Consider the following 118744-nt stretch of genomic DNA (forward strand, 5'->3'; position numbering starts at 1 on the left):
CATCAAACTACAACTTTAAATACTCTTGTAAGAAAATTGAACATTTCTAACAAGCTGTCATTACAGTTAAGACTGACAACAGCAACCCTGGGATAATGTCAAGAAAAGAATGAGGCTGGTCTGACAACTTTGGTGAGTGAAAGCCTTTTTAAGTGTATTATTTGTGAATGTTAGCATGTTAGCCACTCAAATTCCAGTGATTATCACATTTCTCCTCCTTTATTTTTCTCAAAATAGTCATGTACAGTGAGCATGTATGTACATCCTTCAAAGGAGAATGAATTATACTGAGCAGAGAGGCACAGATCACAAAGAAAAAGACACTAAAGTCGACAAAATACACTGGTGATTTAAAAAACAAAGAAGCCGGTGATAGCATGGCAGAAGCAAACGGTTACACAAATTTCATATTTGCAACACTGCTATTTTAGCCAGTTGTGTGGTTTTAGCTTCAACATAGCTTTGACTCGTGAACTGCAGAATGTCTTTTACCCTGAATACCTAATTCTCCTTTCAGATTTTCAGCACAGTCTCATTTGAGAGATCCCATTATTCATTCATTTGACACACTTTGAACACGTTCAGTGTCATGAAAGCTTCTCACATTAAAAACATATGCTGAATAGACATCAACATGAGTGAGTAACAACAGTAATGGGTCAGGTTATATCACAAAGTATCTACATAATTGGCTGTCATCAGTTGTCACATATATGTTGAGGACACTTCTCGTTTCATGTCTCATATGAGTCATTACATCTCCACTGTTCATATTGTCCATGATGAGTCAGTGATCAAGGTTTCCAGTTATTCCTTGATCTATTACACAACATACTTAGAGCCGCTCCTCCCACTTCTTTCCACATGAGCTTTGACAAGCAAAATACCAAACCCAGCACGGGTTCCTACAGAAAAAAACAAAACAAAACAAACAAAAAAACCCCAACAGTTTCATTCTGTTAGAAAATCAGCTCTCCACTTTCAGTCTTCACCTGCAGTAACCCATGCAACTTACAATCTACACAATGTGGAACGTTAAATAAACCAGTAACAAGTAACAGTACAAGAAATACACTTATTAGCTTTCTTGTCAAGAGTTAGACTTGTACTGTTCTCATTTATGTCCATTAAATACGAAGCAAAGGTCATCAGCAGCTAGTTAGCTTAGCTTAGCATAAAGACTGGAAACAGGTAAACAACTGGCCTCTGTCCAGAGGTAAAAAAAAAAAAAATCCATCCTCCATCACCTCTAAAATGCACTAATTATTCCTTGGCTTCCTGACTTCCTTTGCCATGCTAAGCTAACCGTTGCTGCTGGCTGTAGTTTCATGTACAGCCAGCCACTCTGCTACTCTTACTACTATCTCTTTTGTTTTATCCACACAAAAACAGAAGTGCAAAAACTAATTGTGCGAATTAGTGCTTTCTCTCTTATTTACAAACTCTAAGCTAAAACTTGCTGCTGTCTGTAGCTTCATATTTACTGTGGAGGTTCAATCTTTTCACCTACCTCTCAACAAGAAACCCAAAATGTTGAACTATCCCTTTTCATGTTACAACAATGGTGTCTATAATACAATTACATTTTAATAACAAAACTGACAGTATTTGTAATGTTTAAACCAAAAAAATAAATTCCTGGTTAGACATGAGTGTAAAATGTAAAAGTGTTAAATCTGCAAATTGAAAAAAACAAAGTAACAATGTCAACTCAAAGAGTACTGCCTGTGCATTTCAACCAAGATCAGCTTCACCTTTTCCTGTCTGTCCATTACAAGTGGATATGACATTTAATTTTTTTTACAGTCTTGGAGTCATAGAGTGAATGGAGAGCTAGTCAGCGGGTGGCAGCGATTTGTCTGCACTCGGCCCATTGATTAACTGTAACAGCATGAACTCCATTCCAGTGACTATTTCTGCAGCAGTCACACTGCAGCACACTAATTTTTCTTTTTGTTTTTTTTGTTATTCTTCCCCGGTTCCACTTAAAACTCCACTTAAAATGGCTAAGTTGCAGCAGTGTGTGAGTTCAGTTGCATGTGTTAAAGTGGGAATTCACATGTGCCTTCTACCACCGGGGATCAGAGGGGATGCTCGGGTGGTGAGAAGAGGCAAGGTTTAACACAAATCTGTTACATAAGGTCACCCAGTAATCCTTGTTGCATGTTGTTGCTGGAGATTAGAGAAGAAAGTGTTTGCCTTTCGCTGAGTATTAGAGAGTAAAAACACAAAGCACTCGGCACTACAAAAGATTAGTGCCAAATGCATCTCTACTGGGGTGATGTCCCTTCAGAATCTATCTGAAAATCCCTCGCAAGAACAAATATTGTCTTTCGATCACTACGTGCTTGCTTTGATTTCATTGTCTTCTCAAAACACAGCAACACATTGTCTAACAAGCACATAAGTCAGATAAACATCAAATCACTCTCAAAAGAAATATGCATTATGATTGAATATGAGTGAAAGTTTATTACAGGCTAACACTAATTTACTGTTTAGCACAAGGGATGGAGGCAAAGAGAAATATCCTTTCCCACTGGGGTATCCCGTCTGAAATTACTTCACGCTTTATTAAACTGCCTTGAAAAGAGCAAAACTGTAAATGTCACAATTAACTATGACTTTCTCTGGTAATGGTAAAACTTTCTCCATTCACCTTTATGGGTAGAGAACCTGGGTCTGAACTGTGCAAGAAAGAAAGGAGAAGATTGATGGCAACAAAAGAAGGGCAAGGAAACAGAGTAGAGCCGAAACGGGTAGTTAATAAATGGATTAGTCGACTGAGACGGAGTTAATCGGTGATTCTTTTGATTATTAATGAACCGTTTTGGTCACTCTTCAAGCAAAAATAGCAAACTATCGCCGTTTCCAGCCCCTTAAATGATGCTTTTCTTTGTCATATATGATAATAATTTGAATATCCTTGAGTTTTTAATGGTTGAATGGATAAAACAAGGAATTTGAATACATCACATTGGGCTGTTGGATATTATAAAGGGGGTTCTTCACTATTTTCTGACATTTTATATACAAAAACGACTAAATAAGTAATAAAGGAAAATGTGTAATATGTGAAATGTACAGTGCTTTGTGTTAACACATTAGTAACTCCCAGTAAACTCACCAACTTAATACAAAAGATTTCATCTGAACTTCACCACATCCACATAAGATGTAGATCTATTTACAAAATACAAAAAAACTAACACTACTGGAATGCCGACCTGAAAAATAACTTCTAAAACTGTTCATTGAACTCTATTGACTGGATTGTATGCGACTGCTGAAGACATTAAGACGTTTCTAGAAGATGAAAAGCACTACAGTGGGAAAAGAGGTGGAAAAGAGTAGACAGCAGGAGCAGAAAAGAAAAAAGCTGTAAGGGAAGGAGTGTTAACAGTTTATTCCGATGAGACGTGAAGACCGAGCGGTGGCAGGTAAATGATGTCGGCGAGGATACGGATGAAAAGTGCATTAGTGTGTTTCTACATCATTAACTACTGCATGTAGCCTCAACCTCCTACGTGGCATACTATATGTTCAGTGTTTGCTAGGAGAGCCACTTTGATGGGGAAAAAATCACATCAACTCCATACAACTAGTAAGAAATATGTGAAGACAGAAGGAAAGGTTTGTTCTGATGTACCGTGACTTGTAACAACACTTTTAAAATAACTTGTGTGGCTTCACAGAGTCGTAGCAGGGAGGCTTGTGTTGCACAGTTCTAATCAAATCAGGATTTTCTCATGTTAGCTTCGCCTCTCTTCTTCCTCTCAAAGAGGGAGGAGATCAGCCTTATGTGAAGTCTTTGGACACAGCCTCGATGAAATTCGGAGCTGACATGAGGATGGTGAAGGTGCAGATGATGGAGAAGAGCGAGAAGGCCACCAGGCATAACCGATCCACCACCGCTGCCGCAAACTTCCACTCGCTGCAGATTGCCTCTCCCTCATCCTGATCCCGGAAGCGCCTCGCAATGTACTGCACTTCCTCCAGGATCCGTGAGATTTCTGGAACCTGCTCCAGCAGCAAAGTCCGCGTCTGCTCTGAGTGGAGGTCATGCTGGGAGGAGCCGTTGGGATGGCCGCCACTGCTGCACACCACCACGCCCGAATCAGTGCTCTGCGGGAAAGCGGGGTTGTCTGTGCCCATCGAGTGGTAGCCGAAATATAGGTTCATGTTCCCATTGGTCGTGGTTGTTTGGGTGGAGCCCTGCCCTGGTATGGTGGTCATCTGAATGCTGCTGGTGCTGGTGTGGTGAGGAGGGTGGGAGTACTTGTAGTTTGGGGGGCTGCTGGAGCTCACAGTTGTTTTATTTTCCTCTCCAGGCTTCTTCATGCGGAGAAACCAAGCGCACCAATTGAGCAGGATGACTCGGACCTGAATTAACAGATGAGGCAAAGGGATTAAAGACAGACCAAGACATGAATGGGTAAATGAAAAACAGCTCTTGCCAGTGTTACATTTTGATGCATAACGTGCCATGGGCTTCCAAAAGACAGTGTATGACTTGAAGCTGAGGTGGTTTTCAATCTGTGGACCGCATTATTTATTTAACTGTGTGATTCAAAGTGGATAATCTTGCTAAGATGTAGTGCTTTTGTGTTTTTGATCCATATTTTGGCAGAAAAACACAATTAATCAAAAGATCTGTGAAGCTTAATATAAAATATAACTTAACTTGAACAGTAATCACAAAATAACTGTAAAAGTGTTGTGCACTCGGGATAAAAATGTCAACTTTTAAATAAATGTCACTTCATTACTCCAACTAATTGGAGCCATAGCCTCCTAACAGTTTAGATAAGTAGTTGAATGTGCCAATATTTTTTAGTCATGTGTTTATTTGAAAATAATGCACAGCCTATAATGCAGCTGTTAAAGGCAACAGGCCTCAGAGCCCCGTCTAGTGGGAGTTTGGGCAATATACCGTTTCCACTGCAGTTGCTATTCTTGTGTGATCTTGCCAATTATGATGTGATCTTAACAATCCAGCTGCCTCACAAAGTGAGGTGATTTGAGCATCAGGACTGCTTACCATGTTCTCAGGTGATGATTAAATATTGATATAAATAGAAAACGCACAAGAGTAACAGGAAGACAGTGGCAGGAAAACAGGGAGGAGCAGAGTGAAGTGGCAAATACAGAGCAGGAAGCATCTAAACTAGGCTGGTTTTTATTTGTGCCTGATATCTTTAACACATGGAGCACTTAAAGTTATTGTTCTCATCTGTAACCTTATAGTTTCCATTTTGAAATAATGTTAGTTTTACTGTTTTGAAACTTTGTTTTTCATTCAGGTGTTGCCTGAGAGAGTTCAAAAAAAAAAGAAAAAAAAAGAAAAAAAAAGAAAATCAAATGTGATGAAGTATAGTACAGTACGTTCATTTAAAATTTTCTTGTCAAACTTTTTGCCATATCGCCCACCTCTACTGCAGAGGCCATGGTACTTCCAAATGGTTAAATTAACTGAAATGTGCTCCAGAATTCATATGAATAAAAAATGTCAAATTGACCAGGCACATTTGAATGTCACCATGCCAATCAGGTAAGCTGGTCCTTGGACATGTTTTAACAATCAGAAGTGGGCCTTTAGTGACAAAAGGTTGAGAACGTCTGCTATAATGCAAATCCCCCTTTCCTGTCTTCTATACAGCTGTCCCATCCAAATAAAAGCAGAAAAATCCCCCAAAATTATTTTAAAAAATAAATAAATGTTTAGGTTTGTAGTGATTATCAATCTTTGGCTTTAAAAATGATTGTTAACTTACCCATTTAGGCATCTTCCCTCCATGGGGGTCATGGTGGTGGAACTGCAGCACCAGGACTGTTACCACCACAGACAAGCCCACTATCATCATGGTACTAGCAAAGTACTGAGCTGAAGAGGAGATCACAAATGTCAGGACAGAGAACAAATATTACAGTGTAACAAAAAATATAGTATTATCTGGGGATGTAACAATACTCACAGTATGATAACGCTATCAAGTCCATAATATGATATTTATCACAATATTAAAAAAAAATAAACAAATAAAAGAAAGCTAGAAAAAATGCATTTTTTCTTAAATAATAAAACTGAGTACAGAATTTTTTGTTCTTTTTTGTCCGTTTAGCTTAAAGTTCTTCTGCTTTCCTTCTTTAATAAGATCAAATAAAAGTAGCCAACCTAAGCATGTATAACAAATTGGCATGAATTTTATTTGGCTTGTATTATATATATACAATTGCAAAACAAAAACAATGCAGCAGTTAGTAGCTGTCCTTTTACGAAAAATAATAAAATAAACTAATTAACCATGTAATACCATGGCAGTCACGGTCCAGTACAGTATTCAGACATTTTTTGATTGTGTTATCACAGTACTCGATATATATTGTTGCATCCCCAACAATAATGCATTTGAATGAGAAGCTCATGTATCAAAATACAAGTCAAAATAAAAACATGAAGCATGGTGTATTTTGGCAGAAATGTTGTCCAGTCAGTTGGTTGGCTGGTTAGTCAGCAGAGAGTTTATCCCTGTCAACAAACCTAGGGTCATAACAGCACAGGGGCTGGTAGGAGGATGACTAACAGTTTACTCCCTGATTTTCAAATCAACCAAAAGACACACACAGAGTGCAGGGGTCGAAGACACATGAAAATACATAGCATGGATCCATACACACCCTAATACAAACACAAGGACATGAGATATTCCCCTCTAAAAGAAAGCTTTTGTTCCAACTGTGATGTCAGTGACCTCACTGAAAGGCAGGCCAATCAAATTATTACATGTGTCTGTGTATAATTGGAGCTGTATGAAAACCTGTCTGAGTGAAGGTGAGGAGCATTTCATTTTGTCTTCAATCCATCAGTTCTGCTCCATCTGCTGTGTGTTAATATGTGTACTCCAATAAATGCGAGTTTGCTAATGGCTTCGTTTTACATCACTGAGCTGCCAAATGATAGCGAGCAGCATCTCTGTCTGCAGCCTCCCCTCATATCTCATGGCCGACTGCCTTGTCTCTTCTGGTCTGCATCCGTATGACCTTATACAATGCAGCTGTGTCCGTCTCCTACGCTGAAAGTATTCTTCATGTCCTGCAATCAGCAGCAGCCTCCCACGCCAAGCCCCTCCCCCTTTCAGACATAACATGTCAGTGAGTCAGTATGAATTCAAAGAAACTTTTCTACTACAGTCTGCCTGCGGTGTGAACATGAGGTGTCAATATCTCATCAGTATGACTCTGCTTTTTTTAACACCACAACCTTAATTTCAGTAAATGAGGAAAAATCTTCACACTGACCCTCCAACCCTGCTGTAACCCACTGCGGCCTGACCACCATGTGCTTATAGCTTCCTAATGAAGATCAGACCAAGACCACGTGTGAGAAAAGGGAAAGAACACCATTGTGGTTTAAAATCATGAGTTTCATGCCTCATTTCCACTGCATGGTGTAGCTTTTCTTTTCTCGGTTTGCTTGCAGCTGGTTGAGGTTTCAAGGAAGTTGTGCTGACATAAGAAGGTGGAGTTTAAACACAGTGGACTACTGATTGGTCAGAAACAGTCATAACTTGAACGGTCACTTGTGTGGCATCGAGCAACCAGATTGGTCTGTTCATCTTTGTTCTGCAGGATTTCCCAAACTCTCCGTTTTTTTCAGCAGTCTTTGTCTTGCTGCCTTCAGCCTTTTCTGAAACTAAGTTTGTCTCCCTGCGTAACAAACAGCCATGTAACAAGAATGTTCCTGTGTTTGATGATATCACAGCAGCTCCACGCAGAGTCACTATAACCGTTAGCTAAGAATCCCACCTTTATTGAGGGGATGCTATCTGCAGTGGAAAACAACATCAAGAAAAGTAGCTTTTACCAAAAGTGAGTTGAGTCGGGTCAATCCAAGTCATGCCACGCTTTGGAAAGAGTTATGGTTGTGGCTGTGTTTCAGGTTGAGAACATAATAACTAAATAACTTTTGCACCTACTTAGTTTGTTTCACACAGGAATCAAACCCCAGTCTTGTGAGGGAAAGTCCTGTGTTTTCCCATTCATCCACCTTACATTAGTACAAATACTTCACCAATGAACAAGCTTCATTCTTGGCATGTTCTCAGTCATACTTTACTGGAAATGAAGCTTTAATGTAGAATACCTCCCCAGATTTTGCATTGTTTCGTTCCAATTCATAAAACAGTTAAAGAAGTTCAACATATGGTTGTACATTTAAAATACGCCCTTTCACTTTTCTTTCCACTCAGTATGAAGCTGGAGCCAAGAGCTTAGCTTAGCACAAAGACGGGACACAGCTAGCCTGGTTCTGTCCGAGGGTAAAACAAAGACCTGTAGGCACCTCTAAAATCCAGTAACACATAAAATCTTGTTTGTTTAATCCATGCAAGAGTAAAAAGGACAAATTGAGTAAATTAGTGAGATTTACCTTTCTACCTTTGGAAAAAGCCAGGGTAGCTGTATTACTGTTTCAGGTCTAAGCTAATGGGCTGCTGGCTTTCGCTTAATATTTACTGTACATGTTCTCATTTAACACTGGGCAAGAAAGTATGTGTTTCCCAAAAAGTGTCACACTATTGTTTTAAATGTAGAAAGTGTAAATTCTGCAAACAAAAGCGTAGTTCAATGACTTTGTTAAGTGGAGTGGGATCATGGGAGCTTTTATCTTCGCTTTGAACAACCCCCATAGCTCATGAAAACGTATCTGACATGATTCAGTCTCAAACCATGTTCATGGACGAGGTAATATTATCGTTTTCATGTTATGTTCATGTTAAGTTTAGTCATATTTGCTGACTTGCTTCCTCATTATATGATGTAACTGACGTATCCTGTATTTTCCCAGAAGTTGTAGCAACTAGCTAGTAGTAGCTAGCAGGAAACGCATCATTACCTTGTGTTTTAACATTGTTGGAAACTTAGGAATAAAGTACACAACTCAACAAAATATATTAACATATGTCTAGCATTTTTAAACATTTTAATTTAGACATTTTAATGCAGATCTATTACATATTATATAGCTTTAAGTTTTTGTTGCAGTTGTTTATTTGTAAATGTCACATGTATATCACAAATAGTTGTTGTTTTTCCTTCTTTGTCAATACTTTCAAAGCCATAAAATCATCAAAACAAGCAATAATTAGTGTCTTACCAATCAGAGGAACAGAGTCTGACGTGGCAGGCATGATCTCTGCCACCAGTAACATGAACACTGTTAGAGACAGCAGCACTGTGATGCCTGGAGAAAGACAGTAGACACAAAACACAGAGAGGATAAATTCTTTCATCACTGTCTAGTTTTCTTTTTCACGGTGACTTGAGAGAACTCAAAATAAATGCAGCTGGTCGCATCAAAATAGGTGAAAACAGCTGTGGATTTATTTTGGAATATTCACTCTCTTGTCTTCCTCTCCAGGGAATATTAGCAGCTGTATATTTACTCTGACCGTGTCACCGAATGGCATTTTGAAACAAGTTGGCATTTTCAGGTCCAGGTGATTATCTTTTCTGTGTTCATAATGGAGCTTTTATTCATCTGCTAATGAATAAAATCCAACACAAATGCTAATTCGCAGCCATAATGTCAGCATTAGCATAGAGCAATGACAAATAAATGGGTTAGCAACAGAGATGGGACCTGGTGGGCTGAGATCACCAAGGCGGGGGAGAGAGATACATTTTTGTCCACATGTACGATTGTAATTATGAATCACTGTCCCTCTATGTTAGTGTGAAAGAGAGACTGTGTGTGTGTTCTGTCCTTTACCCAATGAGATCTTCTCTCCGGAGTCAGCAGGGAGCAGGAAGACCAGCAGGGCCAGACCAGAGATGAGCACACAGGGGATGAGCAGGTTGAGGCCGTAGTAAAGTGTCCTGCGGCGCATGGTGACTGTGAACGTCACATCGGGGTAGGGCTCCTTACAGCAGTCGTAGTACAGCTCATTGCGCTTAGCCGGCACACCTTGGGGAGAAATAAAAAGGTGGGAAGGTGTCAGTTAGAGGTCAAATACACAGAAATATGAAATAAGGTTCCAGTTCTCAGTTCTGCTCACCTGAATAATAATAACGAGACCTTGTAAAATAAGACGCTAATGTGAAGTCGTGGCTACTGCTTTCAATATTAATGCCATTTTAAAGGCCGTGCTTGGCAGAGAGGATCAGTTAACAATCATCATTAATACAATTTTTATTCGTATCAGTTAAAGATGACTGAAAGGGAGATTTGTGGGTCAGAAGGTCACTGGATTGAATTCTTGGACCTCTGTCAGCCATTCAAGTTGTAGTTTACATCCACATCTATCCAGGCTCATATGATACATGCAGTGAGGACTTTGAATGAATTTAATCAAAAGTATTAAGCATATTTTTTGGTTTAAGTTCTCACAATATTGAAATGTATGATTCCAGCGAGAAACCTGCTGCCTTCTCTTACAGACTATTTTTAAAGAGGTGTACAGAAGAATGATAGAGAGCTGAACATTGTGATGTCACAATGAAGCTGACCTTTGACCTTTTGAGTATAAAATGTCATCACCTCATCATTTTATCCTATTAGTTTTTTTTGTGAAATTTTGTCATAATTAGCAAACGAATTCTTGAGTTACGGCCAAAAACATGTTTTATGAGGTCATAGCAACCTCTAAATCCTAATCGGCTCATCCTTTATATCAAGTTGATGTTTTTTACCAAATTTGATCAAATTCCATCCAGGTGTTTCTGAGATACTGCACTCATGAGAATGGAACCAGACACGAGGTCACAATGATCTTGACCTTTGACCACAAAAAATCTAATCACTTCATCTTTAAGTCAAAATTTGTACCAAGTTCGAAAAAGATTTTTTCAAGGTATTCTTGAGATATTACTTTCCAACAATGGACAGACGAATAGACGACCAACCCGAAAACATAATGCCTCCGTCCATGGCTGTCGCCGGTGCAGAGGCATAAAAATGTGATTTTAGGGGAAAATGAAATGATAAATGCTCCCGTGTCACACTGTCAGTGTGTCTGTAAACATGCATGTTAGTTCATCTTACACAGGATAATAGAATTTAATATCAATCTCTTGCAAATACCACTACATCTACACAATTTGTATCAGAAGGTGAAAATAGACTTTAACCACAGATATAGCAGATGTTGTGATTTTAGGAAGATTAGGATTTTGCCATGTTGTCTTGGAAGCCATGTGGGAAGCAGCTTGTTCCTGAAAAACAGTATGCACTCTAGCCAAATTTAATGCTGCACATAATACAATGATGTCATAGTGTAATCTTTTATATAAAACAATAATCTGCTCAACATTGTTTCAAAAACAACACATTTTAGCTGATCTAAAATTATTATGAAACACAGCTTATTGTGCTTTGTTACTCAAACAGACAGAAAGAGCTTCCAAGTGGTGTGTTTGAGTCACAAATATGTTTTCAGGACTGACTGTTTACTAAATAGTAGATGAAGTATCTGCGTCTGAAAAGTGACACCAATGCAAAAATTGACTCTTTCTAATGACCAGCAGGAGTGACTCCACTCACTGAAAAAAGAAGTCTGATTGTTTATTATTATTTAATGAAAAATGACCTTACTTCTTACTTAATGCATGACCTCAGAAAACAGTTTCCTGATGAGTTCATGGTCTCAATCAAGGGTTTTTTTGTACCCTAATATATAAAAGGGTTCTCAGTGGAATTCCCTGGGTAGGTTTTGGATCAAACCCTTGGAATTTAAAAAGGTACTTGATAGAACCCTCCAGGTGTGTTCTAGATTAAACCCATGGAAAATGAAAAGGTTCTCCACAGAACCCCCTGAATGTGTTCTACATAAAAAACCCTTAGAATATTAAAAAGTTCTTAATAGATCCTCCTGTGTGAGTTCTTGATAAAACTGATTAAATATAAAAAGGTTCTCTGGAAGTCATTCAGTTCACAAAACTCTGATCAAACTGTCAGACAGTGTTGATCAAATAACGGTCAAGATTCTGTTACTACATTCCCTATTTCTCGCCTAAAATATGTTCAAATATTTCTCTGGTTTCAAGAGAACAAAATGGCCACCCCCATAATGCCAAACTCGAGGCTTCAAAACTGTAGTCTGCAAACCAACGGCTGACATCACAGTTGATTCACACTTGGTTTAATGTCATGTCACCTTGGCGGCCACCTCTTTGACAGCAGTCTTTCTGTTGTAAATCTGTGGCTGTTGTTGCTCGGACTTCTTCAGTGAAGCAGACAAAGTGATTTACAGACAAGCCAGTTCAAGTTTAAGTAATGTCCAATGTCAACTGCAGTGTGTTAATAAACTCCACAGCCCCACATCAGCAGTAGTTTCTGAAGCAAGGCAAAGGCATTTATCTATATAGCACATTTCATATTGAGTGGCAGCTCAAAATGCTTTACAGATTTTATTTATAAAGTAAATAAGACAGGATATATACATTAAAACATTCAAATGAGATTATTAATAAATAGTAACTTGCAGAGACAAAGGCAACAATGAGCAGGCATGTCCACATTTCACAAGTTAAATAATACTGATGTGCCCATGTTTTCATGTAAAGAGTTGTATGTGCTTGTAGTTCTCCCTTCTGATCATAGTGACTGTGAAGAAATTCCTTTCTAAAGCAACTGCAATGTAAGTGATGGGGGACAAAATTCACAGTCCTTCTTCTGTGTGAAAATATGTTCTAAAGTTCACCTAAAATTACTAAGAGGCTTTAGTAGTCTGAGTAATCAAGTGGGCATTTTCCAAGTGGGTATTAAGTCACAAACTTCCCAGTATTAAATTCCCTCTCTGTGTTACTGTCCCTCTGCTGTGACTCAATATGGAAACACTGTCTGTGGAAGCACAAAAAGGGAATTTAAAGCTAAAACACCTGTAACTTCAGAAGACACCCGCTTGATTTGTTAACTCAGACTGCTCAGGCAGTTTTCACACTTACTTACAATGAAACTGCTTTAAAAAGGGATCTCTTCACAGCAAGTGGAGACGGATTGAACGACTGCAGCTACCAATAACTCTTTCAGTGTTCATGTGGGGATCTGAGTATTGTGAGTACTCCACTGATCCAGCATTGAGATGAGAAGTGGCCTACAGAGGTCTGGTAAGCTCACCTCTTTCTAACTCCAAATTTTCAAACTAGTAGTCTTCAGACCCGATCAGCGCTGACTCAAATGACATCACATGACATTTACCGTTGCTGACTTCACACAGCTTCCTCTGGAGCCACAGAAGTCTTTATACAAGAAGTCTTTATATTTTTTTAAACATATGCAGTAGTACTCCCCAGCACATGTGAAGAGACCCCTTTATGAAAGACTTGAAAAAATGTGAACCTACCCTTTAACTTCAGATTTGAACATGCTCAGATTTGGACTGTGTCAAGATCATCATGGATCATTTAAAGTGAGCAAATGCAGCTTTCCCATATTTTGTGCTGACCCAAATAATAAACAGACCTGAGTCCGAAGACCTTAGTGCTTGTATGTAGAAAACATGTCATATCAAATATAATTTGGTCCCAGTCCAGTGAGTGATTTCTTGACCAGTAGAAGTATTTTAAAATCAATTACCTGACTTACTGGTAACTGCGCAGAGACTTAAATATGGGTATACTATGTTTTCATTTCTTTATTTTGGTTAGAACTTTCAGCCCAAGTTCTTTAGCATGACGGGAAAAAAACTTAAAACACGAGGGAAACATGGAGGGTAACCATGGAGAGGTAATTTAAGACAATTAGAGCAATAGCTGTGTGAGGTGAACACGGGAATTGCAAAAGTCCACATCTCTGCAGACTGACAACTTGTACCAGAAATTTATTCAAATGCATATGCATATGTTAACCTGCCATCTTCCTTCTCCATTCTCTAGAGAGTGCAGGGGCAGTAAGGTTGTTTAGTCTGCCTTACTCATTGATCATTTATCTGTCTGAACTTTGGGTTAGTTAGAATCTGTGGCCCTGAACATGGCTCTGAAATATTAGTAGTTTAACATAAGATATGTAACTGCAACTGTCCTACCCTTATGTCCATGTCCTCTTAAAACTCTTAAAAATACAAAGCCAAAATAGTTGTTCAGGAGTCAGTTTGCGAAACAAACCGGGTCTATCTTCCCTGTTAAAAATTAACAAATTGCTTCAGTGTTGAATGTAGCATGAGCAGTGGCTCTACAGTCCAAAATCATGTCAAAGTCCCACAAAAGCCCTTTGTGCTACACTACAGGCTTTACAGTACATCCAAATCTGCACTTTTCAACCTTCAAATTCTGTCTTATTCAAATCACCCTGTTACACCTCCAAAAACAATCCTAAATCATTTATTAATCCCTAATGCTTATCCCTGTGGCCTTATCTGTCTTGTTGGCATACTCACATTTACGTGACTAATCTGCCTTGTAGATCAGATCAGCAACAGAAAACAATATCACCTTGGACTGGGTAGAGTCAAATAAGTCCAAAAAGCTTGTGTGCATGAGAGCTTTTGCATAGCGAGGTGATTACTAAGGGTGACTTTGATAGATTTCATCAGCGCAATCATTTCAGTGAAGTGGACTACAGGTAGTATTATCTTTTCCCCTCGATTAAAAAACAACTCTGTGTATTTGTGTTTGAGAAGAGGAGGATGGACAGTCAACGATCAAATGAATCTCCAGTGACTTGAATTCGATGATGGCTCAAGCATCATTGTAGTTATGGTTGTATAGTTGTGTTTGGTGATTCTGAATGAAGCCCTGGTCCAACGAAATTAAAAACTAGGGAACTCATTTTGGGGTGACATGCCAAAAGAAAACTTGATTTTAGCCCTGTGTGTGTAGAAACTGTTCATTCCTAAAAAAAAAAAAAAATCAATCAATTAATTGCACGGATTCAATTTCATTTCATTTAAACTTTGTCACCTCAACGCTGAAGAGAAATAGCCTTTGTTACCCAGCTAAAAATTTGATGGATTGCATACCTGCAGATGCATCCACCACATCCTCTGTGTGTCTGTGTGTGTGTGTGTGTGTGTGTGTGTGTGTGTGTGCTGGCATGGGCATGGGTATGTTCTGAGGCACCAGGACAGTGTGTGTTCTTGGCCAGCTTGCCGCCTGGCTGTGCCTGAATTAAGTGAACCATCCCTGGGCCAGCTGTCACCACACACACCCATGGCCCCCTCCTCCATTCCCCCAGCCAGCTGGGTACACTCACAGCTCACTTATGTTTGTGTGTGTGAATGTGAATTATACTGTTGGCCTCTGATTAATACCCAAACTTGGGTTAGAGATGCTGTCTGTTCCTCATTTCCATATGGAGAGATGGAGGGGAGTAAAAACAAAGCAAAAACAATTTGGGGAGAAAAAGAGAAGAAAACAAAATAAAAGAAAGGAATCATGGCTGCCAGGCAACCGGCAAAAACAGGAAGTTGCTGCAGCAAGCCCCATTAAAAAAACACTATTTGTTGTTCTGACTTTAGTTCTTGTATGGATTAACAAATATGATATAATGTATTAAGCATTGAGCTTTAGAGGTGGTGGTGGCATAATTTAGTTTGTGTTTCTTTGAAGGAAGCCAGGTTAGCTCTTTTTCCCTGTTTCCAGTCTTTAGCTAAGCTAAGTGCCTGTTGGTAGTAGCTTTGTATTTACCACACAGACACAAGAGTGGTATCAATCTTCTAATATAACTCATGGCAAAAGAGTGAATAAGTGTATTTCCCAAAATGCCAAACCATTTCTCTGAAAATCTGTTGTAAACTGCCTGACATTTAGACCGGTCTACGGTCCAGTGTATCATTTGATAAGTATATTTTCATTAGTGTATAATTAACTTAAAATAAGAATTGCTGTGTTACCACCATCTTAGAGTAAGCCAGTAATATCCGCAGAGGGTGTGGTTCGTTTTCCACTGAGGTCGCCATGTTACACCACCATGTTTCTGCAGTAGCAGTTTTGCTGCTACCCTTGGTTGTCCTACACATTTGGATGGAGAGGGTGATATGAGGTGCTTGGGACCTGCAAGCTCACCGCTACATGCCAGTAAAGCCTCCACATTGGTCCTTTCAAGCATGAAACGCTGTCCCTTTGCCCACACTAATATTCCAACAACTGCTGGCTCTTATACTTTGTCTCCAGCTCTGATAATGGAGCCTGGCAGTAAACCTTGCCAAGCCAACATTTGTTGGTACTGACCCCTGCACTCCCATTTGAGTCTGGTCTTTGCATTGTTTTTGGGAAAATCCTGCGTAGTTTGCTGGCCCAGTGTGTAGGGTTTACAGAGCTTTACTGGCAAAATATGGCAGAAGGTCCTCTTCCACAAAGTCTGTCACCATGTTTCTACAGTAATCCAGACAGACAAACCAAACATTTTTCGCAGCCACCGTAGGTTATAATACAAGCTTAGAAGGAGAGGGTGATGTGAGGTATTTGCAATCTACAAGCTCACCACTAGATGCCACAAAATCCTACACACTGGTCCTTTAAACTTCTACTGCAATTATGCCTATCAACAAAATGATTTTCTCTAAACCATGGGAGTGAATCAACATTTTGACTCATAATTCTCACACAGGTCTACAATCGATGGCTTATCAGATAATAATTATCTAAGGGGTTTTATTACCTTACAAAATATAAAATAAATAAATTGTGTAACTTAAAGTTCAAGAATTGATCAGCCAGAAGAAGCTGTGAGGATACTGCTGCACTAAACAGCAACAATATTCTCCAGGCTCTAACTGTAGCTCTCTTTAACCAGGACTGACAGACAGCGAAATGTCAGTGAGAACGGCATCTTACAAGAAAGTCAACACCGCTGAACCACCTGCTGTCAGAGCGGTGTAATACTGACTGGCTGTCTGACTCGCTGGAATATGACATGAAGGGCCCGGCTAATGTTGAAAGTCTGTCTGTCTCGGTCTGTCAGAGACTTTCAGACTCCCTGAAGGAATTTACTATTTGCTGTTCAAACATATCCCTCAAATACTGGGATTGCTTTCAGTCAATCATCACATCAGCTCTCATCAGCTCATCTTTATCCTCCTTATGTCCCCATGCAAACTCTTCATTTATTTTTGTACTCAGTGAAGCCAATCCAGATTTTGGATTTATCCAAACCAAATGATTGCCAGAATAATTTCATATTAACAACGCTGCAATGCCATTTTTCCTGTATTATTTTCTTGTGTTTTGTTTTACTTATGTTATGCACCTGAACATGTCTTAGTGTGCCTGTCTTACCAACGAGATCCCACTCCCCATTGGGTATATAGGTAGAGATGTCCACGTCCATCATCTGGAGGTCCAGCAGCCAGCCATTGTGGGTCCACGAACCAAACTTCAGGTCACACTTCTGCACATCGAATGGGAACCATCGCACATCGATGTAGCAGGTACTCTTCAGGATGCCTAGAAAGAGAAGTGTTGTTGAAGTGTCCACTTTTGTACTTGTATTTCTGCAATGTACAGCACTTTGGCCAGCATTAGTTGTTTTTTAAATGTGCTTTATGAACAAGTTTGACTTGCCTTTACTTAGCACATACCTTTTAGTCACTTTGCTTAAATACAAATGAAAGTACCTACTTCATATCATGTCAACTGAAAATACATATTGAAAATGGCCCTTCTGATGCCAAAATATGAGATAAGAACATGTTGATATGGAAGGTGTTGGGTCTTGTCAGTAATTTCCCTGAATCATTTCCAGCCCACTCAATCTGTGTACAATAACATAACTTTAGACTTTTAAATTTGCTTGCAGGTGATACACTAATCCTGACCAATAAAAAAATGTCAGGTTAGTTAGAGTAAACAGCAAGAAAGTCTGCATATGGCAGCGACTTTCACCCATGAGACCAGAGGTTCAGGTGTCTCATGTGGAATCAAAATAATAATGACAATGATCGAGTTAGTGATGTTCTCAACACATGAAAAGATGTTAATGACGGCAGGATAATACAGTGAGATATCAGCGAAATATAAAATGTAACACCGTGAATGTCTCACCTGGTGGGATGTACTGGCAGGATCCTGATGCATTTACCAGCACATTTGTATGGAATGTAGCATCAAACCTCTCATCAGCACTGCGGAGAGAGAAGAGTGGATACTGTAAAAGACAGCAGTAGAGCATTTAAAGAAAAAGAACCCAAAATGAGGGGGCTTGTTTCTCCAGATGACTCCTAGATAAAAACCCAGAAAAGAGAATACCAGGACCAGAGGTTATGAAGTTGATTGAGAGTTAAGTACAAAAGTAAATACGAAGAGAAACCCAGACAATAAACAGTAAGTGAGAATGAAGGTGACAGAGACATGCAGAGACAAGGGGGATTAGTGTAGATCCAGACAGTGTTTAATTTTACTGATCATCTTCAACAAACATGGTCGTCTGTCATCATGGTGTCCTTCAAACAGGCAGGGATCATGTACACTCAAAAACCAAAGTACAGACATCAGTCATGATCAGAAAATTCCACATTTTCAGAAAAATCATCCATGGACCATTGTAGCATTTGAAAAAATAAAACAAACAGGCCCAAAGGACCAACGGTGTATAATTACAAATGTTGGGGACTCCTTTTTGTTAGTTATACAGTGTCTCCCTGTATTCATTACACTAAAAAGAAGCATGTAAGAAATATAATCATGGCTACACAGCCCTCTGCATTTATCATTATTTTTTTAAGATATATATCTAAAATATCAGGTGAGATTTTTTTTCTTGGGTCTGCATTAAAAGACCGTTATAGACAATTAGGGTGGCCATGATTTTTGGACAATATCTCAAATGCTGTGAGGGACTTTTTGGGCTTTGCACAAAAATTACTGGGCAAAATTTCAACTGAACCCTTGACATTCGCATCAGCCTCAGCTGTACTTTGTGTTTAGAGCAAATATTAGCAGGCTAACACGCTAAACAGCTGTAAGATGGTGAACATGCTAAACATTATACCTGCTAAGCATCAGCACATCTGCGTTGTCATTGTGAGCATGTTAGCATTCAGCTCAAAGCACAGCTGTGATTAAACACGGCCTTGCCGAGCTTCTAGCATGGCAGACAAAAACAAACAAACAAATGGACAAAACAATCATACAGGTAGGTAATGAATGTAATGAAGCAGTAAAAGGTTTCCTATGATGGCAACAGAATTTATTTATTTACTCAGAACTAGTACGGCGTTTATTCATACCTTTCGGCATGCTGTGACCCCCACAGAAACAATGAATGAGTTACACTGATGCATCTCATTTTGAATAATAAATGAGCGCTCATCCAAAGCCAGAAAAAACAATCTGACTCATACCATCATCTATTATTTTACATTAGTGGGATACATTTCTACCACTTGAGACTGGAAGCATAGAGAGACAGTGAAGGGCATGTCTGAACTCTTCCTGAAGGCTTTTTGTTGGACAGGTAGAACATAAATTTTAGCAAAGTGCACTGGGACTGAGCCAAGGAGGCATATAACAAGACAGGGCTTTACCCAATGCAGATTTATAGCTGCTACATCAATAATCTAAATCTAATCACTTTTTTCACTTAGCAGAGGGTGGAAAAACTAAGAGGCTGTGAGAATACTGGGGAACAGTGGTGATCACTCTTGTCCATTGCTGAGAATAAATTAGCTAAATTAGCATTTAGCCTTGTAATGGTATTTGGACCTAACATGCACATTAATTGGGTAGCATTACCATTAAAAGCAGACCTGCAGTTTCTTATTCTAAAAACATTTGTCAAAATACTTATGCTGGATATGGTTAATATAAACGTTTGTATTGCTCATCCAGTTAATATCTGGATGAGAAAGTGTTTTGAACTGTTTAATGAACCTTATGAAAATGTGGAGAAGTATATCATCCCTAAATATAGCACAGGAGATTTTATGCATAATCTTAATCGCATCTTAATCAGATCACTAGGTAACTAGAACATGTTTCAAAAAGGTCACATGAAAAGAAGAAAAAGGAAAAGAAAAGGGCATGATGAAGGCGTTGAATCCCAATGGAATCCTTTTGCCCTCAATGGGATTTTTCAATAGATTAACCTTTTTTTCTTAGATGTGAGCCACTGAATGTAAACACGTTTGAAACTAGAATTAACATCTTGCAGTTGTATGCCTTGTTGCAGTTTCCATCCATGTCTGTCCAAACACATCTTTGAGGGAATTTGATAAAAGGTATCAAGGGTATTTTTGACAAAATGGAAATTATCACTACATTCCAATGAATAATTTACAATGAAAAACATGCTGTTTTCACTTAGAGACCATTTTTATTATTGTGAAATAAATCCCTACAGGATGCTGCAGGACCCCAGCACAAAGTGTAGGGGTCTTGAATCACCCTGAAGGGATTTATTTACAGTACAGAATACAGTGCTTCAATGACAGTGAAATAACATCATCCATTGACAGTTCATGCCTGTGAAAACTTTTTTTGTAGTATATACTAAAACATTACCATCGAGATATGCTGCTAAGTTAAGGAAAGGCAGCACTGTACTGTCTAGATTCACAAGTGAAACCATCTCTGCATGTAAAGAAAACAGCTAAACAGCAAGATGGCTTACATTATTTACATGAAAAACACAATGAAAGCAGAAAACCCAGACCCTTTGCATCCCAGCTTCCCAAGTGTCTGTAGATGGTGAAATATTCAAAATCATGACTGGGATGGGGCACATGGTTACTATATTATTCATCTGAAAGGGGTTTAGGATTGTTGCTGTGCTTTCATGGGCACATACAAAACATACATCTGCCAACCCTTTAGATTCTCCACCGGTCAGGCTTCACAGCACTTCATGTCCAAACAGTCTCGGCTAACTTGGAGAGACAACCCTGCTGTGGACTGAAGAAACAGACTATCCTGCAACTCTCACAGTGGATACATGAAAATGCATACTTTGCACATTCTCTGCAAATGAAATAACAGTCAATCACTGGTCTTTGACCTAAAGTGGTGTACGAACTACCCTTTGATCAAACACTGCATCCGAACTCCCCAGGAGGCATCCTCTTCTGAACCCCAACCAGAGATTCCAAGATCAGATACTGTACTTTGAACTGCTGTTTGCTGCATATGCATAAACAACAGTCAGAGCCTTCCTCTCTGACACATGCAGTCACATAGAGGCCCATTCACTCTAAGAAAACTCCAACATAGCAGCAGTCAGCCAGTGGCTTGTGACCTTTTGTGTATTTCTACCTCCTGCGCTACCTGCAGTTTTCCCCACCAGAGAGCAGACAGTCAACATCCCCAGAGCCAGTTTTTGTAGACAAAGGTCAGCAAACCATTGACCTCACCTTCACCTGTCACACGAATGACAAGCTCCAACCCTCTACACCGAACTTTAGATGGTATACATGCAAAGTCCCCTCTCAGCCATGGCTCAACACAAGGACACCAGGCAAGGTAGTTGATCCAAAGGTTGCTCTTAAAGGGAGACCGCTGCATTTTTCATGTTCATGTCAGTGTGGCAGTCAGCGTTGATGGCAAATTTAGTCAACTGAAGTGATAAATTCCACAGTGCATACTAAATTGACCGAGAGAGCTGAGCTCTGTTGCTCACAGAGCTGTGCCTTGCCTATATTGCACGCTTCTGACACCCACAACCATGTTACAGTGTATCTATTATTTCGTTGGTCAAAACATGATGTTAGTTGGCAAAAATGGGGAAAATACAATCTAGGAAGTCCAATTTGACTAACAGATCCATGACTTTTAAGTCTGATCATATGTCAAACCTTTGCAGAGTGGATTATATTGCTGTGAGACAAAGTAATCCACCAGGAATGAGCACTTGCCTGTATTTGACTGGACTGCAGCATCTTGCCGGATGACTTCAGGTTGCAGTGCAGTCCCCTAGTTTTTTCCTTTATATACAATTTTTGTATTTCGAGTATTTTTTTCCCTGCTGAAGTCTTGCCACTGCAATGACCTAATTTCCAGATGGGGATCAGGATAAGTTCATCTTATCTCGTAGTTTTAATCTCATTTCTTGCTTGCTTTCTTGCTTCATAAAAATAGAAATGAATGATTTTACTCATGATTTATGCTGCATGCATAAGGAATGTCAGTTTCAATCTGGTTCTGTGTCAGGAATATGTTGTCGTTATCGTTAGTGATCGCTGATCCCCATCGTAAGCTGCTTAATGTTCTGTATCATCCCTGTTAGATAGCCAAACCTCTTCCTTCTCCCTCTCCATCTCTCATGCACACACACATACACAAACACACACACACACACATATGCAACTTGAGCCAAGCAGGAAATCTGTCACTACCCCCCGCCCCCCCCATAAAAGAATCCTCAATCACCTTGAAGGTAGAGCTGAAAAGCCAGCAACATCAATCAACTTCAGCTCTGCCTTGTATCGTGTTGTCTTTCCCCCTTTACAAGAGCGATTCTTTAAGTGTGTGTGTGTGTGTGTGTGTGTGTGATTCTAGGAGGAATGAGAGGTTTCTCCCCTGTTAAATATCCTCTCATGGAGCTTGACAGTTTAATAATCATGAACAATCACACCAACTTTTTCCCCCTGTGTCTCTTACAGTCAGAAGCACACTAAAAAAAAAATCTGTTTTACTCACATAAACAGTAGCACCAGACAAACGCCACTTTGTTATTTCCTCAAGTGGTATTCCCTAGCACATTAATATGATTTATGGTTGGTAAGGGATGTCCCTATTCAAGTAAGGATTTTATTCCATCACTTTGTTTGCTGTGTGAAACTGTAGAAAATGCTTGCCATGGCAATAACCAGATAACAGACTGTATAACATCTGATGTTCCTTCTTACTGTAATTTATCGAACAAATTGTATGAATTTATCTTGTTGTCGCATGCCCAAAAATAAATAATGGATTCTTCCAGGGCCAAAAGAACTTCATGACAGAAGCAATTTCTGTGACAGGTAGACTTTTTTGTTTTTGCAGGTCCTTCCCTCTTATTGTTCTTTTTGGACACATTGGTCAAGAACCACGAACACATTCATTCTTAAGTGGCTTGTGCAAGTGACTTGTGAGAACTTGTCACATTCACCAATTTTCTTGTATTTTGAATTTTCTCTTGGGTACAAACACAAGTGGTCCAGACCTGGGTCATGACCAGTTACTCTGCTATTATCTAAACTGAAGTTTTAGACTGTATATTTCATTAGTTTGAGTATACTTTTGAGTTTGAAAGATGAACTACACTTCATAATTATGCTGACATTATTCTGTTTGACTTCATTTGAAACTATAATATAATTGTAAATTTGCACATAAAGCCTATCATCATTAATTTAAATTGTCTTTAACCTGCTGTCAGGCGTAATGGCTGTATCTTCTCATGCAGGTTTATGCAAGTCACTGTCCGGGCAAGCATCCTGTGTTTGACAATGTCTGACAGCAAAACATCATTGTTATGGCTCGTATTCTGTCGTCCAGCTCCATGCTGGAGAGATTTGCTCCTGACCCCCTCCTCTCATTGCAGTCACTGATTGCCTCACTGTGATGAGACATCATATTGAACCACTTCTTCTTTATTTCAGTGACAGTACGACCCTCCGGTAATGCAGCATTAGAAACACTTGTTTTTCCGGTTCCTTGGCTTCAGCAGGTCCCATCATTCCTCTGCTGATGCTGTTAAAATGATAAACTTTCCTTTATGGATCTCCGAAAGCAGGTCTTCAATTTCTAAACTCATAAAATTCTTCTTTTTACTCTTTGATGTCATTTTCCTTAATGGACGCTTCCTGACACATGGGGCAGGAAGCTTAGCCTTTTATGATATTATTAGGGTGCTAATTATGGTACACAAATACGGACAGGCAGATCATTTTATTAGTTACTTGAAGGTACAAGCTTTGGCTAAGTCTGTCATGGCATGTTTGTGCGAACCAACCATACGAGAAAAAATAAGAGAAAGTCAAGATAAGAACAGGAAAATGTTCTTGCGTGAGACCCAATGTTCCATAATTACAATCCTCTTATAGTTTTTCATCAAAATGAACAGGATTAAGGTTTTTATGTGCCAGACAAAGTCATGAGATTCCACTGAATCAAATCAAGGGTCTCAAATCAAGGACAGAGGGTGTCGTACACTGAACAGATTGTAAATCCCCCTTTACAATCAGGCAAATTGTGATTTTGGGCAATGTAAATAAAATTTGACTCGACAAGATGCATCACATACAGGCACATTGCTGTTTTTTCAGGATGTCACAGCTGTTCTGGATGTTATTTGTTTACCATGTAGGCAGCTGTCCATACGTAATTAATGTATAAAAGCAGCTTGTGTTTGTGGACAAAATTAGTGCCACACATATTCTTTTACTGCATACAAAAGCCTGAAACACAATAGAAGCTGGAAAATGATCAAGCTTCTCATTGGCATCGATTCCACAGAGCATTCTCGAAGGCCGAGCAGGTCTAGACCACACTGTGAATATCAATCTCAACTTAGCAACCTAATTTCTTTGAGCAGGCACAGGAGCCTCATCTCCGTCCAAACAACAGAAAGCCAAAATGACTGAACAGGCTGAATAGAAAAAAGGTTCAGTCAGACTGACCTATGATTCAAAGAAACCAATGAGCTGCCCGAGAGACAGATTATTTTTCTTTCAAACCATGAAAGTCCCATTCTTTGACAAAAATATGAAAAGGAATGAAGTCAACCACATGAATGCTTCCAATAAGACCTGTAGAGTTTAATATGAGAGTGAACCATCTCTACAAACTGATTAATTATGATAAAACCAAACAATAAAAGAAATGTATATTGAATACAAATAAAGGTACAGTACAATAATGTGATATACTAGTTTAAATTCCTCTCCAGATGGACACACTATTACATAGTTTTTTTTAAATAGCCTGTCTGTTGACATTTGCAGCCACTAGGCATAATGTTGTCAGTAGTCTATTTCCTACTGCCCATTGCAGGCAACAGATGCAAAGCCCCCTGGGAGTTATGGTTTATGTTCACCCAGGGGGAATTTGCTCAATCATCTCATTAAACGAGGCTGTAACCAAGAATGAAATTTCATCTGGGGAATATTTCTTTCCGCTGTGTTATTGGGTAAACACAACCCGAACAATCTGGAGTGTCTGTCCATGTATTACAGAAAACAAATTGGTACTAACCTACGACAGAGAGAGGAGAACCGAAAAATAGATAAAAATGAGAAGACTGTGCAAAATATACTCAAATGGCCAGAACAGTGACAGATTAACCATCATGCCAGTGGCCAGTAGCCACTGAGATAATTACCAGCAAAAGTGAGGTTTCATCATTTTAGCTGCCTTTCATCATTTCTTCCTTAATATCAATGTACTTTATTAAATAACCACTCTAATTTGAAAGAGTAAAACTACACTATGTGGGTGATTTTAAACGCAGAGTGGTGAGATAATAAATCACTCTGTCAGGGCAAAAGCAGAGGGATTCTGAGGGCCTGTGGAGTAGAGATTAAACACGAACAGTAGAATTACACTGAAACTTATTATTCCAACACTTCTGTGACTTCATAAAATATTTTATATAATTCTGTGAACTAGCTTGGAAGCTTTTTGTATTACTAACGAAGCAGTTGAGGAAGAACACAGAGTCTGATTGGCATTAACTCTTTCATTCAGTACAACGTGCAGTCAGATCCAGTCCTAGAATTAGGAACAGTGGGCAGCTTCATTCAACTCTCTCATTCCTATTTATTGTACCACACTATATACACTATGTTCTAGGGTCATTAATGTTGAAAAGAAAACCACATTTTGAAGATGGTTAAAAGATGTTGCTGGGGCAAATGTAAAGTTGACGATCAACAGCTTCTTTTTGTTCCTGCAAATGTCAGTGAAACACTAGCTAACTAGCTTGTCTTGCTACAGAGCAAAACACTAGCGCACCAGCAAGGAGAACGTTGACTGAGGTTCTAAAAGGGGCGGGACTTACGAAAGGTCTTCAATTAAATGAAAGTGCTAACCACTGTGCTACTGCGCCTGCACGCCATGGTCATCATGCTTCTCCTTCACCTACTGATTAATACTAATTACACTCAGGTGATTACCCTCATGACAACACCGTTTGCTATAGCTACGTCCCCCACCGCAGTGTCTTCCTTAGGTGCATGGGTGTTATGGTGCCCTAAACTTAACAAACTGTTCAAATCAACTCACATGTAGCTATTAAAGGAATGCAATGATTGGACTAGTATCAAGTCGGAAGGAAGAGGAGAGGACGCAAAATGAATAGGTGACAGGACAGAGCAAAAGGTTGTGAGTGTGCCCTACCTGTTGTAGAGGAGGATATCCGGCACCCATACTAGATTGGAAGGGAAGCGCAGGTTCTGAACCCCGGGGTAGCTCTCTGGGTTCCATGAGAGGTAAATGTCTGTCCAATACTGCAGCAAAGAGACAGAGAGAGAGAGAGAGAGAGAGAGAGAAGGAGTAAATATAACAAGCAGGCGATGAGATGAGGACATAAAAATGAGTTAAATGAGCAAATTACAGAAAAGTTGAAGATAAAACAGAGACTGAACTAAAATGAGACGAATGCCACAGTTAAGGCTCTTTACTGTTATCTGTTTTAGTCTGTATCCCAGCCAGGCGAGGAAATTTTGTTATTTTTGTCGTTGATCATGTCTTGTTTGGTAAGACAGCCCGTGAGCAACGTTCACAGCTCTGACAGCAACATGCATTTCACAGCTTAAACTGTGCTGGTGCCACGCAAACTGCATCATCTGTGCGTCATAGCTTCTTTCCTAAAATATACAACTAGATCTCAGGACACCCTTAAAACACCAAGGTATAGTACTGCTGTAGTATCTATACAATAGAACTTTTAAAGAGCTAGAGGCTGAGCTGCTAGTGGATCATACTTACAGAAGTGTTTAAGTGTTCACACAGGGGGTATGGACTTAGATGCAGGTATTTGTTTATATGTACATCTGTTTTAGTGGGATTATATAAGATTTTACTCCATTGTGTTGCTGCAGAGCACCCAGAAAAAACAAAATAATGAGAAAATAAGAAGTGATGGGCAGAGGCAGGGTCTCTGCAGATGTAGGTGCTGCAATGCTCTACTGGTGGGTTGTGAGTGATGGTGGGGGGGCAAAATCGTGCAGTTTGCTTACTGGCACGTTAACATCAATCCTACACACTGGTCTTTTAAACAAAAGGTTCTCAATTATTTTCTCAGCCAAGGACCCCTTTAAAGATAGAGTGTCCCTGTAGAGAGGGCTGGTTTTCACCATGAATGGGTGATGTGTGAGTGACGCAGGCATGATTGGTGGGAGGAAGATTTATTTATTTATATATCATTTATTTATTTATTTTTATTAGGAGTTATAGATTGTTAGACTGGAATGTAATCTATGAACTATTTTCGATTTATAACTTAAAATGTTTATATCATGATAATGTATATTAATCAAGCTGAAAATTTTGCATGGACCCCTTCGCAGAGTGCCACAGACTCCTGGGGTTCCCCAGACCCCTATTTGAGAACCACTACTTTAAACCATTAAACACTGTCCCTAATAAACCCAGGATAATTTTCCAACAACTGTTGGCTCTTCTGCTTTGTCTCCAGCTCTGATAATGGAGCATGGCAGTAATCCTTGCCAAGCCAACAGTTGTTGGCGATGACCCCTGCATTCACATTTGAGCTTGATCCATATTCAGCAAGGGGCTAACTGAGTCCAGCATGTAAGTGTTTAAAAGCAGCAAGAGTGACTGTGTGTTGTGTGCTGCTTGTGTGCCTCTTTTCATAACTTACAATATAAGATGATGTGTCGTCTGTGGAATGGTGCACATATCCGTGTGTGTTTTGGTATGTGAGCACATTAATTTGTGTTTGTTACTGTTATGTCCTTCTATGTGTGTGTGTGTGTGTGTGTGTGTGTATAGAAGTTACATATAGATGGAGGCACTCAGATGTTGTAGCCGTAGGCCAAATTCTCCATGGAGCAAACACAATTCCATTACTAATGTGGCCACAGTAAACCGGGCACATCTGTTTGTGCCTATATGTACGTGTAGTTGTGTGTCTGTGTGTATGCACATATACACATGAAAAGTGTGCAATGTGTATTCTTGTGTTTGCATGAATGTGTTCTTGGAACTGATGTTTATGTGAACATGCAAATCTGTCTGTGCACATGTGACTCTGGCCAAGTGATGATTACAACTCACAATCATCCCAAAACTCACACATCCTATACAGAAAATGTCTAATTTGAATCTCTGCATCACTAAGAGATGCCATCCATCTAAAGTGGGCCTGCTCACATATGTCTCCAGTCACGCAGCTAATGACTTAATCACTACACTTGTCATCTGTGTGCCTTGGTGGTTTGGTGCTAGAGAGTCTTCTTTTCATGTTCATTGGCTGGGAAGGCGCAACGAACAGCCAACAAAACAAAATATAGCCGCAAGCGGCAATTTGCGGGTTCTAACCTGTTCCGCCCCAAACCAGCCACCGTGACCCTCACCACCCAGCGTGACCCTCATCTGCCGTAGCGCAAGACGTTCCCCACCCTGTCCCCGAAAGCTCCGAGCAACACATACTCTTTCCAAGTCACACATTTCTTGAAATCGGCTTTTCAGCCAGCCTACACGCTAATGACATTTGTGGCATACTTTCACACAGAGACTCCATTTGAACATCAAAACATACATTGAAATTGTACCTATCGATGTGTATTTCAAAGTTTCAATAGGTATTTTAATGTTTAAGCAATCACAGTTCCACGATCATGATCATTTTGGGAGAAATGTGGAGATAATAATGGTTGTGTATGAGAGAGGCTGTAAGGCTAAAGACACAGATGTGAGTGTACTATTATGATTTGACCTAAATGAAGGTAAGTGAAAGTTCAGACAGGGAGAGCATGTCTTTAGTTAAGTATACCTCTGTGCTGTGACACACAGACGATTGGCCGAACGGCTGGAGTCGATTCAGCCAATCGCCGGTTGGCAAGGGCACAGTCTACTTTAAATACACAGAGAGAAGGCAGAAACTGAGCCAAAAGTTCCTCTGTGTTGTGACACACAGACGATTGGCCGAACGGCTGGAGTCGATTCAGCCAATCGCCGGTCGGCAATGGCACAGTCATATTTAAATACACCGAGAAAAGGCAGAAACTGAGCCAAAAGTTGCTCTCAAACTCCAACTGTTTAATGAAAAACCGTAAGTGCTACAGCTACAAAAAGCACACCGTCGGCGAGAGGACGGGATGCGGATTGCAAAGGTGTAAATTTCATTTCTGTGGTGTGAAAAATGAGGCCAGAGCCACGATGGACATAACTGGAAGGGTCTGCTTTCTTCCAGAAATTTGGGCTCTCCCTTAACATGGGAGCGAATGGGGCAGGCGGTCAGACTTGTTGTTGTTTCAGACCGCCTGCGGCCAAAACCCTAAATCCGTTTTCTTCAGCGGTCGCACCTCTGCGACCGGAACGGCTTTTCCTACAATTTGGTGTACAATTTGTGTATGTAGAGTGAACGATGTGGCCGCAATGGCGAGTTTAAGAGAAAATTTCTTGATGATTTCAGAGGTGCTGTGCACTCTAGCGATGACATCACCCACTCTAAGTTGCAACATTCCACGCAATACACACCCATTATAAATTCTGAGAAGGGCTGAAAATTTCATGATTTTTAAACAGCTGGTGTAGAAAAACTAAAAGAGATATGGAAAATACGAATCGGTCACTGAAAGTCGACGGCGATGTCAACGTTTCAGAGTTGGAATGGAGTTTCTACGTGAATGTATGAGTTGGTGAAGCGTGGGTGAAGATGAGTGAGTTTGAAGGATTTTCTCATCCACTTCCATTATAACCAAGTTTCAGAAAACACTGAATATTTTGGAAAGTTTGAATGGTATTGAAAAGTTGAATCATATGTAAAAAGTCAAGGAATTGCTGAACATTTTCCAGTTTGAATAGAGTTTCTAGCTGAAAGTATGAATCGGTAGTTACCGTTTGAAAAAAGGTGAATTTTGTGATCTTTGAAGATTCCCTCATTCATTTTCAATGGGAAAACGGTTTGGGGAAAAAACGGGAGTATCTGGGAATGGCGGCGGCGCCCCCTATGTGCCAATCTGAAAATCTTTTTTAGGGTGTGCTTCCAAGTCTCGTTGTGGACCTACCCACCAATATTGGTGACGATAGGTCAAAGGGTGTGGGAGTTATGGCCAATCGATTCTAAGCTCCGCCCACAGCGAAGATTAATCGGTCTGTGGCGGCCGTGTTTTTTGACCAATCTGGCTCATTTGTAATAGAAATGTGTCTCGTCATCCCCCAAAGCCGTGTACCAAATTTGGTGTTGATCGAGTCAAAACTGTAAAAGTTTATTCATTTTACTGTTTTTAACATTATTAAAATTAGCAAAAATTCCGTAAGGGCGGCATTCATGGTGCAAGAGGCTTTTTTGTAGAGGATTATCGGGAGGACGTGTGTGTAAAATTTCAAGTCAATAGCACTTGCGGTGCGGCGGGCAGACCCTTTCAAACTTAAACTCTATGTTATAGCGCCCCCATGAGGCCGATTGGGACCAATTTTTTTGAGCAATATTTGGATGTCATTTAAAGTCCATGTACCAAGTTTCATGTCCGTAGGTCCTTCCGAACGGTTAATGACGAATAGGCCACGCCCACTTGCACCTGTCAACATGGCACTCATGATATTGGTTAATAGCCACCCCTAGAGCATGCATACCAAATTTGGTGAAATTCCATCCAACGGTCTTTGAGATACAGATGTGTGGCATTTATAGCGCCCCCTATAGGCTGAGCTCAAAATGCTTTGGTAGGCAGCTGCCAAGTCTCATTTTGGACCTATCCACCAAGTTTGGTGATGATAGGTCAAAGGGTGTGGGAGTTATGGCCAATCAATTCTAAGCTCCGCCCACAGCGAAGATTCATTGGTCCGCGGCGGCCGTGTTTTTTGATCAATCTGGCTCATTTGTAATAGAAATGTCTCTGGTCATCCCCCAAAGCTCTGTACCAAATTTGGTGTTGATGGAGTCAAAATTGTAAAAGTTTATGTCATTTTACTGTTTTTCAAATTATGCAAATTAGCAAAAAACGTAGTATGACGGACCTTCATGGTCCTAGAGGCTTTTTTGTAGAGGACATTGAGCTGGACCTGTGTGTCAAATTTCAAGTCAATCAGACTTATGGTGTGAGGGGCGTGGCCTCTCCAAAAAGTCATTTTTAAGCCTTAATTACAGCGCCACCATGTGGCCGACTGGGCTCATATTTTAATAAAAGTTGATGCACATCATTTCCAATCAATGAGCCAAGTTTCAGGTTTCTGGCTCATTCCAGCTCACGGGAATTTGAGCTCAAGTGGCAGACAACAAAAAATAATAATAAACCGGTACAATCTTAGAAGGGTTCTACCCCTTCGGGGTTAGAACCCTAATTACAGCTCAGTAACTTTATAGCCTGTCAGGAACAGATGAGGAGGACACTGGGCTACGTAAGGTAACAGCTGTCTAAGAATAGGTTTTGGAGTTACATAACAGAAATTTAAGAAAGCAACACTAATTTGAGACAACTAAGTTCTCATTAAGAGAGCGTGAAATTCATTCAGTGGATGCAACACTGAGGCTGACACATTTTAGGGTGTTGGATGCAAATATGAAGTATATATAAATCACACATCCAAGAAAAGTAACAGTTAAAAACAAATACAGGAGATAACAGAGCTCAACAGTGAGGTTCCAGAAGTGAAAATCCCATTCATATTCTGAATAGACAATTTATATTGTTGTAGCCATCCAAGGTAGATTAACCACGAGCTATGAGACTGTGAAATGGTAGTACATGCTCCTGTCAACAACAAAAATCAATATGATTTCGACCTTGATTTCAGAAAAACATGTTTTATTTGTAATGTTATGGAGAAGCACTATACTACCCACAATGGTAAAGTATGACAGTGATGTCTCTAATTGGTGGAGCTCGTTATTAACATGGAAATATGTACCACACCTGCAAACCGGTAGTTCCACCATCAAACTGCGTAGTTAGGTTCCTAACCTAAGCTAACATGAGTTGTGCTAATCATGATGGTACGCCACAATGAGTGGTAAACAGTTATTAACAATATAAGCCCTATAACAATGACAAAGTTAAATTTAGGCAGAAGTGGTATCATTTGCAGTGGTCTACGGGATGAGTATTTCACTGTTTCACTTTTTTCACTCTTAAAGTCTGTGTGAAGCAAGAACAGATATGTGTTCTGAGTTTATCGCACCAGATATCACACCAGAGAAATGTGTTATTAACCACCCAGCCAAATTTGAAAGATAAATAAATCTAAGTTTATAAAAATGAGGAGTTGCCTCTGATACGCTGGGGCGCTGGGGGCATGTCCAGTCTGTCTCAAGTGTCAAACACCAATACGTTTACATTTAGCAGCTTTATTGGATTTATATAGATATGTTATAGCCACCAGAGCCAGATGACAGTGACTTTTAGGTAATCCAAGACTATTTTATTTCTCTCAGTCTGCAATAATTATAAGGACATTGGGAGAGCACATGTAGTGAAAATAATCATTTATTTTTTCTTTTTTTAGAAAGCACTGAAGGTAGGTTTTCTAACTTCACAATTCAGTCCTACATAGTTTTCATATGTTTTCTGCAACATGTGTAATGTGTTCAGAAGAAAAACTATATTTCCTTGACATAGCCTTTAAGAAATGTGTAAGCATTCTTGTACACCTTTGCCTTTTTTTCATTTTCCAATCTTTTTTCTGCTCAGAATCAAATGTTTCTGGTCACGATTCATCTCGTAGTGGGTTGGCCTGTTTCCAGGTTTAAAGCTCATTATATAAACATTACAAACACAAGTCAGTGGAGTGAATGAATGGGAAATTCTCCTCCATAACCTGAGACATTCAAAAGCTGTTGAGCTCTACAAAATATTTAGAATCACTTGATTTTTGTTCTTTGTAATGACCTTCTGTGTATTTCTTCAGTGTGCACATAACATAACCTCCTACCACTGAAAAGCTTCTTTAGTGAGAATGGCCAGTATATTACTAAAAAAAAACAATAATTGGATAATAAGTTGTGCATAGATTATTAGTTACAATTATAGTTTTTTTCCATATAAATGTTTTTTTTTTTACAGCACATGTATTTAGGTCATCTCCAGGTTTAAACTGTGTTGATAGTTCTGAATTTCATTGCCCTGGTTTTGAGATATCGGTCTCAGAGATTTCTGCCCTCACCCAAAAATAATAAAGGTAACAAGAATTTGACTTGTGGTACTCACAGCAATGAATAAATGTATTTAAAATTTTCAACAGTGGTATATCTTTCCAGAAATCGTGTCCTAGTTACTCCAGTATAATCCATACACCTCATTGTGAACAGGCTTTACAGGAACTATTTGTTTGGTAGAAAGTAGTTCTGATGAAAATTGTTGATGACCTGTGGATTATCAGGATTCACAGTAATACGATTTCTAAAAAGACACATTACTGATATTTCTCCACAGTTGTGGGTATCCTAAACACAATTTCCACTCAACTACATTGTATTCGGATGGAGGCAGAAATATCCGAGACAGATCTGAGATGAAATCTGGGTGAAACAGTTTTATGGTCATTTGGATGAACTTACCCTTTAAAGGGCACTTTTCCATCAGCCATAAGAACTGGCTATAGAGGAAGACACCGAAGTAACACCGAGTTCTTAGAAAACTTAAGCTCATCACAATTCTCACATTTGAAAACGCATAAAATCCAATCCATCCGGATGCAGGACATTCATTGCCCGATAAACCTGTAATCCTAAAATCCTCCACGATGCAGCTGAGGTGAACCTGCCCCTTCTCTGTCTGACTGTCTGCAAACTTGTTAATGTACTTCTCAAGTCTCCTTCAAAAATCTGCTACATCTGCAAAGCCGCTGTAAGCCATTACACAAAAGTAGATGCCAGTATTAAAGAGGTGGCTTCCTGAATAATTGATTCATTCATAAGTTGTAAGCCAGTCAGCAACCAACTCAACCTGACTGAGTGTAGGCTGCGAAATCCTTAATGGGCTGTTCTGACTGAGGCTGCAGTGATAATGAGGCTGTTGTACCTACCTGACTTGCTTGATATAACATTTTCAAGAGCATTATAATGCATATTTCTTGTACCATTTTGAACTTTCCATAATGGGATGGATATGCTGTTGCTGAGTAGCTTAGTTTCCATATGCTTAGCTGGCAGAACAGATGCTGTTAGGAGACTAAGAATTGACTGTTCACTAAACTCCTCACTTGATCATAACTTAGCAACTGTGGCTGGACACAGCAGGTCTGTCAGGCTTTCTCCACATTTTGAAGTCATGTGTAATAAGAGCAGTGTGTAGTTAGGGCAATACTTTGCAGTTTAAGAGTTTGGAAGCTTGTACCTTTCCAAAACCAAAAAATGCAAAAGTAGCTTAAGGAATGGATTAAATAGTGCGTCTATCTGTTGTAATGCAAGCTGCAACTCTTATCACATGTTGGGCTAACTAGCTTACTACTAGTAAAAGTGTTACTTCCAAGGCTAAAAGTTGGCATATCATTCACCGACTAGACTAAAGTCTGAGGTTACAGATCATGATAAAAAAAAGCCCCATTCACAGCGTACCACTGTGTGGAAGCAAGTTGCTATAAGAGTTAAGGCTAATGTTAGCAGCTCTGCCCACTTCTTTATTGGATTTGGAAGTTTACACTCCACCAACCACAGCCAGTGTTAACGAGTTAGCAAACCTTGTTAAAAGTGAAAACTTTATTACTCTTTGAAAATAACCCAGACTGGGTTTTGTTATGTTATGTTATGTTATGTTAACATTATGATGATGAGGCACTTTTTTTCTTACCTTAAAAGGTGCCATATCATTATTCTTACAGCCCATTTGTCCCCAATAGTCAGAAAAATGCCCCATCAGACCAAAAGCCCAGTTGTCCTAAAACCTGTTTTGTCAAAAACAACACTGATTGCTCCAAAGGCCCATTGCTCCAAAAATACACACTCTCCCTGCAGTGACACACTGACCCAAACAACCTGTTCCCAGTGTCTTATGTTCACTCCATTAAGGGAACTTTTAAATAAAACTAAACTCAGTCCTCTTAACCAACATTTAATTTGAAAGAGCACTCAGTTCTGTTTCTGATCCTCTTAAGCTCTGATAGGCTCCAGTCCTCTTTCTGTTCACACTAAATATAGTTTCTCTGGAACACAGCGGCTGTCACATACTGTCAAGTTGATCATAAAAGGCACACGTGTCTTTTATGTCAGAAGATTCTTTTTGTTGTTTTAAAGTGTGTGGTAGAGTACTTTTTTTTTTTTTTTTACTTTGACGTGCCACTGCACTACGCTTCTAATGAAGACCCTCACTTTCACATAGAAAAGCTTAGCATTTCTGTGCATTGTAGGTGTTACTTAATGTGTTATATAGCTAGAGAAGAGCAATAGTTTCTTCCTCAGACCAAACTATTCCTCATACATTAGTCTTGTTAGCGTTATCAGTGGCCATGCTTCCATCTATTAGCATTAGTTAGCATTAGTGGTCAGCATAGAACAGACAACCTTAGGCACTTAGGACCCTGGGAACACAGACAGCTTGCACTCTAGTCAGAACGATTGTCCCACTTATAAGACTAACTAGCTCTACAATGCAGTACAAGAACAATGCAGTTTTTTTTTTTATTTTATTCTTCTGATCAAATGGCGGGGATGCTGACTTCCCAGAGCAGATGTCTGCTTTTAGCAGAGTATCACATAAAGTATGTGGCCATCATATTATTTAAGACGCCTTTTATGGAGTTTTCATTTTAAAACTAGATAACCGTAAAGATTAAGAGGTCAACTAAAGACTGTGTTGTCAACCTACTCGTGGAGCTAATGTTAGCTTAATGAGCTAACCAGCTTGTGCTGTTAAAATCTGTGAGCAACAGTTGTAATTTCAGATAGCAAAATTGATGGCTGCCGGGTAGAAATTATGTGATATAAATTCTTCTCAATGTTCATGCACACACACACACACGTATGTGCTTATGCATACACTACAGACCTTTTCATCAGGATCGGAGACAGTTATTTCAGCTCTTAGCAAACCTACTGAGCCCACCTTTCAGCACTAGCATCGCTGGGTACCTTACAAAGGAAGGACTAACCCTCCTGGATCTCATTAGAAGAAGGCTTTCTCTCCTGTATGGCAGCTAACCATTACCATACTGACAGGTTCTGTCAGAAAGAGGAGCTTAGCAACAGCCTTGACAATGACGCATTGATTGACTGACACACATCGAGACAAATCAATGTTGAATTCAGACATGTGGTGCCTGTCTGAATTTTTAAATTGAGATAGGAAATAATGAGTGGGACAGAACATGAATGTCAATGTAAGAGCTGAAAACAAGTATAATACAATTACTATTTTAATTGTGGTGAAAAACAGGACAGCTTGTTTTTGTTTTACATTGTTTAAACTGGGACACATCGTGATGTCTGGTCACCGTATGTTAGAAGGGAACACTTACAGCATTAGTCAGGGGGGCAGGACTTAGCTGATGGTCATCTGGAACTAAAAACTAACTCGACACCTCATTTTGTAGTAAAGCAAATATAAGTAATAAGGGCTTAAAAGGGCAGATGGCAGTAATGCAGTGGTAGGCTGAGAAATGTCTTGAAAGAGTATCTTTGAAAACATGATTTGCTTGATTTGATATTTTTATCCTCACCCTCCTGTGACATAGCCTAATGCTGACAATATTATACTATAATAACCCACAAAATATAATTTTTGACACAACCTAAGGTAACTATTTGTATTTATTAAGAAAGAACACACTGAAACAATTTGACACTACTGTCTGACCTAAACTTCAGGCTATTATTATTATATTTTCTATTATCATAAGAGGCCCTGGAGAGTCACTGAAATCTATGAACTTTTTTTTGGTTCCTGTTCAAAACGAAAGGTTATTGGTTGCAGCTCAAATCATACCTGGCTCTGTGCCAGCCCTGCTTGAAAATATGAATGGCAGAGCCCACAGGACATGAACAACACACAGACACTTTCCAAAAATATACTAACTGACAATTATCATGCACTGATCACACAAAAGGGGCTTGGAAAGGAGACGTACCAGCTGCAGCCAGGCATTTGTGATCAACACTTGGTTCTTTTCATCCTGGAGGAAAACAGGAGGAGACAGAGACAATCATCAGCAGCAAGTCCGTGTGGCTGTAGACAGATAGTGAATGAAATTATTCTGCAGGGGCGAGAGGAAATAAAAAATAAATTCTGCATGTCTGGTAAACATGAGGTGGGATTATGAGACAGATCGGCAATGAAGTCAAACTGCAACCCAGATGACTCAGAGCCGGAGCGCTCACTGAATGACAATGATGCACTCCAGCTTTTTTCTCTTTTATGAGGTTCTTGTCATGCAACAGAAGTCATGGTTTGCCATTTTAAACAATGCTGGAATCATAAATACTAAGGAAATGAAAGATGAAAGAAAGAATGCAGCTCTTCAACAAAGAGATGAATTTACAGGAATTTCTATCAACATCGTGAAAACAGGAACACACAGACTCCGTGGCTCCAGCTACATTTTACGATATTTCACGAGGGGCAGTTCATGGTCAAATGGTCAGAGAGTGAAAAAAGAGGCAGGGATGAGATGAGATGAATCTAGACCGACAGCGAGAGAAGCAGAACAGACAGATGCTGAGATAATTCATCAGACAGCTGAGAGAAAAAAGATAAAAAGAGGTCATAAAAAGAGGCACAAGGAAGAAGAGCAAAAAATAAAAAACCTGAGGACTTGTTTAGAGTCTGTTTTGCACAATCCTACATGACAGCGACAAGTTTTGCTCCTTGTTACACACTGTTACGCTGCCTGTCTGATTTCTTACCTCCCTCTTACCCTTGAAAAAGTGCAAACTGCTTGACAGCGGTAGCAGTTTTCTGCTCTCTATTTCTTCATGGATTTGTCCTTTTTTTTACTTTCATAGAGTGATTTATCACGTTATCTTCTACCCATGACTGAAACTGTACTGCTGGTCCAACCCTTTGAAAACTTTTCCTTTAATGTTACTGTGGCAAAATCAAATCATGAAATCAATTTGTTCACTTTATTTCTTTCTATTTCTCATCCCACCAGACTTAATCTGCTGTGTAGTTTTCTGTCTTATCACACTGTTTCATACTGCTCTTACTTGCTTCATCCTGTTTTTTCTTTCCTGTCTCTCTCTCTCTGAGGAACAATTTCAGAGGTGGAACCTGAAAAATGAAACTCATGTTAAGCGACAGTCACAGAGGAGTGTATGCCTTAGATTTGACCTTAAGTCGATTACTAGTTTCACAGACTTTATCAATGCCTCTGAGAATGCTGGGCAGTAGTTATCACCGCTTACAGTATTTTCAGCTTGTGTCATTACATTAAATTCGAGCCACCGCACCTTTTTAGTCTCCTTATCACACCTAAACAGAGTGAGTGTCTGATGATCTTATTTTTTATCCACCTCCTCAGTTTTAAAAACATATATGGAGGGTTTATTTGCACATCTCCATTGATTTATAAAAGAAGTCAAGAAATAAAGAAAAAGAAATAAAAGCAGCATAAGTGAAGACTGGAAAGCATCATCAGCATTTATCCTTTCTGTCAGTTTATTAAGAACACCAACTAATGTGGTATAATTCAACTGTCCTGCAGTAAATCCTCCCTTCATGAAGGTTATAATGTTCAGCTTTTGTTGGATTGTTTCAGAGAGGTCTTAATTCAACCTGTGCTGCTGCTATGTAATGCAAATGTATGTCTATGTTTGCAAATACATTTCATTGCATACTGCATACATGTTTTTAATGTTTTAATGTTTGAGTTGTCATAGTTATTCAACTAACTAGTATTACACTTGATGACCACTGCTCTGTCTGTGCCTCTCATGAAAATAGTGGCTTTTTAATGTTGTAAAATGTATTTCAAAACAAAGAAAAGTTAGATTTACATTCAATGTTCCTCACTACAGGCGTTGTATTTGTCCATTGAGTTCCAGTAGTGAAGAGTTTTGGTACTTTACATTTCAAAAGCAAATATTCCACTCTTTTATCCAATACATTTTTTGTGACCCCTCATAATAAACAGTTTGGGGTCTCTTCTCATATTTCAGATGTCTATCAATTGTTAGCAGTTCCAACAGAGAGCGAGTTCCCCTCTACACTTCTCAAATGGTTTCATTTAAGAAAATATGTAAGCACAAAACCGACTGCAGTATGTTTTTTTGCGAGTTGCCGAGTTCTGGAGTACCTGTCAATTTTGCTATCTAGTTCTATTCGAGAGAAGGCAGACATCTCTACGGCTGATATCAAGGGCTGTGACAATAACCACAGTATCGAGGCCATGTGAAACCTACCATCAGGTTGAGCTCATTACTCTTATCCTTTTATTTTGATGGTCAACCTCATGTTGGATCTGGTAATACATCTATGGATCAGCGCCATCATACACAAGTCTGGAGCACAGCCTCTGATTGGTTGACAGACTTAATCCAAGGCACCTTGGGATTGCCAGTAGGCAGCGAACAACATGCTGAGAATAAGAAGTGTTTTCTAGCAGAAAAACTGATAACTATAGAAGAACTTCAGTGTTGGATTCACCATTATGGATTTATTGTACTATGTCTTCAAAAAAGATACGGCAGTTCAAGGTTGGATTACGGAGCTAACGTTGTAAAGGCTCAGTGTTGTAGTGTTAGCATGAGCAAAAATGTTGTCCTTACCTGCTCAAAATCTGCAGTGTTTATTAAGTGACACACTGTAACCTGTACTGTACATTTACTGCCAGATAGACTATACTATCACTATGGGCATCACTGCATCTCTCAGTCTGCTGCTCACTTTTACTCACTTACATGCCGCGCACACATTACAGACTGCCCTATTCTGTAGAAGAGCCACAGTACACTTATGACCGTATACTTCATTAAAGTGCAATACAATGTCAAGCAAAACCACCGTCCCACGAGAACATGTTGCTTGGTCACCATGGTAAGAAAAAATCCACACCATCACAGCTCTACTGGTATCTACAAAACTCTGCGACTCACACCACAACAATCAAGATGGACACATAAGAAGAAAAATATTTTGATTTTGGAATAAATTGTCTCTTTAATGACATGTTGCTCCAGATAAATTTAAAGGCAGATTTAAATCAGGTTTCTCTCCATTCTCCTCTGTAAAAGGACTTTCTGAATTGGACAGTGATGCAACTGAAATTGTGAACATGGATAAACTGTACTCAAGTTTGAGATCAGCACAAGTTGGACCGACCAATAATAAGAATGAAAATTGTTTTTGCAATCGTAAGGAGAAGCACCAATTTTCATTACGCTTGAAAAAAAATAGTTATGACATTAACTACCCCTTTACTACACCGAATTCCATCAAGATCAATTTCGAAAGCTGTTTAAACTCTGTCATCAACAACAAGCAAAGCAAACTCGCTGCTCCTACTTCTCCTTGTAGTGAAAATCGATTCTCACACAGTCGCCGCTCCTCTCTCTCATCCCCGCCTCCTCTCCTCCTCCCTAACTCCCTCCACGCTCCAATCTTATCTCCACCTGTCCTTTCTGATCTGTTCCTGTTTTAAACAGCCTCCTTTCTCCACTGCTGAAATAGAACAGCCTCCCATTGTTTGCTTCACAAAGCAACATTTTTCTGGCCTTTTTGGTGTGTTTGTCTGCGATCAAGCTCGTAATCATGGAGATTTGGCTTTGGCTTCGGGGTTGCTGTGTTCTCGCTCTATTCTGTGCCTGACCTCTCTTTTGTGGTGTTTTGTGGGATTTCGTTGAGCTGCAACAGGCAGTATCAGCCCTGTCACACCCACTATGAACACTAATCTCCTCATAAATCTGCTCTGATTGGTTTTAAACAGACTGGCAAGGGAGTGATGGACACTTGCATTCAGTGAAAGCTCCTCAACTGTATTTTATTGCATGTCATCTGATATCATATGGCCAAGGACAAAAACATGTCACATATATGAATTGGTGCTTTACTATAAACCTCTGTGTATATTGTTCCAGAAATGGCTTTTCATTTGTGGAATTTTTCCAGTTTCATCCCCAGCAGGGAACAAGAGGATAACTTCCCACATCTTTTCTTTTAATCCAGATCAGAGGATCAGTGTTTCAAAGATACTGAATCAACAAACAATGAAGAAAAGAAATCCTGAAAACATGAACCATATCTCGGAATCCTTCGTTGTGCTTCCTGCACTTGGCTTCACCTTAGATTTTGATCAGTGTCCCTGAAAAATAGATCTTGAACAGGACACTTTGATGGATGAACCGGATGCCCTCGTGGTGGTTCAACAGATTCAGCAGAATTTCTGCTGCACCACAACAGAATGTGTGCAGAAAGGATGCAATGCAGGTTTAGCAGGAACACAATGAGAAATGTCTCTCAAAAACTACTGTCTGTCTCATTGTGAACAACAAACTAAAACGACACTGTGCAAAGGCCATGCGAACCAACAGCTCTTGTGGTACAGCTTTTGTAGGTTTGTTTATTTCTCTGATGCTGTTGACACCTGGTATGAAAGTAGATAAGTTTGCTCAGACCACATTCGGAGGTGGTCTGGGATGCTTTTGGCCACATTCTGTGAGCAGAGTGTGTACAGTGTGTTCTGGGTCACATCAAAGGGCTAGGGATAGTTCATTAAATATAGTGGCATTTAGTTAACTGTATTAAGGGGAAAAAACAGTATGAAAAATTCATATCACAATTATGGCAACCAAAATAATCACAGTTATCAATATTGTTGTGATGTTGGAATGATATTACTAATCATCAGAAATTTTACTGTGATTTATCATAAAAAAAAGATCATTATTTCATCCTCTAACTCTTGGGTATTTGGGCTCTCTTACCTGCCAACATAAGCAGCAAATTCTTAATCATTTGTGTCTTCTTGTAAATTTGGCATTAAAAAACAGCGTATTGCCATAAAAAGCAGGCAGCAGAGATGCTCTGTGGTGCTCTGGGATTTTACAACTGAACTATGAGCAGGATGCATCCTTTTACTTTCTCCAAGTCTGGCATTAAAGCCTTTTTTTGTCATCTGTGATGTGAAAACATCAGATTTCCACAGTCAGAGTAAGTAGAAGTGTGTTCTGCTCATAGTTCAGTCACAAAATCCTGGCACAACCTAGAGTGTCTCTCCAGCCAGGCTGCAGACAGTGCAAGTAAAACATGAGGTATATGTAGATGGAGGAGTTTAGTGTGGCGCTCAACTGAAAAAAAAAAGGTATGAAGAGTTGAATCTTCGTATTGAACAGCCAAATGGGCGCTAATGGACATTTAATTGACAAAATTGCCCTGGCATTAATTAACATACAGAGCAGAGAAGTGAAATCCAATCATAAGTGGTCACTCAAGAGACATCTGGAGACACACTATAATGCCAGGTGTGAACTGACATACTTCACTTGTTACCTGATCACCCAAGACACATAATAATACCTGGTGTAAAGAGGCCATTTGAGCCTGGACTGTATTTTGGTTCTGAGTGATTGTCAAGCAATACACAGAGACCCAGGAAGTTACCGATGGGTCTTACTGGATTTTGTTACTTTCCACAGAGTCAGGCTAACTGTTTCCCCTTGTTCAACCTCTGGGGCTGAAAAATTAAAGCCAGAGTATAAGTGCCAAAAACTGCAGCTCCTCAGATGGCCACTCAAGGCTGTCTCCAAAAGCGAGTCGGAGATGTCCAACTTTACAGCATAAATGGATTGAAAAAGTGTGATTTTTCCATCCAAATTGAAAAGGAGCAGGTAAATTACTTGTATATATACTTAAGTAGCATGAAATAGAAACACTCAAGTAAAAGACAAATACCTAAATTTTGTATTTACGTACATCACTTGAATACTGAAGTGTACTTAATATCATTTCACCCCTGAACCGTAGTTACGAGCAACATACGGCGTATGGTGGCCTTTCCCCACACTGGATGGTGACCAGTCCTGTGCTCTTTTCTGTTTCTGTCAGTCTGTCTGTGTATCTGTCATTATTCATGCTGATGAACCCAGACCTGCCCCAGTTTCCTGGTTAGAGTTACCCAAGAGCAGATGGAGGAATCAAAGGCCACATTACACAAACACACACACACACACACACAACCCATTTTACATTATTTACAGCTGCCCAGTAAGCATTAATTCACATGGTCAACTTATCTATTATGCATTGACTCTGCTAACAATGTAGTTAACATCAATACATAACAAACACACACACACAGAGTATATGTTGGTGATTCATTTATTTTTAACACGGGGTGGCCCAGTGGGATCACACCCCCCACACACAGCACCAGCATTTGCTGCTTATTTTTGAAAACACACCGTAGTTTTGACGGTATAAACCTCACCTCAAATTATGTAATCGCAGCAGCTGTGCACATTGCGGTCAGTGCAGGTTAATTTTCTCCGTCACATTGCCTGCTTCAGTCCCAGGTTACATCAAATGTGTATAGTAAAAACTAGCTATCATCATATCTCCCCTAAAATATGTTGTTAGACAGGTGGCTTGGTCTGGCAGTTTTCAGAACTACAGAAGCTACTGAATGATTATAGAAACATTAAGGGCATACTACAGGCAGCAGTGTGTCTCTAAGACCTCCTTTCACTCCTTTACTACTAGAGGTATATAGGCTATGATACAGTACAGAATTGAGTATTTATATACATAGTTTAGAGAATATTATACATCCAAGATGAAACTCACAAAAGGGCAGGATGGAGAAAAAGGTGCAAGTGACACTTCCTAAGTCATGTCCCTTCTGGAAGCTCAATTATCTTTCCCCTTTCATGTTTCCTGAACTTAGATAAACGTGTGCTAGGCTTCTCTATGTTGAAAAGAAAAAACAAATTTTAAAGGTGTTTAAAAGATGTTGCTCAGGGGCCTGAAAATGATATTTATTGTAGCATCTTAAGTTAATTAATGTTAGCAAAACACTATTACTATCTAGCTAATCTGCCTCAATTGTAGCTATAGCTATAGCTAGGTAAAGCTAGTTCGCTAGTGCTTTGCTTTGTAGCAAAACACTACCTAACTTGCCAGCTAATACATTAATAACATAATGTTAGCATTTTTCTAACATTAGCTAACTTTTTCCCAGCTAACAATTTTTCCCAGTGGCCACTCACAGTATTACTGTGAAAAATTCAACTCTGTCTAAAAGAGTATTTTCACCATAGTCTACCAGTCTACTGTAAAACTGTTGACAGGACAATTCAAATTCCAAACAAGGTTAATTGTGACTCTTTGATTGTTTCAGTTGAGTGGGTTATGGGTGGGTTCAAGCATGAGGAATGTCATTGGGTAGGGTTAGGGTAAGAATATCAGGGTAAGTCAATCAGGCAGAGTAGGGTAAGACATGCCTCCGCCATCCTGGAAAAAAAAACATGTACAGAAAATGGGTCTGCTGGGTACTGGGATATTGCAGCACAGACCAAAAAGGAGCGGGACTTGGGAGAGCTCACTTTCAACTCTGTGTGCTACTTCAGCACCATGAACAGCACCCTGGATTTATCAGTGCATAGCACAGTTGGGCTCCTGATATTTCAGAGCCATGGTCCGGGCCAGTGACACCAACAGGCACAAACTTCAGCCAGAAAGAGAATCAATTAGTCAGGCAGACTAGACGTATTCAACTAAACAACCGCTTTGCTCCTGCACTGTTTCTTCTGCTAGGAGATGGAGAGGGGGGATGGCAGGTGAACAAGGGGTATGCATTTTTGTCATTTTGCCATGAAGTTGGATGGAGATGACTTATCCCTCTCTCAAACTGCCTACTGTTATGCTGTGCATAAAATATATAAAAATGCATAGAAAACATAACATATACAAACAACACATTCAATATTTCAACAAGACACTACAACAATAATTTATTCACAACACATAATTTGTAAGTTTTCAAATCAACACCAGATTATTAAACTTTTGAATTAAACCATCTAATCTTTTTGTCACATTGTATTTGAAAAGCACCATATGTTCTCTCTGGAGACCGTCCTGCCTCTTGATTCTGCGTCTCTCGTCTGTTTCCAGGCTCCAAGAAAACATTCAAATGCTGTTTCTGATGTGCTGTAGGAGACTTGCCCACATTAATAATAGAATGGGAATCTTATATTACAGTCCAGCTTACGGCTCTTACCACCATGCAGTTATCATGAGAAAAGACATACATGTCTTGTGACAGGGCTGGCTCAGGGATGTGACGGGGTGTCGGCTTGGGTTTTTTGGATGAGTGCATCGGCTGTGTGGTGGGGCTAACAGGCAGGAGGTTATGTGTGGGTTTGAGAGAAGATAGGTGCATGAGTTGTGGAACAGGATGAAACACACAGCAATGCACAAGGAACAAAACAGAAAATGAGATGTGACAGAAAATCTGCCCAAACCACAGAAGTGTCGATTTAAGAGCTGAGGTTTGACATGAAAAAGAATGAATGGGAGGATTGTGGCCACATTGAGATAAATGGGGTCTCTGTGTGTTTCTGGGTATGTTTGTGTATGTTTGTGTTTGTGTAAAATGTAGGACATATGCATAAAAACTGATGTTGCAAACCAAACTTTTTTCTTAAGAAACCAATTTATATGTTAAACATGAATAAGAAGAAAAAGAAACCTTTGTACTGGAAAGGGTAAAAATGTGTAAAAGAACTGTTTGACATTTTCAGAAATAGACTTATCTGCTCTTGATAAGTCTGCAGCAGCAGCCTGTTAGCTTAGCTTAGCAGAAAGACTGGAAACTAAATTTCTAAAAATCGATCTTCTTTCTTTAGTAACTTCCTTGAGTCTTGCTTTAGATGTGTTGACAGGTGGGTTTTATTACTTTTAGGCAGAGCCCTGTTGGCTATTTCCACTTGTCTCCATTCTTTGTGTTAAGCTAAGCTAACCAGCTGCTGCTCCAGCTATATTTTTTTTACTGTGATCTGATCTGAGAGCGGTATTATTTTTCTCATCTAACTGTTGGAAAGAGGGCAAAAAAACAACAGCTCCTGCCAACACTTCTAAACCTCACTGATTAATTTTAATCTTTAATCTGTACAAAAATCAAAGTGTAAAAACACCATGTTGTGGTTTTACAAGGAGCTGTATGCTCCACCATTTCTTGGCTGGGTGCAGTGACATCTTGGAGTCAAGAGGTGTGTTAAGACAGAATGCTCAGAAGCTAATTTTCACCTTGTGCTGTTTGTGCACATTTTACTACTGAACCTTTTGTACAGTCTACATTGATGATTCACCCCAAACAGCAAATGTACCAACAACTCTCTCTCTTCAATCTGCACACAAATAACACAACCACAGAAGTTAATGGGAAGGAACGGCATATCACCTCCACACAAAATTGGATTTTGGCATATGCACTACATGTTATTTAAAAGTCCACAAACCTGTTATTTCCCCACTTCCATTATCCAGGTACCTTACTGCCCCAACAAATAAACTGTGGGCTGTCTTCCCTGATATTACCGTTCCTTATTATTGTTTAGTTTGTTTTTATTTCATTAAAAAGCAGGTCAATGAATGCCAAATGAAAGATTTGACTTAACTTGACATTTGGAATATCATAAGTTTCCCATGGACCAAAAAGCTATGTGAATAGAAATTATATTAAAATCGTGTCAAACAAATGCAACATCCATCCATCCATTTTCTGTAACCGCTTATTCCCAAAGGGTCGCGAGGGGCTGGAGCCTATCCCAGCTGACACTGGGCGAGAGGCGGGGTTCACCCTGGACAAGTCACCAGTTCATGCATGCAGACCCTAACCGTAACCCGCACAGAAAGGCCCTGCCCCAGCCAGCTGCAGTGCTAACCACTGCACCACCGTGCCGCCACACAAATGCAACAGGAATTCCAAATTCAAATTTCAGGTCTTCACTGATCAAAATCACCAACCAATCAGACATGCCAGAGAAGAAGCATTCTTATTAATTGTTCCAGTGGCAAACAAGACCAAGCTACCAAGGAAAAAGCAGAAGGATATGTTGGCTATCCTATATTATGAGGCCATTTATCTTAACTTTCAAACATTCTAAATTGCTTTGAAAGGCAGTATGAGCCATAAACTTAGTCTTTTCTGCCAGTTTCTTCACTGTGGAAAAATTACTTTCAGTCATTAGGTGTGAAGTTGGCAGCCTAGTCCAAGTGCACAAGTATTTGGACTGCATGTGAAGAAAGTGGCTGAATTCCTGCTCAACAAGATATGTTTTCTGGAAAGCAAGGAGAAGCGTGCAGTCTGGTCTTCTCCCAGAGAGAAGTAATCAAAGATTCACAAGAAAAAACTGTTTTATAACACTGAAGAGAAAAGTCGCTACAAATTATATGCAGCTGCAGAGAAAAAAAAAGAAAGAAAGAAGTGGTACCACCCCCACTGAGAGATGCTAGTCTAGCACAAAAACCTCTGTAAAACCTCAAACTGATGTTTTTACTCCTCAGTTATCACATTAAACTAAACTAACCAATTTCTAGCTGTAGTTTTCTATTTAATGTATTTGACAGATACAAAAGTGGTTGTGAGCTTCTCATTTCACTCAGCAGGAAAGCAAACAAACATATTTCCAAAGATGTTGAACCATTCGTTTAAAGGTGACACATGACAACAGTTCTGATCAGAATGGGAAAAAAAGGGAGAAAGATGGAGAATGGGGAGCAGCTCAGAAGGAAAAAGGGACAAAAAAGTGAGAGTGCAAATCTCAACACTGAGACTGAATTTTCTTGTTGAATGCAGCAAAGGACGAAGGGCCTGTATTGCCAACAAATGAAAAAGGATCAAGTCGAAAAACAAAGAACTTGCTCTTTCAAAGACAAATATTTTCACTCTGTTGGGTGCTGCCACTGGTAGAATAACACTTTTAAGTTCAGAGGAAGATGGAGTGTAGCAACTGCAAACTATATGAATTAGTATGCACCACAGTCACTGAAGATAAATCAGATGGAACACCTTAAACATAAACAAAACAAAACAAAACAATCCTGTGAAAAAAAGTTTGACAAAGAGTGTTCAACTCAACTTTCTCTCACTCACTCCACACACACACATCCCCAAACTTTTTCTGCCTGTCTTAAAAACGCACTCACCACGTCGATGATTTGTAGCAGTGTGAGGCCGAGTTCCACCACGATGGGTGCAGAGTCGTTTTGGACAGGTCTTTCCAGCCGATTGTAGTTTACCATGAGGTCGTGGTACAGCTTCCTTTGATATACACCACCATGGCAACCTGGAGTGGAAAGAGGATTGCACAACGAAAATGAGAAGAGAATTAGGAAGAGAGGGAGATGAAAAGCATCAGTGAGACTAGTGGAAGGATGAAATAGAGGAAAGATGGAAGCTGTAGGAGAGCAGAGCAGGGAGACAAAGAGTAAAATAATAATTGTAAGAACAGTATAAGAGATGGAGAAAGAAGAAAGTAAGAACAAAATGGTGGGAGGAACAGACAAATTTAAATTCTGCTGTTTACATCTTTAACAAAGACTCAATCAACCCAGCACTTCAATAAAGCATTCTCAGAATGTTCTCCCACTTAATGCCTGTAATCTAATCAACGCCATTATTGCAATTATTTCCAACATTGTTCACGCGGCACCAAATCCCTCAAGAAATCCTGATTAAGTCACAATATGCTGAACATAATGAGCACATTATTAACTCAGTGAACTTTAATTGTGTTGACTGTGCTTTCGTTTTGTCTCTCGTGCTTTCATTAGGCCTCATCAAGAGGTTTACACTAAACAACAAGGCATCCATCTTTAACAGGGATGAATATTATAGTGCAGTCCCTGATGCAAAAGGAAACCCAGTCGGTCATTGAGGTAGGTAGCAGTGTTTCTCTTTCACAAATACTTCTGTCAACAGTAAGCTTTAACTGAGTGCATATTAGCAGAGTCTATCTCACACAAGGCAGCGCAGACATGTAAAGAAATCATCAACCTCTTGACACACAATCCTGAGATATGTTGGTGCTGTATTTTCATTATTTCAAAGAACAAATAAAATGATTTCATAACCCTAAATCCAAGTAATTTCAGTTAAGGGTCCCTCGACCTTTTCAGAGAACCTGAAATGAGAAAACTGTGAGAAAAGTTCCACCCAATTTAAAGCCATTATGTGTTAAGAAAGTCTTTTGTCCTCCACAGCTAAACCCGATAAAAACAGGCGAGTGACTCTTTTCCCTTTGCCAGTAGATAAGTTTGTCTTTCTATGTTTTTTCCTTCTGTGCACTGGAAAGCTGAGACTCAAGTCATGTTTGTACAGGAGAGCATAAAAGAAGATGTTTTTGCTTCTGTGTGTCGGTGCGTTCAGCTCTCAGAACTTTGTGGCTTCTAACTGAATCTCTGTGGTTTGACCTTTAGTGACTCTCCTGCACCACTGTTAATATTTTCTGGTTTCAGTTTCATTTTTACTGTTTCATTATCACTTTCAGCTGTGTAGGGTTACGAAACAAGCCAAGCCAATGCATGTATGTGAAAAAGAGGCACAAAAGTTGCAGTATTTACTGACAGAGGTGATTCTTCATTGCCTCTGCTGGAAAAGTGTTGAAAATTAGCATGTTCACCTGGGTGTCATGTTTTCATCACTGCTGGAGCCGAGAAATACCGACTGCAGAGTCATTTGACCTGGAAATGAATGCTGATTGTATGCTATTGTATGCCAGATGTTGGTGGGTGTTTTTTACACCATGTTAATGGGGCTAATGACTGCACCGATCAGGATTGCCTCATTTTTCTTCAAGCAAAATCACAGGCCATCAGAATAACTTGAAAGATGCCATATTTACCTAAAAATTGGTATTTAAGTCTCATGCCAAGGTTGCCACCAGAACATCATTCACAAAAGTTTCAGACTCCATCACTCCTCAGTGTCTCATCTCAGCCAGAACTGAAAAGGTCTCAGTCTGCATCTCCCCAGTGACCCCTGTCCAAATTAGACATTGTCTCAACATATTCCAGCAATTACTGAGTGACAACCGAGACGTGAGCGCACCGACAATGACTGAGTGAATGACTAATTAGCTAATGAGGCAAAAACAAACAAAGACAGCTCATTGCGTGTTTGGGTGTGAAGGTGTTGGCGAGTGTCAGATGGGGCACCCCTAAATCTTGGCGTCACAGGGGAATCTGCATAATGGGTCAGAATGGCAGCCAGCAAAAGTGCTGAGAGTTGATGGAGTGAAGCGAGCCAAGCAAAAACAAGCTGAGCAGAATTGAGCTTAACAATAAAGAGCTCTGTCACAGAGACACTGTAAAAATCAACACATCTGTAAATGGGTGGAGACCTGGAATATACTGAAGTTAATATTTAATAGTTCATTTATCTGAGTCAGTCTGTTTCCAACCTGACTGTTTCCTTTGTTTTCAACTAATACAGGATGTTTCTGTTTTCTACAGTCATTTTTCTCATTCTTTAAGTTGTAACACTCTCTACCTCCTGAGACAGGAGAAGATGAGTACAGTAAGTCCTGAGGAATTTGTGAGACGTAGCACCTTTCAACAACAAGCCAAGCCACACTGCTTTACATAAGGCATTAAAAAGATATAAAAGAAACACAAAGCAATATAGAAAGACACATAAATAGGAAAACAAAATAAAATGAAATAGAAGATTAAAAAAAAAACGCTAAAATGGAATAGGGCAGATTAAAAGGTAGAATGAAATGACAGTGCAGCTTCAGTGCAGTGCAAGATACGAAAAAATAGCCCCAAGTTTGATTCAGAAAAATGCACAGGCAAACTAAAAAAGTTTTACTGATGAGGCAAAGTTTTCGTGACCTTGCTGGCCTTGTCTGTCTCGTCTGCCCGGGCAGATGAGAGCTGTTCTCTCCCCTTTTTTTTCGTTTTTTCGTTATCAGCAATGTTGGTGTTGCAGCATGTGCCTGGTTGGGGTGGAGGCAGACGACAGTGACCGGGGGGTGAATTTAATGACCAGCGCTTCCATTTTAACATTGCATCCCAAAAGCAAAGTGAGACACACATCTTACAAAACCTCCTTGGACAGAATGAGTTGCTAACTGGTACGGCAGACTACACAGTGCGTCCTCAGGCTGTGTGTCTGTTATTAGAATGGGCTTTGTTTTGCATGGGGCAGCTTTCTGCGCATTGCATGTTTATCCCTACAGTGTCCCATATGTGATGCTCCATGTCAGTAGTTCAGTAGTTATGTAACGTCTCTCTTACTCACCATTCTCTCTGTATGTCTAATTCTTATTAATATGCACTGAATGATTTACATGGACTTATCAAGGTTGTAGTCATGCAATGCTTTGTGTATATCTGCTAATATACTGTACTGATGAACGTAGTTTTATCTCTATAACCTGGTGGGGATCATGGGATTGCTTGCACGTGTGGATGCATGGCCAACCGACTTGGAGCTTGTCTGCAGTTGATATCACATATTACTGACCGATCAGTCTAATATTTTTTGTGCACATTCATAACTGTATGCTGAAGGACCTCTGTGCTTTACACTTTTTTAAAAAACCTTGATAAACCTTGTTTTTATGCTTCCATGCAGTGACAGCCACTTCCCATTCATGTAAACATGATATCTCAAGAAGGCCTTGAGGAAATCTCCTCAAACTCGGCACAAATGTCCACTTAGACTCAAGTATGAACAAATCTTTGGTGGTCAAAGGTCACTGTGACGTCACAAAACATGTTTTTGACCAAAACTCAAGAACTCATATGGTAATTATAACAAAATTTCACACAAATATCTAAACATATACTAACAGTGCTGAAGAGTAACAATTTACATGTAACTAATTACTTGTAATTATATTGCAAAATAAATGTAATTATCATCCATTACAGTTACTGACAAAAATATCAAATTAAATTTCAGTTACTAATCAAAATGATGGTGATTAAAAAGGGGTGCATTCTTTCTGGGTTGCCTGACAGAGATCTGTACTCTAATGAACACATTCTTCATGGGATTGCTTGCATGATGATTTGGACTAAAGGGCACTCGGCTTGTGGTTCTCAAAACACCAAAAGAATATGTCTGGAAAATTCAAACTCAGTGTCTCTTTTCAAAAATAATGAACCGGTTACTCAAGATAATTCTGTTGTGAGCAGTTTCATGTAGGAACTACTTTCTTTCTTATAGAAAAAAAAAAGTTTTGGTAGATTCTAAAGTAGTTCAGGTAGATTTTACTGCAGAAAGAAATTTCCAACATGAATCTGCTCATGAAAAGGTGTGTGGATTATTTCGAGTAACTGAGGCATGATCTCTGGAAAGAGACATTATTGAGTTTTTCAAACATATTCTTTGAGCACCACAGGACTGGTGCCATCTGGTTTCATCTATGGCCGATATCTCCAAAACTCTGCAACCCACAACAAAACTGATATTGCATATCAGCACATAAATAGTTTTGCTGACATCCAGTGAATTAACTTCTAATCTTCCTATAATGATGAAGAAGTATACTTCAATGTGTGTCAGTCTACTACAGCATCACTGTTGGGTGTAGTTACAGGAGTAACAGAGCTCACCTCTGATCACACCCATCAGTAGTGTGATTAGTTGAGACTTTCAGGCAGAGAGGGCAGTGACACACTGCTTTTCTGGCTTGAGTTAAATTACTCTTTAAAGATTTTTGTTATGAACACACAAATACTCACTTCTCTATGGATTGAACATGAAATTGAACAGATGTTGATTTGCTTTAGCTAAATAATATGCAGACAACTATCATTTGAACGCCAACCATTGTGGCCCTTTTACATGAAGATATCTTTGGCGTTTTCACATGTCACATCAGTATTTTTAAAATGAAATAATTTTATTTTGTGTGGATCAATAAACATTTAATTATGTTTCTAGACTAAGATTCTTTTTGTTTTGCAAGGTCAAGCAAGTCCTGCAGTAGCAGCAAATTGTCACAATCTGTCATAACTGACTGGAATTTATTCATTAAAGGTGTTGAAAGAAGTAAAAACATTTCCAGCTCCATGTTTAAATTTAAGCTTTTTCTCATAGTCATGGCTTTGACTCAGTTTGAAATGATTTATGTAAAACTGAACTTTATTTCAAAACATCGCAAGGCTTGCCAAGCATGCACAGGTATACTATATTGTACTAGTTATCCCATTGTTTTGCCACAAAGTGTTTGTGTGTTTGTTTTTCCTGCACAAGCCTGCCAACAGAAACAGGAGAAGTCTTTTTGTCTTCTGTTTTCTTTCTGGTGTTACAAAGAAGAGACATTTCCTAAATCTAACCCCGACCCTGCTTTTGTTACAAGCATTGACAGACAAGAAAAATCAAAGTAAATCAGTATGTCTTTAATGTCTTATGGTATGGTATGATTACCTTGTTGTTGAAAGGTACTCCACAGATGTTGCATGATAGCATATAAATGAAAGGGACAGAACTCAAAACCCCTGTTCTCATAAAAGACTCCAAGAAAAGTGCTGTCACAAGATTGTTGTGAGGGATAAGAGCAGATAGCTCATCGCTTGTTCAGCATCAGTTTACAGCCCCAGTGGACTGTACTTGGCAGAGTGTGACCTGACACGTTAAAAGAGGTCAAAAGGGTTTTAAGGAAGCCCGGATTACTGTCTCATTATATTGTGCAGCCCTGGCAGCAAGTACTGTACTGCAGCCTGTCTGCATCCTCCCTCTACTGCTTTCACACCATCTCTCCCTCGAGTCTTTTTGATGTGTTTGCAGTTGCAACTGTGTGTGTGCATGCAGTAGCTGATGAATAAATCAATAAATAAAATTCTCCACTCCTACGCAGAGGTGGGACTAGATCATTGTTTTGCAAGTCTCAAGATAGTCTCAAGTCTTTGCACTCAAATGCAAACTGAAGTCCCAAATTAAGAACTACTTTTCCACTTTGTTTGGACCAATTTGAGAGTATCCAATCAAGTTGAAGAAGTAACATTATGTTACTAACCTCTAGTTTGAAAAAAAAAAAAATGATACCAAGGATAATTTTGTTCATGTACAAACTCTACACAGACAAAAAGTGAAGTGGAAGAGGAACAAAGCACGATGAATGGAGGCTCTGTTACTAAATGTTAACTTGCTGAGAATGAACAGTGTTAACATTAGTTGATTCAGGATATGAAGGCAAGAAATTTATGGCATACTTTTTTAGCATACTTTTGAATATTTGGGCTTTGTGTATGGTATCAATTACTTTTAAGTCAAAAGGCTCCAGGTGAAGTCACGAGTCACTGGTGTTGAAATAATCTCATTTGTGACTCGGGTCTGACTTGAGTCTAAGTCAAGTGATTCGGGTCCACACCTCTGCTCCTGCGTTACTCAGTTTAGGGAATCCAACATTAATCTGCCGATTAATTTCTTGAGTCATCACGTGGTCGATGAAACATCAGCAAACTGAAGTGTTGTCATTAAATGTATTGATTTATCCATCTAACACAAAAAACAAAGATATTTAGTTTATTAAAATCTAGGATGAACACAAGCAGCAGAAATATCAAACTCAAGAATTTTACCATCAAATGTTTGGTATTTTTGAAAGAAATGTGTGTTTTTCAACCACATTCAGCAACACATTTCAAAACCGCCAAGCTTTGTAAGGCAAAGATAAGCACCACTGAGTTGCAAATGTCTCCCTGTAGAGTTAGAGCAGCTGTTTTCAAACCTTTTGTGCCCGAGGAAAATCAAAGGACAAGCCAAAATCTGTGAACCTGCATTCATATCAATGCAAAATAGCCTCAATAATACATTCTACCACTTATTGAAAATGTTTCATATTTAGTAATGCTAAATAAAATTTGTCAAACAATTGTATTATTCATAATATATTTATTAACAACATAATTCAAGAATTTACTTTGAAACCCACCCTAAAATTAATTAACAAAACCAACAGAGTCCTAGTGAAAGATATAAATACAGAATCTGCCTCTGGATTGAGAAGTGAGTGAGTACACAGTAGTAATACAAAGTAAAAATTCTACTTTTTGTATCTATATTGCAATAATAAATTTAGCAGAAGAGACATGGTGAGGTCAAATTACACTTCTGCCCTGCAAATTTTCACTCTGTCTCCCATTCACTTCAATTGAAACGCATATTAATGAATTAATTCAAGCATGCATTTCCTGTTTAGATGCAATCTTCTGGCCAGCTGTGGCAGACTTGCAGGTAAGAGTTGGTCCTGTTTATTTACCCAGTTAGGCAATATAAACACTGATGCACTGTGAAATGAAGAAGTTAATATATAACGACGTGCCAACAATGTGTTTTGTATTGCACTGCTTGGTGACGGGCTGCAGCATCACTCGTATGCACTGTTTACAGAATATGATTGCTCTGCTCGATATTTATTTCCTTCAAAGGTTACAGTGTCAAACCATAACATCATCCTTTTTCAGGGACATGCTCAGTGGACAGACGCGATGCGACTCTGCATGGACAACCATCCATTTTCAAAAACTTAAAAATCTCATTTGACTTGATTTGACACATTTTTAGACATTTCAAGCTCCACGGGAGGTCTTATCCTCTAATTTTCCTGCAAAAGCCTCAGCCTAAAAATATTCATTTTGTCCTAAGAGCTTCCCTCTGGTACACAGGATTCCTGCTCCAGTCTTCCACAGCATCGCCAAAGCGTACTTCCATTTCTATCCTCTCTTGCATCTCCCAGATTGTAACTGTTGTTTTTCTCAATTTTCAGCAATAAATCCAGCACTGAAAGATTTGCAGCATGTTCCACAACCTCAATAGATACACTGAACATATCAATACAGGCAGAGCCCTAACGTAGCCTGAAGGCATCTATCAATTTCAAATGGCTACCATATATCTCTCTCATCGCATTAGAGCACTCTCATATTTCCATTTCAGAGCCCACTGGGGGCTTCATTTGATTCTCAATCATTAAAGCTCAGTTATATTGTAGAGATATAAAAAGGGTTTCTTTTATTACTGGTAGAACGCAGCAGTAGACACACAGGCAATTCACTTTATGAGTCGTTCACCCTTAAAAGCCAAATCATTTTTACAGATATGGTGTCCATGCTGTGCTCGTTTTTCCTGTCACAGACAACGACACTCGCAGGTGTAACAATTCACTGAGACAAAACCTGCCACAGGTTTGACATGAAGTGTTCTCCGGTTTAAATCCAAATCAAATCTCACGGTCAGTGAAATTCAAAAATGCCCTTTTAACTTTGGGGATACATTTGACTGATTGCAATTTGGACATAATCATAGAATTTTTTCAGCAATCTCAGAGCCTGTCCTTAAAGAGGTACTCCAGCTTTTGAGTGTGGCACTTCCATAAAGATGGTGGATATCTTGACTTTTAGTCTCGGGTATGACTCAGTCTCCAAAAACACCGGATCCTACTAGGGCTGTGCATTGGCAAGAATCTGACGAAAAGATACGTATTATGATACAGCAGTTACAATTCAGTATATTGCGATATATTACAATACGTAAGCAAGGTGATATATTTTCTAAATCAAATTTTAAGAAACTGTCATAGTATAAAGAACACACAACTATATCCATAACATTTGAGTTTAAGAAGTTTACTTTTTTGGTAATCTGAACAGTGAAGACAGGTGACAACAATGCTATCTAGCGGTCGGGGGTTTAAATACAACACAAAATTAACCACTTCCACGAATCTTTACATGAATCACAATATCATGATACAGTGTTTTGAAAATCAATGCAGTATCACAAAATGCGATACTCAAACTCCACAGCTCCAGTTTGCAACACAAGCTTTCTGTTTAAAGTTTGTCTCAAAGCCTAAGCTGATTTCACCCTGGTCACATCACATTGTAAGGATTATTTTCTCCAGAACCAAAGATTTTAAACAACTGTTTCACTGGTTGAGTGGCACTAACCATAAACAGAAAACTGGTCTTGACGTCTAAAATCTGAGTGTTTCTGTACTTAAAAAGGTTTCATTTTCAAAATGAAATAAAAACATTTAAAGGTGAAACAGGTCCACAAAGTCACCCACAGTATTTTATTTGAACTGTGCATTCCCTACAGGCTAAAAGCAATTTGTGTGATTTTTTCTAAGTGTAACACGTGGACAATTTAACTATGGCCTGCCATTAATAAAACCACAAAACTAGTAAATGCAATGCACTAAGAGCCTGTTCACACCTGGTATTAACATGTGTCTAGGGTGAGCCAATCACAAGTTCACAGCTCTAAGTACGTCAGTTCACACCTGGCATTACAATGCGTCTCCACATGCATCTTGAGTTATCACTTGTGACTGGATCTCATTTCCCCACTCTATATGCAAATAAACACACAACTACATAATTTCTATTTGCAAAGACCAAATGTGTTTGTTTTTTTTTAACGGTGCGATACACAACATTCAGACTCAATATATGTCAGCAAACTGTTTGCTATGTAAAGATGTATTGAAGTAATGGCATCTTAAGCAGAGAATGGGCCCTCTGTGTATGTAGTTATCTGTGCATGTTAGCAGGGGAGGCTCTAGGATTTTGGTGGCCATAAATCACATCGGCAGAAAAGGGCTTCTATAGCGAGAGACAGCACATGAACAGCTGCACAAAGAAAACACAGAGGAAATGAGTGTATAACATGGATCTAGCTGTTTGTCACTGTTAACATAGACTCTAGCCTGCAATGTAAATCATAGAATGAATTAATTAATTAACATAATTGTAGAGTAACACCAGGCCAAGAAAGCTTACATTATTGCACTGTCAACACTTCTGTCCATATTTGCACACTTCCTTTCTCTACTGCTTGCTCTCTCGCTCGCTCTTTGTAAAACTTTAACATTCCAGTGATTTTCCAGCCATTCATACCAGGCACAAGATGTAACCCATCACTGGTTATGTGCACAACATTTCACTTGCTGTTGCCAAATCTGAATCTAAAGAAAACACATTGGTATCTAAACAACTTTTGGAGAAGAAAAAAACAGTGGAAGAGCTGTGAAATCAGCTGAGACACTGGGGCATCAAGTCACAAAAACTCACACTGATAGTGTGGCCCCAGTAACTGTTAGTGAATATACAGTAAGAATAGACAGAAGTGCATGTGAGTCTGTGTTTGTCCTTATTATAGCTAAAAAGTGCACTAAAATATGTTCCTGAAAACATTTTAAAAAAGAAATAGGCAATGTATTAACAGAATCTTGATCCATATTTGATCAACACTACCTAGTTTGGCAGTGTGATCAGAGTTTTGGGAGCCTCCATTGGAATCTGGACCTAACATGACAGTCACCTGGTCACAATATCTCTCACATACCACTCATGATCTGAGCGATTTTATCCCAATGCTTCCTCGGTGCATCTTGGCTCCATTTACACTTCTACTTAAAGCTGTCTACTTATGATTGGATCACCCAAGAAGCAAGTTAATACCTAACATAAACACTGATATGCAACCAACATTAAATAATAACAACATGAGACCTATTTTGTTTGGCTGACCATGGCATACACACACTTTGCATGTTCTAAATTCAGATAATGTAACATTACCGACCGTGGCTTCTCAGCATGTCATGTTAAGGAAACTGTTTGTGCAAGTAGAGAGCAGCTGAAACAAAATTTGACACAACTGAGCAAAATCCTAATGTGGGCTTTTCCCATCTTAATGTGCCCCATATTAGAGCTTTCAAGGGCTGGAAGGCAAACCCTAACAGCTTGCTGCTCACAGCAATATTGACTTCCCACTAAGAGAGACATTTGAGGACAGTAGGAGAATGCCAGATTAGAGTATTTTAAATCCCCAACAGGCAGTCTGGTTTACAGCCAGTAGTCAAAATAAACAGCAATAAATACACAATAAATAAAAGACACAGTGGACTGTTGTCACCATGACCATTTGAGAGAAGGCACTGAAAAGGGGGGCTGTTACATTAAATTACAACTCGTTTCAAAGGCCAGTAGCTGATGGGATAAAACATAAACCTCCAGGCAGTTTTTATTTTATACAGGTTGCCATGTGCAGCTTGCAGTGCACTTTTAAAGGCTTTACATGTTGTTGTTGTAGCTACTGCATCTCTACATGATCACATTTTCATTGATGGATGCTCCTATCATTTTTTACACTAATGTTGTTGGTGCAAATAATGCATTCTTCTCATTATCATATTAGATGTGTTATTATGGCATCCATTTGGAATATTTCTCATTTTAAGCTATGCTTAGCTATAGAAAAGTACCAACAGGCAACTGTTTGGGTCTTAGCTGCAATACGATGAAGGAATTTACCAGAAACTAGATACAATTCAACTCAAGTACATGACAACACTCACAAGGACTATCCCACCACAGAGACAGATTAAATATTGATTAGCCTCAGGCCTTCTGAACATCAAGGAGACTTGGACAAGTTTAAAATCGAATCACATTAAAGCAGCTGGTTCACTGATAACTGTATGAGATCGATACATATCCATAATCTCAGCAGCAAAAAGACAGTAAAACAGAATCTGACCAGGTCGACTTACTTTCCTCAAGAATATCCAGCAAGGTCACTTTGTTAACTTGTGCAAATATGTTTCAAGGAGCATTTGATCTGACCCAGGACAACACACAAACATGATTCTTAAATGCAGAGTATTCTCATGCATTATGCAAGATTTCCTGGTTACATACTGTATAGAGATGCACCAATTTCAATTTTCTTGTCCGAATCCGATTTCCAATTATTTTGAAGGGTCTGACCTGCCGATTCCAATTTTCAGTCTTTCTAAGAACTGTAATTGACAGCATTCATAAATATTTTTGCAACTTTTCTTGTTAAAATTAAACTGGATGTTGATAATAAAACACTAACTGTTAAATATTCATTAAATACTATTTAAATTTTCTCCAAAGTCCTCCAGGTTACAACCAGGCCTTATTATAGTTTTATATTAAGATTATGAATGGGGGAACGCAATCTCATGAGAGAGATGTAAACAAACCAGAGACAGACACGACGCAACAATTTGCTGCAGTAAAACTTTGTCGTGAGACAAACAGACATAGAAGTTAAACGAGTCTGGATGAGAAATGTTTGAGGAGACACATCAACACAGGTTGTTTATTCTTCAGCCAGAACAAGAGGTGAGATTTTAACTGTCCCTCTGTGAAGACCAGTCTGCTGCTGGCTAACATTAGCCTGAAGAGCTAATGAGTTTACGGCTGTTTTGCGACATTGTCAGCTGCTCTGTCTTGTTGTAGACTGTCTGTTTTCTCTTTATCCTGTTCTTGGAATCTGTCACTGACACCAGCTTCAAGCAAGCATGTGTCTGAGTGTGTAGCTGTGATCAGTGCTGTGGTGATATTATGGTCAGTTTGTCTGCTGCATGCATGACGTGACCATCGTGCAGAACTCGTGTGTGACAATGATGGGCACAGAATCGGATATGTGATGCTGACGTGGCCGGTCACCGGTCAGGGCCGGTCATGCTGAAAATCGGCCGGTTCCGGTCTCTGGCCAGTCGATTGGTGCATCTCTAATACTGTATTTGCTTCACATTAACAAGAATGGTTAATTTATGTTACGGTTCAGTATTATTTGTTTTCAAAACTTTTCCTTAAACTGCATAATTTTATGGCTACTTGTGAGAAATCCAACAGGCCGTAAACACAACACATGTTGTCAAACATGTTAGCAAACACTTGCCACCTGATTAATGCAAGTCCAATATTCACTTTCATTTTACCTCTGTTTTGGTCTCTACCAACTCCTGAGGGAAATACTGATAGAATTTTGTAGCTGCTATATGCTCTTCTACATTCACCAGCTAGACACTAACTTTGTCTTTGTCCTGTTTGGTGCAGAGCAGACACCTGATACACCTGGAGATGACTTTGATGACAATGGTAAAACTGAACCAAAACAGTAAAATAGCAGGCCCAATAACACTAAAGTATGACCTGAAAGACACTGAAAAACTTAGTAGAGCCAATAGAAACTGCAAAGTGAAATGAGAATAATTTATCAAGTTTGCCTCTACGAGAAACCCTTATAAACTACATACTCAATATTAATATGTAAAATAAAAAGTCCAAGTGCAACACTAGATGTGGGTACTGTATGTGTACTGCTATTGCCTCTATTTTGAGTTTAGTCTCTCTTGTATAGTTTCTATTTTATCCTTTTTTGTATTTAATTATTATTATATTCTTATCATATCTGTTCTTATACAGAAATATTGATTAGTGTTGAGTCAGTTCATTTCATTACTTTATTCCAGTGTGATTTTTATTTACATGCATTTGCATTAAAAGCTATACAACAGGTGTTTCTAAACTTTTTATGTCAAAGTCCTCGATAAGAGATTTTGAATTTGAATTACAGAGGATTTCATCTTCAGGAATAATATTTCTATGTTGAGGTTTGGGAATAATAAAGTCGTTATGCAAGAGCATCAAGACTGAATGGTCAAACTGGGATCACTAAAAATTGTAATCTATCAAAGCTGTCAAGCTTATTTCTTCTTGTGCTTTTTCAACTTCTAAAGTTTAAGTTAAAAATACAAGTTAAAATGTTCTATTCCATCTTTTGCTGACCCCCTACAAACCTGCTCATCTACCCCTGTTGGTCCCTGGACCGCAGTTTGAGAACCAACGCAAATACTGTCTTCTGAGCTGACACTTTCAACAAGGATCTTTCCTAATCAGCTGCAAATCATTTTGCTCATATGTAAAGACTCGCAGCAGGAACCAATTCAGTCTGCATGTTTGAAACTGCGACTCACATTTTTTATTTCTGAAGAGCAATACGCACGTTGGAGCAGTGACAACAAGTCCATTTTAAATTCATCTTTCCACCACTTTTATAGAGTGCAGTAATTTTACTATAGTCAAGTGTTTCCTAGTTTGTTCCATATGAAAAACTCTCATTAGCAAATGCTGTTGAAAACATCTGTGACAACCAAACTGCCAAATCACATGTTCAAGTGAGCAATGACAAGACTGTATCCAGACCACATTTGTACCCATATAAACTAATTGGAGGGACTGTGTCTGGACATAACAGTACAAAGAGCTAATTATGTGAACATCAGGGAATATGTCAGCTTGTACTTTTGGAAGCCCTTCTTGTAATGTTGTCCTAGAAACTGTTAGCAGTGTGAAGTGGGGACACCAATCACTCCACAAGAAGGAAAGCCTTCACTTCTTCACTAAGAGATAAAAGAGGCAGAAATCTACTTGGAACTTTGCACTCCAGTGATTTTCCTAGACGTTTCAAAGATGTTTACATATGGTGATAAGGGATGAGGGATGTCTGACTTCATTTTGGTGTCTGTGCAAGTGCTCTTGAATTTGTTTAGCAGTGGGGCATCATTATGCTGTCATCAGGGGCGCTTCTAGAGGGGGTGTGGGGGGACACTCGATACTTTCAATACCACAGCAAAGAGAGAAAAATATCTTAGGCAGACAAAATACTACTTTTTTTTCTTTTTTTAAAATGAACAAGCTGAACTGAACACTATGTTATGCTATGTTGTGAGGCAAAAATTTAGGCCAAAGACTGAGCTGAACTAAGGTCATAACAAAGCATTTAGATATTTTTTAATAAACGTGGCTCTTTCAGTACGATTAAATGTTAGTACTGTTTTATTTTTAAACTTAAGTTACTGAGAAATATTGATACTTCGATACTTAAGACAACCTTACCTCAAACATGATTGGGTATCTGTCCAGTGAGAGGCTGGATCTTGGTTTAAACCAACTGTTGATGAGTATTTTAAATTGTTTTCTTTTGCATGTAGCCTTCTTTTCTTTTTTACAAGTTTAATTTACTTTATTGATCATTTTCTTGTACAGTTAGATGTTGTTTGAAGGTGTAGTTTCCTTTATGCTACTCACAAATACCAAAAAATATACACAAAAGCTACACTTAATGGGCAAAAAAATTATAAATAAAAATACTAAATCATATGAATCGTGCTATTTTGCATGATGGGAGGTTGAGGATGAATTAAGGAGTCTCACGGAGGAAAGAGGAATATTGGAGGTACAATTTATTTTTGAGGATAAAGTATATTGTGCATTGTATAGTGTAACAGTTTAATGCAGGACTGCACGAAACTATAATGTTGGTCATTTAAGTAGAAATGTGAAATGACAAATTAATGCTACTCCAATGCATGTGCATGCACATTGATGCCACTCCTGCATACGTCAGCGCCCCACTTATGCCACCCCTGTCAAATAAGTCTGGACACAGCCCTGACTGTCATGTAAGAACAACTATACAACAACCACATCTACTGCTGCAGCCATTGCACAGTATGCAGAGCACATGCTTTTGTAAGTGCAATGTAGTATTTAACCTAATGTTAGTGTCCAGTCTGCATGTAACACTCTACAACCTGTTGGGAGAAAAAGTGAGGACCCTCTTTACTTTTAGTCTCACCTGTGTCACACTGTGTGCATGTAGGATATCAGCCCTGCTATATGTGACAAAAACTTACATTAACTGAACTCTAGTTAATCTAGTACATTTCTGAGACTGACTGTTCACATCACTCTTGATGTGTGCCTGTGTCAAGACCTTTTTTCTCTTCTGCTTCAGTCAGAAAGAGCAAAGGTAAAAACTAGTGGGCTCCATCAGTAAAACAAAACTGTATGAGTAAAATATGTATATTTTTTTTTAACAAAAAACATCCATAGGCTGAGATGTCAACCCGGGATTCAAACACATTACAGAGATTTAACCTCCTCTGAGGGCCTTCTAGCTCTGGTCCACTGAAGTCACGCATTTCACAATCCTTTAGCTGCAGATTACACTGAAGGGATGAGCGGCCCCAATGGGCTTCGTGCATCATCTCCAGGACGCCCTCCTTATTCTCGGCCAGATGTTGTCGGTCTATTAAAGAAGGATGTCTCGAGCGACCGCGCACACGCACGCGCACACACACACACACACTCTGACCCACGCGCTGGAGGCTTGCAAATGTAGCAGTAATACTGAAATGTATTAAACTTTGGTGATCTTCAGGGATTCCGCAGCTTTTGCACGCACTTTATAACATAAATACAAACTGTTAAGTGTACTTATACATTTTGAAAGGTGATTTTGGTCGCTTTGTATTCTTAGACTATTTTCTATATTTTCTTTTAATATATTTTTCGTCCAAAATTTGTCCGAGGTGTTCTTAAACGCACCAGAAAGACAGATGATTGTTGAGTTTCCTTCCGAGGACGTCAAAAACCGACGTTTTGTGTTGGTGAAGCTTCCTGTCCACAGGAAAATCATGACAGAATAATGACAGGCAGACGGCAGGTTCTCTGCAGATGCCAGCACCATCACTTACTTCTAGGGGGTCATAACTTGTAATTGAAATGCGTTGTTTTTAAGGAAATGTTGCATATTATGCCGTTAAAAATATGGCACGGACAACTCCTCAACAAGCATATGACAGATGTTACAGGTGCTCCTTTCGCGCCAGATGCGCAGGTAACAGCCGAACTAAGCCGAAGTGTGTGCAGCAGCTCTCATCCCTCTAACATGTGTTTATGTAAATGATGCTCAAATGACAAGAACATAAAAGAAAAGGTGCCCAGGCTGCGTTTCTTTCTTTTTAGTCTCTGCATCTTTTGACAGACAGAAAACAGACCGAAAGCTCCATCAGTGACCCACCTTGACAGCAGAATGTCGCCCACAGGTAAACTCCAATCAATACACATCCAGTCCTACACTTCCGAGGCTCCATGGCAGCGGCGGAGCACTACTCCCTCTGTAACCCGCTGGGGATGTCAAACTTGGAGAGAGTGCAGCTTTGTCAGACTGCTGCTGCTTCTGCTCCTGCTCCTGCTCTCTCTCTCTCGCTCTCCCTCTGTCCCTCTCTCTTTGTCCCTGTCTCTCCTTGTCTCTGGAGACACTCCCGATGTCTGTCTCCTCGTGTTTGACTCGACAGCCGCCTCAAAAGTCACTTTGGATCCCGCTTTGACCGCCTCTCTTCTGCGCTCAGTTGTATTTTTATATCAGACATCTCGCGCTTGACCCCTGCGTGTTTCCTGTCGTGTCCCCGTGCGGTGGTGACGACAGCCACCTGTCCGCTGGCTGCTCCTACGTAAAGCCGTCAACTTCGTCAAGGTTTGTCCCCTGTAGTCATGCCGGACTCATCCTCATCAGTTTTATGGGTGATGACTAAAGGACACATGAACACGCGCACACAGGAAATCTCCAACAGAGGGCGACATGACCCCGCCCCCCTCCACGGTGGAAAACTTTTTTTGCTACTCCTGGAAAATTGCTTTTGGCGCAGCCTTAATAGTGCACGTCACCAGACGGAGTCTGATACAAGTGTAAAGGGTTAAAAAAAAAATATGTCTACACAAGACATAAATATTCAGAGTGTGAAAGCTTAAAAAAGTGTCTAAAAACATAAATCTTCATAGGGTTTAAATGTTGAAAATACAGTAAATGAATAGAAGTAAAAAATAAGTTAAAAAAGATGTTAAGTAATTGGGGCAATATTGTGGGACTATGCCAAAATAATAAAAGTTAATTGTGGTTTAAAATAGACATTCTTTTATATATTTTAAATTTTAGTGTGTCTTAAATTGTGATTAAAATGAGAATTTCATTGTACATTACTTGTTGTATTAGTGCAATACTCAAAGCAGTCAGTAAAGGTTGCATATGTTTGTGAGAAATTTACAGTAAAACCCTGAAGATGCAGCGCTGCAGCTGAGCATGAGCCACAGTTTTTGGTTCAAAAACACCATCACAACCACCATGAGATCCTACATCAGAAAAACTATGATAATGGATATGATAATTTTTGTCATGAATTACACATATGATGTTTATTAATTAAAAAAAGTAATTTTACAAGTCAGTAAAGTCACCATTAAGTGTAAAATTTGAAGTGCCAGACTGTGAAGATATGTAATTAGAAAGACTACACAACCTAACCCTCTACTGGGGTAGCTGCCCCTGGGCTGCAGGCTTTGTGGGCCCAAGACTGACAACGTACACTTGACCAATACGTCTTTTTGTCTTGAGTTTAAGTATTTCATGCACACAGTACAGAAGTTCTCATCATTTTAATGAACTGTTACAACTATCCCCACCTGAAGCAGCCATTACTAACTGTTTTAGCATGTGGGCTTAAAGAAGAGAAATTACTACGTTAGGTTGCATAAGTCAAATCATGGTATCTACAATATAATGAAAGCTAGCAAAACACAACTTTATAAAAAATAACCTTACATAAAAATACTTTCTTATGTAAAATGCCACTTTTTCTGTGAGCTCAAAAAGGAAATCGGTAATTCCTATTGGTCAAACTGACTGTGTTTCAACCAACCTGTGTTAACTGTCGTCCCTTCAGTGATCACCCATCACTGCTTCATCCTCGTCCCCCTTTTCCTCCTTCAGGTGGAAAGGTTGAGTTTAATGCAACTGAGTAACAACAAAGAATTTCCTTTTTTTAAAAAAGCACAAAAATTAAGTTATAAGAATAATTTTCCATCCTTTAATTGTTCATTGTCAAATCAAACTGTTCTCAGTTTTGTCACTCTTTAAGTGTTCTCTTCCTGCACCTCCTCCCATTTCTCCTCTGTCCTCTCCTTCTCTTTCAGTACCCTTGTCCTCTTTTACAAGTAGTGTCAGCCATTTTTTACACAGCATACTCCTCTCTTGTTATCCTGTTTTTCCTCATAATGGTGTCCCTCCCCCTCTGTTTTCACTGTCCTTTTGCTTAATTCTCCCATACTATTTCTCTTTTCTGTTCTCCATAATATCTACTATCTCACTGCTACAGGCATCACCTGTGACATCACTGCATCACTAGAGGACAGATTTGAGGATGCTGCTGCAAGTGGAAACTGCAAAGATGATGCGAGACCACATACTGTGTACTCATACTCTGACTTCATGATAGTTTCAGAGATGTTGTTTCCTGCATTTTGGTTCCTTTTAAGGAATGAAAATAATAAATAACAACAATGCAGTAGACCATAAATGTTATCATTGGTAATACCTGTGTTTACCCTCCTATTTCATATCAATATGCCTGCTATTAAAAAAGGTCTATTGTTTCAAGTATTTATGAGCAGTAAGGATCATTTGGAAGGAAAGCAAAGGGGAAGTGAGGTCTTCATGTAAGTTTATAGTCACTAATGGTAGTGTGCAGATTCATTAAACAATAATTAGTGCATCCAAACATTGAGGCCCCTTCATTTCATTGAAAATCTCTCAATCAGCATTGGCAAATGGTTCCTCCAGTCTGCCGGTCACGTGCTCATGGTTTATTTCTCTGGCCAAGCTGGTACGATACATGGCATGGGAATAGATACACAGCAGTCTGGATTTTGAAAGCCTTAAATCTCAGCATGTGGCAAAGAAAACTGTTAATTACTGTAATTGGCATTGATCCCAACCCAACTTCTCATTATGATTTTGTTCTATGTGATAGAAACCTTATTACTCTGTTAAATTGGGGGCTTAGCCTTAGAAATTTAGCCTTTTTGCACCCCATTTACTTCCTCATTTATCACATATGCTGCTTTGTCCTAGTTAAACTTGCTGCTCAGTTTTAAACACCTTTGAAATTTGCACTTATCATTTTTGAACAGCTCAAACATTACTATTAGCATTATACTGTTGTATTAGATATATGAGCTGGTATACTGTACGTTTCATAACGAGGACATAATTTGTTGCTATTTTGAACGACAAGGATTTTTGCACAGCAGCAGCGCAGATGATGAATGAAGTTCATATTTCCAGGTTAGCATGCGCCACTGAGTGCATCTTTAATCTCTATGGCAGCCGTCCATCGTGCTGAATTTTGGTGCATGTGCCCAGTTGTTCAAGCATATTGCATGACATAATTACCTCTAATGAGACAGCCTGAGCTCCAGTGTGGTGCTGCAGTGTCAGCGGGAAGGAAAACATCTTCAGGGCTGCGCACAGGCAGCAGACCTTACACCGCCATGACGTGAGATGGAGTGTTATTGTGGGTTAATGTGTGTGTGCAGGTGTGTGTGGGAGTCGGTGTGCAGCCTCATTAGCTTGTGTGGAGATGCTTCAAGTTGTTGTGATGCACTGATGATCTGCTAGCTTACTCATGTACACCACCCCTGTCTTCTTTGCATCATCGTCTTAATGTTCTTATCGCTCTCTGTCCTCTTAGTCACCCATTCATTGACCCTCGACCCCTCTAGATTTATTCTTTATTTTACCTTCTAACCATCTGTTGTACTCATTCCTTTCCATCCCCCTCAACCATCTATCTCTCTCCCCTCTCTCTGTTTCCTTTCTTCCGCTTCTCTGTTCTGTACTCGTGCAGTTCTGCCTGTAAGCATCAGATGCAGTGATGTCCTCAGACCATTACAAGAGCGCCTGCAGCGCTTCTCCGGCACTCACTATCTATCACTCTCTCTCTCTCTCGTTCGCTTCGGCCTCCCCTCCCCTCCTCTGGCTTCAGTTTGGACACAGTGTTGTACATGTATGTAGACTGCCATCAGCTCACATTAAATAAATGTCCTTTTGGCAGGGCCCGCAGGGACTGGAGTTGGTGCTGTGTGTGTGTATTTGTGAGCGTGCGGGCTTATGTGTGTTTTTTTTACGTCTCTTTTCAGTGTGTGCACCTGTTTATTTACAGCACAGTCTTGTAGTGTATGTGTGCTGTCTCTTCTAGTCCAGCTGAAAGAGATGCCCCCTCCCTTTACAACGCACAACACATTAACATACTGTATAGCATAGTAGCCCCGAGCCCTTGCCATAAATATCATACACGTATAAACAACATCACAAGCATGATCATCAAGCATAAGGCTGGACATCTGATTTATGGTGAGGCTTATGCCATTGCATCTGTCTTAGTGTACTTTATCACATTATTAAATAACACTGTACTATAGATGTACAGTATGGGAAGAGAAATGACTTGAATGCAGCTGTCCAAAGAAAATTTTAAAGCAAATTCCATCTGAATGAAAAAATTATCACCCCGATTGCCAGCTCCTCTTGTCTTTACGTAGCTTCATAGTGAGTTTCTGCCCAATGTTTAGATGTAGCCTATTGTTTCACACTCACAACTTTAAAAGTATGTTTTCAGCAGGCAGCTGCAAAAAAATGTCTAGACACCCTGTGTACCCTATCTGCACAAAGGGAACAAAGTGGAGTATTAGTAGAGCAGATAAAGAGTCAGATGTTTCTCTCAGGAGTTGGTGGAGACCAAATGCAGAGCTAATAGAGAGTGAATACTGGACATACATTAGGCAGGTGGCCAGAGACACAACTCCAAATGAATGATAGTCTTATAGCCAGAGCTGTCTCTGCAGCACTCAGCACTGGAGAAAGGTCTGGCTTCAAACATTATCATTATCACAATAAAAAAAAATATACATTTTTGTATCTTTTGTATCTTTTGTATCTTCAAAAAACATTTGAAATGAAAACCAATACTCTTCACTCATATTTAAACCAACATTTAAATATGAGTTAAACGATCATTTAAGGCCCTGCCTATTATATGAAAATAAAAATCACATCCCTTTTTACTCCTTGAACCTGACAAATGAATGTGACAGTATTAATTGATATTTTGGGAGCAAGCTCTTAATACAACATCGCCAGGTTATCATCTTTATATAAAATCTGGACCAAATTAACTCTCCTTTTAGCTGTCTTTTGGTCAACTGTCAACTCCTAAAGGAAATATTCTTGCTCTTTAGCAGCTACATGCTCTAATATGTTCCCCATCCTGTTGCTAACTTTGTCTGTCTGTTATGAGAGTTTTTCTTCTAAGAACAGATGCCTGCTTGAACCAGAATGGTAAAGTTAGCTTACTGTAAAGCTAACTGCACATAACATAACTTAACTGTTAGCTGAATGATACTGAAACTGTCTGTAGAGGGGGACTGCTGTTGGCTGATCATTCTCTGCTGATTCATTGTTACGACACCTTTGACGTTACATTTTTTTGTTTCTAATCTAAATTTATTGATTAGTGGGGCTTTAAATGCAGACATAAAGCTTTATAACCCATTTTCTATTCATGAAAGCAAAATTGTAGTGTGCCCTTTATCATATGTACCATATATGCATTATTTACACAGGAGCACATTCACTGTGGCCCTGTCTAAAAATCCATAACCATTAACAGTCAATGCACCTCTTACTGAGCTAATCCTTCAGAAACCTCTTCTTTTGTCACTTGGGCTTCTTCTCTATACATTTCTTCACAACCAACAAACACTTCTCACTCAGAAATGAAAGGTAAAGGTCATGTTGAAATCGAGCAGTGTTTTCTTTCAAAGGCAGGATCACACCTTCAGACGGGGCGCTGAGGTGAGCAATGGGGCATGTTTTGCAGCACCTACAAGGACCTTTTCACAGTGCCACAATGCTACTGGCAGTCTGAGTCATGAAGTCAGAAACTGACAAGGCTCTCACGCACACAAGCACACACCATTTTAAAGGCCTATGTGATGTTACAAGGTATAACGCAGGTGTGAAACAGTCATCTTATTGCTTTGGGTTCTGGCGGCTCAGTCAGTAATAGGATTCATGAACAGCTCTCTCTCAGAGCTGCTTGCGAACACAGAACCAGCACCCTACCCCTGTATCCCCCCCGTGATGTACAACCTGGAGTTGCTTCATTAAGAATGTATGTGAGACTGACCTTGTAGAGAATGTGTGTCTCACTCTTTCCATCCAGATGAGCTTCAAATCACAGCAGTGATAACAGATGTGAAGCAGAAAATTGAGTCTTTCTGTAGACCAAGAAATTCCCCAGAGTGCTCCTATGATCACTATTTCAATCTTGCCTTGATCATTGCTACTGGAGCTGTACATTAGTGTCACAGAAAATAAAGTACGCTCTTCCCAAGTCAATACTAAACAAAGGCAAAACTGTACACTCTCTGAATGTTGCTCAGCCGAGCTCATATTGTGTATTTCAAGCATGTGTCTCTGCCAAGCAATGCCATGACTTTAAATTGCCATAGTTGACACATAAATGCAGGTCAGGCTGGATTCACACTGTATAGGATTGAGGTTAGTGAGTAATGTTCACTCAGATGGATCAAATTGCCCCATGGCGTGAGGCAAATACTACAACTGAGACAAAATCACCATGAATATAAAAATAGTGTATATAGACTCCATAGAGAGTGCGACTGGCTCATGCCCCGAGATGTATATCGGCAGTTTGTATTATATCTGATAACCACCTTGGCTTTATTATAAGCCATGCTAGCAGCACGGCTCAAGGGATAGAAATATCGTTTTTCCTGTCAGTCTGTTGGTCAGTCCACCACTGTGGTCCAGACTGAAATATCCCCACAACTATTCGATCGATTGCCAGGAAAACGTGTACAGAAATTTATGGTCCTACCGATGTTTCCTCTTGTACCACCTTGAGGTTAACATGGGGTTTTAATTGAAGTGTCTCTACAAGTGTAGATTGAAATGAAAATTGGTTCATCATTATATCCACTAATGTCACAAAAAAAATCTTCTAAGTCATCATAATGAGAAACTTTCTTCTAATAATGACTCAGTACCCTAAAATAATGACTTTGTATCCCAAAGTAATGACTCACAGGATGAATTATAAGACAGATTTTTCATTTAGCACCATCACCAAGTCCAGATTTGAATTTTATGCAATAGTTTGTTATATGACCAAACACCTGCTAAACTAATGACATTCCCAGAAGCCTCAGCTGAATGAATGTGTCAGACACTCTAAACTAAAATGGTGAATGTGGGAAACATTAAACCAGCTAAACATTAGCATGTTAGCATTGTAATTGTGAGCATGGGAGTGCACTGATTTTAGCATTTAGCTTAAATTATGCCTTAGTAAAGCCTCAGAATAAAGCCACTCTTTATTATGATATGGTAATTCTCATATAACAAAGCTGCAATTTTGTCGGTCATTATTAAAATTAAAGTTAGGATTGGGTTAGGTTTTGGTAATGTCTCAAATGAATTTGATATAGAAAGTGGCGCGCAGCTTTTTCCTCTTTTGATACAATTGAACTTCCTTTTCCACAGAATTCAGTTGTATTAAATTATGAATTTCCAGGCCGCGCAAGAGAACATAACTACATGAAATATGTTTCTGCTGGTAAGAGGCGTTCACTTCAAAATATTTTGTGTGTCTTACATACGGTCACAGATTTTTCTCCAAGCAAAGACCTGAAAGATTCTTTATTTATATGGAATCCTGAGGGGTTCACACCCCGCCCTGTCACTGTCTGTCTGTGTCACACACACGCTGTGCCCTTCTCGTGCACTCTCATTCTGTCTCTTGTATAAACGTATAAACACACACATGCACACACACACACCTGTCTATCTGAGTCAGATCTGTAGCTGTGAATAATAGAAGAATGGACTGAGGTCAGACTGTTCAAGTGCAGGGGAAACGGGGGAGAGGCTTTCACTTAAGCATGCCAGCCATTTTTAATAAGTCAGAGAACAAACTCATGTCTCCCAAAAACTAGGCCAAAGCACAAAACGCTATGATATCACTGGGGCGTGCCACTTGTAATGATATTTGCTGGGTGACAAAAGCCCGAAGGCTAGACAAGAAAGTTACAGCAGCTAATAACCGGAAGGTTGGTGGTTCAGATAGACAAACTCAGCCAGCTGGGAGAATAAGTGCAGGGGAATGAATGAGCCACTGTCTCCTCTTGTAATTACTGCTGGTGATGTGCCCTTTAGCAAAGCAGACAACTCAGGGAAACTTGAGAGAAGCTGATTAGAATGGGGGCGACAGTACCGAATGATGGTATATGACCTACAATCAACAAACATTGGACATAATACGCTTCATAGAGATATTATCTGCTGTATCTAATCTCATTGTGCAGGTTTTAATTCTGTTGTGCCCTTTCCCTGTATGTTTGCATTACTCTGTTGTCTCCTTCTCCCATGCAGCTGTTTACTCAGGTCGATGCCATGAATGAAGATATATATAACATTACAGCCGGAAAACATCACATTGATTTAACGTTGATCTGTAGGCCCTACCTAGTCTTTATATTGTTAACTCCTTATTCATGTGTTCATATATCAAATTATAATTTTTTTTTATCACATCATTATTCCTGTGATGCAGGTTGTGAAGTGAAAGCAGCAGTATTTCTAGCAAAAAGGATGTTTGCTGCCCTTTAGTGGTGATGCTGTGTCATTACAACCAAAGTCACAACATGATTGGTCCACCTAATATTGTCTTTTCTAGTCCATACTCTCGTTCATTGCTCCTGTGTACAGTATCAAGGCCAGTTCAACTCTCTAGGGCACCCTGGGTGCAAAAAACAGATGTGAGCCACCATTTATCCCTGTTCTCCCATTCTCTTTGCATTTTGTGTACGTTACTGAGTAATTAGCAAGCAGTTTGTGCATAATTTATTCAGAAATATGCAGCATGTAAGCACATTCCTCTACAAAGTGGGACTTTGTGATTATGAAATAATGCAGGTGTCACCTCGGGGTCCTTATGACACCTTCTCAAATTACAGCTAAATAGTACACTAAAATGTGTTTCTGAAAACATCTGAGGTAAGAAATAGACAATACTGTAACAGAATCTTGATTCATATTTGATCAGCACCATCTAGTTTTACAGATTTACCTGAGTTTTGTGTGCCTGGTGCATTGCAGGCTAGATTAAAACAGTATTACCAAACAAATTTACAGTTAATCAAACTAACACAAACAAATTGCCATGTTGTAAACCTGCAGTCCTCTGCTTGGGGTAGTTGCCCATCAAGTCAGTCCTTTTTAAAAACAGGAATAAATGTAATTCATTTTGTACATCAGATTTCTTTTAATTATCATCATCATTACAGCACTTACAGTCGAGTACAGCTGGCTGGAGAACATGGTGCATGTGACACAAACTCATTATTCATGAGGTGATATTGTGCATGTTGTTGCATGTATAATTACACTTTTACAGTCATACACACATGAATATTCAAATCATACACGCTACTATAACCTGCTTATTGCTTTCACTGTTTTGCACTCCTGTGCATGCACATTACAACAAACGACAAGTTGCATCTAGAACAGGACAGTTTCCAGTAGTCATTACAGGCTGCAAACCATCCTGCAGGGAGGTAAAAATTAGATTCTACAATAGAAATGTACAGTGTGAAAGCTTTACTGAGCTTCATAAAACTGGAAAACAAGGATGAGCTGTTGGAGTGTATTCAGAAGTTTGTGTGTGAGTTTGTGCGTGTTCATCAAGGTGTGCTGAGGTACATCTGCAGAGCAGGGGTGAAGATTAAGACAGTTCCCAGTATTGACACTGTGAGGAAGGCCCACAGGAAAATCCTGTCCAACACCTGAGCCACAAACTTCCAGTCCTGAACAACCTGAGTGAGACAGAGAGGGACAGACAGACAGCGAGGAGAGAGAGAAACAAAAACAGAGGTCCACAGGTGAGAATCTGTGTCAGCCTCAAGCACCTTTGTCACAGCATCCCTCAGTCAGGACACAAGAACTAAGCAGTTCACTTCTGCAGAGAAAATGAGACATGCAATGGGGGTGAAATTTTCACAATCAGTAGAATAAAAAAAATAAATAAAGAGAATGCAATACGCATGCATGCGAAGACCTTCATCCCTCATGTCTGCCCACTCCCACACCTCTCGTATGAAGTGCTCCTTCCTGATGTGACGGCTGATGTAGCGAACTGAATTTGTGGCTTTCTCCAGCATGGCCAGCCAGGCTTGGTTCTCGTCCTCCTTCCCACCGAGGGGTCCTCTCTGCTGGCCGCCACTGTGGCCAGGAACCCCCCTCCTCCCCTGACCTCTGCGGGGTTTCAGCTCAGGGCTGCGCATCTCCATATCTGGAAAGTGGTATCTGAGGATAATGGACACACTGTTTTATTCTTTTTACATATTTATATTCTAACGTGTAATTGCAGATATTAAAGGGTGAGTGTTTAAGTTAATCTATTGGAAGAATATGTCAGAAATGGAATATAATATTCATTTGTATGTTTTCATTAGTGTATAATCACCTGAAAATAAGAATCATTGTGTTTTTGTCACCACAGAATGAGATGGGTGAGGGGTGAGGCGTATTCAGGTTGGTTGCAATCTGCAACCTCACAGCTAGATGCCATAAAATCATGCACACTAGTCCTGTACAGGAATAGTTTGTTGTTTTGGGAGTTAGATGAGAAAATTGACTCTCATGTCTGTATAGTAAATATGAAACTACCACCCAGTGAATATTAGCTTAGCCTAGCATAAAGACTGGAAACAGCTAGCTTGGCTCTGACCAAAGGAAACAAAATTCTCCTACCAGCATCTCAATAGCTCACTAATTACCACATTATATCATGTTCAATTTATAAGAAAACCAAAGTGTAAACTCTCAGAATGAAAGTGGACAGGTATTTTCCCAAACATGTTGAACCAGTCGATCGTATCTTACCTGTCAGTGTGCCCCCTCATACACAGCAATCTGGGCAGTCTCTGCAGGAAGAGGCTCTTTACCCAGGGGGCCATTGGGTGGTAAGTAGCAGAGGAACGGTGGTGGACATTAATGACAAAGACGGTGACGATGATGGAGAAAGTGACAAAGATCATGATGAAGAGCAAGTATTCTCCAATCAGTGGGATCACCTGGAGACAGAGAAAGGTATTAGTTACTGAATCAGTTAAACACTTACTCTAATGGTTGAAATACTTGATTTTTCCACAGGATGTCAGGATGAGGAAATGTACGATTAGAAATTAGTTTATTTACATCAAAAAAGGGGGAAACACATGAAATAGGTTTGCCAAGATAGTTCCACATTTTTTATCTGTGAAACAAGAGGGAAAGGGTGAAAATGTTTTGCCAGGATCATGGCATCATCATAGGATCATCAAGTTATTTTTTAAAAAATCTGAAAACAAAAAAGAGGTTTAGACAGGTATTTGTTTTAAACATGGAGTAATGATGCACTTCAGCCTCCTGTGGTCAAAATGAGTATTACAACAAAAAACATTTAAAAAATGATCCTTACAAAATAAAAAGTCATCTGTGACAACAGGTGAAATAACAGTTTTGGTAGATGATTTATTATTAGCATTTTTTTTGTCAGGATCATAAATGAACTTCAGACTCCTGTGGCCAAAATGAGCATCACAACAACAAAAATGAAAAAAATTAAGGAACTTGCTGCCAAAACCTTTTTAACCCATTTTCAGAGAAAAAAAAAGAAATTCAGGGCAAAACTTATTTCCTCACCTGTTCTTCAGTCATAAACACAGGAGAACAATTTAGATCAGACTTAGAAAACGGACCAGATTTTTTTTTCTTACTTGCAGCACTGGTTTGATTGTCATTAATTTTGCTCATTTTGAGCCAGATGAAAAGTTAAGGTATCACTAGAGTGACTTGAAACTATCCTGTGGAGACCCTGCATACAGGTCCTGTAGCAAAATCCATTCAATGGATGTCAGGATATAGGGAACTTGAATATCTACAGTAAAGTTTAAGGCAATCCCTTTAATAATTGTTCAGAGATTTTACTGTGAACCGCATGTGGACACTTATGGTGACGCTAGAGTTAAAGCTTTGTCAGTGTTGCATGTTCAGTAGTTTTTATGTTGCATTGCAGGATAATTTGATATTTAAAATAATGTAGCATCTAAGAAAACAGAACAGAATGGGGAGAAGTGGCTGATTTTGAATTCAGTCATTGTCTTTTCGAGCTCTGCTCTTCTGTAGAGTTCTGTATTGGACTGAGATGTAGCCTATCTGAAGTCAATAGCTCGTTAATTGAGTTGACATGCAGTTTAAACTGCAGGTAATTGAGAGGGCTGTAGTTGTGATCTGTGTTAATTAGGACATGCTGCAATTAAGATTACAATTAGGATAAGTGAACAGGAGAAAGCAGGATAGATTGGAAAATTACAGGAGAAACTTAAAACTGAACACAGGGTCTGATGTAAACTCCTGTCAGGAAACCCACCTTAGAGGATGAAGGGATGATTTCTTCTATGACCAGCAGGAACACAGTGAGTGACACCAGCACGGATGTGGAAAGTGACAGTTTCTCTCCTTCATCTGACGGCAAATAAAACACCAGCACAGTCAGAAAGGAAAGGCCGAGGCACGGGATGATGAGAAACAGGGTGTAGAACAGGGGCAGTCTCTTGAGGATGAAGGAGTAGGTGACAAACGGGTACCAGTACACCCCATCCCTCCTGCTTCCCTTTACTCCTGTGGCGTTGAGGATCTCCCACTCGCCGTTATCAAAGAAGTCTTTACGGTCCACATAGTGGTCCACCAAGACCAGGTCCACCATGTTTCCATCGTAGGTCCAGGAGCCGAACTTCATGGAGCAATTCTGTCGGTCGAAGGGAAAGAAGGTGACGTCCATGGTGCAGGAGGACTTGTAGCTGGCAGGTGGAGTCCATGTTATGGTGCCGTCCCAGCGCACAATGGCTTTGGTCATCAGGGAGCCCTCAAAGCGACCGTCAGCACTGTGAGAGGGTGTGACAGAAAGAGTGAGGTGGTGAGAAAAAAGATACTAATCTTTGTTCCTGATGTGTGCATAACTCACTTTTCATACAGGACAATGTCAGGCAGCCATATAGTCTCTGAAGGCACTCTGATGGAGGTAATTCCTCCATAGTCATCTGGGTTCCACTTCAGCTTCACGTCAACCCACTCCTATAAATAAATGAACACAACACACAAGTTACACAATCTGAAACATTTATCCTACATTTAGTATGAGCCTACAGTACAGTTGTTAAAGACATTAGACTTGCTGTCATCTGACTTCACCCAAATGCAAATGTATCTGACTGAGGGTCTTTAAGCATCACACGTAATCTAAAGTAGACTGCAGGTGAGTCACGCTCCCTTTTTCACCGTGCATGGTTGACTGTGAGGCAAAGAGGAGGCGTAAGGCACAATTTAATCATATTGTTAATCATGATCATTTGGGTTTAAACTGTGTTTAAAGTAAATAAAAGAAATTGTACTACATAAAGGATATATAGCTTTTACTCCATGACTGGAATGAAATGGAAAATAGGGAACTGAATAAGGAAATGCCATTTTTATTTATTATGATTTTTCTAAATAAACTTTGAATATACTGTTCTTGTTTTTAATTTTGTTAAAATCATACAAGATATATATGCAATGTGTTTTAAATAATAAGTTATTAATTGACATGAGTTCCATTGACAAACTCACATTTTTGTTGAAAAATGGTCTCTTAGTTTTACTTGTAGATGGTTTCTCACATTTAGATTCTGTTCATTGGAACAGATAGAAAAAATAACACAAAATAATACATAATAAAATATTTTAACACATTTTTTTATCGTTAATGATTTATGAGGGCATTTCGAGTTGAAATGTGCCATTACATTATTTTTGTGTGTGTTTGTTTGGATCATGATTGAGTCTTGAACAGGTTTAAGTGGAGCTTCTGCATTTCAGCACCACGGACAGCACCAGGATGATAACTGCACAAAGTATAGTATGTGGAAAGCGAGTTTCACATTGCATAATTGTCTTCAGTTTGCTTGTTGCCCTGTCCATGATCGTGTTTATGTGTCTTTGATTCAAATTGACTGAAAGTGTTTATTTTACCAAAGTCTACTGATAAGTTATAAGAAGTGTTTCCAAATCCATGTAATCTCCTTCAGACTTCAAGATGTATTGATTTTTGTGTAAAATTCCAGAAAGTAATGTGTATTGTTTTTCATATCATTTTATTTTCCTGATTCCCTTTAATGTTAAATTTATATGATATGGACCTGTCTGAGAAGTACACCTAAAAATGCTAAGAATTAACATAAAAAAGGAGCAGGAGTAAAAATTCTTTGTTATAAGTGGAGAATTAGAATTAGACATTTTTTGGTTAGTGAATGTTGTTTGTGTAAAATATTTTATTTCTCCAGCAGCAAATCACATGTGCAACATTAATCGTATACATTTATAATACATAATAGGGCATAATAAATGGGGGTTAAAAGTAGGAAATGAGCTGAAATGAAAACAGAGAAAGCCCAAAAATGCAAGTATAGGCTAAAACTACCTTAATCTGACTTTCACATATTGCTACAGTGAACATATTATTAATAATGACCTATGATATAATGTACAGTCATTACAGAATATGTTTCAAAAGGTGTTGACCTCTATCTCTGTACTGCAGTCAACAAGGATCAACTTAACTTAACTAGGATTAATTTAAATCTACTTAAGTGACCCTTAAATCTCTCTTGAATATCTGCCCACAATGTTACTTTTTAGCAGTTTAATAAATTTGTACACAGATTGTATGTGTTTTTGCATTGCATTTAATAAAATCTGTGTATATTTATAACATATTTACATTAGATTTGTGATCTCGAATAGTCCCCCAGTAAAATCATACCACACTATAATGTGTGACATCGAGCATTTTAAATACAGTGGGACATTGCAGCTAATGAATCATACTCTGTAAAACTTCAAATGAACTGCCTTACCACTCAAGTCATGCATGCACCATTTTAACAAATTCACAGATCTGAAAATAGTTTAGAGATGTAGTATTTGTAAATAGTGGCATTCATTGTTACCTGCCAGAGCCAGACATTTGTAGTCATCAGTTGGTTCTTTTCATCCTGCAGGAAGACATGGAAGAAGTTTTGTGCACTATTTATACATCTTAGTGGGGCTTACTGTGAACAATGAGAGAGGCTAATGAGGAGGTGAGGAGCAAACCAGAAGCTGGAGACAAAGAGTCGAGTAGGATGAAAGAAAGTACTTAAAACCCAGTTAGAAAGATTTTTTTTTCAAAGTGGGTTAATTGCTTATCTTGCTTGCCACTAAGAAGGCACAGTGGAGGGTTAAGTGACTTACTTCAGGGTACATCTACAGCATTTAATGAGAAGAAGCACAAGTTGTTATATAATGGCAATACTAATATAAATACTGCTGCCTCATTTGCTACTGACATATACTGAGGAAAAACAAAAGACAGAGGCATGGAGAGAGGGTGAAAAAAAGGAGTTAGAAGAACAGGACAGAGACTAATGAGTTTGTGGAAGTCAGAGAGTATTTCAGTGTAAGCTGTCCAGTTTCTGTGCAGGAAAAAGCCTTGCAGAAACACAAAAAGCAAAATTAGAGAAAAGAGAAAATCCATGAAATGGATTTTGTGGTTTGTCTGCTCTCCGGAGGCACTGAGGCAAACCTGATAGCATACCCATCCTCACTGAACGAGCATTGATCTGAGGTGGGTTTTTGATTTCTTAAGAAAACACAGTAGTTTAGTTAGAATACCACAAGATGGCACTCCACTAAATGTTATTTCTGTATGATAGAAGCATGAACATCAAGTGCTGATGTAGTCAAAATTGGCTCTCTGTGGAGTTGTGGAAGCAGCTTTGTGTCTGTGGGTGTGTGTGTGTTGACGTGTGTGTCCTTGTGTAAATAATAAATGCGATCTGGTTCCTCGCTGCCTGATGGCCTCATTACTTCCTCTGTTGCTATGAAAGACCACTTTGGACCTCTCTTTTAACCTTTCTTCCTCCTCTTCTCTTTACTCTCTCTTCCTGTCTTTGGCTCTTTAATTCCCTCAGCTCCTCCTTGTTTACCTTCACACTTCTGTCCTCAGCGTAGCCTCTGTGCTGCAGTCCTCTTTTGAACTTCGTTAACAGCCACCCATTTTCCATCTCTTATACCCCTAACCTACCGTTCTGTCGTTGTATTTGTCTTCTCTGCTTTGATTACCTTTTATCATCTCTTCTGAAGAGAAATCTGTGATATATATATATACTCTACTGAATCATAAATTCATCATGCTATGTCATCAGAAATTAAGGACGCATCCAAAGTTGAAATACACTGTTCTGACAACAATGCTATAGGTGCAGTATCCTCCTTTGAAATTCTTTTCCCAGTCCTTAGCTTGTGTTTTTGTTTGCTCATTTCACATTAAGTAAAGTTTAAATTAATGCTGAATGTTTGCCAAATGAGTTCGTGTCTGTTTATGAGTTGCAAAATTAATAATCTTTTACAGGGAGTGGATGTTAAATTGAGCAATATGTTAAGTCCAGGGAGTTTATTTTCATAGCAGTGGGTTTTAGCTTTCAGGATAATGTGCTTATCTTTGCATGACATATAATTGACAGCTATAAACAGCTGATCAACTTTAGTTTAGGACTCCTCATTATGCGTTATAGTGAAATTATAATGTTGCACTGGTTTTGCACTCCTGTAGCATTCTTGCAGTCTGTCTGAGCTTCCCCAAGTCTGGGGAGGAGGAGGCAGGGAGGAAACAACTTGCTTCAACCAAATATACCGTCTATGGCTCCAACTCACTATTTGGACTGGTGTACTCATTTTTGGATGTGCAATCGTTACATATTCCTCCTTTAAATAATAGAATTCTTTCTGTTCCCTTCCTTGTCTCTTATTTCAAAATAATCACCAATTGTTTTCGTGCTCTATATCAGTGGTTCTCAATCTTTTCAACTCTGGACCCCCGAGAATAGTCAGATTGATGTTTACGACCCCAACAACAAAATCCATATTGCACAAAGTCAAGGTGATGTTTCCAAAGTGTGGTGGGAGCTCAAGCAGCATCTTGTGTCACCTTGAAACACAGTCTCCGTTTCTTGTCCAGTCTCCTGTTGACCTGAGTCTTGAGCTGGAATACTATTTCTGAGAAGCCACCGCTCCACAGTAGTTGTTCCATGTGACAGCTATGGCTGATTGGTTAAGCACAATACTGTCCTATTCTCACAAACACACTTTATAAAATCAAGGCAATGGGAAGTTATATTGCTGGTACAGGTGATATGATGTAAAAAAAATACTGGCCTCATTTCCCATCATGCCTAGTGCTGGACTGAGTAGTTTGTTAAGTTTTCTGTTTTTGTTACAAAATATAAATGTTACTTTTTGTTTGTGCTTGTGTCTGTTCAGAAAATGGTGGTTTGTGTTGCTAATTGACAGTTTTGTGCTGGTTTATAGTTTTAACCATTAGTGAGGTTAAAGCACACTTTATATATCACTATATCACACTTGACACCATACAGACTTAACAAATTTGGAAATGTATATGGACATTTTCAGGGCATAAAACCATTGATTTGTTAATCTTTACAAATCAAGACTTGATATAATGGCATGGCCAGTGCTAAAAAATATATGTTTAAATTGAATTAAATATGAATAAAAAATGAAATGAATCATGACCTTAAAATTGTGGATTTGGAGAATCGTGATCGAGTCGCAGGGATGTTGAGTTTCACTTCCTCCTTTCTTTGCGTTCCCCTCTCATTCCTCTGATCCTCAGAAGACTTTAACAGGATTTTATTAACCATGTTACATAAGGCTATTTTAATTTCTGCAGAGAGCTTCTTTAACAGGTACACACAGCTTAAGACTGTGCACTGGCTTGGTCTCCTGGAAGCATTAGAGTCTCTCTGTCTGGTTCCACATTGCTCAAGGGCGCTCAGGATGTGATCAACGGCAGAGACAGTTTAAAATACCCCCATCTATCTAATATTCATAAAATACATAATGTATGGCAAGGACAGAGCCAGAGCTAACGCTGAGGACACTGAGGTCATGTCCTCAGTATTTTATTCTTTTCTTTTCCAATTGTGAATTTGTGGGCTTTAGCAAGTAACTTTAGATAGTTCCTGGTTGACCTTTCAAAGTCCAACCTGATTTTATTGATTTTCCTTTGTTCCATTTGTCCCTTGTTAATGTTACGAAAATGCCAAGTGAGCTCACAGACTGCATACAAATGAAGTGCAGGTACCCAACTAAAATCTGTTAAGTACTCCATAAATAACTTATACAATAATTTGGCTGAGAATTCCTAACAAAAATAACCTTATCATTTTTCATTTACTTCCAGTTGGTTAATCATTTGACACTGGCCTTAAACATTTTCATAGAGTTCAAAACAAAGAAAACTGAGTGTGATATATTTCACAGAGGTTTCATAAACACAGCCCAGAAGGTCTATTATCAGTAAGTAAAATCTGAGACAACTTGACATTGTACCATATGCCTTTTGTGTGTTTGTGTATGTTGGTGTTGTTTCCTCACCACATCAACCAGCTGTGAGATCTTGAGTCCAAAGCGTACAGTGATGGTGTCATTGGCGTGCTGGACAGGCCGCACCCACTTCTGGTAACCCCTGAACAAGTTCCTCAACAAGGAATCCTCCATCTCGGCCAGCGACACAAAGTCCTCCTGAGCTGGAAGGAGCCACATGACATGTTGATATTCAGCAGGTGTCATCCTTAAATGTTCACCATCTTAGGTAAGCATGTCAGCATGCTAACATTTGCTAATCAGCAAAGAACACAAAATACTAGCTGATGAGAACGCAATTAGTTTTGCAGGTATTCAGTCACAAACCGAAGTATAGTTGGTGATTTTTTTTACTGGATGATGGTTGTAAATGAAAAGTCGAGTTTTTACAATTCATTCTGTGCCAAGTTTCATGTCATTCCCTCCAATAGTTGCCAAGACATTCGAGATGATTTTACTTAAAACAACAAATGTCAGCCACATGGTGGCGTTACAGGCAAAGTCAGGTGTTTGCTAAAGCCATTAGGCTTACATAGTTTGGTGAATCATGACTGTCGAAACAAAATATTGTGCCAATCCAGTAGGTGCTGACATATTTCTAAGTTTGTTAGTTGAATTAGATTTGAATTCAATACAAAAATTCAACACTTCATTCCTTTTTTTCAGTTCTGTGCTTCCTAAATTTTTTTTTTATCAGCCTATATGTTTTACTGTCATCTGATCAACAGATTTCCACACAGTCAGGGAAAGTAAAACTGTTTGTCCTCCTACTCATAGTTCAGGTGTAAAATCCCAATTAACCGCAGAGCATCCAGCACAGGTGACACGGTTCAGCGGCTGACAGTGTGATTTTTATCACTTTTCTCCACTTCCAGCACAGTTAGATTTGTCATTTGTGGTGATTTTCAGACTTGATGTTGCAGCCCTCATTATATGGCTAACTTGCTCACATGCATGTAAAATTCATGTGCACAGACAGAGGTGCACATAACCGTCATGATAGATATAGAACATGTTTTATATCTATCAATGTCACCATCTTGCAAGGCTTACATGTTTAAGAACGTACAAAGAGACTGTCGTGCATGAACAAAGCAAGCCACCTCTCCAGAGTCTCAAAAGCAAGTGGAGGGAAAAATTAAGTCAGGGCCTGAGAGTCAGACACACACACACACACACACACACACACACACACACACACACACACACACACACACACACACACACACTGTCAACCCTGGACTGACAGCTGGTCATGGCCGAGCGAATGCATCTAGGCTCCCAAAGCTGACAAAATGATCATTCTGACATGATCACCTCAGACAGAACAACTGCCAGGGGAGACAAGTTGAGCTCAGAGCCCTTTGTGCAGCCAGGCACAAGACATAATAGTCAGTTAAAGAGTGGCGCTCACACTGAGCAGGAGACAGTGCAATGAAGGAACAGTGCTTTCACTTCACCAGCCTACCTTCAAGTGCAGACAGCTGGAAGTTATCAGGTCTTTTATGCAGACAATTAAAGAAAACTCACTTCGGTGTTCTGCAGTTGTAATGCAAAAAATATGATGTGTAATTCAGTTTGGTTCTGTTGAAAATACACAGTTAGCCAGTGGATGGAGGAACACGTTGTATTTAGTAAGACCTAATGGTTTAGTCTGGTAGTGAGACTGTTCACACACTTCAGTGGCTTTAAGTTTGCATACTTGATTGTACTGACAGCCAGTGCGCTCACCAAGAGCTCAAAGTCCCCTCGACTTATTCTTGAGCAAGACACTGAGCCTCTTCCATGTTACTCATTGTAATTCAGTCTAAAAGATGCAGATGACAGCAGCGTTCGCTGGATGCTCAGAGCATTACGTGGTATTTGTACTTGAGCTGCGCAACAGAGCCTCCCACAGTAACTCGGTGGCTCTATCAGCTCTGAGCTCTGAGCACTGGACCGCATAAGAGGATGGTATTTGGCATTGCCGATGGTAGTGTTGCAACAGAGGCTGAGGCTGATAGACAGAACGGAGAGGTTTGAATCAACAGCCTCTCAAACAAGGGGAATGGAGCAGAGGAATGGAGGGAGCTGATAAGAGAAGGAGTGAGACAGAGTGACCCAGAGCAATTCCCCTCAGTGTCTGAGAGAAGCAGAGTGAGGGGGCAGGGTAGAGGTTGGTACAGAAGGAGAAGTTAACTGGGGCAAGGAGAATGAGAACAGACAGCAAAACAGATAGCAAGGAGAAAGCCAATTCCCATCGCGATGTCTTAACACGAGGTTCTATACTTTGCAAGCCAGTCCCTCTATCTGGCATGCTGCAACTACCGTATGCTGCTACTGTAGTTTACAACAGAGAGAGATTAGATTTTGTTTTTACGTTGATTTAAATTTATTTTTTCTGCCTCTAAATTTGAACATTTGGTATCCTGAACAAGACCTTGTGGGTGATTAAAAAACTATGCAATAGCTCTTTTTTCATTATTATTATTATTATGAATGTATGTATTACATTTTTTTTTATTAGAAATACCTTCCAAAAAGTGATGACCTCATGTTTTCTAACATTACTATAAAACTGTTCATTTTGGCACCTTTTTTTTTTTGATTAAAATATATGGTTGTATGTTTCAGTTTCAGTCAAATTTTAGTCATTTGATTTTTATTACTTTTTAACCAACAAAAACTAAAGACACAGTTGTGTTTTCATCTGTGAAATTTTCACCTCACCTAAGCATTTTGAGGCTACAGATGCCATCGTTCATTCTTGCCTATCACAAGGTTAGCGTGTCACTCTGCTCTGCACTAATACAATGAAAATGCCGGACAACGTAGTTATATTTCTTTAGTGAAGATTAATGTTTCTATTAAATCAACATTCACGGCACTTAAAACATACACTCAATATTTTGTAAATTCCTTGCTAGCCTGCATGTTTTCATAGGTTGTCCCAGCTGTTTTGTTTCAGCTTTGTGTCTCATTCCCAGTGATTTAATATGAATTTAGTCCATTTTTGTCCAAAGCACCAATAATATTAAATAACATTTCTGACAGAGACATAATGTTACTGTTATTTTAACAGTAGTGCAACAGCTGAAACAGCTAAATCAGATTCTGAACATCAGATATTTGGGTGACAATAATTTAACTACTCGGGACCTACAGTTTGTCATTCTGCACATGATGTTCTGCACATCAATGAGACTTTGCATTAAAACACAAATCACATCACATTATCATTTAGTTTTTATGCATTGGTAAAAACGACATGACATGTTAGCATAACTATCACTTTTAAAGGATACAGCTTATCAATACCAATGCACATAAATATTTTTATTGATACTACTAGTACTCACCATAATTTGGTGCAAAAATAAGACATGACATGAAAAGATGTGAAAGATTAAATCGTTATTTTATTAATACTTTTTAATACAGCAATAAATAATTAATTGCTTTCTGATGCATTTTTATTAAGTTTAGTAGAATGTGCCCACACTTTTGAATGTTTTGCCCAGTGCAACCGATAGCAATATTATTTGTACGCGAGCTTATTGATATTTTGGTACTGACCAGTCAGAAAAAAGTAATGGTTTAGTACAGGTTCTAAATACCCATTCCTGCATTTAAGTCTCATTTTTGTCATTAAATATAGGCCAATGATGATTCTTTTTGCTAACAATGTTAACAAACAAGTATATGAAATTATGAAATAGAAATTTTGGATGCAACAAAATTGCCATGACACCTGTTTTGTTAAGTGTTTTTTGCATTGTTTCCTGACGTTTCCTGTTTTCACTTATTTTTCATTTAAATTTCAGGGACAAGACTGGCTTGTTTTGTTGTTAACAAATTCCACAAAAAAAAAAAAAAACAGTAGCAAGAATGTGTTGATGTGACTCTCTGTAGTTTCCATACTTCCCACTGCCCATCTGTTCCAACTGGCCACAAATAAATAGTTTCTTCTTCTAAAAAAGAAAAAGGGTCAGTAATTTCCTACAATAGCTGTAGTTTTTAGTAAACATTACTCAAACAGGAGTGAACTGTGAACTATGTTGGGATCTATTTTATTTTTGATTAACTGAAACCAAAGTACAGTATAGTGACCACATCATAGTAATTATGTCACCTGGAGGAACAGTGTGGCTTGCTGATGTGTTTCCATGGGTACTGAACAACAATGAAGCTCTATGGCACATATATACACACACAATACTTGTTCATGAGATTAATTCATTGTTGGTTTGTTTTTTATTCACAGTCTAGTGAATTCAGTTGAAGTCATAGTGAATAAAGCCAATGGAATGTCCTGACAAGTACTGTATGATAAAACACAACATGCATGTGTGCTTTTCTGTGCATGTGAGGAAAAAAGTCAGAGTGCTGTGTGTGTAAAAGCACACAAATCTGTCTCTTAGTCAGACAGATTACCTCCCATTGCATCAGAGCCCCTGTAAAGCACTCCGTTTGTAAAGGCTTGAAGCGGGGCGTCAGTACACTCAGTCAGCTGAATCCTATCTTCCATCTCTGCAGGAAGCAACTCTGTCTCAAGATCCTCATCAACACGAACGCAGGAGCCAAACCAGTCAAACACGGCAGGGATGGATTCCTCTACAAGAGCACGCTCCCTCCTCAGATACAGGCTGATTGACTCTGTGTGTGTGTGTGTGTGTGTGTGTGTGTGTGTGTGTGTGTGTGTGTGTGTGTGTGTGTGTGTGTGTGTGTGTGGTTGATTGAGCAGAGGTGAAGGGGAGGGTATTGATTAGAAGGCACAGTCTGATGGCAGAGGGGGTGGGGTGAATTTCTGTGGTGAAATTATGATGCATTAGTACACACTATGTGTGTGTGTGTGTGTGTGTGTGTGTGTGTGTGTGTGTGTGTGTGCGTGTGTGCGTACAGTCTGCTGATGATTGATACAGACACAGGGGTGACCCAGCATTCAAACAAACACCCTGCCTCCTCCTCAATCTAAAACACCCCATGGGTGACGCAGTGGTATGATCACCTTAACACTGCCACCATCTGTTCATTGAGGATCCACAGCAGGATGTACCACTGAGAGGGGTGAAGGGATGAGTGATAAAACAGAGGAACCCATTCTATTCTTTACACACCAGTGGAAATGAAAGACAAATTAACTGTGTGTTTTTGCCTTTTTACAATGTAGCCATCACAGGTATCTTATGATGTGTTCACAGGCCGCTGGAAAACGGCAAAGAAAAGAACACGAGCTTTATAATCTGAGTTGCAGTCCAGTTTACCCACACTGCAAAAGAACAGGTACCTCTGAGATAGCCAAGACTTTTCACAATTGTTAATCTCATTGGTCATAATGCCCTTGAGGCATGTACTGTTCTGCATGTGAGTGTGCACGCCAACACATGTTGGCTCACACAGTCATTGGATGCCAACGACAATAGCCATCACATGACCAGAGGTGACCACATTGTGTGCAGCAGTACAGTACACAGCCAACACGTGTACATTAGAGCCTCGCTGTGGACTGTTGTCATGGGAACTACTTTCCGTCAGAGGAATAGTTCCGATGGAAACTGCCGTCAGTGAGATTATCCAGAGTAGCATTATATCTGGAAAGATGTGTTCTGGCTGAGTTTTTAAAGTAATATTTTTAAAGGCCGAACACCACAAAGGAAATTCCATTCATCTCTACAGATTTGGCAGCAGATTTGTGAGAGATTAATATCTCAAAACCTGGGCAGATAAAACCCCAGGATATCTGCATGTGCTATAGATAAATGAGCAAATATGTTGGTTTTTCTCTTTGGAATTTGGTTTAACCAGCGCTTAAAGTCCAAGCATGATGCCAGCCTGCTCCCAGTAGGTGTCATTAATTCAACCTTCTTTGCAGGATGCTCAGTTTTGGGCTGGGCAATATAAACAAAATCAACTATCACAATATTTGATCAATATCAATATTTATTACCACTATTTTGACACCAGTGTCCAGCCCTAGCTCAGTGCCAGTTTAAATTGTGAGCTTAAGGTGTGGACACTGACACTGAGGCAGCTAATAGACCTTTTTCATAGCCGCCATTTTGACATGAAATACTGGTGTAAACACAGGTGTAACTGGAAACAAAAGGCTCTGCTACACTAAATGGAATGGGAGTTTAATTAGTATCATTATCGCTAACACCTATGTTTACCCTACTATTTCATATCAATATGGCTGCCATGGAAAAGGTCTGTTGGTCAACGGAGGTGGATTAAGTAAAGGTCAACTTTACTGTGACATGTACAACATAAAAAGTACAATTATTTTGTCAGATTCGGTCTCTGCATTTAACACATCCTAGTTTTAGGAGCCGTGGGCAACCACTGTGAAGCGCCTGGGGACCGAACCGTAATTTGAACCCACAACCTTCTTGCTGAGAGCTGAAAGTGTTAATCATTGTGATCCCATGCTAGCCAATTTTTGTTCATTTAAAGCTACTACAAGGAGTTTTGACTGTTTATGAAACAGTCTCAGTTTATTACTGATGCTTCTGTATCACCCACATCAATTAACAAGACCATCTGCAAGAAGATTAGCCATTTCTGTAGTTATTCTTAACACCTGTCACCATAAACCAGCCTGTGTTTAGACATTCCCATGCAAAATTGCAGTGAGTAGTATGTTAGCCACTGAAAAAGATGCAGGAGGAAATTTTTCTTCTGATAATTTTATTTTTGACATTATATTTTGTGGTTATTGCACAGAAAACACTACTGCTTTTATTTGCAGAGGTCTCCAAAAGGTCTCTAGCACAATATGAACCTTGTAGCAGCTTGAATCCTAATTGTTTTCATTAACTTGTCATCACATCTTACTTTTGCTCTCTCTCTCTCTCATTAGCACACACATGAATGTCATGGAGACTTACCATAACCATACCCATAACCTCTAACCCTGACCCAAATATTTACCCGGAATGACCTAAAAGTTAGCATTTTTCCCATGTGGGACACTACTTTTGTCCTCAATTGCACTAGCCCTCCCCAATGAGTTGGTCTTAAATCTTGAGTCCCCCTCTTTACACAAACAAACACACTAGACCCCCTACCAATATACTGGTTGACCGATGATATAGTCCCGATATTGGCCTGTAACAGCTACATTGGCTTGTATTGGTATGTTGTTAGATATGCGCCTCTGAAAACAGAAGTTAATACAGATTGTTTTTATCCATTATCTTTATAGGCAGCATTCTGTGTATATTTGATCTTTTTTTTCTAAATACATATATATATATATATATATATGTACACACACACACACACACACACACACACACACACACATATATATATATTAACATTGGTATCTGCCCCAAAATCCCAGTATTGGTCAGGCCCTAACACAAATATATGCAGCATAAATACAATACAGCAAGAAAGATTTACAGCATGTGCTGCCAAAAGCCACTCCATCTCAAGATTAGAGTGCTTTAAGTTCTTTAGAATAAGCTGAATCGACACACACACACACACACACACACACACACACACACACACACACACTGAGAGAGAGAGTATGGACCAAGTGAGGGCTTTTCTTTTTCAACACCACAGTGACACCATCTTTCATTCTTTACTTTTTATAAGAAAACATATGAGACGTAAGTGAGTCACAGCTTTATTATGTAAGGGAATTCTTATCCCATCAATTTCAATCTTTCTACTGTCCCGTACTGTTCTGCTGCATCCTCAGTCATACGTCCCCAGGGGGGCGCTGCGCTCCCATTCTTTAATAAACCATGAATGTGCTCCTCTCACCTGACCCCGTCGTTTTGTCCTGCTGCCTCCCACACGATCAGAAGTACAATCATATATGAATTATACAACATGCGCGCTTCTTTATGGAGCCCCTTTTTTTCCCCCCCAGAAAGACGCACTGGGCAGGACGGGGCGCACTGGCCAATTAGTCTGTTGGATTAATGAGACGAAAACGATGCTGTCGCGCAACACGCTCCTAATCCTCACAATGGTTGAAATGTTTCTGCATCCTAAATCATTTTAGTCTTTTGGACGAACAAGATTTGCACAGTTGCACCGCTTCAACAGTTTAAAGACGAACAGTGTTTCGTGGTTCTTACCTTGCATGGTAGCCTTCCCAAGAGCCAGGGAGAACCACAGCATCGCAACCGCAAACTTCATCTTCTCACCAACAACACCGACTGGATCTGGATGAATCCACCGCGGCGAGGATCAGATCATTTCACTGTTCACACACACTCTTGCGGGATGCATCGCTCCAACAGCCGAGTGGGACCTCCGCTGTGATGTCCACTTTAAATAATGAAGGACAGCCGCTTGTTGGTGGCTTTGTACAACACGGACCGCCTTCGCGATGTGGGGCAGCAGCCTGTGTGATTTTTTTTTTCCCTTCCTTTTCTGTCGCCTGTTGTGTTTCCCCGCAGCCTCTTTTCGTGTGTCTTTGTGTTTGTGTGTGTGTGTGTGTGTGTGTGTGTGTGTGTCCCGTTGCAGAGATGGATGGATGCTGCCACACCGGAGCGGAGCAGAGCCACCGGGCTGAGGGCGGGACGGAGGAGGGCTGGCCCGTCAGAGGATGGAGGGAGGACAGAGCCTGTCCCCATCCAGAGAGACATCAAATAAATACATCAGATAGATAGATAGATAGATAGATAGATAGATAGAAAGATTTGTGCCACAAATTACACACGTTTGTCAATTAAAAAGCTAGTTGTAAAGAAAGTCGCAGAGTAAAAAGGTTTAAGTGTAAGAGTAAATTAAGTATATGACTACACACCCAACAGTCGCGTAAGTGACGTCACGACTTTTTCCCTTCAAATGCTAACAGTAGCCGCTTAAGCTATCATAACTGTGTGTTTACATGCTGGTATGTAGTCACAGAGTGGAAGGTCTTCTTACCTTTTTTTTTTTTTTTTTTTTTTTGCTTCCAAGGTGATAAAAGGAGCAGGAGTCACTTAAGGTAAAAAAAAAAAAAAATGTTTAAAGGACAGTGATATTGTGTGAGACGAGAGACTAAGCGGTTTCAGACTTAACTATGACAAACCCACCACTGTTAAGTTGACAAATAATTCAAATGGGAGCAAAACATATTCGTCTCTTGCCTCTGTCTATTGTTCATATTTATTTAGAAAATAATAAATCCCGTGGGGCACACCGAAAGGGGAGGGACTTTGCCTCAGTCTGACACCTTTGTGAAGCAGCGTGGGATCATGGGAGATTTTAAGAGGTAGTTTTGGTTTGCCGACTGCCAGTAAACACAGAAGAAAAAGAAGTGTTTATTCCTGGTAATTATTAGGATGGACCAACTTTCCATCTTGTGAACAATATTATCATCTTTAAATCTTTTAAGGTTTCTAACAGAAAAGTTGTGTCCGCTACAGACCAGTTGTGTTTTGCTGCTGTCTGTCCCTACGAAACTTGTATGAAATGTGTCACCTACTCCCACGTGGGCCAGACACACCCAGAAAGAATGCATTTATTCTAACAGGAGAGAAATGATTGTAATCATTGTTTACATGGTTATTATTCTCTTCTGATTTAGGGTCCATGTAAATGCAGCTAGTGAAGGGTGTGGCCAGAAGTGGTGAGAAATATGCTGTGTTGCAACTGTAGTCACACCCAGCAGTGATACCACTGTGGACTGAGTACACTTCTACATCACTGTAGTAAGATGAGACACTAAACCACTGAAGATCAGCAGAAACAAGATTTTATTCCGCTGCTGTTAAGTTGCCCCTCAGAAATTTTCTGAAAATGGAAGAATGAGCTGTGTGTCACGGATCAAGTGAGCCTGATGAAGCACATGGAAAATGCTTGTAAATATGATTTATATAGATATATAAATATAAATATCAAAATATAGTAAGCTGGTCCAGAGCTGAGTTCAGTGTGCAGGAAGCCTTTTCTTTTGATTGCGACTGACAACCTTGACTGAAAGGATGGGTTCACATTTTTTCAAGTGTGTCTTAGTACTAATATAACTCATAAGTGCTGCACATACTGGTCATAAAGAGATCCCTTCCTAAAGAGAGTCCTTACACAGTTCTTGTTCAATGTTAAAAGGAATTCTTAAGTTCAGATGAATTATGTATGGGTATCTTCCAAAGTTAAAGCCCTTGTAGTATTCTCTATTAGTGCTCTAACAGACATTTTGTGCTTGCTGTGTCTTGGAAGAGATTGTACAGTAACACAGAGAGAACATAAAAAAAACATTTTATTTGCCTAATGCAGACTAATGAAGCGTCATATTGTTTTGGCTTTTGGTGAACTTTGGAATATATTTTTGCACAGAGTGATGACTGTGGATTTTGTCTGCATTGCTCATTTTGAAATTGAGTGGGATCTCTTTGAGGCTGGCATAGAAAAGAGGAGCCATTACAGTGCACAGACACTCTTTAAATGTCCAAAGATGCCATATACATATTGCTTTTAAAGGTCCAGTGTGTAAGACATATGGGGAATTATTAGCAGAAAATGGCATGTAATATTCATAAAAATGTTGTCATTAGTGTATAATCACCTGAAAATAAGACTCATGTTTTCATTACCTTAGAATGAGCCATTTATATCTACAGAGGGCACAGGTCCTCTTCCTTGGAAGGAAGACGGTAGCCAATATGGACAAACTAGCTACAGATATGCCTTTTCACATTTTGCAAGTTTCACAGCTACTATAGTTTCTCTTTCATGCTTGGTAGGGGAACGTGATACAAGGTGTTTGCAATCTGCAAGCTCACCACTACATGTCACTAAATCCACTCTAGTACTTCAAAAGGTAATTCAAGTATTTTTAAACCTGGGGCCTAATTTTTATGTATTTGGGGGTATAAATGACAGGTTTTTAATTTAATTAAAAAAAAATCTTGTAAACTCTTGCTGTACAACGAATTTCCCTGAGGGACAATAAAGAAACCTACTTACCTACCTAGGTACAAAAAGTTTTTAATTTTTTCTTACAGAGTAAGATCCTTTTTGTTATCTCACTGTCCTCAAAGCCACCTTTTGACAGAACCAGTAACTTTACCTTGCAGAATGCTGAAGTTGTTGATCCACCTCAGTTGGTTCATTTTTTGTGTTATTGTGTGACTTTGGTGTTTTAACAGTTCACAGTCAGGGTTATGTTGTAACCATCGCAGCAGACTGCTGGCTGAGACAGGCTACTGGACCAACTCCAAAAAACCTTTTTGACCTATTGGTCATTAAGACCCCAAAATATGTCCAAATAGGACCCAGGTTTAAAACAGCAGAATTAACCTTTAAGACAGACTTGACAAATGGTGTTTAAAACTCTTCACACTTCACAGCTTAATATGACTGACATCAATCATGAACGTGACTTCATCAAGGCTCCAGCTCGAGTTACTGCACCAAAGTTCACATACAGTATAGAGTGAAGGATTGCATTGAACCACAAGGCTTACCACTTTGCTTTACGAGTAACACTCATAGATGTCGTGAAGCACTTTAGTTTGTGATAAATGGCTTGAGATCATCTTTCAGGAAGCAGTGACCTGTAAGTTTCCTCTCAGAAGCCCATCACATTGTTTTATAGGCAGTGAGTCTGCACATTATCGTAAATCATCAGGGAGTGTAATTTGATGCATCATTCATTCAGCCACAAACAGAAACACACTTATCATGCCATGCCATGCTATGCCATGCCATGCCACTCCATATCATACATGCCATGCCATAATCTCTTTACTGTCACAGGGGACTACGGCTGAGGCCGTAAGCACAAAGAATGTTTCAAGCACAACTGAATCCATGCTAATGATATAAAGGACTCTGTGCACTAAAGGGAAAACAGATCCCAGCTACACTGTAAAAAAAAAAAATCATACAGGATTTTAGTGGAATCAACTAAGATTATATCATTAACATAAATATACAAGTTTTATTTATTCAACTTGAACTTAACAGTTTCTAGTATTTTTTTTTTTCAGAACACATAATAACAAGTGAACATGAGTTCTTCTGACTTTAAATGGTGAGTATAATGAATGTACTGTACAGAGTTCAATCAACTAATTAATTCAAGTTTTTTAAAGAAGCGATAAGCATATTAGTAGATCTCCCAGCATGCATTGTGTGAGAGGCAAAACTTTCCTGAGACCCTCTTTTTTATTTGAAGAAAACATATGTGATGGAAAGCACTGTGAAGCATGATGAAGGTTGGTATGAATTCAGTCCCCCTTACACTTAAAATGTAATAAATTCACTGGTAGCAGTTTCACATGTTGTCTTTGTTCTAATGCTGGAACAAAGTAGCTCCAATGGCTTCAAACAGAGAAAATGTAAAAGTAAATCAAATTTTGTTTGTAATGTCCATCGGCGTGACTGAAGAGTTGTTCGTTTAACTTAATATCATAAGCTTATTGATCATGTTTTCTCAAGTACAACTGAATTATCATTAATATTAAGTTTATTTGACATTTTACCTATGAATCATTACAAAGATACCTCAACTCATCTTTTCAGATTCAGTCAATCAAAATTTTAAGGCAGCCTGAACACTAACTTTTTAAAGTTTAAGCAAATAGTTTAGTTTTACAGTGTAGATGACTAGAACAAAACACCCCACCACATCACATCCTGAAGCCAAATCTGATTACATCCCATAATGTATGTGGGCATCATGGATCCTGATCAGAGTGTGATTCCAGGACAAACGGAGACTGGAGGTAGTGGTGCTATTATTTTATGTACTGGATGTTGTTATTCCAAACCTATCACCTTTCACTGATAGAAGCTAAAGTGGCGAGGATGAGCACTTACTGTAGCACAATCTATCTAATTACCTGCTGCACAAGCCGAGCGGATGAGGTGATCTAGTTATTGATCTTGCAGAGTTTCCATACTCTGTTAGGAAATTGAGAAATATGCATCTCCTCTGGTTCAATTCACCTCAGTTACGAGATAATAGTGGTGTAACAGAGAGAAGATAAGACCTACACGAGTATAATCAGGCTTCACAATATGTTTAGGAGCTTTATTTTCCTCACGTGTAATATAAAATGCATTGTGTCACCGTGTAAAAAGGCATCCTGCAGAGAGGAGAGTGTGAAGAATGGGGTTGATTTATGGAGGTGCAAAGGTCCAACAGCCAGAGCATCTGACAGGGAGCAGAGAGCTCGGATTCATTTGCTTTGTGTCATTTATTCAGGCAATCAAATAAGCAGTTAGTTCACTCGTAAAGAGCTAGCTAGAGAAGGAGATGGACCCCTGGTCTCCCTGTCTCTTATAATTAATTTTGAGCTAACAGCAGCTGGAAGAAGAACCGCAAGGTGAATCATTCTGCGCCCACGCACACACAAACACACAAACAAATGCACAGGGTTTGATGGTTCATTCATAATAAACACGAACACACACTGCATGTAAGTCACATGCTTGAAAATTTGCCACTTGGCTGTGTTTGTTGGCTTTGTGTGTCTCATTAAATGCTGTCTTACTCAGGCACCTGATTGCTGGTCTGCTATTGCCAAGACTTGCCCACAGGGGAACCCTGACTATCTGTCTCACGCACACGCACACGCACACACACACACACACACACACACACACACACACACACACACACACACACACACACTCACACACACACACACACACACACACACACACACACATACAGGGACATACACACCTATCAAGTAGCACAACCTCCCTGCTTATCTAACACCCAAACAAACTGTGCTACTTCTGTGTCAGTGCACACAAACTGACAGAGAGTGCTTCAGCAGTCTTGTTATCCAGCGCTGGAGGTAAATGGAGATTCTGGATGGTCTTTAAATTGCAGACCACTTCAGTAATTAGCCTCATTCCACTTCCAATCCATGTTAATTAAGAAAATGAGTTCACATTAAGGTCATCAGAGCTGAGGGGAAGTTGAGAGAGCAATCTGTGCTTTAATTATAAGAGAAATGTGAAAAGCCCACTCTTTTTGACAGAATGCTCACAACTGAGTATTTTGGAATAGAAGGTTTTCTTTCTTTCTTTCTCTCTCTCTCTGTCTGTCTTCCTTTCTCTGTTTCTTTTCTTATTACTTTTTGCTGCTTTACAATAGATTTCAGACTGCACCACAGAGATCAATCTAAAATAAGTTTGAATCACCTGATCCATGCAAGTTTACCAAAAACAGGTTTAAATTGAGTAAATCCACATTTAAAATTAAGCAGATCTTTTTTGCACAGTTAGAAACTAATCTTGGTTTAGTAAATTGTGTTTTTTGGATGTAAACCGAAATTAACATATTTAATCAAGGTGGAGATGTTAGCTTACTCAAATTAAAATAAATAAGCAAAAAATAATGTGCATGCTGTTCAGACCTAGTATAGTATAATTTAAACTAATTAGATTACTACTGAATTACTACTGAACCATATTTTAAATTGGACTTTAACATTTTTCTGCAACAGAATTAAATTTAATCAAGGTTTAGAGTGATAAATAAAGTGAGGATTAAACAGGTTTAAATTATTTTTATCTCCATTTTCTTTCCTTTTGAGGAGGAAAATAGTAATTGAGTGTAGCAGAAAACACTTTTCACATCTCTGTGATTGTCAAGGATTTCTATGTTTGTCCTTGATCACAATGCGTTGAATAAGAAACATGTTTATGTCAAAGAATGTGGATGTGTGGTAACATAATGCAGTGTTGGACTGCTCAGTCACTGCAGGATTGCAACTGCCCTTTCAGCGAACCATAAGAGGCTGATGCTTCATACAAAAACATAAAGGCATTTTCACTGGCTACCCACACCCCCTCCCACACACACACACACACTCACACAAAGGGAACATACACAAATGTCTCCATGCACTTTAATCCAACTGTTCCCACCACCATTTAACAGTCATGCTCCAGTGTGTGCTCAGTGACCTTTTCAATCCAAACAGTGACAAAAAGGTAAGCCATGGCTGAAATAGGAGCATTTGCCTGTGGCTGTGTACACATTGTGTGTTCATGTACATCTAGCTCTATGAGGACGAACTTCAGTTAAAACCCTTCAGAGCAAAGAGAGGCCATTTTGATCACTGTAAAATTAAAAAGGAACTCAGCTGAATTTGCATAGCAATGAGTTTACCTATAATGAAAAGAACTACTCAGCATGTGAAAATAGAGCTCTATGTTAATTTACATTATGGGAAATGTACTCACAATAGTGAATAAAATACAGGACATCTCAGCCTCTCAGACTTCTCTTTTATTTTCGTAAGCAGTCTCTTGTTTAAGTTGCATAAGTGACATATGAAATCAGATGACTACCTCTTTAAGGTTAAGATTTATATTGGAGGATGAACGTAATGTAGACATAGTGATAAGGCATAGTGTTAAGGTGTGTTAGCCAGATAACTCTGAAGCTGAATCTATGCGTTAAGATATAAGTATATAAGCAGCTAAACTTAAAAGATTTAGAGAAAGCTGACATGATTCCAACTACGAGCCCCTGCTGCAAGAGCTAATACCTGGGACTTGAGCTTCTGTCATTTGTCATACCAGTGTTATGTCACGTCATTATCCTTCCCTCTTCCCCTCTCACTGTCCCTCCTTTTTCATAACCAACACTTCTTTATTTATATTTTATGAAACAGCTGTTTCCACAACATCCTTTACTTCCAGACATTTGCAAAATGTCTCTTTATTTTAAGGAAAACGTCAGAGAGAGAAACATATTCACACATTTGTCCACGTGTCCCTGTCTTAGCAAATAGCACATTACAAAAGCAAGCTATCTTCCTTAGTGGCCCCTCAAAAGACACACACACACAGACACGCACAAGGAAAACAAGCATGCAAGCTTTTTCTTGAACAGAGGGTGACAATGAAAGGCTGGTGTAAAGCCATTCCCACCAGATGTGATCCAGTATGGCTGAGTGACTAGTGTCTCCAGCAAGGAGCAGCGCCTCAGAGAATAAAGCTAAATCTTCCTCTCAGCCTGGATGTCTCAGACAGAGACAAAGCGCGAGAGAGAAAGGAGACAGACATCAGAGGGAGACAGGACTACGGCCTAATTAAAGGGATAATTCAGACTATTTGATGTGGGGTTGTATGAGGTACTTATCAATAGTCAGTGTACTACCCACAGTAGATGACGGTGGCCTGCAGTTTGGAGGAGCACCAGCCAAGAAGCTATACAACGGTTTGTTGTGGACAGGGTCAGCAACAAAAAAATCAATATCAATTTAACTGTATCCCATATTTAGAATATTTTCACTGCTTTATTTTGCCATCAGACAGCCTTTTCAAACAGGGATAGGCTGTTATACAAACCAAAGACCTCTCCAAACAAATCAACTGCATGGACAAAATCAGTCATTTTATCTCACATAACACAGTAGTTGCTGGTCTACTGGCGCCTCAATTTGTAAATTTGTGTGTGTTATTGTGTGACTTGTGAATCTGAACTCCCCTTTTAAAACAGTGGAGTTGCACAATAACACAAACAAACTAGAAGATCGAGGCAAAGGAACACCAGCAACTCTTCACGTTTTATTGGTTTGGTTGGCTTGGAAATATTCTAAATATAGCGTACACTGAAAATGATATTGATTATTTTTAGGCAGACCTTTTTCAAGTGTCCATGTCCGCAGCAGATCATTGCTTAGCTTCCGTGCTGGTTCTGCTCTCTGCTTCTTCAAACTTGGGGTCTGCCAGTTGGCTTCTACTGTAGGTAATACAATGATTATTGATAAGTACCACATATAGCCCTACATTAAATAATCTGAACTATCCCTTTAAGAATGAGCATGGATTTTTAAAGGGAATTGTTTAGATCCAGTACAAATCCAGTCTTCATCAGTATACTTGTGCAAAGGTTGTGTGTTTTCAATTAGGTTAAAGTGAGTTCTCTGGTCTCAGGCACTTAGACAAGAAATATAGCCCACATGGACACAGAAATCGCGTGTTTGTCTCTACTTTATTACCTTGGGACTGGACAGGCTAGACAGGTTTGTGGAAGAGTGTATGAAAAAATGCTTCCTACATACTTGACATGCTGCACTGCTGTCAGACTCCCAAGAGGAAGCACTGACAAAGTTCTGTAGCGCTAATGGCAGGTTCAGTGAGAAGAGCTCTCTGTAAGAGCTGGTGCATGTTTCTCTGCAAATGCACACACATATACACAAAAACAACATGAATCAGGTGCCCGGCTGGAAAACAAGAGAAGGGGAAAATCTTAAAAATAGACACTTAAGTGCAAAAATCATACCTGAGAAAGATACAATAATGAAATGAAAATCAGAACGCAGACAAAGCGAAAGTCTAAAAGAAAGCGAGCAAAGAGACACATCGGAAACCGCGATGTGTTGCTGATTATGACAAAGCGATGAGTCTGATTTTCTGCCCCAGTTGCTGTGGCAGCCAGGAGCAGCTGCAGTGGCAGGGTAGCATTCGCTCTGCTGTTCCCATTGCCATTCCCTGAGCCGGTCGATTATCAATGATACGGAAAAGCAAGGAAGATACTGCTGGGCCTGCTGCCCAGCACATGCTGAGGCCGCAGGAGGGGGTGGGGGGGTGAGACATCCACTGAGACAAATGGATAGAGGGAGAGAAGAGGACATGTTTTGGCTCCATTAGTGCACCACCTCGTGCCTAAAGGCATGAGGGACACAGAAAAGGGAAGGGAGGACAATCACACATACACACACACACACAAACTTCTTTATGTCCCCTAGGAGGTAATTGTATCTACTTGCATTAATTCCCTGGAGACTTACAGTAACATTAACCATAAGTGTTGCAATGATGTCTCATTAATGTCACATCAGCTCATATGAGATGATGGTAAATATGGCCGAGATTCACATGGTAATAATTCGTGTCACTTGACAACTCAAGATACGGTAGTTCCATTATTACAAAGCTGGTCACATAGTTGGTAAAAAATACTGTGTGTTTACAATATCAAACTATATCCATTAAATCTGGGTTGAAATACGCTGAGTGTCCATGTTTGATAGGTTTTCAGGCACTTCCAAATTAATAAACGACTAAATCACAAAAATTGAAAGTTTTCAAGTAAAGATTTGGATGTTGACATGCTATTTAGAGGTTAGAAAGTCATAATTTAAAAAACATGAACTGATATGACATGAACGTGGCCTGACCCCTAACTGCCTTTGGTACTGTTTCATCCATTGCATGCAAGACAGTCCCAGTGCATTGCAAAGCTTTGGGAGCCAGCTGCCATATCAGAGGTAGGGTAGTCAACCCTGTGTGCACTTGCCAAACCAACTACTAAAGCTGTAAATAAACATCCTACGCAGCAGTGTGCAGTGTGTTATGGTAGAATCCTGAGGCTCGCAAAGAAGCTGACATACACTCCTCCAGTATCTCAACCATGTATTGTGTGTACCTACGCATCAACATTTAATTTTCAAATCTCCACAACACGCCATGCAGACCAGTATGGCAAGCAGTCTATGGAGATCCAGACACCAAGTTATCGTGCCCAGCAGACACAAACTCAACACAAAGAAACACTTGCTTATACAATAATTCAACTTTCTGATCTCCCAGAGACACATGAACATTAACTTAAAATACTAAAACAGATGATAAACATACTAAGAGACACACCAACTCTTCCTCCAAAAGGGAGGAAGGTTGCCTCTACCAAGAAGAGTAGCAAAATACACATCAGCACACCAAAGTAAAAGATGACAGCAAAAAACCTCAATGTGGGCGTTTAAACTGATTTATTTCCCACTATTTGATAAATACAAGTACTGTTTGTCCAACGGGCTGATGCCCTGTAGAAGTGAAGTAATCATGGAAGTCTTCATTTCATTATCAGTCATGTGACATCAGCTCTACTGTGTGCACTAACACATCAAGAGCTGAATTGACATTTTGTTTGCTGTGAGAAGACAGCTACAGGACCTTTCAGTGAAAAACAAAGGCAGGCATCACAAGAACACACAAGCAAACACTCAGTATCTACACACACACATACACACATAAACTGGAGGGACAGGAGTTGGCATTAAGTAAAAGCAAGTGTGTCATTTCCACTCTACCTCTCTGCCTCTTTTAGACCGAAGCTGTCACAAAAATATTCTGATAGAGAGACAGAGATCTGACTCAGTACGACTCACTGTCTGCACTCTCGGATGCTGCGTACCTTGATACATGCACGCACGCACCATCCGCACGCACACAGATGTGCACACTCTACCACTGAAGTTGTCACAAAAATGTTCTGGACTGAGAGTTAAAGGTATGACTCAATCAGACTCCTTCTCTCTTCCTTATTTTACCCCCTCCACTCATCGCATTACATACACACACACACACAAACACACACTGCATGTCTTAGTGAATGCACGCTTGTCCACATGCACTCACACACACACCTAGTCACACACACAAAATTCTTCAAGTTAAGCTGTCACCAAGATACAGACACTTTCAGATCGGACTCATTGAGACGGCAGCATTTCTCTGTTGCCATACAGCTTCATTTTCACTGTCTCTCTCTCTCTCTCACACACACACACACACACACACACACACACACACACACACACACACACACACACACACACACACACACACACACACACAAGAACCCTGCTATTTGCTGTATAATACCACCCTGGAACAGACTAGTATCTGAAGCCTCTGCAGTGTCCTGGGGGTATAGCTGTGGCAGCTATCAAAGAATAATGATTCACCCAGCCTGCTTTAATATGGAATATTTTTTTCCTAATATACTCTAACACACACACACACACACACACACACACACACACACACACACACACACACACACACACACACACAAAGACACTGTATTTGAGGTATTACTGTATGCACACTGAAAATAGAAACGAGTGCTCTGATTTGGTTCTTTGATTCTTTAAAGCCTTGCATGTGAGATTATCATGAATTTCTGTCACTGGATTTTCAAACGTCCACAAATTGGTTCATATCATATCAGTTTAACAACTATTACACCGTCTCCTACGCTGGGAATTAAAGTTAAATATTAAATTGTAATAATCTTTGTTCCAATAAGCTAACAGGTCGGGTGATGTTGAATGCTTTTGGGAAATCAGACCTTGTTCTGTATAAGTGTTTCTGCCTGGTAAATCTCAGCGGAGACGAGTGAAGCTAAAACTGTGTGGCAGAGAAACGCAGCTGAATGCTGCCTTTAATTTCATAGCTTTAAACACAGACTATGTGTAAAGTGCGCCACGTGTTCTTGAAGTATAAAAAAGGTAGAGATGATACTCAAAGAGTGGTAAGTGTGTTATTATAAAAACGTATCTCTTGCCGCCCACTCCTGTTCTCTGAGAGAAGGGCTCTTAGTGAGGCGTCTTTAATGAGATTTCTAATGAGTGGGTCATTAAAGATCCATTATGATGTCACAGCACTGTCAGGGCCACCACACCGAGTCATCATCAAGGACAATAGGCAGGATGAATTTGTCCATCCAGCTGTCTTAGTGTCAGATCTGTAGATAGCGTGACTTTCCTCAGATGACCTTTTGATGTCAGTGATATGAAGCCATCTGAGAGAGAGCACTTTAATAAATGAGTAGCATAGGTGACTGAATGTATTGATGTTAAACTGATCTGATTTTTACAACAAAAAGTCTCTGTATCTTACTCTGTAGAGCATGGTAATTTTCGTACATCAAAGAAATAGTTGAACATTTTGGTAAACTCACTAATTGGATTTCTGTCTTTCCAGGGCATCATATATGGGTCAGTTTATGGAATTACAGTTTCCTGACTATTTGAGTTTTGTCTTTGTGAACAGACCAGTTGGAAATTCAAAACATTAACAGCACTAAAATAATTAGCTGAACCACGAGATACAGTTTTTCGGGACTTATTACTGTTCAAGTGTAGATTCAGTTAAACAGGTATCAATCCACTGACACGTCACCCAACCTACCAAAGAGGTACACTGACCACTGTGCCAGCTAACAAAAAGTAGTGCCTTCCCAAAGCATGCAAATACTGTGTTATTTCCTCAAATACATAACATAGTGGCAAAGTGATAGGGGTATGTTTGGATATCACTTGATAAAAGACTGTGGTGAAGCTGGATTTATTGATTTCTTCCTTGTCCTCATCCTAGATTCTCTGCTGGCAGGGTAGCTAAGCTAGTTGTTTAACCCTTCTTCCATGTCTTCATGCTAAGCTAACTTAGCTCTGCTAAGGCTTGAGATTGGGTCTTTTTTGTGTGTTACTCTTCAGCACAGATAATTTATGAGATCCATAACACAGGAACGTAATTACAGTCAAGCTGATGCAGGGTAAGAGACACAAACAAACAACTATGATCAGTAAAACTTGAACCTGGAGGTTGGTTTTTGCTTCTTTGTGTCCTCTTAAAAAAACTGGTGTGGGACCTCGTAGTTTGTTTAAAAACCTGCATAATTGCTTGACTGCTCTTTTTTGCCCTGTCAGACTTTCTTTCAGTGATGTTGCCACATTTTCAGACTTCAGCAAGTAACTTGGTTTATCACTAGGCTGTCACTGTCAATAGAAAAGATGGGCGAAAGTTGGAAAATAAGACAGACAAGTTGTACTAAAGTTTATCCGAAGCCATTAGACAGGAAGGATGACATTATAAAATTTACTGACTCCACAGTTTGAATCTATTCAGTAACAATTCGAATTGCAAAAGCAGGACTTTGGCTTTTTACAGTGGAATGTCAAACCTCTCATGAATTATTGAGACATGCAGCCTCTTCCTTGTTAGTTCTATGTGCTGTCTGAATTGATGGCAATAATGCTGAACTGTACAAAAGTACTACACACACAAATATGCATACAATACTAAAATTTGCTGTACATGTATTGCAGGACTGTGTTCTCAAAGATTCAACATTTCCTTATGGGTTAAGTTGTGTTGATGGCAGCTGACTGTGATGTTAAGGGAAAAACAACCAGGCTCTTAACCCAAATGCTTTGTCCAACCAACCTCTCGATGTTGTTGGACACACAAAGACACGGTGAAAGTTCAAGAGGCAGGCTAAGAAAACAAGCAACCAGAGATGTGGGGACGTTGTGTGGGCCTGCCTGTGGGAACCTGGGACACAGACACGAAGCTTGTATTTGATCCCAAGACAAGCACTCACATGCCAGAACATTTCAGCTCAGGGGTTCTGAATATTTGATGACCCAGGACAACATACTAAAACCATGAGCAGAGCAGCAGATAGAGTTAGACAGGCTGACGGGCACTTAGGCATTGAAAAGCACACACAGATCTTAACAACTTATTCATTCTAACTTGTCATCTCTGAGAATCACAGTGCACCTTACCTTTTTTTTTTTATGAGTTTTCAATATGTTGCATGAGTGCAACTCTGTCAAAAAGGGGCAGTTTAATATGTTGAGAAAATAACTAGAATAAATTGGTTAAAATTAGTTGTTAAATAGAGGTAGTAAAAGATGTTTGAATTATACATAGCCTTGGTGCCATTTGGAGTGGTCTTCATCTGCAGTTCAAAACTAGATCTAGACCATTTGTGTCTGGCCCACGGCAGCCTGATCGATTTCTCATGTGGTCCCACATGAAAAATAATTGCCTACATCCTAGGTAATAAAAACAAAACTATTCTTAATTTCTGTGATTATGCTCTGATGAAAACATACTCTTTTTTTTATCACAATATGAAATGTTTTTTTTTTTTTTAATCATAATGGCAATATTGCAATTTATTGACAGAATGACATCACACCACTTCACAAAGTAAAAACAAGCACTGCTGAAAGTCAAAGTAAGGTGGAGGTGTTGTTTCCAAAAAGCGGAGCTACTTTGGTCATGTAGAAGTGGTTTTGTTATAAAAAATTAGATATACAACAAACCATGGTAAGACATAAGAAGTGCAAAAAGACTGTAACAGCAAAGTGTCCCACGAGGACAGCTCAATGGCTATTGTGAGTTCACAATCAAAAATACTTTTTAGTATTCTGTCATATCATTATTGCAGAATACCCTGACTATCATGATATTATTTTAGGACCATATCAGCCACCACTATTCTGAATGTTATATTAAATTTCTGCCATATTCTGCCAATAAAAGCACTGAAAATCTCTAGACTTTTTTTTTTTTTAACTGGACCTTCAAAGCTGCATTTGTTTATTTTTATTTTTATTTTTATTTTTTATTTTTTATTTTTTTTTAGTAAAACAAGCTTTAAATACAATACGTGATATTAAAACTATTCTAATACAAAAATGGTGCCTGAGCTGGCAAGACTGATTAGCAATGCAGTCGTGTATCTGTGCTGGAAGCGACCCCCCTCTCCACTGGTGGAGCAAAGGAGTAAACAACTCTGTGCCTCTGTTTCTGGAGGCTCTTGCCTGGTTGTCGCTGGCATTGCGTCAGAGGACATTTGCATAAAGTTAAGCTTTTCTCAACTTTCCCCCGTAGTGCTGCTGGGCGCCTTTTAAATCTCTATATCTCAGCAGGCAGCACCAGGCTGCAAATCCAGGTCCTATTCACAATTAATAACAGCCTATCACTCTCCCACCTTTTGAGTCTGTATGTGTGAACGGCCCAATATTCAGTCTCTTTTAGCAATATTTTGGTCTTAACCAACTCTCGAGGGAAACATCTGGCTCATAAGCCTCTTAACACTCCACTATGTTCCCCTGTTAGTCACAAACTTTGTCTGCCTGCCATTTGTTAGAGGGGAGGGAGCCTATAGTGGGTTTTTGGAGAAAACAGCTGCCTGGTGCCACTGGAGTACAGTGTGTGGTCTGAAAAACCAAAACAATGAGCTGAACAATGCTGTAACACTTCCTAGAGCTGAGTCACATGAAAAATCATCACTATTAGTGACCCAGTGACATTAGATAGACTAAACTAATCCACTGTTAATTTGAAAATATTGATTAGTGCAGCTTAAACCAGCCTGAAATATTTGTTCATAGCATAGAGAAACATTTAAAGATGCTAGATATCCATCTTTTTGTCATGGAAATGATTGTATCCCTAAGCTGTTGCACTGTTTTCCGTGATAAATGTACTCATTTGTACTTGGCACATATGTGGGATAAATGTTACATTTGAAAACGGCACCCGGTATATTTTTGCCGTGAAATCACAATATCAACGGCAGTATTCAGTGTTGGTGTACATCTGCCTCCCACTGTTCTGTCTGAAGTGTACCTGTGAGAGATGCTCAGTTTAACATCGAACATTAAATCTTGTGATTTCCTGCCTCCGCCAGCCATCAAAGAAACACCTCTCTGCTGCTGTGGACCGCATCTCTGTCTTTCTTCTTTTCCTTTGCCTTCTTCCTCCTCCAGTATCCCACAAGCAAACTGATCTTTTTTTTTTTGTTAAATAAAAGGGAAAGTCAGAAAACGCCCTCATAAGTACAGCTAAAAAAAAAAACTAAGAGAAGGATTTCCACACATAAAAACACTTTTTTAAAAAGTTTTTGGTGTCAATTATAAAATCAGTGCACATGTTCAAAACACGTGTCCTCTTACAGCAATACAGGGTGAGAAGGTGAGGCTTGTTGTATATTTTTATCTCGTCTCCTTCAGGATCTTGCATGTGTATGTGTGTGTTTGTGTGTGATACTTACAGATTACAGATCTGATTTCAGAGCCGTTGATAAAGTGTGTATGTTTTTGAGTGGATATAAGGGTCACACTTTAATTTACAGTACACTAATAAGAAACAAGAGGCCGTATGTATTGAATTAGAAAAAAAGTAGAAGTAATATCTTCTTTATTTGACGGTATAAAACCGTTTGGGACACATTACAACAGAACTGTTCTGTAAACTAAAGAGTATTATTTCCCACTGTTAGACCCTTATTAGACTTTATTGGAGAATAATTTGGGACTACAGAACTGTACTGCAAACTAAAGTGAAATATCTGCCACTTTCCCATTTAATACAATATGTGAACTAGATCTACCAAGTAAAGGCCAACATTATAGAGGTGCAGTAATATTTTGTCCATGGGTGACTCCACAGATGTATTGTAATATATACACATAATGTGATTTGATCAAAGAAGTAGCTGTTTGTGTTGGTAAAGGACCAGCCAAAGGTGTGTCTCAAGTAGCAGATGTGTGATTTCTGTTGCAAGGTGTCCCTAATTCCCTAAGTTCTAATAAAGTGTCTAATACAGTCTAATACAGAAGACATTATTTATAGTTTTTGTCTAATTTGATACCAAGTACGGCTTCTTGCATCTTATTAGTGTACTGTTAAGTGTACAGTGTCTAATTAGGAGAGTTGTGTTTGTTTACTGTCTAATAAAGAACATATTTTTTGTTTGCTTTATATTGATTCAAAGTATGGCTTGTTGTTTCTTATTAATGTACCATAAAGCAAAGCAAGACCAATATGAGTCTTAAATAAGATTACTGTATGTCTGAGTGACTTCATCATCACTCATAATGCTACTCCACGGCTGACAAGATAAAAAATCATTCAAAATGAATTTAAAACTGACGCTCAGCTGTGTTTCACTCTCTGCCAGCCACTATATCGGTGTGAACAATCATGTGAGCAACAAGTGAGCAACAGAACTTCAGATAACACAATCTGGGGCCATGTTCTGTAGGCTTGTTTTATTACACTGTTTAAATTTGGACATTTAACACAATTTTCAACATTGTCATCATCCCTCTCATTCATTTGATCAAATATGCTTTCTTATTCACCCTCTGCAAACTCTTCCTCAAATAGAATTTCTCAGATACATCATAAATCCTTGGCAGCATAAAAAAGCTAATTATGCATATAAATATTACACCAGCCACACTGAACCAAGCACAAGGTTGCTTTGCTTCATTCATTTCCACAACTTGGCTTTTCATAAAGTCATATGACATGATTGAATATACCAGTGCAGCATAGAAAGGCAATTTTCTAGAGAGACTCAGATGTAAATTTGTATTACATATGATAATGTTTCCTATTAGGATTGAGCTCCGTTCCTTTTTGCAAATCCCGCGGAAAATAGAACATGAATCATCCCATACAATGTAATTCCAATTCTGTTTGACATCCCAATTTCATTTGACCTCCGTTACTAAGAGCCTGCTATTGTCGGTGGGACTTCATAGTACCACGTTACGCTGCTCCATTAATGTTTTTCATTTCACTGTTATTCTTTTGCCTTAAAGCATAGAGCTAAACTGGTTCTGAATTAAATCTAAATCAAGTTGATCACTTGTATACAAATTGGAAAATCAAGCGACAGAACACATAAAACCGCTGGCAGTTGCAAAGCAGGGATTATTGATATTTTTTGGTCAGATGACTCAATATCTGTCAGAGTGTCCAAAAAGTACCCTGGCTTTGCGAAACTTAATGTGCAAATTGCTCCTTACAAGAAAATCAATTAATGACTCCACAAAGATCAAATGTGACTGACTGTCAGCCTATAAAGGGGTTACAATCAATTCTTTCAAGATCAAATGAGTACTTGTATTTATGTGTGTCTGTGTATCTTTTCGATTCATGGTGGGGGAAAAGTCTTTTTCCTGTTTGAAGAGAAAAAGCTGGTGTGTACAAGGTAAACCATCAAATTTTAAGGCAAAGACTTGGCCTTTTGTCATGGGGGGTTTTGGTGAAGGTAATAGTTAGGGTTAGTCCTGTCCTGTCCAGTCCTAGACATTAAAAAAGCTAGATGTACATTTGTCAAACTGCTAAATCCACAACCCCAAAATAAAGTCAGAAATGAAGTATAAATCTCACTTTTACACGGTTTGTCCAAGTTTGCTTTGGTTTGCGGTCAAAATGGTCCCACTACTGCCCACTTGTGGCCTGTGGGTGTAAGAAAAAAAAAAAAAAAAAAAACATCCTCTAGAACTGCATTTCCAACACGTTCTTACCCCAAACTTGTCAAATACAGCGGCTTGGTCAGAGGCCATATGCTTCAAACACCGGTTTTGTAAGTGTAGTGCAAGTAAGTGTAAGTGTAGACTTTCAAAATAAAGGCACAAAAACTACTTAAGGTTAGGTTTAGGACACAATTTGGATTAAAATATCAGTTATGTAAGTTCAAGTACAAAACAGAACTTACATTACATAATGGACGTAACTTAAATATGTTATTTTAAATAATTTATGTATTTTAACTTTGACCCATCCTTCCTACCCAACCTTGCCCATTTGTGGGCTTCGTTGTTCTTTATACTACACAACCTGACTTCAAAAGGACATCAAAACATAATGTTGGAATGTGAGATACCTGCTTATAGCATTGTAATTTGAAGCACAGGGGCACTGACAAAGCTTTGACGTATTTGGAGTGAGAATGGGCTGGCAACTTCTTACCACCCAAACCAATCTCCAGATGAAAACTTTAGTATTAGATGATTCTCCAGACCCAGGATTTCTTTCAATGCCAATGCCAGCCCAATACATCACACCGTGTAGGGACATGGTACTGAAATGCAAACAATATATACATATTGTTTATAGGTCCCAACTCCAAATGCAAGTGCTGTGCACACAAACATTCCTTCACCTCATGGTATTGCTGCCAGAAACCCACAATCAGGTTGTATTTTTTCTGTCTTTTTGTCAATTTTTCTTCAAAATTTGTGGACATGACACTGTTTAATATAGCAGACTTTTCAATGACAAAAGCATTGTACAGTGGTATATTTTCCTGCTTTCCACAGTTGAAAGCCCTCAATTATGGGGCAAACACGGTGACATCACAAGCCCTACCATGGCAACGACTTCTGGATTTAATATTCAACCCTGTGCTTTCATCTGTTGATGTTTGATGTGTAAGTATATACATATAATTTTCCATGTTTTCCATTCACACACCTGGACAAGAGGGTGGAAGCAGCCCCCAGATTTGAAAGTAAAACATCAGTGAGTGTATCTAACTGTGTTGCTGCAGAAGCCTACACTACCAGTCTGTTTTGAGGGTCTTTTTATGCGAGTCGATCTGTGGTGTGTTTGTTGTTTCACTGTACTAATGATGTATGTAGGCTCATGGTTTGGGTTAGACAAGGCTATAAGGAGTAAATGTGCTGAATGTCCTCCTCAGTGATAAAAACACGTGCATGAAGACACATTGCGACCTTTCTACAGCCTGTTGAATACACTACGCACAGTAAACACTTGTATCTTTTTCCTGTTTCATATTCAGGGTGTGATATTCACATGGAAAACTGAATGAATTAGTTATCCATAACACAGTTTATATGATCATTATCCAACAGCTGTCTGAAGCCTGTTGTCTGTGCAGAAATGTCATCTACTTTGCAACATCCCACATGTTTCATGTCATTGCCCACTGAGATTTCTCAGCTTTTAAAGATGAACACTGCGGTTTGTGCTGGATTAATTCTCACGAATGGAAAATGAGAGCAACTGGAAATACTCAGTGTGATCCAAGGATTTCTCTCTGTCTAAAAAATACGTTCCAAAAAGGTTCCTTCTGAGGAGCTAAGGTTCTACCCAGAACCATTTGCTTTTGTTGACTAAAGGGTTTGTCATGGGTTCTTTTTAAGACAGAAAGTCTTAAGTTCCTCGTGGGTTGCTGAAATCTTTGAAGACCTTTTTTGTTCAGCAAATGTTTTATATATACCATAATATGAAAAGCAAAACTCCGCAGGTGGATTCTAGACAAAACATTTGGAATAGAAAAGGTTCCCAGTAGAACCCTCTGGGTGGGTTCTAGATCAAACCTTTGGAATAAACAAAGGTTCTCCATTCAATCATAGGTTCTTGATTAAACCTTTAAAATGGTAATAATATAAAAATGAATATAAATAAAAATGGGTGAAACCATTATGCCATAGAAAGATAATCTGTAAAACCCATCATAGGTGGGTTTGTGGGAAACATAGACCAAAAAGGCTTCTCCTAGGACAAGCTGGAGAATCCTGTATGGTTACGGTTGGCACCTTTATTTCTAAAAGTGTAGCTTTTACTTTCACTTCAACATGTAGGCTGCCATGATATCTTCTAGTTATTTTTTTCCTGGACTAACAGCTAATATGCACATTCTTCAGAGTGACTCTTGCTGCATTTTAACTTCTTTCACATCTGGTGTGCATTTCAACATACTTATTCCATAAAAAGTTCTGCTCATTTTGTTGCCATTTTGTTCCTCTGCTGGCCTGAAATGTTCTCTCTCTAGCTTTCTCTCTCTCTCTCTCTCTCTCTCTCTCTCTCTCTCTCTCTCTCTCTCTCTCTCTCTCTCACACACACACACACACACACACACACATACGCACATGCTTTTAAAAATTTGTTAGAGTGCAGTTTGCATGATTACAAGCCACAGGGGGCAGCTCAGGATATTGTGTTTTTGCATTTATTACTCCAAATGAAGCCATTCATCTCCAGTGTGACTCTATGGGTCATCAGACACATTCTGCATGCTAGATATTGTTTATTGTTCATATTATTGAGGTAGGAAGGCTGCTCCTATTTGATGCAGACTTTTGTAATGAACAATACATTTCATTTAAAAGCACATCTGTTATTGCTATCTGCAACTTGTTTGGTTGGTTGAATTATTGAACAAGCACTGAGTGTTTTTATGGATTTTACATTTCTTGGCGATTTTTTTTTGCCAGTTAATCTATCATCCATATTTCCTCTGTGCACTGTACACACAGAGACACAAATGAACCCCCACACATTTACAAATAATTAGTAAGACCACACTGGGGCCTGAAATCACTTTTTCAACATACTACAGTCATTGGAAGAGCCAATAATAGATGATATTGCTAATATTTCTAGGTCAACGGTGTCAATACAGAATATAGAAATAGGAAAAGGCCTTTAATTTTGGTTGTTTTATTAGGTCTATATCCACAGGGCAACAATTAGTTGTGTAATGTAGCATTTAGCCCTGCTCAGCATGTACAGTATGTACTCTTCTGGACCAGCGTTCATGTCCCTGTTAGCTGTCCCTGCTTTCTGGCACTGTTACTGCATCACTGAGGCCTCACCAGCCTCTGGGCTACAGCCGTGTGTTTCATGCTCTGATGGCACCATAACCTCCCATAGAAGAGATTATCCACTGAGTCAAACTGCTCTCTGATCTCTTCTAAGTCTGTGTTAGTGTGTGTGCAGCCCATGAATAACGTTCATGTACAGCTATTCTGCATTAGAGCTTTATGTCGGGCTGCCCCTGAGAAATCAACGATTCAAGTCATCAGTTGAGAAGACCTCGAGTGAACTTGCTTCTTGTCAGTCGAATCTCTGCGCTTTTGATTTTTAGCAATGTCATTGTACACAGAGCGCAAAAGCAAAAGCATGGCAGGTTATAAACTTTGCAAACTGAGTCCTAAAATGACCACACAGCTAACTGTGATTGAAGCAGAGAGGAGTGACAGAAACAGAGGGCAGTGTGATGCAGGACAGCAAGGCTGGCGGTGTGACCTCAGTCAGTTGGCTGCTCCAACATTCTTTGCTCCAGTGACAACTGTCAGTGAACATGCCAGCGCACCTTTTGAACCTGATACCTTGTCTAGAATGCAAACGTCACGCCAGCCTCATGCCCCCCACCACACACACCGAAACATCTGTCTATACACTCGTCCAGGGAAGTATACAAGTATACAAGCTGCCAGTGCTGTGGTGGCATCTCCTTCCAGTATACTCGCACTTGAATGCAAGCTGTCATAAGAAGTGAACAATTTTTTACTTTTACCTTTACTTATTATGCAATGTTACTTTTGACAACAATGTCTAGGAAGTCGGAGAGAATCTGTCAATTTCTCTGTTGCTGCAACAGTAATGTCAAACTTCAACTTGGGGAAAAAACAGAATGCAAAACACACAAGCCTTTACTTCATGAACACTGCTCCTCTCTGAGACGATACACTCCATACATTCCTTTGGTGTGCAGAGGACCACAATGTTCACCAGAAGTTGATCAAGAATTTTAACAGAAAGGACTTCCTGAATACCTTTAAAAACATGAATTCATATTTATTTTGTATATAAGTATATATTACACCGTACTTTATCACTTAAATGTGGCGAAGGTAGTCCTTTTTATCTATTTCTAGACAGGTGCTGAGTTCTACCAGGCACTACACAAAGACAAAAAATGGAAACAGAAAAAGTCTGATCAGCGAGCTCAAGAAATAGCTGATCTGGAGACCAGAGCTGAGTGAGCAGTTGCAGCAACAAAAAGGTGTGTGAGAGGATCAGGAGCTGATCCATGAGCTGAGCCATGAGCAGGATGCCCTGCGTCAGGAGTTATAGGGCCTGAAAAAACAGTCTGGAGGAGTTGTCTGCAACCAACCTCGAATGTGCCACCAAGCTTAAGGCTGAGGAAGATGTCAGTCAGGCCCTCCAAGAAGAAACTGCCCAGCTAAAGAAGCAGGAGGGGGAATCCCTCACCGTTTTAGCTCTGCTCTGGTCCTTCTTGGTCTTCATGGTTTGAGGAAAAACAACAAGCATTGGTGGGAGACTCCTACAACTTCAACCATCAACAGCTGCATGCTGCAGGGTGTCTCAGTAGCCCACTGTCCAGCACTGTGACCTCATGGACAGGCTGGGCTTTTTGTGTGGAGTCGTCATGTTCCTCTGTGTGTCATGGGTTTCCTCCATGTTCTTTGCTTCCCTCCCACACTCCAAAAACAAGGAGTTCAGCTGAATTGCATAAATTGCCAGCACTCTATTGGCTTGGGGGAAAAAAGTCAATAAAAAGTTTGAAAATGAAAGCCTGTATAACTGTATTGTGTAGTAATTGTAAAGTTAAGTTACTAAGTGGTATTACTCCACAAGACTGTATGATCAGTATTTGAAGGTTGCAGGATTGTTGGAGTTTTGTTTAGTCTATACTGAGTTTGACATGTTTTAGAGCAACAGAGGCATCACTGCTCACATGCTTTTTCTTTGGTGATATTTAAACCCATACATGTACTGATCTATAATTATCCATTCTATTTGAGTGTCAGAATCGTGTCAGATTTATGTGCTGTTGTCTCAAATTCCTCACAGTTGAGCAAAAAAGTCCATTGCATGTACACCAATTTCTGCCAGTTTCCAAAAGGTACTTCATTATATATCATCAATGCAAAAATAACTATTGTGCGACCACACCATGGATGCATTACAAATGCTCTGAACCAGGGGTTTTTAGTCTGAGACTATGGCCTTCCTGGATGTTGACATATCATGATTATTTTATTTGATCCCATAAACACTCAACAATTGAGTCTAGAATGGCCTAATATTGGTATTTGACATAATACTAAATACATAAAAAGAAATCTATTTATTAGTTTCTTAATCAGGGAAAAACAGTAAAATTCCCCATAATTACTGTTGTGTGTGTTAACTGTCTCTTCAGCCACATGTTTGGGCAATTCTATGTGATCTCCTTTTGATAATTAATGTAATATTTTTTTACTTCCAGACCCACTGAGCTTTCCCTGAAAGTGTCTGAAACCCCCTGGGGAGGTACACCCAGGTTCAAAATCTCTGCCCGACACCCATCAGTGACGAGGCGAAATGATGATTCAATCTGAAATGTCTATTTACTGCTCATTACAGTGAGTACCAGTTATAGAGTAGTGAACAACTGAACACAGAAAGTGATTTTTGACATATATTTAACTGCTCCATAGCATAAAATGACACTTTTAAAAAGTTACTTTCAGTAGAAAAATGCATCATTAATGAAAGTAACTGTAAATCAGACTTTCTGTACACAGAAGACTGGGACAACCATTTCTTTATGGACCTGGCTTTGTGCACAAGATTTTTTTTTCGTGTCAAAACAAGAAATAACCTTCTCTAAACTGTTTCTACAAAGTTGAATGGAAACTATTAAAGTATCATCCTATGTTTCAGCATCCCGTATTTGACAATAAGGGGCTAAAAGCAAAACATGGGCTGAGCCCGATACCAAAAGTATGGCCATGTTCAGCCATATAAGCTGCATGTTTGTAGATGGAGGGGACATAAAAAGAGCTTGGAGATACTATAGTATAGCACATATAGCCAAAAATAATAAATAATCTGAAACAAAAGAGCTAGCCAGCAGTGCAACTGAAAATAAAAGTGTTATAAAATATGCACATCCATGAATTACTGACTCATTACAACCTACAAGAACTTACTCTGCCACTGCAATTTATCTTTACACATGTACACTACAACTGGGAGATCAACCCTCTGATGGATACATGTAATTATGTGGCAATGTACACATGCATAATGATGCATTTTATCTTAACACTGAAATTATGTCTGAATAGCACTTAATGTCCAGATTTAAATTAGAAACTGCAACTGGAGTTTTAATTATACCTCTGGTGGCAGTTTCTATGCATAATGGCAAAAAAAAATCAAAGCAATGCTCCTGTGTCAATGTGTGTGTGTGCAAGGAACTGTGTGCAATTTTTTAAATGGCATATTTTAAAACCTCTACCAGCAAATGCTATTCACTTTGAAGAAATATTGCATTTATTTCAAGTCAGACAAAAGAAAGGCAGAGATCATTTATACAAACATTGTTTGCTCCGTTCAACATGAGTCGTGCATTTCTGATGCATGATATGACCAAAGTGGATGAGGATAAATGAAATTAAAGAAATGAAGCAGTACCCTTATAGTGTTGTAATCTGAGGACAATATATTTGTGGTCAAAGCAATCAAAATTTCTGTCATGCATGTTTCTTGCGTTGCATGTTTGCTCTTAATAGTAAACTTAATCAAAAGTGGCATGAAAAACAAACAAACAAACAAGAAATTAATAGCCATGGAATTGGATGATAGAATCCTCTCATGAATTAATAAATGTAAAGCTATTTCAGGAGCAACTAATCAAGTACCATTTAATCCAATACTTACCAGGCCAACCAATTACCTTGTGGAACATTAATCAGAGAGAACATTTATAAACACATGGTTTTTTAATTACATAAAGAAGAACAGCCTGCCCTTATTTGTTTATAGTGCTGCCAAGTGCGCCAGAAATCTGAACTCTAATTGGAAATGACACAAAAAAGCGATGAGCGCGATTGGCTCTGACAGTGAGCAGCTTGATGAATCAGCCTGGGGAGTGGGTATGACAGTCATCAGTCAACTCAATGGGGGGAGAGTCAGCTGGCTGCTGTGGGGTTGAGTTCAGTGTGGTACAGAGATTGTGTCAGTGTCTAATGGATGTGGAAAGTCCCCAGTTTGCTAACATCAGGTTCCGGTCCTGAAGGACTACTGGATGTGCCAAGTTTTGTTCCCAGCCGAGCTCTAACATACCAACACAGTAACTACTTATTTGGTCAAAATTAAAGGGTTAAGGTTATTTTTCAACATGGACCCTATTTTTCTCTGTTTTTGTTTCTAAGTAATCAATGGGGGCAACATTTTTTTTTATTTAGTCTAGTACTGAGTGAGATCGCTGCAGCCTTCAGCCACAAAACAGGGTGCAATGAAATCCCAATTGTGCATCATCCACTAAAAGTGCTTGTTTTAAATAAAACTCACCAAAACATCTTGTTTTTTTTAAATGAAATAAACATTTAAATAGAGAGGAATGACTGGGATGTCATCAGAGAAGCAGTGCAGGAAATTAGTGTGTAGAGCCAGGTGGGTGCGTGAATCAAGGGTTTATTTCAACCAGAGTTGGTGATTGTTGGAACAGTGGAACAATGAACCAAGGCAGTTTTGGTGAGTTTTTTTTTCTGTTGACTTTGAATAAAGCAATGATAAAATTGTAGTGTTTGTAAAAAGAGTTTGGTGGCTTTGATGAGGGCGACATAACAACAAGAAGGATCTTACTCTTTAATAAAAGTAATCATTTCCATGATGTTGTCAGACACTTTGACCGTTTGGATAGAAGGATTACACTGCAGCCTGTTTTGACGGTTTGTGGCTGCAGCAGTCTTCGTCAGTACTGGACCAATTTTGGAAATTTTTGTCCACATATGTCATTTAGACACAAAAACAGAGAAACAGGGTCCAGATTGAAAATACTTTAGTTACCCTTGAAGTGAAAACCTGAATCTGACTTTTGAATGTTTTATTATGAGAAAAATTATTGTGCCATAGCAATATGTTCAGCATGACAGCATGCAAAAAAACCCAACTACAACTGCTTGGCATTGGTGGTCAGGCTGCAGTAACTATACTCTGTGTGCACTATTTAGTAGTCTAGGGGATCATCACCCTTACTGTTACCCTTACTATTCTTATGACTGTGAACTTCTGAATAATCAAAATAAAGTTTAAAGAGATCGTTTGGATATTTTGAAGTGAAGTGAGGTTGTTTGAGGCACTTATCCATAGTCAGTACTTTACCCACAGTACATGCTGGTTGATATGTCCCCAGTTCACAAAAGCAGAGAGGAATACCAACAAAAGAGCTATGCACTGTACTGCTGTGGACAGGGTCAGCAGCAAAACATATTTTAGGGGTGGCAAGGTAGCTCAGCTGGCAGAATGTGCGCCTCATGTACCGAGGCTGTGAGTCCTCTGCAGCGGCCGTGGGTTCGACTCCTGCCTACAGCCCTCTGCTGTGTGTCACCCCCCACCCTCTATACCCATTTCCTGTCGTCACTTCAGCTGTCCTATCTGAATAAAGCCATAAAATAGCTACTTGAAAAAACAAAACAAAACAGTTAAATGGCTAAATTTTAATTTTTGCTTTACCTTGTGGTAAGACACCATTTTCTGTCAGAAAGTAGCCTTCAAAAAGCCAAACATCACTCTCTCTTTCTCTCAACCAGACTAGGCAGGCATAATTTTAGTTGCTGGTCTATCACTAATTTAGTTTTGTTAGTTGGTTTGTGTTATTATATGACTTCAGTGAATCTGA

General features: G+C 39.3%; 2 protein-coding genes across 4 annotated transcripts; both read right to left on the reverse strand.

The window, feature by feature from the left end:
- Positions 1-200: 200 nt before the first annotated feature.
- Positions 201-65094, reverse strand: chrna8 (cholinergic receptor, nicotinic, alpha 8). Its single transcript, XM_084715856.1, has 10 exons — positions 64609-65094; positions 48108-48247; positions 37093-37137; positions 26245-26354; positions 17977-18056; positions 17212-17379; positions 9770-9964; positions 9155-9241; positions 5775-5884; positions 201-4383 (listed from the first exon to the last, which is right to left on the reverse strand). The coding sequence occupies exons 1-10, from the start codon at positions 64679-64681 to the stop codon at positions 3799-3801; spliced, it is 1593 nt and encodes a 530-aa protein (XP_084571982.1). The 5' UTR covers positions 64682-65094; the 3' UTR covers positions 201-3798.
- Positions 65095-73744: 8650 nt separating this feature from the next.
- Positions 73745-91480, reverse strand: chrnb3a (cholinergic receptor nicotinic beta 3 subunit a). Of its 3 annotated transcripts, none has more exons than XM_084715858.1 (8): positions 91089-91480; positions 83023-83174; positions 79536-79580; positions 77522-77622; positions 76919-77432; positions 75391-75581; positions 74595-74811; positions 73745-74321 (listed from the first exon to the last, which is right to left on the reverse strand). In XM_084715858.1, the coding sequence occupies exons 1-8, from the start codon at positions 91147-91149 to the stop codon at positions 74190-74192; spliced, it is 1413 nt and encodes a 470-aa protein (XP_084571984.1). In that variant the 5' UTR covers positions 91150-91480; the 3' UTR covers positions 73745-74189. The 3 variants fall into 3 exon arrangements, with proteins under 3 accessions (XP_084571984.1, XP_084571983.1, XP_084571985.1); XM_084715857.1 differs by having other exon boundaries at positions 77513-77622; XM_084715859.1 differs by lacking the exon at positions 79536-79580 and having other exon boundaries at positions 77513-77622.
- Positions 91481-118744: the final 27264 nt, after the last annotated feature.

The sequence above is a fragment of the Lutjanus erythropterus genome, chromosome 3, assembly GCF_056507025.1.
Source record: "Lutjanus erythropterus isolate fLutEry1 chromosome 3, fLutEry1.hap2, whole genome shotgun sequence".
In the NCBI taxonomy this organism is placed as follows: domain Eukaryota; kingdom Metazoa; phylum Chordata; class Actinopteri; order Lutjaniformes; family Lutjanidae; genus Lutjanus; species Lutjanus erythropterus.

Coding starts and splice junctions, on each gene's coding strand:
- chrna8 (XM_084715856.1), bottom strand. CDS start 64,681: ATGGAGCCTCGGAAGTGTAGGACTGGATGTGTATTGATTGGAGTTTAC. Junction 18,057..26,244: donor GATATCCTCCTCTACAACAG/GTAGGGCACACT, acceptor CTCTCTCCGCAG/TGCTGATGAGAGGTTTGATG. Junction 9,965..17,211: donor TGGGGAGTGGGATCTCGTTG/GTAAGACAGGCA, acceptor TTTCTCCCCAAG/GTGTGCCGGCTAAGCGCAAT.
- chrnb3a (XM_084715857.1), bottom strand. CDS start 91,149: ATGAAGTTTGCGGTTGCGATGCTGTGGTTCTCCCTGGCTCTTGGGAAG. Junction 83,175..91,088: donor TGGGAAGGCTACCATGCAAG/GTAAGAACCACG, acceptor GGCTCCTTCCAG/CTCAGGAGGACTTTGTGTCG. Junction 77,433..77,512: donor GACATTGTCCTGTATGAAAA/GTGAGTTATGCA, acceptor ACCCTCTCACAG/TGCTGACGGTCGCTTTGAGG.